At 32.7% G+C, this 144,179-nt stretch overlaps 6 protein-coding genes and 1 long non-coding RNA gene across 9 annotated transcripts; 3 read left to right on the plus strand and 4 right to left on the minus strand.

Moving 5' to 3' along the window:
- Positions 1–6: 6 nt before the first annotated feature.
- On the minus strand, positions 7–15,020 carry LOC134234392 (WD repeat-containing protein 86-like). 2 transcript variants are annotated; one of them, XM_062716454.1, is made up of 4 exons: positions 13,981–15,020; positions 3,628–3,763; positions 2,223–2,326; positions 7–1,591 (listed from the first exon to the last, which is right to left on the minus strand). In XM_062716454.1, exons 1-4 carry the CDS (start codon positions 14,761–14,763, stop codon positions 1,406–1,408), a joined length of 1,209 nt encoding a protein of 402 aa, XP_062572438.1. In that variant the 5' UTR covers positions 14,764–15,020; the 3' UTR covers positions 7–1,405. The 2 variants fall into 2 exon arrangements, with proteins under 2 accessions (XP_062572438.1, XP_062572437.1); XM_062716453.1 differs by lacking the exon at positions 2,223–2,326 and adding an exon at positions 2,665–2,768 and having other exon boundaries at positions 13,981–15,019.
- A 2,232-nt stretch (positions 15,021–17,252) lies between these two features.
- LOC134234406 (uncharacterized) lies at positions 17,253–19,158 on the plus strand. Its single transcript, XM_062716470.1, has 5 exons — positions 17,253–17,372; positions 17,548–17,644; positions 17,769–17,900; positions 18,036–18,100; positions 18,249–19,158. Exons 1-5 carry the CDS (start codon positions 17,286–17,288, stop codon positions 18,495–18,497), a joined length of 630 nt encoding a protein of 209 aa, XP_062572454.1. The 5' UTR covers positions 17,253–17,285; the 3' UTR covers positions 18,498–19,158.
- A 1,319-nt stretch (positions 19,159–20,477) lies between these two features.
- LOC134234393 (uncharacterized) lies at positions 20,478–23,775 on the minus strand. Its single transcript, XR_009985170.1, has 2 exons — positions 23,141–23,775; positions 20,478–21,132 (listed from the first exon to the last, which is right to left on the minus strand). It is a non-coding gene; the product is annotated as an uncharacterized LOC134234393 (long non-coding RNA).
- Positions 23,776–24,182: 407 nt separating this feature from the next.
- On the minus strand, positions 24,183–40,130 carry LOC134234394 (TGF-beta receptor type-1-like). The gene is made up of 10 exons (XM_062716455.1): positions 40,001–40,130; positions 36,643–36,757; positions 33,292–33,470; positions 31,950–32,198; positions 31,302–31,532; positions 30,402–30,569; positions 27,321–27,416; positions 26,753–26,950; positions 26,197–26,327; positions 24,183–25,523 (listed from the first exon to the last, which is right to left on the minus strand). The coding sequence occupies exons 1-10, from the start codon at positions 40,062–40,064 to the stop codon at positions 25,398–25,400; spliced, it is 1,557 nt and encodes a 518-aa protein (XP_062572439.1). The 5' UTR covers positions 40,065–40,130; the 3' UTR covers positions 24,183–25,397.
- Positions 40,131–45,116: 4,986 nt separating this feature from the next.
- LOC134234385 (mucin-3B-like) lies at positions 45,117–52,744 on the minus strand. The gene is made up of 10 exons (XM_062716445.1): positions 47,965–52,744; positions 47,759–47,859; positions 47,537–47,607; positions 47,253–47,449; positions 46,805–46,970; positions 46,349–46,510; positions 46,124–46,262; positions 45,807–45,932; positions 45,552–45,605; positions 45,117–45,346 (listed from the first exon to the last, which is right to left on the minus strand). The coding sequence occupies exons 1-10, from the start codon at positions 52,742–52,744 to the stop codon at positions 45,272–45,274; spliced, it is 5,871 nt and encodes a 1,956-aa protein (XP_062572429.1). The 3' UTR covers positions 45,117–45,271.
- A 3,326-nt stretch (positions 52,745–56,070) lies between these two features.
- LOC134234395 (cys-loop ligand-gated ion channel-like) lies at positions 56,071–95,115 on the plus strand. 2 transcript variants are annotated; one of them, XM_062716457.1, is made up of 10 exons: positions 56,071–56,615; positions 78,035–78,163; positions 78,408–78,602; positions 87,903–88,160; positions 89,566–89,721; positions 92,273–92,446; positions 92,947–92,994; positions 93,751–93,768; positions 94,010–94,085; positions 94,641–95,115. In XM_062716457.1, the coding sequence occupies exons 1-10, from the start codon at positions 56,388–56,390 to the stop codon at positions 94,850–94,852; spliced, it is 1,494 nt and encodes a 497-aa protein (XP_062572441.1). In that variant the 5' UTR covers positions 56,071–56,387; the 3' UTR covers positions 94,853–95,115. The 2 variants fall into 2 exon arrangements, with proteins under 2 accessions (XP_062572441.1, XP_062572440.1); XM_062716456.1 differs by lacking the exons at positions 93,751–93,768; positions 94,010–94,085 and having other exon boundaries at positions 56,077–56,615.
- A 36,472-nt stretch (positions 95,116–131,587) lies between these two features.
- LOC134234408 (QRFP-like peptide receptor) lies at positions 131,588–133,070 on the plus strand. Its single transcript, XM_062716471.1, has one exon. The coding sequence runs from the start codon at positions 131,820–131,822 to the stop codon at positions 132,999–133,001; it is 1,182 nt and encodes a 393-aa protein (XP_062572455.1). The 5' UTR covers positions 131,588–131,819; the 3' UTR covers positions 133,002–133,070.
- Positions 133,071–144,179: the final 11,109 nt, after the last annotated feature.

The following is a 144,179-nucleotide window of genomic DNA, read 5'->3' on the forward strand; positions in this document are numbered from 1 at the left end:
GATATCAGTTGAAATTTAACAAAAAAACTGCAATATTCTGCACAGAGAAAATTCACATACAATATTTTTCAACTTATGATCTATATAATCATTGCACTTTTTATCAGAAGAAAAAAATTTTAACGTGCTTATTGTCAACGTACAAATATTTACCAACATAAATGGATACAGTAAATTTGAATTTGTAATGTTCTACAATGCAGCGGTGTTCTTGTCTTTGAATACACATTAGACAAATGATCATGACCATGATAACATACAAAGGTTAAATTTTTTGTATCAAAATATTTTCAGAATATTTCATCGAAAATGTTTTTTATAATGCTTACGTTTTAAGTTAATAATTTTGAAATGAGCTTGCTTTGAGTGGACGGCACGTGACAGGGTATAATATTCGAAACGGTTAATAATTTTTGTATTTACTGTATGTTCTTCCAACTGTCTCATTATAAAATTCCGATATGAGAAAAGAAATCCCTGCAAAAATGTCAACATTATAAAATCACGATTGTCAAAGAACATTTTTCCTAAAGGACGGTTTGCTCCGAGATACAAAGTTCATTCATTATCAGAAACAGCTCGAGGATAACGCGGTTACATGTGTACCCAGACTTCTAAATAAAGTAATAAAATTATGTTGCAATAATAAACGAATACAAAAAGATAATAATTGACATTGAATGAAAAAATGTACTTGTGTAAACATTCATAACAAAATTAAGTACCAAATAACATAAATCAATCGGGATTATGCAACCTAGCTCCAAACTGCATGACACGAATCAATACAATAGTTCATAATTGATGAAGCTAGTGCTTGGGGTCAATTCATATAATGTAGTAGACCGTGATACAAATCATTCCTGCTGCGAAAATCTGCCTCAATTCGCTAGCTAAACAGTATTGCACAACGAAAACAACTAATGAAAAGAGAGAAGTGAAAAAGATTGTCATCGATACTCAGTATGTTGTTAATTTAAAACAACCCTAAAGCCATATGTCTGCCAATACAAAAGGAATGCATTGAATTATAAAAATACAGATATTTGTATATCTTGGTAGATTATCATAAAATACATTTACATACGGGTTTAGTTTTTTCCCCGGATTAAATAAAGGATACATAAAGTGGCATTATCCCAAATGTGACAAAAAGGATCTTGTATGTCAACAATCAAAATAGAGTATATTACAATATTACAATGGAGATGACAGCATAGCAACACATCTAAATGTGGTAATCATTCTATATATATAAATATACATGATACAAGTATAACAATTCTATACACATATGGAAAAAAAAATAACCACTTTATCAAAGTTTTTTTTTCTTTTCTCATTTTCCATTATTGCAGTTAAACGCTCCCAATATGTGCAAATCTAGAATTTTTCCATGTATCGGTCAGTCAATCATGATCTTGTTGTCGATTCCATTTTGATTATTGTCCACTTTCTGTTGTTTTTCGACCTTTTCTTTTTCGTTTTTGTTCTCGTCCTTTCCGAATGTTGTGTCGTCCTTGATTCCGGTTGCGTCCCAAACTTTCAAGAACCCGTCATATGATCCAGTGAACAGTTTCCCGCCAACTACCTATATGGTTGTACAAATTGAGACACGACATTACAATAATGCTACCAAAAAAAAAACCTATTTCACGCATTTCACAAGTACACTGTACTTGCACCGCTTTATACTCATTTTAATATTTTTTTATCAAGTAAAAATTTCTTATTCAACAACTTATTTTGATGTAGAAAATTGAGGTAATGTAATTTTTAAAAAAATATATTAAATGGTCAAAACTGTACTTTCGTAAGAACTTAATTATAAACAACACCTTCACAACAAGAAAATTAAGATGTGCACACAACATGAATACAATATTTACACAATTAGCAACAGTGCAATTACTATTTGCTTGCAGGAAATGTTACAGAGGTGAAAAAGTGTTAAAAGTCAAACATGGTGCAATTTAACCAAGTATAAAATCAGGAATTAATATTAAACATACTGTTAGTAGCTTTTGTACAGCAAAAAAGCAGACCAGTGACAGTCGCATACGATGTTATGAACCCTTTTAGATAGTTTTCAAGCTTGCCACCCAACATGCAAGAGCCAAAAGCATAATCCCAGCATGCATTAGACAAAGACATTATCCCAGCATGCATCAGACAAACACACTAACCAACATGCTTTGGCTTTGCAACATAGCGGTTGTTACCTCAAGGGCGGTAACTGCAAACTCGTGACCAATAAATACTTTTTTCAAATCGCCTGATTTGGCATCGTAGCTTCTTATCGTACAATCACCCGACCCCGTGTACACTTAAAGAGGCAATGATAGAGATACAAAATCTTCAGAAATTTATCAAAGTATCTAACTGCCGAAAATTTATCTTGCACAAGCTAACAAATAAAGATTTTAGAATAAATTTCGACATGAAGAATTTTTGTACTTGTAGACATTCCAAAATATCAAAGTTAAAAAAAAATGCTTTACATTGTAAAAATTAGTAATTGCAAGATTAATTTTCATAGAAACTACAAGAGGTATTAATGTGAAAGATAAAGTCTAAAGAGAAGCTGAAGACATCTATAAAAAGCTAAATAGTAACTTTCTAGTTTAAAAAATATATATACATAAACGACAATCGCTAACGGACCTGTAAAGCTGTCACTGTGTTATTGTGACCTTTGAACTCTCGTTTCAAAGTGCCAGACTTTGCATCAAAAACTCTTGCGCATGCATCTCCGCATGCTGTGTAAACTGAAATTATAGAGCAGCTTTTATCTTCATCTTTATTTTAAAATATCCATCAAAAACTCCTTAAGTTAGATTCTCATCCTGAATATTAAAATCTATTACTTTTTAATTAACTTTTTTTTAACCACATACGCTTATTTTTTTACATTCGCGTCCAAATTTGCCATAATAATTCAGTTTTTAGCCTCTTAGGTCGCTTTCAATATCTGAACACAATTACAAAGGCTGTTTAAAAAATCATCGTGCTTTCCGATGTCCTTAGATCCTACTGATTGTTTGTTAGGTTTGATATTAGGAGAAATTAGAGCTGGGAGATGAATTTCTGTTATGTTTGTATAAGTAAACCGCATCAATGATGTTTAGGAAAATTGTCAACCTTTTAAAGAAACTTTTGTTTTAATATTTTGCTCCTTAACATGCAGATGTGTAGTTAGTACAGCAATTATTTCAGTGTTACCTCTAGTACTGTCTAAAGGAAAAGAATTTTAAACATTTAGCGATCCTTGATACAAATATGTATACATATTTGCTTTGTAGACATTTGCTTTCATACATACATTTGCTGTTCGACTCAAAGCATATATACATATCGTAAATGACGTTGACGTAATCAGAAAAGGTCACTGAAACTTTAATGCAATTGGCTTACAATATATTGGTGAATGCTTAAAACATTCGATGCAACTGTAAACAAAATATCTTTTGAATTTCGGATTTAATGTTTATTTATTATAATTATAATAGAATTATTTTGCATAACAAAAATTAACAATTTAACAACAATTTCCAATGGAGGCAACACTTGTATCCAACCTTTAATTGATTATCTGGAATATTTCATTTATACTATTTTTAGACATACCTAGTCCATCTTTGACCTTAATAACACTGACTGTGTGCTTGTGACCTTTGAATATCCTGGTACAATCACCAAATTCAGTCACCCAAGCGCGCGCAGTATGGTCGGAACTTCCGGTGTACATTATCTTGTTAACAATCTGTAAGAAAAAAAAACACTGAACAATTTCTGGAAAATATCTCCCTCATAACATTACATTAAAAAATGTTGTCCATACATTACATTTGCGTTATCACATTGGAAGGAAGTGAAGAGGAATTGATCAATACATGTACTAACAACGTAAAAGAATATCATTATTTTTGTTATTATATATAATAATAATTGCAAGAAAATAATGGTAGATAGGAAAGTGATAACTTTTATTTTAACATTTTCTTTTTGGTAACAAGAATGACATAAACTGGAGGGACATGTCACTTCCTGAATGTTAAATGCACAATACTAGTATTTAGTGGGCGGAAAAACAATCATCGGTAAATAAATCAATCATATTAAATTAATCTGTGAATAAATTCAATTAATATGAGGTGCAAAATTTGTATATATCTTCACATGGTAATATTTTCCCTATCATTTAGATAAGCACGTTATAAAATTTTTGTTAATGTGACATGGTTTTACTGTTAAATTTTACAAAAACTGTGTTTGTGTAATATTTCAAATTAATTATTTTGCTCAGATTAAATAAAGAATATCATTATTTTTGTTATTATATATAATAATAATTGCAAGAAAATAATGGTAGATAGTGAAGAAGAAATATCGGTGAACAAAAAGTAATAGGATTTCAAATTAATTATTTTCTCATTAATCATCCGAATGCATCTGTCATTCTCAAACATCATATATCAGCGATATAAGAACCGTAATGGGGTATTTCTTTGTATTCATAATACAGTGCAGAGGACAATTGTTATCATGGGAAATAAAAACAAATAAATGGCCTAGCCCATGAAATAATCATGTTTGATGGAGTGAAAAAAAAACAATTTCGAAGGTCGTTGAACGATGTAAACGGACATGTTTACACTGAACTGTTTTTTGTTATTCTGTTACATTAAAAAAATAGTTTAAATGAGTGTTTTCAATTTAACTCGAATGATACTTTATTCGTGTAAATTAATATGATTGGACAGAAGACAATATCAATGAGTAATCCCAAACACAAAAGATACAATATTGGAATTTGTATTGATGTGCAGAATCTACAGAAATTTATGTAAATTAGTCTATAAGTTGTAAAGAAAGAATAAATGGAGGAACAAAATCGAATTTAGAGAAAACAAAACCAATGTGTTCATTTAAACCACACGAAGTCATTGCTTAGTACTAAGTATTTGGTATATTTGATCGTCCTTATATTTTTTTTTCCATATACTGTATTGATTTTCGACCTCTTATCTTTCGACTTTTTCAGTTATTCAAAATTCAGGTTCAAACAATATCTACATTTTACAACAGAAAGTTGCATAAAAGCAAACTACATTAATTTCCCTTTAGCACGTATTGTGAGAAAACTCACTATATGTATATACCAGTAAAAGAGAAATATATTATTATAATATATATTTTAGTATAAAAGTATAAGTACAAGTACATAAAGCTATTTTAAAAGTTTTAGCTAATCAATACTCAAAATATAGATTTTAGCTAAAATAACACCCAAACATTTTATGAGCAAGTGCACATACACCTACAGTTACTGGTATTGCAGCTTTTCAAGAGGCACAATTATAAAGGTTCATGTAGCTGTGATTTAACAAAACTCATGTATGAAGATTTGAGCCTTAAGCTGCATTTCTGTACTCAATTGAGATTAAGGGCCTTCCACTTATTAATTCTACGGATCACAAAACTGATCAAATGAACCTATGTGACTGGTATTTTTGCTATCTAATGTTTCATTTAAAGTCACGGTCGCGGACCTAGCAGTGAACAGAATAAAAAGTTTTTTAAAAATCTATCAAAAGACTCAGCTACAATATACAAGGCTTCTACAGATTATAGATCTGAAAATATAAACCAAATATATCGATCTGAACCAAAAACAACATTGACTTATTTTAGCAAACAAATTTTTATGGTAGCACACTACAGAACTTTTTGGTGACATTGCACAAGAAATAAAAAGTGCACCGTTTTGTGGATATGAATTGTGCATGTTTTACATAAGTATTCTTCTTTGAAAAACCTTTGCTGTTTTAGGAACAAACTTAAACAATAATCCAGCATACACGTACATGGGGCATGCTGAATTGTTCAGATCTTCAATTATTCTTGACTATGTACGTGTACTCTTACAACAGTTTTTACAGACATTATTCCTTCCTTATAAAAACCGTGCACGGCAAAGAAAAAAACAGGATAAAACACAATCTGTAACATTTATAATGTTTCGGTCAACTTTAAAATATAGAAACGATTTTTTTTTTGTAACTGCTATAAAATATTACAGTAGTTTACTTTTTCTTGCAATTTTCTTTTCGTTCTTTTTGTCTCTTTTTTTCCAGGATTAAAAATCCTGTAAACCTGTTAAATAGACGAAGTTTAGATCATGAGCAAATAAGCTTCTTTGACACGAGCAGACTTTAAACAATGAAATAAATGAAAAACTTTTACAGCAAACATATTCGACTTTCGTACAATGGCAACTTTTCTTGGGCCTTACGTACAATCGGAAAATGTCTCGAATGTGTTAAGTAGGCGTCTTTTCAAGTATATCCTATTAAACGTAGGATGTTTTCATATTTGTAGTTTGTGGAGCTTCACTATATTGCATGTAATGATACCACCTAACAGGTCCTCTAGATGGGACATTCCGTTCTTTAAAAAATATAGGAAATACTGCATTCAGTTTAAAATTTTGACATCCGGTTACATAATTTCCGAGCCGAGCCTCCAGAATATGCGATTGTTTTCAACAACCCACAAGAGCGTAGTAAGGGGTCTTTATTGTACCAACACCTAACATCGCACCTGGCTTCAGTTTTTAAAGTTCATCCGAAAGACCCGTGACATTTACTTTTAATGCCGGGCGTTTAGCAAAGGAACAGTCACAATTGCAACTTACGTATACATACGTTTTATGTGTCATACTATATTGATAGGAAAGTTTCGGTTTTTTTTTTGTTTGTTTTTTTTAATATTTGATATTTACATAAAAAGTGGTTCTGTAATAAAATAAATTCGAGCCTCCATAATGTCAGGGAAGAGTTTTTAGTGTTTTTTAGATTATTATTTATATCTTTAACAAAGTTGAGTCACCAATTAACAACTCTTCAAAATGAGGAATTCAATGATGTTTTAATAAAGCTTCTTGATTAAAATGAGATAAATGTTCTGTCAGAGTTTGTCCGTAAAGGAAAGGCTCGTCAAAAATCTGTGGAGTCTTTGAATATATTGGATTTTCAATTACAAGAAATATAATGTCTCCTTAGAATGGAAGCTTAGAATATCAAGAGCCAAGACCTACGTCATACAGAAGAACAATAAAATAAGGATGGGGGCTTTGACTGGCATTGAAAACAAGAAACAAAGACCGGAGCTTTTAAGGCCTCCAAATGATTCCATTGCTCACTAGTCGATCGATGGGCTATAATTGAGACAATATTGATTCCATAGTCACGCCTTGGTTATAGGTATATTGAAACACAGGTACAGCATGATAAAGTGCCACTAATGCCCATCAATACTGAGTTCTTGTTTTGTTCGCTTTAATGATTATCGACAGCTTTTTCATCATCCGGCACAATACACAGATTATCAAAAGAAATAATTCTACGTGTATTGGGACCTTCTAAAGTGACATTGTAGCAGTAATATAAATGGTAGAAATTTTCGATATTTAAAAAAGAAATTAAAACAGCAGACTTAAGTGTAGGTGAAGATATATCTTAAAAGAAGTGATATATTGCAATGACATTGTTTTAAAACATATAATTTTTTTATGAATTATGTGTGTCTCTCCGTAGTTAACGGAAATCAATTGAATATTCACATGTTTAAATGAATACCTCAGTTACCTATTCTTGTTATCAGGAGCATTATTAACAACGTCGTCATGTTTTGATCAAATATTCAACAAGAGGACCAAAAGCCAAATCGATTGTGTTTCGTATTTATCTCTTAAACCCCCGTCACACCGGGACTGCGTCCTCACGGCGATCGCACGGCGTCCATAAAAAATGCAAAACGCCGAGATGATCGCAGTAGAGTCTCCTACAGTGCCGTGACAACGCGGCGAGATCTCCACTGTACGCCGTAGGGTCCTCTAGAACGCCAAGGGACGGCGATCACGTTAGGCATGCACAAAGTACGCGCCGTGCGATCGCGGTCTGATAAGAGCGCAGTAGAAACGCAGTATGATCGCCGTAGCATCGCGGTGAGATCTCCAACAACGCAGTGCGAGCTCCGTGCGAACGCCGTGAAGACGCACATGATCGCAGCATGAACGCATTGATAGTAGACTGCGTTTCTACGGAGTCCTTGGAGATGTCACTGCGTTTCTACCGCGCTTTCACGGCGCTTGTGATGCGATTAATCGTCTTGTTATTTTTTTGACTGCGATTACACAACGACAATGTTCACGGAGTTGTCACTGCGATAATTGCGGTCCCATCGCGTTTCTACAGCGTCCGTTGGCAATCACTGTGCGCTTTCACGGCGTTGTCAACCAACTCACAGAACAAGAGCAATGGTCTCATATTTGATCAGCAATGATTCTAGTAATTGTTGCACTAGGAGAATTAGAATAAAACTGAAGAGAGAAAATAACACTAGAACTTGTTCTGTTATTTCAGTGGTGTTGCGATTAAATAACTTTTCAGATCTTTTTAGATTTACATACATATTACATAATGAAATCAAGGAAACTATATCTACATGTACCGGTACATATCAATCGATAAAATTGGAAAAAAGAAGGATTTTAATAACTAGTGCTAATTGTAACGGGGACCGTTACAGATGTTCCCCAAACGCTCCCCAACTCCCTTTTGGTGCCATATTCCCTGGAGGCTTCATTAAATAGGACAAACTCTATGCATTTAAGACTTTAACAACGTTTACCCAGATGTGTACCAAGTTCATTCAAATTTAAGCATTGCACGCTTGCGCATGTGAATGCATGTGCGTAATGACCATATCATCTTGTCTACACAATCTATATATTTTGATATACTAAATATTAAAGTATTTAATCCAAAAGTATTAAAAAATACGCTCATTTAAGTGTATTTGCTATTTTACTCTTTTCACGTGCACGCACGTGCATACATGAGCATGGTGACTATACCATCTTGTAGAAGTCCATTACATCTATCTATGTTCTAAATCCCACCCCGTTTGATTGTAAACCAAGGGAGTTATAGCTGTTTAAATTTTAAGCCAATCAGATTGCAGCGCATGTACACGCACGTGCATGCATGTGCATGGTGACCATACCTTCTTGTAGAAGTCCATTATATCTATCTATGATCCAAATCCCACTCTGTTTGGTTGTAAACCACGTGAGTTATAGCTATTTAAAGTTTCAGCCAATCAGATTGCAGCGCACGTGCATGCACGTGTTTTTATGATAATTGCTATATATTATGTTGTAGGATATCCTAATGCATGGCTATGTTCAAAATTTCAAAGGATTTTGTCAAAAAACAAGAAAGATATTGAGACTTTAGTTTCAGCCAATCAGAGCGAAGCGCACGTGCATGCACGTGAGATCTTGCTATTTTGACCATGTCATCTTGTCTATATTACTAATGTATCCTTACATTATGAGTTTCCAAAAAAATCATCAAAAAATAGAAAAGTTACGGCAATATCCATTATATTGGTCATTTCACGTGTTGCACGTGCACGCTCTTGCAAGCACGTGCGCGCAAAATGACCTTGATTCCGCAAATCTACATAACATGTCTACTGACCCTAAAAAGGTTTTACCTACATCGGACGTACAGTTTACAAGATCATACCCGGACAAAAAAGTACCCAGGAAGAAGAAGAAGAAAAATAATAATAATAATAATAATAATAAGAAACAGAGTAAAAACAATATGTTCCCCAACTTCGTTTGGGGAACATAATAAGACGATTAATAATTAAGTACTGAATTATTCTAATGGATCATTTTTAATTTAAAATTATATTTCTTGAGATGAATAGAAGTCTTTTCATCATGTAATTTGAATCTTTAAACAAAAATATTTTACACTCCTTCTGAATATATCCATGGGTGTGAAGAGCGCATTGTGAACGTATTGTGAACGCAGCCAGCGCAGTAAGAACGCCGTGAACGCGAGGTGACAACTCCTATCACGCCGTGAAAACTCCGTGGAAGCGCAGTCAATCGCGAGGAGATCTCCGTGGAAACGCAATGGAACGCCGTGAGAAGGCAGTAGAAACGCGTCGGTCGCCGTGAGATCTTCAGGGTATGAAAATACTACAGAAATTTGAGCAATTTCCCTGCGATGCCACGGCGATTTTAAAAATTTTACAACGCGGTAATGACTCCGTGTGGACGCAGCTCGGTGTGACAGGGCCTTATGTATATTTCAAAAACTTTATTTTCTTGATCTTCATATTTTTCATTCCTGAATATCTTTGTCAGAAATTAAAGTTTAATGAAGTTTTACATAAAGAAGTATGCTTCGCGTCTACATATCTGTAATGTATATTTTATAGTCTTCTTTTTCTGCTTATGCATTTTTTCCCGAAGGTCTTTATCTGAACTATGTTTAGATGTGTATGTTTGCATACAGACAATGTATCTCCAAAGAAAAATTCTTCTTGAATTCTAAATGAAAAAAAAAAAATGCTTTGAGTATTTTACAGTAACCAAAACATTTGATCCCGTTGACTATTGAACCAATAATGTACAGTGTTTGAAACGGATTTGTTTCAAGTTAGAGATCGTTTACTAGTTGTCATATTATTTCGAAAGGAAGTACGTCAACTATGAAAATTGAATGTCAGTTTCGTATTTCTTCTAATAATAAGTATTTAGGAATGTCAGCGTGTCCCAGTGGTTTGGTATAGTGGGAGTTCGATTCTTGAAAGAATTTTTGATTTTTGACTTTAAAATATTATTTATATGATACTGTAAGTTGATACTTTTTTAAAGGTGAACCGTACATACATATTTTATAGTTTATAATGCAAATAATCACGTTTACAATAAATTTGTAATATTCAGTCATTGAAGAATTTTGCCTTGATTTATTTTTTGACATCCATGTTTTACAATTATTATTTCGATTATTCTATATTTGGCTTTCATAAAAAAAAGAAATACCAGGTATGACACTTTTCGTCTAAAAGAAAAAACAGTGATTAATTAATGATAAGTTGAATGTAAAACGGTTTGTACCTCATGTCTTTAATTTCATGTTGCTATTGCTCCTTCTATTCTCTTTCTCAGATTTCTATCATGATTAGACAGTTTGATACTTTATACTGTCTAATTCTATTGCTGTTGATGAAAATCAGTTTTGATTATTTTATTTTAATATTTTTAGTGACCGATATTAAGAGCGGATGATTAGTACACCTAAATTACACGCTTCCCTCTTTGGGCACATACCAGAAGTTACTCAATTCCAGTTTACTGAGATGAATTATTTATTTCCTTGACAAGGGAACTGATATTGAATGTATTTAAGCAAGCAAGTTAAATACAATGTTGCATGACTTTTAGGCTATATTACAAAATGCAGTCCATTATAGGGTTGGTTTTCCAAACAGCAGGTATGATATTTTTTATCTAATGAAATGCTTATAAATAATTTGTCATGTCTTGCCTAATGATATAGATGTTAACACGTATGGTATAATCGGACAAGTATTTGATCAAAGCCTAACATAGCATTAATTATTAATGAAATGTTAAATCAATTTACACTGCTGGATTATGAACAAGATTATATCTTTGAGATTCGACGTGTGACAATTTACCCCTTGGCTGCTATGTGTCATTCCCAAGAGAAGAAACCAGAAAAATGACCCTGTGATAGTAATTTAGGTCAAAGTCATCAGGAAGTAATTACATATACCAAACTTTGGAAATGATAAAGTTAAGGTTCTAAATAATTCAAATTAAAAAATTACAATCAAAAAATTTTAAAATGGAAAAGAAAAATGTTCCATTAAATGTGCCCATTAGGCTCATATTGTTTCATACATGTATTCTGTAAAAAGAGAAGCCTGATATCCAAAACGATCGCATCAGTAACACAAAGCAGCTTGTTGAGGAAACGTCTTTTGGTAGCGCTCCCCACCCCCTTGGTAGATATTCTTTTTCTTTAAACCAATAATCGTTTAAAATCAGCACCAAGCCATGATGATATTTTTGAAAAACCATTGTTTAACTTTTATATCAGTTTAATCGACAGTAAAATTGTGTTCCTAAGAACACGAAGATGTTTGAAAGTTTATGTAATTTTCAAAAAATGCGGAGCATTCATCTACTTCTTATCTTGTTATTATGCACGACTGAAGAAAAAAGTGGATTAATTCTGATACAGTTATCATTTTAAAGACAAAATAGAATATAATTAATTTTGTAGTCATAGAGAACTCGAAAGGAGCGAAAGACAACTACAAACAAACATGGATAACAATAGGCCAGATCACGTGACCTTAAAATATACATGTAAATAAAAATTCGTCTGACTTTACTTTTTCCCCCAAATCCAAGAAAAAGTTATAAACAACTATATATAGTATATGACTAATTGTCAGGTCTACACTGCCACATCAAAGAAAATGTCTAATTCAGGTCGTAAAGAACGAAAGTGCGTCAATTTATTAGAAGCTCTGTAAAATGTCATACTATAATAATTATCTGGATTCCGTTTATTTGTCATCAGGAAACATTTCGTTTTGGGTTTATTTTGATGTTTATTTTGGGATGATAGAACACGTAGAAATAAGTTAATGTCCAACAAGTTTGATATAACTGTAAAATCGTGAAAAATGCCCATGGGCAATATAATGATCACCCGAGTTGCGTCGGATTTTGACAAATCAAAGTTTTAAGAATAATCTTGAATCCACACTGCATGACGATTAATTAGGTTCAGAATTACATTTTACATTTTGTATTGTTTACATTATGAAAAACCGTAAGCCTAGGCTTTTGTTTTATTTTGGACAAACGGAATGTATGGTTTAATTTTTGTTTGGAATCTGAGGACAAAATCTAAATTGTTTCTGATAGACCAGAAAAATTCAAGTGAGCTCATTTTTGGGGACGGGGTGGTTCAGGTGAGCTAAAAATGCGAACTGGTATTGGTGTACCAACTACTTTTGCTTTTTCTTCAGAAAAAAAGATAGAAGTCTAAACAAAGGTTAAGCTGAAGCTTGCAAAAGTAATTTTGATTTTGACTAACAGGAAACATTGTGTTATTTATTTTTCCTGTTCTATAATTTATTCGTTTTTTTTTTTACATGACTTTAATTGATGAAATTCCGATCAATACATATTAAGTATTCACTGCATCAATTGAAAAGTAAACCTAGTTTAAATATTATAGAAAAGGTTAATGCACAAAAAAGTTGATGAATTCTAACCTGAAAATGGAAAAAAAACTATAACCCGCGTAAATGACAGTGCAATTATATCCTTCCCCGCATCGGGCGTCGTGCTGCTATTTTTATGTACCGGATATTGAGATGTCTTTCCCTGCAGCGCACAGTAAAGTAGAACTTCGGAGAATTCTTGGAATGCTGGGTCGGTCAACAATGGAATTTGCTTATTTTGGAATTCATGCGTATGCGTTATTCATAACTGCATATAGATTCTTAATTAATGTTTTTGATAAATTAAACTGATAATACAGATGAAAAAGCAAAATATGATGAACGAGTTTAATACCGTTCGGAAAAAATAGCATTGTTTCATGGAATTTGGGGACAAAAAATTTTGACAATATGCATTTTCTTCACCTAAAACTTTTAGATTACAAATATTCTCATAAAACTTAAAAAGATTCATAATCAGAGATTAAATACTGGATTTTGAAAATTATTTACTCATGAAATATTGCCTGTATTTCCGAAAAATTTTTGTCAGGGCTTTCAACATATCCCTTGACCTTGGTCTTAACAATAATTCTTAAGTGAAATTCAGTTCCTACAATCGTGTTATTGGTTTTGAAAATTGTGTTTTTGGAGATGATAAAATTGTTACAAATATGAAGAACAGAAACGTTTATTTTGAAATCTTTGTAAGAGTGTTCGTCTACGGGGATCAAAGGTAAGAATCAGAAGAAAACACAACAATTGTGCGAACACACAAAAAGATTTATCTATAATAGGTGTTATTGGACTACATGTATAGCTTTTCCAGGAGATACCAACCTGCATACAGATGACGGAACCAGTGTGGCCGGAAAATACCTTTAACTGTTCCCCACGCAGAAGATTCCAGCTCCTGACGGTATTATCTGTGCTTCCGGTAAACAAAATTCGCCCAAGGGCATCCGTCGCCATACAGGTTATCGCCCCTGTGTGTCCCACATTGTTGCCGTCGCGGTCTTTTCCTTTGAATACCTTAAGACATTGTCCTGTTTCGAAATTCCAGGATCTTGCCGTGCAGTCGGCGGATCCAGTAATTAGAATGTCTTTACTTCCATCGGGATCAACGTCATCATCCATTTCATCGTCGTCTGCGGGTATAAATATCAAGGGATAAACCCCTCGCTTGTGTCCCCTGAAAACTCTCAAACATTCCCCATTGTCGAAATCCCAGCACCTGGCCGTTCTGTCGTAGGAACTCGTGAAAATAAAGTCCCCTGTACAGATCATGCGGTATATAACCGAAGTATGTCCACGACAGACCAAAACGCACTCCAAAGTACTTACATCCCATTTTCTGAGAGTTTTATCGGCACTTCCGGTCAGAACGTAACAATCCTCGATGAGGATACAAGTTATGTAATCTTCATGTCCTCGTAACGTCCCTATACACTCACACTGACTGGTCTTCGTGCACCAGAGTCGTAAAGATCTGTCTTCACTTCCAGTAGCCAAGACGGAACCATCCTCACTTAAAGCCATACAATTGATGCCTTTTTCGTGGGCTTCAATACTCTCTAGTAAAAGATCTTTCTGATTTGCCTTTTTCGAACCACAACCTCCCATCTTAATTCTTTTTTTTCACAACTTTTTTCCCTGAACAAATATATATCACTTTCAAGTCTCTAAGTATCAGCTAAAACTCAGATGAATTGACATCTTTGTCGTCTGTTCGGTGTGGTCTGTTATGTCTAAAGCGAACACCAATTCAGAAACGGGTAGCTAATTCTGCCTTCGTAAGCGAACTGCGATAGATTGCCGCCAGATACTCTAACTCTGCTTCAGCGGCTTGTCCCGGGACCATGCGATCGAAAGTGCTGCTAGAATGGCGAGGAATAATAGGCTTCTACGATTGAGATCGATAGTTCAAATTAATTATTCATTTTCTGCAATTGCTTTTAAGGGTGTAATCAATAATTGTCAAATTTCTTTAAATCTCATCAAAAATATCTAGGTTTGTACCCTCTAGAGTGATAAATATTTTCTGCTCACGAAATATGGATATAACTTTTTAAGAAGAATAGAGCAATTCATATGAATTGTCAGGAATTCAGTGGAATTGTTCTTTCAAATTATTTTTTCTTATCTTCTCTAATTAGAGACATTGCAATATGGCATTAATGTCGGGGTTCTCACTAGCTGTTACAGTATGTCGATATCATTAACAAAAATCGATATAGACTTTATTTTGTTATAAAAACACTATCACTTAGAGCAGAATCGATAAAATTTGAATATTTGTATCGTTGTCATGCAACGGACTGGGTAAAAACAAACAAGGTCTTGCAAATATCTATTCACTAAGAGTATGCATCAATTTGAAATATGCGTATCGGTCGATTTCTAATCAGTCAATTGATATAGGAAATATATATATTCAAGATCATTAAGGGTATTGGATTTCCAAGAGGAATTTTAATATAGATTTTGTTTTGACGGAGAACTGTACCAACATTACAAACACATCCGCTTAACTTTAAACATCTTCCTTTTTTATGTAACAAGTAGTAAATTACAACTGTTCATGACAATCTCATCATGAAGAGTTGGAAGTACATTATAACCATTTCGAAAGCGGGGGTATCATAGTTCACGGTACCTCTAGATTAAAATTAATTTCATTTTATGATTTCAACTTTTTATCAGAAAATATTACATTTTAAAACTTAATTCCTCACCATTTCTAATACAGTGACGTCAGGTTGACCGTACCTTATAATATCGTCCAGATTTTGCATGAAGTTTGAATACTGTTCGAAATCGAGAGTTACTGTGAGCACTGAGCTTATTAAATGATACCCTCCGCCTCCCATTTGATTATAGTGGCAAAGTTCATGTTTTGCTCCTGGAAACCAGAATTAAGTGTCAGATCAAAAAGGAAAATAGGAGGTGCATAATGGCATTATGAAACTAGAGGTACTGTGAGCAATGAGCTCACTAAATGATACTCCCCGCCTCCCATATGAATATAATGGCAGTGTCCATGTTTTGTTGTGGGAAACCTAAAATATGTGTCAGATCAAAAAGTAAATAGGAGGTGCACAATGGCAATATGTAATAAAAATTCTGTGAAAGTTTCATCAAATTTCATTCAGTGGTATAAGAGGAGTTGCGGATAAGAGATGGGTACCCCAAAGCGTAACAGACAGACGGACGGACGGACATACCGATTACCATATACCCTCCCGCTTTTCAAGCGGGGGGTATAATGAATCTTGAAAGTATCATCAAATTTTTTTTCAGTTGTAAAGGATGAGTTGCGGATAAGAATATCTATATATATATATCTAAATGAGCAACGAGCTCACTAAATGATACCCCCCGCCTCCCATATGAATATATTGGCAGTATCCATGTTTTGCTCTGGAAAATCCAAAATATATGTCAGATCAAAAAGTAAAATAGGAGGTGCACAATGGCAATATGTAATAAAGATTCTGTGAAAGTTTCATTAAATTTCCTTCAGTGGTATGAGAGGAGTTGCGGATAAGAGATGGGTACCCAAAAGCGTAACAGACGGACGGACGGACAGACGGAAGGAAGGACGGACGTACGGACGGACAGACGTACAGACGGACGGAAATACCGATTACTATATACCCTCCCGCTTTTCAAGCGGGGGTATAATAATGGAAGTGTCCATGTTTTGCCATTGGAAACCCGAAATATTTGGCAGATCAAAAAGTAAAATAGGAGGTCACAATAGCACTAAGTAACAAAGATTCTATGAAAGTTTCGTTAAATTTCAATCAGTGGTATTTATAAGAGGAGTTGCGGATAAGAGAAGGGTACCCCAAAGTGTAACTGGCTGACGTACAAACGTAGGGACGGACAGATGGACATCCCGATTACTATATACACTCCCACTTTTCAAGCGGGGAGTTGTAATTATAATAATCTGTTTTGAATAATACATGTTGTCTACATTTTCCCGTATGAAAACCGTTTTCAATTTTTACTTTTATCGATGATGTCATAATGAAAATGCATCATAATACTCTGACGTCATAAAGGTTGCGAACCACTCTCGTCGTTCAGCAAGAAAAAACACACTTTGTAAGTCTGTGAAACCTATTTCGTTTGCTAAGATGGAAATCAAAAGAATGGAACAACGTCTAAGGACAAGTCTGCTTCAGTATTTGTCCAAGACAAACACACGGACCATGACTCCAGTAGTAAGTACCAATTAAAAAAAAACTGATTGTTAAGAAATTTGAGCGATATCAAAGAAGCATTTCAATATATGAATTTACAACATACAAGCAAAGTTAATAACTCTGATGAACTTTCAATTAATGAAATTTGAAAGCACAAATACTAAAAAATGTTTATACATTTCCATTTTTTTAGAGACAACACATTCTTCAAATTTTAATTTTCCTCTACGGAAAAGACACTACAAACAAAGATGTTGGATTTTCATTTTCAAACAAGAAAGACATTGCCGGTAAGACAATGATAAAATTACCGTTTCAAGATGTTCTACTTTAAAAAGTATTCAATGAGGAATTAGCTGATCATATGTATTGTACTATAAATCCTTTTTCTTAAAATCTATTTTTATTTATCAGATGAACAGAAGAAGTACATTATCTTTGCCTATCTGTTCATGGAAGCTTTGAAAAAGAATATGATTACGGAGACAGATTTACATACACTTCAGAGAATGTGGACACAGCATATTTTGTATCTGGCCAAAAGTGGTAAGTTATTAAGTCAATTATGTCTTTTAAAACTAAGTTTACTTATTGTTTCTTTCTGGTTTGAGCCAAAGCGTAAAAGGACTTTCTGTTAATCGGAATTGCTCCAATCAAGGATTTTTTTTTTGGTTTCATTAGGTAAAGACAAGGCAGCTGAAAGATACCTCCGAATTCTAAAAGACAGTGAGGAAGTCATTTTCAATGTAAGTACATGCTTACTTCTTCAGGAGCATCCTGCTTTGGCATTACGTATATTTCATGACGTACTGTGTTTGTCGTTCAGCTTAAAAAAAAAAAGATCCCCATTCACTTTTTGCATAATGATTTCAATTTGATTTCTTCTAATCACAGATTAAACGATTTCAAAGGCAGCTCACCAAAACCAAAGACTTCTTAGCCAAGAACAGCGAGGATTCCGCCAAGACACACAAGTTAGGCCAAACGTTCCACTTCCAAAGATCAGGCTTGTTTGAGAGAATGGGGACAAGGCTCAAAAAACTGTTTGGTCATCGTGACCCTGATGACTTTTTATGTCCAAATTTCAGGACATTAGCTGAAGTCAGGGAGATCTCCGTGTTACAGCAAACCAGTGATATCTGAATGACTGCAGCAGTGGACGTTCAAGGCACAGCACTGATTGATGCATAAACAACAAGTCCATTACTTTAGATGTGACAATTCTTTCAAGCTTCATCATATGATCATCATCATAACTTTTGTAGTTATTATTTGATAGTGGCGTTTTAGTCAAATTTTTCATCATTTTCGTAGTTATTATTTGATAGTAGCGTTTTAGTCACAGTTCTCATCACTTTTGTAGTTATTATTTGATAGTGGCGTTTTAGTCACATTTCTCATCACTTTTGTAGTTATTATTTGATAGTGGCGTTTTAGTCAAATTTTTCATCATTTTTGTAGTTATTTGATAGTGGCGTTTTAGTCACAGTTCTCATCACTTTTGTAGTTATTAATTGATAGTAGATTTTAGTCACATTTCTCATCACTTTTGTAGTTATTATTTGATAGTGGCGTTTTAGTCAAATTTTTCATCATTTTTGTAGTTATTATTTGATAGGGGCGTTTTAGTCACATTTCTCGTCACTTTTGTAGTTATTATTTGATAGTGGCGTTTTAGTCACATTTTTCATCACTTTTGTTGTTATTATTTGATAGTGGCGTTTTAGTCACATTTTTCATAACTTTTGTAGTTATTGTTTGATAGCGGCGTTTTAGTCATTTTTCCGCATTAAAATCATCTTTTCGTTTACCTGTCATTTAAATAAAGTTCTTTTGAAAAGAAAATTGGCATTGTTTTAATCTTTGTCTCGTTCTGACTCAAGACTAGTTCACTTTACGTATGTTAAAGATTTCTTTCATGCATTTATACCGCTGATCGAGCTACATAGAATGCAGAAATGGGTTTAAGCACTATGGTTTCAACCACATTTCTATGCAAGTTGAGACTGGAAACGAGAATCATTTTCTAGTATTAAGGACAAAAAGACATACACAAGAGTACACATGGGCCATTTCAACTACATTGCCACTGTACATAACTAAATCAGGGGTCAGTTTATCTATACCAATTTTTGCCACTTTTAATCCCATTATTGTAAAACTTGAAAATCTATGCAAATGAATTTATTCAATTCTAACTGCAAGTATTCTCGAAAAGACGCAAATGTTATGCCATTCAAGTATATTTTAAGGTACAGTTAATCTTTGCTCTATATTTTTGGTAAAGTAAAAATGCATATTTTTTCTGCTAATTTTCTGGATTAACTTACACAAAAAAAATAGAGCGAGGACCCAATCATATCGGAAAGAAGTGTTAACGATTTAGATGAGAAAATGACCCTTCTCCCTCTTCAAAGTGTGTGGAAATATTTCACATGCAAATAATTTCGATCTTCTTAAGATTTTTGCAATCGTAGATATTTTACATTAAGTATATTTTAATGTTAGATCAAATATCGATGGAAAAATTGATAAAATAGCGATAAAATGTTCATGTTTGTTATACTGTAGGCTTTTCGCACGTGATGTTCACCCATCTTCTTCGTATTGTTCATCAAAGAAATCCAGACCCATCACTATTCATTGAAAAGAATATATTATCTCAATTTTGTCTTAAAGTTGCTAATTTCCATTTCTTTAAGTCTGACTGTAACTAAGTGACAATTGAAAGGCAAAAATAAAAAAAAATTCAAAAGAATTTGTATTAAATACGACAAATTTTGTGAAACCTGTACGTACATGTGTACAAAGTAAAATCTCCAAGAAGATGGAGGGGATATATATTGACCCACATTTGTTGGGGAAGGAGAAACAAGTTATGCAAGCATTAATTTTAAGATTGGAATTGATGGATCTTTTCAGGGATGGGATTCTCCATGTTGTGGTGTCATTGTTGAAACTGCAAAAAAATTCAAAAATTGGAAAATGGAAAAACTATTCATAACAGATCAAAGGACAACATACAACGTGTCATAATAGCTCCTGTTGTCTTTCATCTGTTGTACTTAAACAAAAAACATGGACAATTAAGCAATTTTTAGTAATTAAGGAAAGATAAACAGCTAAATATTTTATAATTTTATTCCACTGAACAAGTCCTGACATCTTAACACAATATTTCAAAAAAGTTAAGTTGAAACACTGAACAAAGGTAGGGCTTGATATAAAATTTTGTGAGAAATTTTGAACATCTGCTTTTTTTTCATTTTTGAGGTGCTTCTGAGAGAGAAAAATGGAATATTTTGTGTTCTGTATACATTTACGTGTGCAGAACAATGTTGTTTTTAAGATAAGTGATTTATACAAAGCAAAGCAATGTACCACAAATCACTTAATGCTGTAATTTAAAATATCCGATGTTATTTTTTCATAATTTTTTTTGTGAAATGTTTTAATTGATCTGGTATATGAAAGTTGTACGGCAAGCTTGTGGACAGTTTCAATCTTAGTTTCATAAATAACCATATTCTGTTCATATTAAAAACTACAAGAATTATCCCTATGAGAGTTAACCAAACTTAAAATGCCAACCAGAAAAATCAGAATTTACATTTAACAGTGAGTACATATTTTACTTTTATCAGCTTGTAATAAAAAGTAGCATAGGATTTTGTTTTGGTTTCAATTTTTACTGTACAGTTTTGTCATAAGCTTACATTTTGAAATTTGTTATTTCACCCCCTACATATCATCTTAAAAGGTAATTGTTTATCCAAGACTGATAAAAATAACAAGAGGCCCATGGGCCTTATAGGTCACCTGAGCATTATGCAACAACTTTCCAGTGATTGAATTTGATTCATGTTTTAAGCAAGATGCTATGGCATTCACAATTTTGAAAGAGGCACCATTGATCATCATAAAATACACTTAGCAGTTGCTTAGTTTGTAATAATACGCAGGGTAAGGGAACACAAAATGCATTTCAACTAATCAGTAATCAGCAATAATCAGTAGTGCCCCTACCATACATGAACCCCTGACCCTTAGGCCTTGATATTTGATTAATACCAAGGAGCAGATTTCAAACCATTCATTCATTTTCAGTATATAAGTACAAATGGTACCCCTGACCCTGGGGCCTTGAAATTCACAATTGTGGAAGATATGGGCCCTTGTCCATCATAACTATATTGGTAGTTCATCTGCTGAATACCCTGGAGCAGAGAAGAAAATTTTCAAAGATTTAATGTATTTTCACTATATAATCAATAGAGCCCCGCCGTAACACCAGAACCCCTGACCCTGGGGCCATAAAATTCACAATTTTGGTAGAGGCACTCTTGCTCATCATAACTATGTACTTAGTTAGTTTATTTAATACCCAGGAGCAGAGGAGAAGATTTTCAAAGAATTCATAAGCCCCGCCGTAACACCAGAACCCCTGACCCTGGGGCTATAAAATTCACAATTTTGGTAGAGGCACCTTTGCTCATCATAACTATGCACTTAGTAAGTTTATTTAATACCTAGGAGCAGAGAAGAAGATTTTCAAAGAATTCATGTATTTTCACTATATAATCAATAGAGCCCCGCCCTAACACCAGAACCCCTGACTCTGGGGCCATAAAATTCACAATTTTGGTAGAGGCACTCTTGCTCATCATAACTATGTACTTAGTTAGTTTATTTAATACCCAGAGCAGAGAAGAAGATTTTCAAAGAATTCATGTATTTTCACTATATAATCAATAGAGCCCCGCCCTAGCACCAGAACCCCTGACTCTGGGGCCATAAAATTCACAATTTTGGTAGAGGCACTCTTGCTCATCATAACTATGTACTTAGTTAGTTTATTTAATACCCAGGAGCAGAGAAGAAGATTTTTAAAAATTCATGTATTTTCACTATATAATCAATAGAGCCCCGCCCTAACACCAGAACCCCTGACCCTGGGGCCATAAAATTCACAATTTTGGTAGAGGCACTCTTGCTCATCATAACTATGTACTTAGTTAGTTTATTTAATACCCAGGAGCAGAGAAGAAGATTTTCAAAGAATTCATGTATTTTCACTATATAATCAATAGAGCCCCGCCCTAACACCAGAACCCCTGACCCTGGGGCCATAAAATTCACAATTTTGGTAGAGGCACTCTTGCTCATCATAACTATGTACTTAGTTAGTTTATTTAATACCCAGGAGCAGAGAAGAAGATTTTCAAAGAATTCATGTATTTTCACTATATAATCAATAGAGCCCCGCCCTAACACCAATACAACCCCTGACCCTGGGGCCATAAAATTCACAATTTTGGTAGAGGCACTCTTGTTTATCTTAACTATGTACTTAGTTGGTTTATTTAATACCCAGGAGCAGAGGAGAAGATTTTCAAAGAAATAATGCATTTTCATTACCTACTTATTTAGCCCCTCCCTAGCACTTGACCCCAGGGCCATGAATTTCACAATTTTGGTAGAGGACTCATTGCTGATTACAATCATGCAAACAGTTTGACTGCTTGATGTCCAGGAGTAAAGAAGAAGATTTTTAAAGATTGTACTAATTTTAGTGGTTTTGGCCCCACCCCACAGGCCCCAGGGGGGCAGGGATCATGAAATTCACAATTTTTGTTCCCCTTCACCCATAGATGCTTTATGCCAAATTTGGTTGAAATTGGTTCAGTGGTTGCAGAGAAGAAGCTGAAAATGTTCAAATGTTAACGCACAACGCACGACGCACGACGACGGACGAAAACAGATAGCAATAGGTCACCTGAGTTTACTCAGGTGACCTAAAAATCCAAATTTGGTAATAAAAAAATCACACTGTAATAATCGGTAAACAGCATTTAACCTACACCAATGTAAAACAAATATAAAGAGTATCAAAATTTTGTCATGCTGGTTAATAATTTTTTGGAGATTTTGATTCCAGCAAATGAACTAAAATGTATCAGCAAATAACCACTATACAGTGTATCTCTTTAATAAATAAAATTGCTCTCACTGGCCCTAACAAAAAATTCATACAGAAAAAGCACTTTAGCCACGCATTATTGTAATAAATACATGATTCTAAAATCTGCACTACGTACTAAAAAAATTTGTTTGGCTAAAATGAAGACATATATACACAAATTATGAACAATACAAAGATATGTACCGATCAAAATAATACTTTAAATATGTTTTAATGCAGGTGCTTGGCATTATGACAAATCCTAACAGCTCGGCTCAATCTCTTGTTCCCAGTCAAAAAATGTGACTTGGGCATAATGAATTTTCATCAAACTATGCAATGAGAACTTTCTATTGAAATTTTCAATAAAAGAGTTGTGCAAGAAATTTGTTTTCACCTTATAAAATTTTTGTAGGATTAATTTTGTGACTTAGTTTTGTATAGTTTTAAGTTATCTCTCTTAAGGCCATTCCAAGTTTTTTCTCTGTTTAGCGTCCACCTATCTTTCAAAAAGCTACATACCTATTCACAAAAAACACACAAGCCAAAACATAAAACGCAGGCTTAAAAAGTCATAAAAATCAAACCCTTCAAATGATTTGATCTAACTAAACTGCTTTATTGAAGAAATATCTATTCTTATGCAAAAACAATAGATTAAATTGCTTACAATACACCTAATATTACTTACTGTACAGAATTATTTGGAGAAATTTACAAATTTTAAAAATTTTGACTAAATTAATCAATTTCAGGACTCCTGATTTTGTTTGTTTTTTCTGACATGGGGTGTCAAAAACCAAGGCGCACGCGGAAGCTAAACGTAGAAATAACTTGGTATGGCCTAAGATTTTTTATTCTCAAATACATGTAATTTTAACATTACACAAAACAGATTTTTTCTCTTATATAAACATTTTTAACATAAACTTCAATACATTCAATTAAATGAAAAATGCGATTCTGATCCAATTTGACATCTCTAAATGGGACATTATATTTCTTTTTTTTAAATATACACATATCTACATGTACACAAGTACATGTATTTCATATCAACATAATATCTAAATGCTAAAAAAAACATACAAAGGAAAACAGATTTTAATCTACTTTGATTTCATCTACCATGACAAAAACACATGATTGTGACTACATTATTTACAACAACTGGCAATAAAATGGATTTACTTGTAAAAATACATAGTTATCATATGAAACTAAAATTTTCTTAATCCTTTCAAGAAAATGATTTGAAGAATTTATAATGGCATAAAAAGCAGAGAAAAATTACAGAAATGAAGCTATTGACAGTAAATAAAATATACATTTGATTTGTGTACAAGTTTTACAGAGCACTACCTAACTGCTATCAACAGTTTTAATGCCATTTACATATTTATATTTGTGAACAACATATAATATTGCCTAACAACATGCAATGTCATGCACTCAAAAAGATAACCAGTTCTCTATAGAAATGAACTAGAAATAACAATACATTTGAATTCTATGATAAAACCCTTCAATGTTTGGATTACTTAATAGCAGCTTTCTCTTCTAATGATGTAAAACAGTCGCAATACAATCATCAAATCATCAACCTCAAGTTGTCTTTGTAAATACTAATTACTAAATATATCATGTTCTGTCTAAAATAAAATCTTTCTTAAGTATAGACAGTAAAATGAATAAAGTTAGATTTAAGAGACTAAAATCACATTTTTAAATAAAAACACATCAACAATTCGTGTAAAAGGAAAGATGTAAAAGAACCCTTTCTTTCTAAAAGTGATTTTTAAAATGCAAATGACAAACAACAATGTAAATCACTTCAACGACTTCTCAAACAACATTGACATACTACACTTCTCATTTACGTTACACTTATTATCACACACGCACACACATGTATATCACAAATGCCCAGACCGCTGTCAAAGTCATTCCCACTGAAGTACACAAGTCTGAAAGCCCAGCATCAATCATACATGTTCTACATGTACTTTAAGTTCACTAACAGATTGCAGTCATACCAAAGTCATGGCCACTTATAAGTGTTTTTTGGGTAATTTTTGGTATCAGATTTTCATGTCTTCGGACTTTGCCAGATTATCCAGTGATTTCTTAATGCGCAGAGTTGTCAATCGAGCGGCAGGATTGTGATACCAACATTCTCTCATCAACCGTGACATGACTTTTAAACTCTGAAATAGAAAAGGACAGTCGATATGAAGATGACTCATAGTGATTTCCCATGTATTTTAAAAAACATATTACATTTTTTGGATATAGCAAATAACATTTATAACCAATCGAGTATGATCCTTGACATTTCTTTGTGTGTTTTACTTTATCTTAATATACATGTATTTACATTTCCAATGTCTTTGTCTGAGATAAAATGACAAATAGTTAATGTACTTTATTTCAACATATATGTACTGGTTCACTGATAGGCGCAGTTAAAAAAAATCATGTGCGGGGCGGGACAAATAGAGACAAGAAATGGAGCTTGTAACAAGTGGATTTGCAGAATCAAGAGCATGTAAATATAAGGAATAAATGTCAATATTTTAAATTTCATTACGATGATCAATCAAGTGACTTGCGTGATAATTTTATGCATAAAAGCCTTCGACATTTATGCAAATTATCACACAAGCCACTCGATTGATCACATCATGAAATAAGAAAAAATAGACATTTATTCCTTGAGTTGAGATTCTGAATTTTTTATTACTATATCATACATAAACAAAAATTCAGAATCATTAATTCTGTACAAACTAAAAAAAAAACTTCTTGTAATTCTTTTTCTTAATACTGAAATGATTAAAGATGAAATCTGATTGGTTAATGTCATATGTAACCTCTGACCTCTACAGTCTGCCATCTGTTGGGAATCCCTGGCCTCTGGCGGTCGTCACACACCACCTTCTTCATGTCCTCAAGACTGGGATCCGAGGGCACAATATCATAAAATGGCAACTGATAGTCCTCTACTATACCTACAATACATACAGGTAAAAGTAAGACACTTCTTCCTTATTGTTATTAAATTTACATCTATATTCACCTTATTAAATGTATCAATGAAAAGTGAATATAAAATGGTCCTCGTGGAAGAAAAATTTGAGCAATACAGAAATCTCACATCATTATTGAGAGTAGATACTTGTAATGACAGTGCAAAGTTTGACTCAAAGTCCTTTTGGAGTCTGATCAAAGTAAGAAGGACAACCATAATTATCTTTACATTGGCTATATAAGAAAATTAAAGTTTCCAAACTTTAACACTACATACGACTAATATAAATCTTAATCCTGGGATAACATACGAAAGTCCAGTCCATAGGAAAATACCTTTTAAACAGATTTGACTAACCATTTTGTATAAAAGTACAATGAAAATAAATCTATCTTAGAGTCATACCTCCTACTGAACATCGACGAGTGAGTTCCCATAGCACCAGTCCAAACGAATACACATCAGCTCTCTTGAAGGAATCAAACTGATTCATGTTGATCGTATCATTTAAAACCTCCGGGGCCATGTAACGCTTGGTCCCCACCCTGTTATTTGGAGCAATATCCACTGCATCCGTTACAGGGTCATGTCGGACAGCCAAACCTACATAAGACAATTATGAGTTTTCTAATACATAATTTATAAATCACTCTTAAAAGAATAATTTAAGATAAAGCTGACAGCCTGAAATAATCTTCTAATACCAAATGCAATTTCTCCATTTTATCCCCTCAAAATACAATGAAATAAAATAATAAAAAGTACGGTATACTGTAATTTTAAGGAAGTCCTTCATTTTTAAATTATATGGACTCTTAAGTGTATATTTATTTCTAAAATTATTTTGTCAAATTCTTACAGATCATCAGTTCTTTTCAGTAGGTCTGCTTCAATTTCACCATTATCCCATATGATTTTCTTTTCAATTCTTTTCTCCACTTGTTACGCAGAGAAGCTTCCATTAGTTACTTACCCAGATCTGCTATGCAACAACTGACCCCATCATTCCTGACCAGAATGTTTTTACTTTTCAAGTCTCTGTGTGCAATAGCTGGTTTCCCAGCATGAACTGAAAAAGAGAATATACATGTAGGTCATCTTAAAATAAAGCTTAATATTTTCAATTAATATTTTCAACAATCTTTAAGTAATGCTGAACAGTTTTACCAGAGATGGTGAAAACTTGTACACGAAGCTGTGATTTTGGTTATCAAGATTTTTTTTATTAAACAAAAACCTTGTAAAGAGACTATTAATAGTTTAAAATGCAGTCTATAGCTCACTTGGGCTCGGAAATTAATATTTTAAATTATAAATACTTAAATGTACAGTCATTTGATTGTTTTTTTCTTTGTTTAAATAAAGAAATTTTGTTGCTTCTATAAAATTTAAAGGTATAACAAGAGGCCCATGGGCCACATCACTCACCTGAGCACTAAGGGTAGGAAAAAGTAGAAAATGGCTTTTTATTGTAAAGTTTAAATCCAAAAGTAGTCCCATGACCAATCATGGATTTGCTATTTTTTAGAAAATGATTTTTTAAGAATTTTCCTATATATATCTTAAAAACTTTGGTCGGCCATTTTAGCCCCGCCCTACCCCTGGGGTCATGATTTGAACAAACTTGAATCTACACTACCTGAGCATGCTTCCATATAAATATGATGAATTATGGCTTTGTCATTCTTGAGAAGAAGATGTTTAAAGAATTTTCATATATATTTCTATGTAAAACTTTGGTCGGCCATTTTGGCCCCGCCCTATCCCCGGGGGTCATGATTTGAACAAACTTGAAACTACACTACCTGAGCATGCTTCCATATATATATATATGATGAATTATGGCTTCGTCATTCTTGAGAAGATTTTTAAAGAATTTTCCTATATATTTCTATGTAAAACATTGGTCGGCCATTTTGGCCCCGCCCTACCCCCCGGGGTCATGATTTGAACAAACTTGAATCTACACTACCTGAGAATGCTTCCATATAAATATGATGAATTATAGCTTTGTCATTCTTGAGAAGAAGATTTTTAAAGAATTTTCCTATATATTTCTATGTAAAACTTTGGTCGGCCATTTTGGCCCTGCCCTACCCCCGGGGGTAATGATTTGAACAAACTTGAATCTACACTACCTGAGGATGTTTCCCTATAAGTTTCATCTTTCCTGGCACAGTGGTTCTTGAGAAGAAGATTTTTAAAATATGCCACCAAATTTTCATTAATTCCCAATTATCTCCCCTTGAATGAGGGCGTGGCCCCTCATTTGAACAAACTTGAATCCCCTTCACCCAAGGATACTTTGTGGCAAGTTTGGTTGAAATTGGCCTAGCGATTCTTGAGAAGAAGTCGAATATTGTGAAAAGTTTACAGACAGACAGCTAGACAGACAGACGGACGCTGGACAAAATGTGATCAGAAAAGCTCACTTGAGCTTTTAGCTCAGGTGAGCTAAAAAGGAGCATGGACACAGTTTCAGCTTATAATTTTCAAATTTATTTTTCCGTTTTCACAAATATTTAAGGTATTACAAAACACCCCTGGATTCTATTTTTACTAATTTCTTAAAAAATACTGGAGAAAAAAAAGAATACTATTACTACATTCACAGCAATGAATGACCCCTGTAAGAAAAATAACAAGTTTTGGCATGGTTGCATCATATTTTGTGAAAAAATTAGAGAATCCTATATGTTGGTCACTTGGGAGTTTACATTTTGGAATGTGTTTACACTTTCAAAGTGCAATAAACAAGCATGTAACAGTCTGATATAAAATGCAATGTAACTTTTGTTCAATAAATAGTACAGGGCTGATATTTGGACACATATATAAGGAGTCTCCGTTCTTTGTGTACTATAAAGGTCAATGTCATATCAGGAGGTCAAAGGTCAAATATTGTGACGTCATCTACTGAATCTTTAATATTTTTTGCCATTTAATTTTTTTAATCGCCAAAATATCAGAAACTACCGGTTCAATTTTCTTTATTTTTACACATTTTATTCTGGGACCCATTTTAATCATTCTGTTAATTTTTTGCAAAAATTGAATCATATTTTTTTTAAAGAAAACTTAAAGTGTAGGATATTTACATGTGAATGTTCAATTCGGATGCTATGTATGTTCTATTTTTACTTAATATTTTTATCAAATGGTCCAGTATCAATATGACTTACTAATTTAAAGTAACAAAAAGGTTATCTTTATCAGAATTATGACACAAACTTGCAATAGATCAATTGATAATTCTAAAATAAGGCTCATTCTTAAGTCGAGTGTCTGATTTCACAATCTTCTAACAGGGGTCTGATAGGCCATATTTCAGACAATGTGGGCAAAATATGAGCGGTTGAATTTCTTTCATATTATATATTAAGAGAGATTTTGTATCCTAGAACAAAATATCAAAGTTTCAGAAAAATTGAATTTGAGGAAAAATTTGGCCTATCTATTGTGTCCTACCTTAAGAAAGGTCTTTCTAATGATCATCAAAATTTGAACTTCACAGTTGTCGAGATACAAGAGAGATTTATAGCTCCAAACCTTTGTTATGTAAACAGGGTCTGTTTCATGTTTTTGTTTACATAGGTTAATATACTAATATACATGTATGTTCGTTCAAAGCATATAATTTCAAGGAAGAAGTTAATTCTAAACACGATTCAACAGTTTCTCGTGATTTACTGAATTTCATTGTGTTATAAATATGATATTTTCAATATGTAAAATAAAAACAAGGCACAAGCCTTGTTTACATAATTAAGAACTTTAAGTTCTGTATCTCGTATGTTAATCAACAAATGATGTTCAGTTTTTTGTTGATCATTAGATAATACCTCAGTAAGGAATTGTAAACATTAAAATTGGTTTTAAAAAATCAGTTGAAACTGTGTCCATGCCCCTTTAAGATTTAAAGAATATTTTAAACGGGTTAATTAAAAAGTTTCTCTGATTGTAAAAATTATCCCATCTAGAGATTTTCTATGTTTACAGTATCTATTCTTAATATACATGTATAAGTTTTAACATTACACTGTACTATACTTACTTTCTGTGCCCACAATATCCATGTGGAGATGCGCAAGCCCACATGCAGCAGACATAGCCAGTCTGATCATCTGTGTGGTGGACAACACTGTTCTGTTTAGGTAATCAAACAAAGAACCATTGGCGTGGTAATCTGTTATCAACCATAACTGGGTCCATGTGCCATTATCTGCAATAAGTTAAAAGAACATGCTGATATTTCATAATGCATAGAAACCATAGATAATGTACATATAGTAAGATGTTACAGTGAATTCATTTTAATATAATAAAGCTATTTTTTCAATTTTAGAATTTAAATTTATATACTGCAAGACTTTCAAATCGATGAAAACAGAGATATAATTCTTCAGATATACTTGTTCCAAGACATGCATGTCAATAAATGTGACAATGCTGTCATGAAAAACATAGTCAGGATTTAATAATGGATTCAACAGTCTAGTCTGAATTATTTATTTTCATGGTTACAGAGAGGATTTAAATATTTAATATTTAAAATTACTTTGTTTTATTTTTACTAAGCCAACTATAAAATTTATTTAAATGCTGTGTTACCACACAGATATATACATGGAGAAAGGCATGTTATTGAGACATGAAGGAAACAGATAAAATGACATAGGGCAGCAAAAATTCAAATACTGAATGTTTTTCAGTTTGTGAATGATAATGGTGTTTAGATCAAACAGATTTGCTCAAGCTTATATTTTTCCATAGAGTATACTAGCAATTTTGCCTACACGACAAGTTACATTATTTACATAAATCATAAGCTTGTGCTGAATGGAGAATAAGAGAACCCTATGAAAGAAATCTTTAAAGGCCCCAGTTGTAAGAATGAGTTTCTTGGTATTTAATCGTCAACTAAAAAAAATAAGCATAATCAGTGTAATGATACCCTTGTTATCTGCTGCAATGAATCCCAAAATATTTTCATGCCTAAGCATGACTGTCTGATAAATCTCGGCCTCTCGTATCCATGATCTCTCCTCGCGAGAAGAGAAGATTTTTACGGCTACGTTTTCTGCCCTCCAGCGCCCTCGCCAAACTTCACCGTAACGACCCTTTCCAATGATCTCCACCAACTGAATTTGTCTGGCAATGGTTCTCTGGACAAGTAGGGGAAGGCCTGAAAAGCAACATTGCAAAAATATTACATACAGCTGTAGGTCATAAATGTATGCCATCTTTGATTGAAGCAGGGTGTTCATTGTTCTTGAATGTCTTAGATCATAACGGCTATATATATATAATTTCAAAAAGATGAACATCTTAACATTTAATATTTATAGTTATCTGCCTTGAATGCCATTTATTGAAATATAGTAATTTCAAAGTTATCTGAACCAAAGCCTAAATAATCCATGAATACTCTCAGAGTGTTTACCTGAACCCGTGCTAAATACATGTACTCCATTAACATTTTTCTCTCAGAAAGTTTACCTGAACCAGAGCTAAATACTCCATTAACATTTTCTCTCAGAGTGTTTACCTAAACCAGAGCTTCATGTAAATACTTCATTTGCGTTTCTCTCATAGTGTTTACCTGAACCAGAGCCTGAATACTCCATGATCATTTCTCTCAGTGTGTCTGTGTTTTGGCCAGGTTGCATGAAGGGCTGGGTCTCACTTGGTCCATCTATCATGGCTTTGGGGGAGAGACAGTAGCCCTGATGCTGGCACTGGCGATAGGAGAGGAAACATATGACAAATAAGATGGAGACCACAATTACCGGCCCCGCTATCAGAGAGACTAACTCCCACGTCCCAAAGGTCAGCCTGGGTTCAGGGTTCTCTGAAAAGGTCAGAAAGGTCAATGATATTTTTCATATCTTTAGGAATGTTTTCTAATTGAATGAAATTATGCTGAGTCAGTCATGTTTATTAACACTTAACATATTTTTCTCCTCATGTTTATCATGACTATAATTAAAAACCAAATATCTTCTATTGTTATTGAAATGTAATAATTGATGCAAAAAGCAGGAGGAAGGTGTGTGCATTTTATCATAAGGAGATACACATATACTGTGAGCATGATTTTGTGCACATGTGTAGAGCAGCTTTGCAGAAACTTGTATTTTTTCTATTACAAATAAAGAAGCAGAAGTACTTGAGAGGATAAAATTTCTCAGACCAATGTAATGACTTGATTTTGGAGACAAACAAAATTTCACGGTTTGAATTATTTTGAGAGGACTATTTTCTGGAAAACTTTGTTCAAAGAGTTCGTTGGAGAATCTTATCCATGAAATTTAATCTCCACAAACATTTTTGCTCTCAGAGTTTTTATTTCCCCACTTTCCAAATAATTCCTAAAAACAGAAGAGAAAAAAATTGAAATATTATAACATGGCTTAATGTCGCTTTTGCACAAATATTCACTTTCCTACATCATGTACATTTAAAAATGCATAAATAAACACTATATTATTAATAAGACAACTAATTTGAACAGAAACAAAAAAGTATACCGGTACTTGTATGTTGAAATACATCTCATTTACCAAAAAAAGAAAATAAATTATTAGCACGGACCTACAATGCATGCATCCCCAGGTACTGAATATCATTAGTTTAAAAAAGATTTTTCCCCTTTGTATTCCCATGAAAAATAGTGACTTTGACCACATATCGTGACCCTATCCCAACTTTAAGAGGTTGATCTTGAAAATTATAGAGGTTTCAAAAATGTGTCATGTTTATAGATGGATTGATAGAAGAATGAAGATGGATACCAGACAACAACAGGTATCATCAGTAAAGCTCCCTTCAATGACTTGAGCTAACAACTCAGGTATGCTTAACCCACCCCCTTCATTTCCATGTGTACTTGTTCATTACCTCCAGCCTCCAGTAATAAGGAAGTTAATTTTTTTCGTCCTTACCTCTGAACGTGGGAGTATGGGTTGTGGGTGGGGCAAATGTAGGTCGCAGAAGTTTATTGCAGTAATCTTCATCATTACAGCAGAGTTTACTGGAGGAATCTCCACGGAGTTTGGTATTCAAACAATCCAAGATGTCATGGTTTGGAATACGTGGAAGATTATCACTTTCAATGCTACACCTATTAAAAATAATCACTTAAAATCAAAAATGCACAGCATCATCTTTACAGCATTAAAAACATATCCAATCAAATTTTTCCTTCAACTCAAACCAATGTAATCACTTTTGTAGGTAAGTTTCACTTTTAAATTTTTACTACCAAGTTAATGTTCATCTGGTTAAAAACTCATTGTAAAAATACTACAAATAACTAAACATTTTAATATGTTGGGATAAATTTTCCTTGCCAATTGATATTTCCCAGGTTCCTGGGGACATCATTTCTAGTGAAAATGTTAAATACAGAAAAATCTATGAATACAATGTATGAAGAACAGATACATCAATAGATATAATTTGTTGGGTTGTAAATATGTTAGAATCAGAATGGGTGACCATTTAGATCTGAAAATTGGTCCCCCATGAACAATGATGATTCAACAATATTAACTGCAACCTTGTTCTAAGTCCCAGCTAACTTGGAACTGGACCAATCAAACATAATATGAAAGACAGAATAATGAACTCACCTTTATTTTTAAATATTAACAGATCACACAAAACCTATTTGATATTTAAGGAAGAAACATTCATACAAAAAATAATAATTGCATTAAAATAAAGATACATCTTTCAAAATCATTTTAAAAATTTTTTTTTCAAGAATATTATTATCGTACAACTACTGTAAACCAACTTTTATTCGCGACGACTTTATTTCGCGATTTACCGGGGATAAACTAGTTCGCGACGATTAATTTTCGCGATAAAGCCTACTAAGGTTACTTTTTAATAGACACATAGACTTTAAGAACCGGTTCGGGGCGAGAAATATTCGCGATGACGAGGCTCTCGCGAACTTCGCGAAAATTTCTCGCACGCGAATAAAAGTTGGTTTACAGTATTTTGGAATTTTTTTTTAAAATAGTGCTTTGACCTGCAGCAGGACTTTTGGGGGGGGGGGGAAGGAGGTTGTGAACATGTGAAAGCTAAGCTGTGAAGGCTATCAAAACCCATCATTGTAATGACAATCTAATATTCATCACTTAAGATAATACCTGTGTACCCTGAATCCCACCTAGTTACAAATTCATTTATTCATTTTTTTACCCTATTATCTCAGAATGAAAATTAAGTTCCTGTCAGTAGAAATGGCAAGTTTACAACAATGTGTTCAATGTACTCACATGTAATTTGAACATGATAAGTCAATATTGTCTTGTAAATAACTGTAATTGTCTTCCTCAAAATGAATATTCAGTGAACTTCCAGTACCAGATTAATTCTAAGAACACTACACTCGAGTCTGACAGCCTGATTGGCATAAATGGGTTGATGTGTGCAGACATTCTGTTGACAAAATAATGTCCCTCTGGATACTTAGACCAGAGAGACCCAGACAGTGCAGTGGTGTTTATGATTATATTTTGTTGTTTTATTATGAATTCTAATGTTGTAAAACTGTACCATGAACAATATATGTAGCTAATGTTGGTTTCAGTTCCATGTTACAGAAGTCTGTTTGACAGCATTCAACATTACTTATGTTTAACTGTTTGCCTTTCCTGTGACAAACTCTTGGTAGGGTTTGACCAGGAAAAAGTAAGCTTGGAGAGAAATCATAACAACTGAAAAAAATTCAAACAGTGAAAGTATTTGAAAAAAATATGTAATGCCTTGATGCTAATGTAAAAAAAAAAAGTTTAAAATCACAATTCAATATTGATGAAATGTTTGTGTGTGGTTGTTGCATATTTATGGTTTTTGAATGTAATCTGTATTGAAGTGGTACCTTTTTTTTTACATAGAGATCTTGGAGATTTCTCCAAGTCATAAAAGAATGACTGCACTTAAGCTATGAGAGTTGGATTCCGATGTTTTGCGCAAAATAAAATCCCAAAATTCATTCAATTTATGTTTTATAGATATTAAACAATATCTTAAGAGCAGGTTTTGGTATATTATATAACATGAAAGTATTAAACAATGCCGAGCGACACTAGCTTTTGAGACGGGGGTCTAATAGTTTTGTCTCATTTCTATTGTTATTCATATGCATACCAGTTTTCAACGACTTTGTTTACATCGAGTCGTAACTTGGCCATTTTTCTTATTTGCACAGAATGTATTCTAACTTAAACTTATACATACCCAAAGGACAATGTTGGCCAAGTTGCGGCTCATATCTAATTTAAAAAAAAATGTCCCCAAACTAGGGTTGAGATAGCTACTAAATTAACCGGTCACCGTACATCAACGATTGATATTATAATCACCTTAATCACGTGACATTCTGCTGTTCGATACGCTAACGCTTTCATTGAACATTGCATTGTGTTTAAGTCTCTGTTGTGACAGTATCTATCGTACTTCCAAATTCAAACTATCGGATATTTTATTGAAGATAACATGTCTCTTATTTAACTTTATGCTTTACATTAAGGATGTTTTGAAAGAATTCTGGTATTGACAGTGTCAATAGTAAGTACATATGTATAGGCTTATGTCGCCTCTGTATTATGGTCTGTAGAGCGAGACATCTACCCTATCCCTTAACATTAGAATCATGTAATAATTGTGCACCATAAAATCAACAAGATCTCTCTCTTCTCCATTTAAATTCGTAGTGCGAAAAAATCATACGTGCTAATGTTTACATTCCACAACCATGCGGTTTAAATGACTCCGCCTATTTGCGGATACCTTAGATTCGAAAGTGGTCCTGTTCAAATTTCCGGAATTTAAGGCTTTTACATGTTCTTTTCAATTACATTTTCTGTAATTATAGAAATATGTATGACAAAAAATTCTATAAATAAATATCAAAAGCATATGCTTGCATATTAATCATAGATTAATTTAGCAATATATTGTAATGTTGAGCTGAAAATGGGTATCCGAAAAGGTTCCAACTCTCATAGCTTAAACGCAGTCATTCTTTTACAGCAATTATCAAAATTTTAGTAAATCTCAAGTTGCATTTCTTCTTGGATTTTAACATGATTATAAACATTAAAGCCGACTAAAGACTAAAGAAATGGTATTTTTGTTTATTTATTTATTATTAATTTTTTTGCGAAAAAGTGCATTAAGAAATAAAACTTAAAATTGGAAAAAACTAAGAAAATGATCAAAACACATCACCTTCACCATCTTCACATTTTGACTAATTTTGTCTTTTGGGTACATACCTGTATCTTATCTTTTCTGTCCCATCTGTTCTTATTGACCTAATAGTGAGACACACCCCATCCGTTTCACATGTCTGGTTGGTGTGAATACATTCTGCGCAGTAGCACTTCAAGCCTGCAAAAGTATCAACATGGATTCAAAATGTTTAAAACTGCTCATATGGAATATTGCAATGTATATTCAAGATACCAGAATATGTTTATGCTATTTGCTAGATCAGCATGCTACTTTTACAATTTTTGTTTTAGTTTACTCTTCATTATATTTGCTACACGGTAGTAGAATTCCAAGACATTTAAAAGAAAATTTGATAAAATTCAGGATCAATGTACTAGAAAGTAATCCAGACCACACAGTTAAGTTTGATTAATTTAACTGTGTTTAGGGACAAGCCCTCACAACTTGATCATATTGACCATGTATGTGTTTCAACGATATGCACATTGTATCATCATTTCAGAAACGTGATACTGGAAGTGTTTTTTACTTTACAATTAAAGTTTTTAAAATCCAAACAAAATGTCTGCCGATTCCGAATCTATTAAGTGTGCACATGGTGGAATTTCTGTAGTAATTGAACGAGTAATAAAAGTGTTCCTTTCCAAAATATACAATAAATTGCTCTTATACACATGAAGTTATACCTTTCCCATGTGATTATATGGAACAAAAGAAACAATTTTCTGCTTTACATTGTTGTATAGTATACAATTATGGACTCCTGTGTAGGTCGATATGTGGTTATAAGAACTCATGGCAATTGATATTGACCGAAGACACAGAAAATGATAGCGATCTCGCAGGCTCGGTCATTATCATTTTCTGTGTCTGAGGTCAATATTAATTGCCGGAAGTCCTTATAACCATATATTGACCATTCACTGAAGTCCATAATAGTTATATTAAATAATCACTCAAAGTGAATGCAGACACAGTTCTAACTATTAAAACAGACTTGCTGTCATTACGTCACAATGGTTAAAAACAAACTTCTTATATTATGACGTCACGTTCTCAGTGTTTTCCCTTTATTTCAAAGTAAAGGGTTAGTGATAAGTTGTAACAGGCTAGGGGCTGAGGTTTATAAACAAAATCTTAGTGGACCTAACAGCAAGTTTTTATTTCAAAGCGGCATTTTTGTCAATTGAAGCGGTCAATTTGGCCGGTAGCCGGTTCTTAGGGAAAACACTGCGTTCTACATAACTTCAGTGCAACTGAATGCTGTGTCGTGCAATATCATTTTCTGCCGACGCACTTTCGCATCAATACCACAAAAAGGGGAATATCACATGACGTCCTTTTAGCCAATGAAAATTACGAAAATAATCTTCTTCTATAATATTCAATTGTATCGTGATACACATGTGTGAAATCCAGTCAAAGCGCCCCCTAATAAAACCAACCCCGTCAAAGCGTCCCCTGATTTTGGTCAAAGTGTCCCCTTAATTTGGTCAAAGCGTCTCCTAATTTTGGTCAAAGCGCCCCTTATAGAATTTTACAGTAAAATGATGTTACAAGACCACCCAAAATATTGGTTAAAGCGTCCCCTGATTTTGGTCAAAGCGCCCCTTATAGTAAAATGATGTTACAAAACCGCCCCCAAATATTGGTCAAAGCGTCCCCTGATTTGGTCAAAGCTTATCATTGTTTGGCAGTTAATTCTATAGGGGGCGCTTTGACCAAAATCAGGGGACATTTTGACCATTGCTTTGGGATTGACTCGAAACGTTTTTTTTCCCTGTAAAAGTATATTAGGGGTTGCTTTGACCAAATCCAGGGGACGCTTCAGAGCTCCAGATAAGGAGCGTATTTGCAGAAATACGCATTAAATTTTATAAAATACGCATTGAAAATTAAAATAGAGCGTACAATTACGCATTAGCAATCATAGATACGCAATACACCACGAAAGTACTGCGTACAAGTTGAAGAATACATGTACGACTTACTTAATGATACCAATAGAGGTTAACACAGTGTTTGATTTTTCTGAAAACGAAGTACAAATTTAAAAACCTTTTAGTGACCAGGAATATTCTAGTAATGACGACGACGATCTCCATTTCGGGAGGAAGAATCGGAGATATAGATTAAAATCAATTTCTGGGTAGAAATTAAGACTATGCACTAGGCATAACTTTTTTTTATTATGGGTTCATAGCCAATTTTTCATCTCTCTCAACTTGCCATATTAACGAAGATTCTCTGGGTTTACTCTTGGTACGATATCTTGAATGAAGGGAAAGTTATATGTGTCGGTGACTCTATGGTACAGTGAACCTTGACCTACTGTGTCTTCCTTGTCAAAAAAGAATGCTCCCCAATCTTAGCAAAAAGTTTTGTTCGTATTTACAAAACTTATTTAAATAAATGCAGAAACTGACCTTGGAAGTTTTTTCCTTCTTCAAAAACTCGTACTTCGATTACAAGCTCCAAATAAAGGTCAAAACATTTCTATATAAACAAAATACTCTGCAAACATTTTGCTGAAAATCAAAATCTGCATTGATTTGAAAATCAGGGAGTAAATACACTTTGGGGTAAAAAATTATCTGGAGCTCTGCGCTTTGACCATTTCTTGGGGGCAATAAAGATTGTTTCTATAAATATATTTTTTTCTGTAAAAATATATAATTGTTAGGGGGAGCTTTGACCAAAACAGGGGACGCTTTGACCAATATTTGGGGGCGGCATTTTTTCTATAAAAATATGTTAGGGGGCGCTTTGACCAATATTTGGGGGCGGTATTTTTTCTATAAAAATATGTTAGGGGGTGCTTTGACCAAAATCGGGGGCGCTTTGACTAAAATCAGGGGACGCTTTGACTAAAATTAGGGGACACTTTGACCGGGACGTTTTTATTAGGGGGCGCTTTGACTGGCTCCCACATGTGTATGTGTCATAGTATCATCATACCTACATGTATCGTAATGTGACAATTCCCATGATACTAAAGCATACAGTTTGGGTACACGTTTGATTAATATCAGTGTCAAAATCATTGTTAAAATTATTCTGAAGTTGATTCTGAGAACACAGACAGATGATGCTTCATAATCCATTATCCTGCATTCCACATAGCCATGTCTTTTGGCCATACGATTCATTACAACAGAGGTAACAGAAAACAAGGCTTCCACTAAAAGATGTATTGAAATATAATTATTTTTGAAAATTTAAATCATTTAAGGTTTAAAGTAAAAGGCTCTATTGATATCAAAGAAGGGCAATTACAATGTCTGCACTCGAAGTCGAATGAAAGCCAAAGGGGTTGCTTGACTGCATGTAAAAACAAAATACGACGGCAATTAACTTGATATAGATAATAAAGAATATAAAAATATATTCTATACATACCTGTTGTGACATCGCTAAAAGTGATAGTAAGAAACAAACAGGCTAAAACATAATAAGATAACATTTTCGAGCACCTGTGTTTTGGTGCTACATTTTTTTTCTCAATGGCCGAACGGATATCATTACACGGTAAAATATAGTTCCCTAAATTAAATGATTATTTCGTAATTATGTACCATGTTTTATAATCAAGTCATGTTTTACTTTTAGCCAGTTATAATGAATAATAATCCAATAATATAAATCAAAAACTATATGTTTATTAACGTGCATTAAAGAAGACTTTCTCAGTTTCGGCTGACGCGTATGAATATAAAACATTAGTTTACTATTACATAATCGTTAAGGATTTTATTAAAGCACCTTGTGCTTTTTTGCTCTTTTAGATCTATAGATAGAAAAATAAATACAACGGAATTGATTTTTATTTTCATGATATTATCAATTTTTATTTAGATAGGCATAGTATTTTTTAAAAAAACAAATGAAAATTTTAATTTTGGGATAGGGAATCCATCCTCTCAACTTGATGCAAGAACCATTGTGCCAGAAAAGCTGAAACCTTTGTGGAGGCATCCTGAGGTAGGCCTAGTGTAAAGCTACAGAACAGAACATTTATATTTTTGTCTATTTTTGATCCCAGAACAGACAAGTATGAAATAATTACAATAATGATAAGGAAAAGATCAGTATGCCAATTATAGTACATCAACTGTTCCTTTCAACAATAATCTTGTACCGCTTCAGTTAAACTGGTAAAAGGAATACAACATATAGTTATAGTGTATGACTACATAACATATTATCATTTATGAATTTGCCCATAAAAATTAAATATCGATATTTTTGCCCAGCCCTATAATTTACCCTTTCTACTTTTTAAAAAAATCATCGTTATTTAGTTAATCATAATATATATATGGGTTAATCGTTAAATTTCAAAATCTGCAGGAAGTCCGAATTAAAGTACCCGCTATGCATTTTCTAATTGAAAATTGATCAACAACATAAACAATTAAGTATCACAGTTTTTACAATAAAAAAATTATCCAAGCATCTGGAGAAAATCGCATGTTTTTCATACCCATTCGGTACTTTAGTTATTCTGTTTATTAGTTCAATCGTTTTAAAATACAAAATGTACAAATGTTTATACTATCAAAGTAAAACATCACAGATCACTTCTAATTTCATATCACGCTAATCGCAGTACTGTTAACTAAAGGTATGTAATGATGAGTTATATAGATGGGCAGCGAGAAATTCTTCAGCATTGATTATAATTTTAGATGTTTTTAAAAAAATTAAAAAAAATGAGATAAGTTTTGACTGAGTATATTATTGGTCATTTTTAAACATGTAAAATGTTATTAGTTTTGACTGTGTATACTATTATTGGTATTTAAATGGTATAGCCTTGCACGTAGGCATACATCTCAAAGCCCCAGCGCGTTCCTGAAATATGCCTACGTGCAAGTCTGTGTGATTTACAGACCACAAACTTAAAAAAAAAAAATTCCTTATTTTAAACATTTTAAGCCTATAATAGGTTATTTTAAAATAGAATCAGCTGAGAATACGGAAGTCGTTGGTGTTAGGCACTCCTTTCGATCTCTGCTCTGCATGATATGGTTTATTCGTATTTTATCCCTAATATTGGAGTAGATTTAAAATGGGTTAATAACCTCTCCCCTGGACGGAAATAATTGATTTTCTCTTAATACAATACACAGGCATTTGGGGTATGGACCCCCCTTTCCATTTTTTTTCTTTTAAAATCTGGGGTCGAGTCACCTTTTTCCTATTTTTGTATTCTAATATGCACTTTTTATTATCAATAATGTAACTCTTTTGTCTCTATAAGTGTCACAGTTGTAATTAAATTATAATTATTATTGAATATTTGCTTTGATGCTTTGCGCAATATTAAGTACGTATTCTGATTGGCGCGCATAGCCAATCGAATACAACCGGTTTTGCTGGTATGTGAGAGCCATGTGCGAGTGTTTAGTTTTGTACAGGTGAATTTCTATTTTTAGCATTTCCTTTACGTATGACTGACCAGTGACCTTGGACCAATGGATTTCGTTATACTAAATTATATGCATGTTTTACTAACCCGTGCACTATATAAAGTAAGAAACCCGCCGAAATCCCGACTCAAAGCTCTACAGCCTTTACAGTAGTAGATCTCATATTAAGATAATCACAGATCGATTCAATCGATATACCATATAATATTTTTCTGACTTGATACTGGATGCCTGGTAAGATGTTCATTAATTTTGTAATTCATTTACTTGTTTAATTTATGTAACGATCTACTGGCAGTCGGTTAAATATCTATTAATTCTTACTTTTCGTAAATGTTGAAATGTCTTTTTGTTTCGTGTTTGTCTATGTGTATTGTTTTGTATGAGTGTTGTGAGAGTGAAGGTTTTTCTTTATATCCATTAATAAATTGATAAACGACCGAACCAGTTTTGTTTTTGAATCCTTCGAACAAGACCGTGACCCTGTGACATAAGCTGTTTTTAAAAATATCGTTTTCGACTGAAACATAAAAAAAGAGAGAGAAGGCTTGCAACTCTTTTCTCGTCATCCGTCTCACCTCCCATAAACTTCGCTCGATTATTTATCTAAACGAGAAGAAAACATGGGATATGCACACATTAAAAAAATGTTATACATTCCTCTTCCTTTTCATATTTCCATTTAATTTTTATGTGCCCCCGATTTGTAAATATTTCGATGAAATCATAAGTCATCTAACAAAGGACAATAAGTGCATGTCCATAGAAATTTTAGCAGATCTTTCTCAAAAGACCGCACATATATATTGCCGATGTGGAATTCAATTATCTTTTATATTTAGATATCAACCTCAGTGAACTTGTATGTTGAATATATAGGAATCATGTTTTTTAACGAAGTACATGTAATTTTGAAGATATACGTTAATTTGTGCAACTATTCCATTATTATTGAAGAAACAGTTGTCCATAAATTCAAAAATACTGCCCGATCTTTAATTTGTTGTGGGAATGGGAAATTGCGTTGAAAAATCGAATGTTTTGATGTTGTTGATGTTTGAAAAGTTTTTAGATGAGAAATATTTCTTTTTATGCTTTGTGGCAACGCACTTTGAAAAAATTACGCACTTTGAAAAAAATTTTCAAAGTGCGTTAAATTTGGGACCAACTCAAAGCACTCTGAAAAAATTTTTCGAAGTGCGTTAAGAGTCTACATCAATATATTTTACCATGGAGACACTTAACGCACTTTGAAAAAAAAATCATATTTTAGTAATGGAAAGATTTTATTTGTTATTTATCTTTCAAAAAACTAACCCTAACCCTAACCTCAAAAAAAAAGAATTGATTTACTCCCGTCGAAAAGAGGAGAAGACGGGCATAAGATTCCTAGCCTCAGTCCAAATCTTTATCTTTCCAATACATAGGTGTCGGTAACAAACGGGGGAGGCGAGCAATAAACTCAAAAGGTGTAAGCTGCATTTTCAATGCTTATACGATGTATATATCTTTCCAAAATAAGTGGGGGGCTTACCCCCTCCCCTGGCCCGACACCCGGCCTCGATGTCTATGCTTTACTCAAAACAATCATATAATTATGTTTTTACCTAACTGGTATGACGTTGAAAACTTTCAATATTAAATTAATAAATATTAGTTAATTAAAACAGATGAAAACTAGAAATTTTTAAGTACAGTAAAACGTATGAGAGGGAAAGAATTTTCAAAGTTTTGAACAATCAAATTGCCCCCTTTTTATTATGATAAATGCTAAGTTGCTTAAAGCTGTCCACTGTTAGTGCCCCCTTTACACTTTTTCATCTATTTATCAAAGACTAGAATTAAAAAAAAACGAATTCATGATCTTAAACAATCTTCACTGTTTTGTTCAGGACCTTTTTCCCTTTTATTTTATCAAAACCTCAAATATTTAAAACGTCAATATCTCAGGTCCTGAAGTGACTTTATCATAAAAAAGTTATCCAAACAGGATCTGTTATTTATCATACCGATTATCTTCTAGGAATATTGATCAATCTTTACATTTTTTTTCAAAGTGCGTTAATATCGTCGATATTAACGCACTTTGAAAAAAAAAATTAATTTTTTCAAAGTGCGTTAGCTTGGTCCCAAATTTAACGCACTTTGAAAATTTTTTTCAAAGTGCATAATTTTTCAAAGTGAGTTGTAACAATGCTTTCATTTTCTTTTAAATGTTATTATACTGGAATTCCGATCCACTGATCTGATCAGTGGAATTCATTAGGTGGATTAGAGTACGCAAATGAAGAAAGCAACTATCATGTACATTGTAACTCATTCTGAAATTAAACCGATTAAATAAAATCTGTCACTGCAAATGCAGGTAAAAAAATCTTAACTTTCAATAACATTGTAATTTGGATGCATAAACATTCAAGACCGTGCGAGTGAACTGTTGAAAGTTGGGATAGAATAGAGCGTGAAAATGGACAAGTCGAGTGTTAACCCCTGGTTGTTGTATAGATCCATGTTGAAATTCAATACTTCTTAGTCTTTATTTCATGCAAATTTAAAAACAAAACACCGATCCCTGCAATAATTCAGAATCTAGAGTTGATAATCAATTATCAACAATAAAATGTGTAAATTGTTGTTTGGAAAAATGAAAAGAATAATTTGTTATATGAGCGAGAGGGATTGGAGTTCCTGGCACCCCGCTCCTTACGTCACTTCAGGTACTCCGGATTACCTGTAAATCTCATCATGTCACCATTTATTTACAGAACAAATCAGTTCATTTCGACTTACTCTTAGAAAAATTAATTAACTTTTAAGCTAATATTGGTAACAGAATAATAAAACAATAATAAATTTTTAGTTATCAATAGCGCTAAATCTGATTACAAAAAATGATAGTATTTATAAATGAAATGAATTTTTGATTACCTGTATGAGTACATGTATAGTAATTCCATATATTTTTTTTCTAAAAAAAAAGGACATTGCCAAAATGATTGGGCACTTTCAGAATCTCTCTCTTAAATGCCAACAATTTGTAATTGTTGAATTTAATACTTATAGTAAAAAAAAATACCAGTACATGTGCTTGTGTATTAGATTTATTAAACATGTATATGAATAATAATGTACAGATTATTACAGATACAGATAACGTAAATAATTTCAAATGAAAAGATAGAAGAAATTCATTTTTACATTGAAATAATTGTGAATTTTCTAATTAAATGCATTCAATTTAAAGTTGAGTTCTCTCTTCCACAAAATTGTAAAAGGCATTGTTTGTGTATCCTGTAAATCTCCATGATTGGTCCTGCAATTAAAATAGAATTTAATCATTAATGTAAAATTTGTTTAAATATTTATTTAAAATTAAAAAAAAAAACGAAATGTATACACAAGAAATAAAAAGGGCATTCATATAGGCCCTTAGGTAAATTTGCATAGAATTCAAACAAATTCTTTCTTCAGTTACTTGTGAAATTTGTAAAATGCATATTTTCTGCACATTTACGCACATTCAAATATATTGCACTTGGTTCTTTCGATACAGCAGGTCTTCGTATGGTAAACTGGAAAATGATAATAAAATATACATGTACATGTTATTATAGAAATAAAATGAGAAATTGAATTTTCTAAAATAAAATATGCATGTTATTAATATAAATGAACTGAGAAATAAAATTTTCTTATTAAAAATGTCAACTGTTAAATATTATGTATGTACATGTAGGTAAAATAATAAAAGAAGAAAACCAGAACAAACTCACGTCTGCATCTAAATTGAATTTGCTGTAGCTTGGAACATTATCTATAAAACTGGTATCCATCCCTTCATTTCTAGGGAGGTACAGGCCTGGCCTGGTCATACGACCACTACCGAAAGGGTCATGTGCCTACACAGAAAACAAGGGAATTCAGAGATATATCGACCCTCTTTCAAATCGAAAAAGAAGGATTTTTTACAACATATATGTAGGAAGATCGAACCATGGCCTGTTTGTTTATTCTTAAAAAATCTTATAGAAACCTTGTCAATTTCTCAGCCTTTAACTTTTAGAACTTCAAGTATTAAAATCTTTCTTACGGGTACCAAGTATTTTCCATCACGCAAGGACCTTTTGTATGGAACCTCCCGAGTAGAGTATCTCCCCGAAAACGTCGACCATCGGGAATCACCGCCGTTAAACCCCCGCCAGCCTCCCATGCCATCGTCCTCATAGTAGCTATAAAGCAACATTTTTAAAATTTTATAAATCGTAAAATTTCAGTTTTAAAACCGTGCTAGAGAAATAACGATTTTGAGAGTTACCTTTCTTTATTTCTGTTTCGAGATCTTACAAGGCATCCTATGAATATAAAAATCATCAGAACTCCAAGACATCCGAAGGTAATACCCAGTTGGGCTTCCAAAGAAACAGCTCTACTTTCGCAATTCAAACCATAATAGATATTAAGCCAATCTGAGTTGCATCTAAAATGTAACATCAGAGAATTAAAATTCCAATTTCTACATTTAAAGTTGTTCCTATGAACCTAGTATCAAAATATGCTGATAACATGATATATACATGTAATTATCGTTACGTGCCATTTATGGAATTGATAAAGCTGATAGAACTATAAAATTATATGGAACGTATTTCAAAATATACATACAGTTAATAACATCAACGAAAGTAATTAAAAAGTTTACATTATATCATGCACCAGAAACGGTCCTTGGAAACTATGCAAGAATATATTCTAGTACTACTAGTACATGTACCTGCAATGAGAGATGCCACTAGTATTGACACATGCGCCATTTGGACCACATTCAAGAGAGCAGACGAATCGGTGCAGATTGCATAATATGGCGGTATAATTGTTGACGGACGAAGTACAATCTTCCGTAGTGTCACAAATACCTACTGCTTCACATTCTGTATCATCTGTAATAAATCACAGTTACAATGCTTATTTCCGTTAAAAACCTATAGTACGAAGCTTTTTTTTTTTGTCATTTAACTACACATTAATGATGGGAACGAAGTATGGGTTTAATTTGAAAATATTTTTCCAGAAGAAAGTTTGAGTTGGGATAGAAATATCTTTGTGAATACGAAAGAGAACAGCAGTTTCGGAGAACACTTAATTATCTCCGACAAAATTACAACGAAAAAGATTTTTTTTTTCCCTCAGAAAATAATGACAAAGTGGAAAAGAGGGTTTACTATCGTGATTGATGAATGCTCTCTTTATATCTTCTTTGTTGTCATAAATATTTCCTTGGGAAGTGCTTATGGTAGAAAACTCTACAGAATCGACCTGGTGAACTACATTGCGTACAAGGTCCCCTATTGTGATGTTCATCCGCCGCAAGGTTTGAACGAAGACTTTCGAATGTACATGTACTTTAATGCTTCCCTCCCTGTAAAAAATACAAAACTTAAGCAACGAAAACCATATGTACACGTTGTAATTATATATCTATCAGTAGTTACATAAGTGAACCTACGTTATAGCGAAAACCTGGAGATTAAAAATGGTACTTTGCCGGTATTGCAAAGGAAGGAAGTTGTTCTTCACCTGCAATTGAAAAAGAAATCCGGAAAATAAGCAAAGAAAATGAAAGAAATGTTTAGAACAAGAGAAAAACAGGCTCTTAACATATCCTCAGAGGCAAAGCAGAATCATTTGGAAACTATGTGTCGTTTTTATTTTACAAACATATTCTTACCAAGTATATAATTTCATTCGTAAACGTAGAGTTTCTTTGAAGGTTTGCACTAAATTTTCCGGATATCCAAATTACGATCTCAAATTCAAAGTAGGCAGACCCTGAAATCAAATTTGCATACATGTACATTTGAAATGCATAAAAATAAGCAGTTTTCACGAGTTTTATTAAATATTTTTTAATGTATAACTATATGTAATAAATACCTGTATTTGGAGTCCCATTTGATTCAGTGGTCGTCAGATTCACTGTTTGTGTCACTGGTGTTAAAGATGTCGGTAATGGTTCTGAAGTTTTTGTTTGTATAGTAGACGCATCAGTAGATAAAAAGTCTTTTGTTGTAATTTTGCTCGATTCCTTAATATCCGTTGTCATTCTTGTTTGAATAGAGGGACTTTTTGTTGTTATGACGCTTTCAGATGTTTTGTCATTAACAATTATAGATGTCTGGACAGCCATGGTCTGAACAGGTTTTTCAGGTTGATCAGTGGAAATACTTGTGAGCATATTCGATGCAGTTGGTTTTGAAGTAACAAGGGGATTGAACGAAGCGTTTTTGGATGGAGCATTAGAGTTTTCAGATGTTGCTGATTCTACAGTCGTAGGCACCGTGTTTTCTTCTGTCACCCTGAGACTCGTCTCTGTCGGTAATAATGTTGTTTTAGGGGGATTGAAAGTAGAGTTAGTTTTATCTTTGATTGTGGAAACGATAGTAGATACCTCTTTCGAGGTTGTATTGTTTATATATGCATTAGAAGAATTAGTTGTGTCCTTGTGGATGGATGTGGTTTGAGATAAACCTTGTGGTGTCGTATTTGGATAAGATTTTCCTGTCACCGTTGAGATTTGTGCATCACTTGTTGAATAAAGATTTGCGACTGTACTTGATTTCCAAATGATATTTGTTGATACCAATGGAGAAATTGTTGCAGTAGAATGTGTATTTTCTCTCGTTGGTTGATTCGACAAAAACGTTGTATTCTTTTGAGAAGTTACATCAGTTACTAAAGAATAAGTTGTTTCTTTATGAATCATTGTCTCATCGGTATCCATATCTTCCGTTGTTGTTTTGATTTCTTCTGTTCCCAATGCTATCGTAGTTAAATGCTCACTGACAGGAGGTTGCACTGATGTCTCTTTTGCTAAATTTTGTGTTGACTCTTTTGAAACACTTGAATACTGCCCCGAGGTCGTAACCAAAGTCACATCTGTTTCATTCAACGAGCTGGTGATTGCCTCTGAAGACGAAGAAACTGTTGAACTATGTCTTGAATTTGTTGACTCAGAAGTTGATAGAACTTCCACAGTGGTTTCACTGAACACACCATCTGTCGTTCTTAACGTATTTGGTTGAGAAGGAACGGTTTCCTTTGTATTGTATTTTGATAATTCCTCAGTGGTTACTGAATTGTCAGGTGCATTTATTGTGGAAGTATGTACTAGTTGGCTAGTATGACCATTAGGATTTTGTTCGTCTGTTGATGCACCTGTCATATAATCTGTGGTGATATGATTTTCTAAAGGAGTCGTTTCTTGAGTCTTTGATGTCGAAATGTCTATGGTTTCATCAGTATCTACATCTTCGGTTGTTGTTTCAATTGTTTCTGTTCCTGATTTAATCGTTGTAAGAAGTCCACCGACAGGAGGTTGCACAGATGTCTCTTTTGCTAAATGTTGAGTTGACTGTTTCGAAACACTTGAATACTGAATCGATGTCGTAACCAAAGTCACATCTGTTTCATTCAACGAGCTGGTGATCGTCTCTGAAGACGGAGAAACAGTTGAAATAGGTTTTGAATTTGTTGATTCAAAAGTCGATATAAATTCCATAGTTGTTTCTTTGAACACATCATCTGTGGTTCTTACTGTTTTTTGTTGAAAAGGCGTGGTTTCTTTTGTATGGGGTATTGATAATTCCTCAGTCGTTTTTGAATTGTCTGGTCCATTAATGGTAGAAGAATGTACTGGATGGTAAGTATGGCCATTAGGTGATTGTTGGGCAGTTGATGTCTCTTTCATATCATCTGTGGTGATATGGTTTTCTAAGGGAGTCGTTTTCTGGGTCTTCGACGTCGAAAGGTCAATTATTATTGATGAAAAGTCAGTGTTTGGATTTTCTGTTCGTGCTAACGTATTTACTGAAACAGTTCCAGCTGTTGAGGGCATTTCAAACATTGTTGTTTCTTCATCTGTTGAACCTGTAAATTTAGTGTTTTCTAATGTAACAATTTTCGTTTTAATTGGTTGGTCGGTAGTTATTGTAGTCTGAATTTCTGTCAAACCTGACAATTCTTTGGTTGTTGATCCATAGTTTGTTTCTGTGAATGAAGTTTGTGCAGATACATTGGAAAATTCGTCAGTAGACAATGCTATCTGTTCAGAAGTTGTTATGGCTGATTGAAAAGCTGTTGTTAAAGTGTTAACTTCTTTTGTTGAAAAACCCTCATCTATTTTTGTGGAAGAACTCTCTGTTAATTTATTTTTAGTCGTTGCTCCTTCATATGTTGTTGGTAATGTATAAAGAATTTCACCGGAAGTTGATAGTGATTCTTGTGTATTTGTTTTGGAAGAGGCTACAGATAAAATTTGACCAGTTGTAATTGCAACATTTTCTTTTGATGTCAAAGACTGTTCATCAGTGCTTCCAAATGATGACATATGAATTGAATGTGTCGTTGAGTACTGAGCTTCTGTTGATTCGCCTGGCTTTGATGTTGAAGTTGAGTGAAAAGTTGTTAGAGTATCTTGACTATTAGTTATTGAATAGTTGTTTAAAATTGGGTGTTTCTCCGATGATTCTGTCGTGGTTTCCTCGGTTAAAAGCGATGTTGTGCTATAAGCAGGTGTTCCAGTGGTGGAATGTATTTTCTGACTTACTGCATTCATATTTGTAATGTCTTGTGTTCTTTGACCATTTGATGTTTCTGGTTTTGTAACAAACAACGTGTTTACTGTAGAGTCACCGGTTGTTGAAGATTCAATACCTAACAATGTTGTTAATAATGTACTTTCATCAGATGATGACGATGTTTTTCCTTCCGTTGATGGCTCCAGTGTAGTGTTTGTTGTTATGGAAATGATAGCTTGTTTTGTGGACATTGTTGTTGTGTTATCACTTACCAATTCTGATGACTCTTCAGTTGTTGATGAAGCACGTGAGAGATATGCATTCGTTATATCTGTAAAAGAATCTTGTGTGTTCACTTTCGGCGATATTGTGGAAGTTGAAGGTATTGTTCTTGCTGACTGAAATGTGTTAGATGAACTTTTTACTTGTGTTGTTGAATATCCGTCTTTGGTAGTCATTTCATCAGATGGCAATTCGACAACAAAAGAGGATGTCTGTTCCGATTGTATGGTTGTTGCTGACTGGGATGTGTTCCGTACACCTTTATCTTCTGTTGTAGAATATTCGTCTTTGGTGGTCAAACCAGAAGATGACAATTCGACCACTAAGGAGGATGTCTGTTCTGAAGGCATTGAAGTTGTTGACTGGGATGTGTTCGGTACACTCTGAACTTCTGTTGTAGAATATCCGTCCTTGGTGGTCAAACCAGATGATGACAGCTCGACCAATAAGGAGGATGTCTGTTCTGAAGGCATTGAAGTTACTGACTGGGATGTGTTCGGTACACTCTGAACTTCTGTTGTAGAATATCTGTCCTTGGTGGTCAAACCAGATGATGACAATTCGACCACTAAGGAGGATGTCTGTTCTGGGGTTTTTGTTGTTGCTGAGTGGAATGTGTTAGGTGAACTTTTAACTTGTATTGTTGAAAAGCTCGTGGTTGTGTTCATGCCAGGTATCTTCTTTGTTGATAAGCTCTGCGTAAGAGGTGGATTTGAGCCATGAACTAACGTTGCAATCGTGGATTTTTCATTGTCATTTGTTGATGATTCTACTGATGATTCATTCGTAACTCCTAATGTTGATTTCTTCGAGGATATTATAGAAGCTTGTTTTGTTGTTGAAGACGTGAAGTCTTTTTCAGTCGAAGTTTCGAGAGAAGTTTGGTGTGGAAGTACTGAATTCACTTCTCGTGATGATTCCCCTGTAGATATTGAGGGCATTATATTCGGATAAAGCGAAGCTGATACTTTCACAGTTGTTTCCTGCATTTCAGACTCATTAATTGTAGTTTTCTTTATTTCTTCTGAAGTCAACATTGTTTGTTTTGATGGAGAGGTTGATTTTGCTTCTGCTGAAGGGAGTGTTGTTGCGAATATCATTGATTTAGAAGCTTTCAATGATGGTTGTGATACGCTAGACTCATTGAATATATTTGTTGTGGAAGTTTCTGTTGTTGATTCCGAATGGATGACATGTGGTGTAGAAGATCTCATTACTGTAAATGGTGAAGATGTGATTCCGATCGTTGATGTCTCAAAATTTGATTTCTGTTCCGTATAATTTTGAGAGATAACGTTATTCAAATGGTTTTCTGTTGTTTGCCTGTTTTGATATGAAGTGATGTCCGTTTGTTTTGTTGATGTCTTCTCTGATGAGATCAATAACGTGTTGCTAATTGGTTTCGTTTCTTTACTGGACATTTGTGTCGTTGATAATGTTTCTGAAGGCTTTATAGCACCTGTTGATGTGGTTTTAATCGGAATTTCAGAAGAATGAGAGGGAGAAGACACATGTAACGTCGTTGTAGAGGGGATCATAAAGAATGATGTATTTATTTGATTCGATAAGTCTGTCGGTTTCTTTGATAATTTGTTCGTTATTGAAGGTACTACAGATCCCATTTCCGTGGTCTGAATTTGCCCTATGGTTGTTTTCTGTGCTGTGAAGGATCCTTGACTTCCCTTTGTCGTTCCATTAGTGTTCGTTTGCAAACTCTTTGTTTGGATACTACTTGTTATATCACTGGTTTCGCTTTCTGTTTGGGAGATTGGGGAGATTGTAGACATTGTAGTGGCATCACTATTCACTGGAATTCTGGTACTTTGGCTATTATTACCATTCTCAGCTAATGCCATAGTTACATTTATGGTGGAAGACATGGCAGACACATTGCTATTTTGTTGTATTTTAAATGAAACTAGTGCAAGGATCAACAATTGGGTTACATTAAGATGCATTTTTCCATGGATAGCATCACCCTGAAAATACAAAATTTTGTGTTGTTGATCTTGTTATAAGTACTTGACGGTGTTCTTTCGTTTTAAAACAAATGCACAATAAAATTTAAAGTTTACCTTTTTAAATTCTTCATTGAAAATATATTTAATGAATGTTAATATGCAAATAAATATTTTCTTTTACATAAACAGAAATTATGTATTTGTATGAAAATTTGTGTTTATTTCTATACTTAAAAAATAATTTAAAAGTTTTGATTTTTTTTTCAAACTTTTTGAAATTACAAATTTCATGAAATTTATAAATTAAATTTCTACCTAATAAATTTAAAAAACTCACTTACCTGCTTATGAAAGAAATCTCAGATTATTCACGTGAAATTGTTAAACCTTAAACTACAAAACATGGACCATTTTCTTTGATTGATGCTTCCATTATGATAAGAGTCAATGCATGTATAAAAAGTTCCCGTCATTCTTGTACAAACCCGCGTTAAGTTTTTCGGGTGACTTTTAAGTGATCCAATCCCAATTTTCAAATGAATTGCTTTATATTAATCGGGAAAAGTTTGCCTTGCTTTCCCCCAGAAAAGATAAGAAGGGGGAATGGTAGTCCAACAATTGTTTATTATCTAGATCATGTTTACTAAGATTAAGCCACAAGAGACGCCCATTCACCACGCCTTGGTATGATGGGTCTTGTAATGCATGTAGCTTTAATAAAAATACGATTTTTTTTTTCGAAATACTTCAGTTAACTAAAGTTAAACACAACATTTTACTTTTATTCGCAAAATGGAAATACTTTTAAATTTATCATTTTGAAAAAAATGATAATTTACTCCATGGCAGTTTTTTTCCGAACAAATATGATTTTATCAAACTTGGGAAGGTAAATACAGACTGACAAGATTCGATTGCTGAAGTTTACAATAGTTAATATCTTCACTTTAATTACGTATGATAGTCTTTTTGTTTTTTTTTTGAAATATCAGTATTTTGGAAGGGAAAATTATCTTAATTTACGTCAACTTGTTTCCATAAGAATCCATAGTTGTCATCATTTCAATTTAGACCCATTGAAACCTTTTATGTCATAATTAAATAAAAACTTATTAAAATGTTTACAATATTAATTCATAGACACGTTACGGTAGCTGTATATTTCGGTAATGCCACAGTATAAGAGCAATTATTCTCAAATGAATGGCGTTTATCTATGGACAAATCCTGTTTTTAGTGTACTGATATAAAAATAAATGGACACGGCACTACGGTTAATCAGTGGTCCCCAGGTATAAAGCTAGTAGTTGCAAAGACAGATTAGTAGAGATTGAACTTCACTATAATTCTAAGTCGAGCCTAATTGACTTGTCTTATTGAGGTGATAGGGGAATGCAATTGAAGATGGTACATCTAGTATCGTTTGGAAACAAAGCAGTACCTCTAGTATCATTTCAAAAATAATCTTACACTATACTTATCAAAATCCTAATGGAATGATTAATTATTTTCATATCTTAACCATACTCCTTTTTGAACTAGTTTGTTCTAGGAAAACTTCATTTTGAATAAACTATCATTTTCAATAGTAATGTTTTTTTTAAATAAATGTATTAGATTGTAATAAAGTGGCATCAATATTCTTTTTAAATATCATTTAAAATGAACTTTCCCTGTAGTTTAGAAATCAAGATTCACATGGGTACCATCTTCTAGTATAAGATTTGAATCTTGTTTATAAGAACTGAAACAAATTACATCATTGTACTAGTAATGTATTTTAGATAATTTATTTTATCAATTATTTCAAACTTACATTTTCATATATAACTTAATCAAAAATACTGAAACAAAGACAACTTCAATTTTTCATATTGCATAGTCATATTTTTTCACTTTATAATATTGAACATGGCTGTTTAGAATTCAGAATGCATAATCATTGTTGGTATGTCAAAATTTGTTCTAGGATTTGATGAGAAGTTACGTTTATACAAAAGTAGGAAACATCTTTTTACCTTAATAAATAGAAAATTATCGAATGTAAGTTTATTATTGAGATAAGTTTTAATTTGTCGTAGAGCATTGACATACAGCACAATAATGACATTAACTACAATTTTTACAGTTTTTAATCTCTGCTTTGCTTTATAATTTTTTTAAACATAGATGAAAAACTGTTTAAGAAGTTTACACTATATTGCGACTCGAACCATATTTTTTTTCGGACAGGTTTCACAGACCAAAAAGCAACAATGGACATAGAATTGAAAATCCTTGTAGTACTAGAAAAATATAAGAAAGAATGCTTAATACGATGATTGTTTTCTTAACACTACCATATCACTTCACTTCTGCACAAAAGAAATGCTTAAAAACGAAAGTGGATTATCTTTGTATTACAGCATCTGGTACAACAAACATGGAGAGGTTGTAGGGGAATAACACAAAGATCAAGGTATCTCAAGTATCTGCCGACACGGATCAAGTTCTTACAATCATAAATAGCTAGCAGAAGCTTGAAGGATATGTATATTTGCTGCTGTCGATTAAAAGATGCATAATTTGTCTTTTTTCTACAAATTTGCCAAAACGTAGAATTCTCTCACAATTTAATTTCCAAATTGCCATGATGAATTTCGTGAAATTTTGCACGATATCTCCTCAGGCCAAAGACCAAAAATATATATATTTTTATCACGAGCTGGGTGTATAGAATTATTTTATAACTGAACGAAAAGATAATGTCCAACGTTTTGCATAATAGTCTTACAGTACAAAGACTGCACAAAGACCGGCCTGCAGCCAGCACCGAGTGCTAGCATTCAGGAAATAGTTAAATGTATTAATGTTCAGACAACTACACCACCTCACCTAATAAAGAGATATAAGATGGGCAAAAAACAAAATGTCAAATTTCTTGATAATAATATCGGAGGTAATAACGAATTTATCGGTTGCAGCGCATTGATTTTTGTAAAATGCCGCTGCAATAAACGTCAATGTTAATTTCATCTGGGGTGCGACCTTGCGGTCAAGGTTTACACAGTTCCTGCAAAGACTCTCTTGGCGTCCTTGTAACCATGGTAACACTCCCCCAACTGCGGCTATTTTTGTAGATTCTGCCAGAATCTCTATTACACGCTATTCTAATAATAGCGCGATTTGTTTGACATATGTTATCAGTAAAAACAGCATCTACAGGTTTCCCTTCATCACAACCATTGCCGCTTATTTGAACCTTTGATGCCATTTGACAGAAATTATGCAGTGCGCCATATTGTTGGTTAAACATTGTTGATATTCGTAGATAATTACTTTCATATTCGTTTCTTCATTACTTTTCTTTCTGCTGAAAAAATCTACCGTGGATATGTAGTGTTTATTTGCTTCGAAGTATAATTATCTGTTATTGCACTTCCTAATTCGATTTAGATGTTTAGTACTGGAATTACATAGAATATACGATCGCGAGTGAATGAATTTGAATGATAGTGATTCCTATTTGTTCAATGGTGCCTAAAGCCTGCAAAATAGTATGTTGATATTTGATGATTTTGTGAACTGCGCAAAGAATAAGATGACAAGTGTCGCTTATAGTTATATGACCTTGGATACTGTTGCACATGGCGGGGTTCCTGGAAACCAGAAGTCTTCTGCCTACCGCCAGCAACATTCCAGGGAAAGTTCTGTCACCAGTGGAAGTTTAAGCAGAAATAGTTCATCAAAAAGGCGGAAGAAAAAGAAATCCGATTCTAACAAGAAGGTAGATATAAAGATTTTTTTTGGGGGGGTGGGTGGGTTAGATTTTGTATTTTATTTTGTTGTCTTCTACATACATGTATATTAATAGACAGTGATTAATAGAAAGTGACATTAACTTTCTCTTCTTCATAATTCTGGATGTTTACAACTCAACCTTGTTATCCTCGATAAGAATTCTGACGAAATAGATTTACAAAATATTAATCAATCTTAATTATTTATAAGTACATGCACATTGTTCTAGTATAAAGTTGTTTAAAAATCGCAACTGCGCAATGATTATCTGTAGTTGTTTTCGACTTTCTTGTCTACGTGAAACCTTACAGTAAAGATCTGAAAAAAACATGTTCATTATCAGACTTATTTCCACGTAATCCTAAAAGTGTTACATTCTCATTAAGCTGCCGACATCTGCAATCATTTTCACTGATATGTCATCATTTAGCACTTGTTATCTTCTGGCTGCAAAATCTCGTTATTATCGACAGATAGACTTCAATAAGTTATGGTATTTAAACGCGAGACTACTCTCAGCCTCGTAACATTGAAAACCACTTATTTCATCTTCTCTGGCATCAGTAGCGATTATTGTATTTTGAATTTCCTGAACTGGTCTTTTTCCTCCCTTATATGCAAGGTACAAAAAAGTCGACTTTAACATTTTTCACAAAAATCAATATGAACAACTGTTTGCTGGTGAATCCTTATAGTATTTATAGCAGCTAAGGAAATTAATTTCAATATGACCGAGCAGGCACTGTACTGTAGCAGCTTCTTTATCCTTTTCTTTTATTCTTTTAATGAATGGAGATACGGTTCAATTCATCGACATACAATTTTTATGAAAATAGACCTACTTTGATGTCATTCATAACATAGAAGTTAATTAGGTAATCAACGATATTGAATTAGAAAAAGAATTACTTGTATTGGTATTCACTAGAAATTCTAATAAAAAGCTATTGTATGGTTTGGTTATAAGAATTAATTCTTCATAAACCCTCTTTCATGTTTGGTCAACTTTGGAATGTGAACGCTGATTTGGGAGTTAGCAGATAAAAAAGAGTCTGTCTGGCAGAAATTGTGTGCAAATACATTAAAGAATGCAGTCTGCACCGAAAAATGTCTAATTAAATCTTTAAGAGAAATCACTGGAATATATAGAGCACCCCCGCGTTAGAAGTCGAGGGTGGTCTATTTGTGCCAATTTCGAAGAAAGATGATTATCTTTTTTGGTAACGTTCACTGGCGGATTTAGAGGGGGGCCCAGCCCCCCCCCCCCTTTCGAGTCCAAAAAATACAAATATTTGATAAATCAATGTTTTTTTGGTGTGGCTGTGGGCCCCTACCCTGACCTCAAACTGGTCGCCCCCCCCCCCTTTTCAAAATTTCTGGATCCGCCACTGACGTTTAACCATTTGTTATCTGAAAGTACGTTGCCACAAAATGAAACGAACGAGTTTTGCAAAACGCTAGACAGAAATGAAGCACCTTTATAAATATAGGAGTTTACCTCAGAAAGAATGCTACAGACGCCTTGCACTCTTCGGCAAAATTATAATTTTATACAAATGGCAATACATCAAATATAATATTATTTACACAAGCTAAGGTCTCATCTTACCGGATGTCGAGATACTATTACAGTAGCGTATACGGAATTAAGACGAGGATAAATCGGAGACGAACACGCATTTCGTAAAAAAAAATTGCTTAAAATCGTTACTCACCGCATCTTTTAAAAGATTCAAGGTATGAAACGTAAAAAAAAAAAGTATCGAAATGGATCGGTCAACCAATGGACTTCACCGTTCTACAACGAATGAAACGAACGCACAACGCATGGACACATTTCCTTTGCACCATTTTCCTGTTAGTTTGCACGGACATCAACGTAAGCAGATCAACAAGTACAGGAAAAGAAGCGAATATGCTCCGTATAAAATGCAAGCAAACGGTTTAAAAGACTGTATTTAGAGTGGAGACGTAAATCGAGTGGTGTCCATCCAAATTTTGAACATGCTCAAAACTTTCTGTTGCCGGATTAAACGAACATCATCGTTCAACCGAATACATTTGATAACCAGAAGTCTCTGTCGAGACTGTAGCTCTACTGGTTTGTACTTATAACAAAGGATGAGAAAGGAAGCCATTGCCATCAGACCAAAACTATAGAAGGAATAGCGTTTTAAAGGAATTTCAGACATTTATATTTTTAGTAACAATGGCAACCCCGTTCATCGAAATCAAAAACCGATGCACTATTTTATGCATCTTAGTGTAGTCTACTTGTGTGCCAAGTTATATTGAAATCAGACAAAAATTGTAGGAGGAGTAGCGTTTTAAAGGAATTTCACAGAAAATTCTATTTTTAGTAACTATGGCAACACCGTTCATCGAAATCAAAATCCGATGCACTATAGTATGTATCTTAGTGTAGTCTACTTGTGTGCCAAGTAATATTGAAAGCAGAACAAAACTGTAGAAGGAGTAGCATTCTAAAGGAATTTCACAGACATTTCTAATTTTAGTAACAATGGCAACACCGTTCATCGAAATAAAAAACCAAGGCACTATTTTATGTATCTAAGTGTAGTCTACTTGTATGCCAAGTAATATTGAAATCGTACTAAAACTGTAGATGAGTAGCATTTTAAAGGAATTTCACAGAAAATTCTACATTTAGTAACCATGGCAACACCGTTCATTGAAATCAACAAGAGGCCCACGGGCCTTATAGGTCACCTGAGCATTATGCAACAACTTTCCAGTTCTTGAATTTGACTCATGTTTTAAGCCAGATGCTATATGGCATTCACAATTTTGAAAGAGGCACCATTGATCATCATAACAATACACTTAGCAGTTGCTTAGCTTGGTTACTGTATATCCATACACAGGGTAGGGGAACAAAAATGCATTCCAACTAATCAGTAATATTCAGCAATAATCAGTAGTGCCTCTAACACTGTGACATAAACCCCTGACCCTAGGTCCACAAACTGCACAAATTTTAAAAAGGCACCTTTAAAATTGCCTATCAAAAAAAAAATAAATGTTTTATAAATACAAATGAGCAGATTTCAAACAATTAATTCATTTTCAGTGTATAAGTAGAGCCCCCCCCTGACCATGGGGCCTTGAAATTCACAATTCTGGAAGATTAGGGCCCTTGCTAATCATAACTATATAGGTAGTTCATCTGCTTCATACCCAGAGACAGAGAAGAAAATTTTCAAAGATTTAATGTATTTTCACTATATAACCCTAACACCAGAACCCCTGACCCTGGGGCCATAAAATTCATAATTTTAGCAGAGGCATTCTTGCTCATCATAACTATGTACTTAGTTAATTTAATTTCTAGCAGCAGAGAAGAAGATTTTCAAAGAATTCATGTATTTTCAATATATAATCAAAAGAGCCCTGCCCTAACACCAGAATCCCTGACCCTCGGGCCATAAAATTCACAATTTTGGTAAAAGCACTCTTGCTCATCATAACTATGCACTTAGTTAGTTTATTTAATACCTAGGAGCAGAGAAAAAGATTTTCCAGAATTCCTGTATTTTTACTATATAATCTATAGAGCCCCGCCCTAACACCAGAACCCCTGACCCTGGGACCATAAAATTCACAATTTTGGTAGAGGCACTCTTGCTCATCATAACTATGCACTTAGTTAGTTTATTTAATACCTAGGAGCAGAGAAGAAGATTTTCAAAGATCCATGTATTTTCACTATATAATCAATAGAGCCCCCCCCCCCCCCCCCCAACACCAGAACCCTTGATCCTGGGGCCATAAAATTCACAATTTTGGTTGAGGCACTCTTGCTCATCATAACTATGCACTTAGCTAGTTTATTTAATACCTAGGAGCAGAGAAGAAGATTTTCAAAGATCCATGTATTTTCACTATATAATCAATAGAGCCCCCCCCCCCCAACACCAGAACCCTTGATCCTGGGGCCATAAAATTCACAATTTTGGTTGAGGCACTCTTGCTCATCATAACTATGCACTTAGTTAGTTTATTTATTACCTAGGAGCAGAGAAGAAGATTTTCAAAGATCCATGTATTTTCACTATATAATCAATAGAGCCCCCCCCCCCCCCAACACCAGAACCCTTGATCCTGGGGCCATAAAATTCACAAGTTTGGTAAAGGCACTCTTGCTCATTATAACTATGCACTTAGTTTGTTTATTTAATACCCAGGGGCAGAGAAGAAGATTTTCAAAGAAATCATGTATTTTCACTATATATAATCAATAGAGCCCCACCCTAACACCAGAACCCCTGACCCTGAGGCCACAAAATTCACAATTTTGGTAGAGGCACTCTTGCTCATCATAACTATGTACTTAGTTGGTTTATTTGATACCCAGGAGCAGAGAAGAAGATTTTCAAAGAAATAATGCATTTTCACTATATACTTATTGAGCCCCGCCATAGCACTAGAACCCCTGACCCCAGGGCAATGAATTTCATAATTTTGGTAGAGGACTCAATGCTGATTATAATCATGCAAACAGTTTGACTGCTTGATGTCCAGGAGTAAAGAAGAAGATTTTTAAAGATTGCATTAATTTTAGTAGTTTTGGCCCCACCCCTCAGGCCCCAGGGGGGCAGGGATCATGAAATTCACAATTTTTGTTCCCCTTCACCCATAAATGCTTTGTGCCAAATTTGGTTGAAATTGGTTCAGTGGTTGCAGAGAAGAAGCTGAAAATGCTCAAATGTTAACACACGACGGAAGACGCACGACGGACGACGACGGACGAAAACGGATAGCAATAGGTCACCTGAGTTTACTCAGGTGACCTAAAAACCGATGCACTATTTTATGTATCTTAGTGTAGTCTACTTGTGTGCCAAGTTATATTGAAATCTGATCAAAACTGTAGGAGGAGTAGCGTTTTAAAGGAATTTCACAGAAAATTCTATTTTTAGTAACCATGGCAACACCGTTCATCGAAATCAAAAACCGATGCACTATATTATGTATCTTAGTGTAGTCTACTTTTGTGCCAAGTTATATTGAAATCAGATCAAAACTGTAGGAGGAGTAGCATTTCAAAGGAATTTCATTGAAAATTCTATTTTTAGTAACCATGGCAACACCGTTCAACGAAATCAAAATCCGATGCACTATTTTATGTATCTTAGTGTAGTCTACCTGTGTGCCAAGTTATATTAAAATTAGACCAAAACTGTAGGAGGAGTAGCGTTTTGAAAAATTGTTTACAGACAGACGGACAGACAGACAGACAGACGGACGGACGACGGACACCTTACTATTGCATAAGCTCTTCTGGTCTCTGACCAGTAGAGCTAAAAAACAGACAAAGAACGAATGCAAACGGAGACGAACAGATTACAGTGTAAAATCTAGCCATGCGTTTTTGGCCCGTTAGTGCTTTCCAGTAGAAACATGTATGACTGAGTCGTTAGGCTTATGTATAGGTATTTCCGTTACAGAATGGTACATGTCCATAAAAAATCTCAATAAATTTTAGACTTCGGTTTGTTTTTTCGCTAAATGACAGAAAAAAGACATGGAAGTTTTTGCTTTCATTTGTTTTGCTTTTTGTTCTTTTGATTGTTTTACTTTTGTACTTCTGTTTGTTCTCCTTTTGTTTGTTTTGGTATTGTTGTTGTCGTAGGTTTTTATTAAGATTTCTCTGAGTATGCGTTTTAAAATTACAAATATCATTGCTGCTCATTTCAATTTTTCCAATTTTCTATTATAGAAAAAAAAATAGAACAGGTGCTTCGACTCCGTCAAAATAATGTTTAAATCTATCAAACTCCGAAGTTCTACAAGGAATTTAGCCAACTGACGTCATTGGGTTTGGGTGTTCTAATCTCGATATCACTGCATCTTGTTTTAGCCAATCACCTGATATTTTAATCAAGCTTAACATTACCAATAGAAACAAACCGGGAGTTTACCAGCCCTATCGTATTGTATCATGCACTGTATGTATTTGAAATTATTGGAAAAATTTGGGAGGAATGTTGAAAGTACAGAATGAATATGATATGTTGATAAGTTAAATCTTTAAGGTACATGCTGTACGAATGTTGTCTTCTGTAAAACTATGGAGAATCCCAATCAGTTTTTTGAGGTTAAAAATCTTGAGTGAAACTTGAGACCGATCAACAAGGGGTGGGGGGGGCTTAATGTTTGTAGACACCTGATCCTTTTTCTGGGTTTTCCAGGGATCCGTTTTGTATGTCCTGAGTTCAGAAGTCTATTGCTCGTAGATTTTTTTTAGATCGATCATCGTTCATTATCTTCACCCTTTTCCCATTGAATAAATAATGTTGAATATTTTGGCAATGTTGTTTTATGTCACAATAACCGCTTCCTTCTTGTCGATCAAATGGGGTTTGATGAAAAAATATAAATACTAGTAATTAAAAGTATTCTTGTTGTTAAGTAACCAATTTTAAGTATTCACAAAGTGCATATAAAAAATATGCATTTTGTTTTCCTTGTCTTTCTTAAGCATTTCTTGAACAACGTCTGAAATTTCAGTATCCTTGCATGAGAAGATGTATTTCTTTTCCCGCTTTGTATAAAGTTCCCACCAATCAAACCGGATGACTGCAGGGCGTTATAAATACCGATTAGTGACCGTACAATCTGTCACTGTCTCCGTTCCGTCTTTTTGAATGTCAGTTCTGTATTGATCAGTCCAGTCCGCTGGAGAGGTCCCAATGCTTCCAGCATGCAACTGGTGTCGTCTTAAATACTTGCAATTTTAAAGTGTTGAGTTCGCTGAAACTTCAGCATGCATACCTCAAGTTTACTCGCTGAATTATCGAACACTTGTCAAAACAAAACCACCTGTGAAACCCTTGTTATTGTGTTGGTTGGTTGCTCGTGATGGTGGTATACATGGTTGTGATCCTTTAGCGTTTTGGCATTCATCGTTAGACCTAATGACCCATTGAATCCCACTATCTCTTATCATTGGGTATCAAAAACGTTTTAACCCGTTTATTGCTATCATTTTTATTGTAATTAGTATTATCTCCTCTAAAAATGATCTGCCACACTAATGACAAGAACCACAAAATGAATAGAGTCGGAATTCATCAGTTTCTCCATGAATTCGTTTGATGGCGTATTTGATATTTTCACCATTATGGCGAGTTGATTGCGCTTAGACCCGTGCAAGATGCGTTCGATTTTTCCCCCTCTCCGTAAACATGTATTTTATAAAAGACTTAATATGTGATCCGATAGGATATATTGCATTGCATTTTCCTTTAGGTAATTCGAGATCACTGATCATTTTCTGGCGGTCATACACCGGTCATGTGAGTGCTACCCTTTATCCTTCTAAAGAGGCCCGGATGCTGTGAACAATCTATGGATCCATAGCTAGTATGTCGGCAGAATCATATAAACTTGTAGGATTTGACTTTCATCTATCAACCTGCAGGGAAACGACCCCTTAATTAGGAAGCAGAATTCATAGACTTAATAAGGTTTCAATTTGAGCTTTTTTCCTTATAATGAGAAATCGATTCCTTTAAAAATGTTTATCCTTCAAGTTGGTCAACCTTAGATATACATGTATTTGACAAGTGTTCAAAAATATATCCATACCATTTTTGTCGAGCATTACGCACAAATGTACATCTTCTAAGAATTTTCAGGGTATATTATCTCTTATGTACAATTCCAAGATACCTTCAATTTAAAGTCTTGTATTCTTTATATATTAAACTTAATATGCTTGTATGCTTCAGGATGAAATTTAAATGTATAAAAATATGTGGAATATTGTTAAAGTTGCACAAATTCTTAGAAAAGATTACACCTGATCCCACCTCTGATGTTTTTGAGGTCTGTGTTTGTTTTGCTCCTATTCTGTATTGTTTAATGGACTTTTGAGTTTGAATACTGTTTGTTATCTCCATTTATTCCCCTTAAATCAAAGTTAAGGTGTTAACAATATATAAACATAAATTTTCATAAGCATAAATAAAATATCTTAAAATCTTCAGAACAGCAGAAATAAAGTGGCACGGATGAGCGTTGTGGCTTGTAACGATATATTCCTGCAATACCGACGTTATTTTCTAATAGATAACAGAACTTTCCTTCAAAGAGTTTTATTAACAATGCCGTAACTGTGATTTGAGGTTCAAATTATCTTGTTTTATCTTAAATTGCAAGCTCGATTATAAATGATTACTCTGATGTGGTTTACATGTATCAAGTAATCATTAAAACCCATTATTAATGCATCTGCATTCAAAGAGCATAAAGCTAACAATTTATGAAAACATCAGGAACTTTCTATATCAATTTTCAGAGCGCACACTTCTGCGAAGCAAGCGGTTTTATTATTCAAGTTTTTATATTCAAGATTTCGTTAGATAACTATGTACAACTGCGTGAAACTCATATTTGTTATTTATGCCAAAATTCCTAAAATATAAATTATTTTTATTTGTGTTACTGTAATTTTTTTTTGAAAATATCTCTATTTACTATTTTCTATTTACTATTTTGGGGGCACATTTTACAAGTATTTAGCACATTTTGAAAATTTTCATCTTCCTTTCACACCTATTGCATTTTGCACCTGTTGTAAGTGTTCAGCATTAAGCGACCATGCAGCACCTTTTGTCAGTACTGAACCTGTTCCAGATGTTTTGTACAGCGCGATTTTCACCTTTTTGTTGACAGTTTCTTCAGTATGATACAAAATAGCTATAGGAAGCAAGCCATGCTAGAGATTCTGTTAAACCATCTTCGAACAGACTATAAGATAGGCCTGCCAGATTTATTTTTATTTATTGCCTGATAATCTGGTTTTAATTTCTTCATCATCGGACTTCAAGAACGTATATGGTAAGAGCTGCATACTAACTTAATAATGAAGGAATCTTATGTTTCTGGAGCCATATATCCGGTAGAAACACATTATACTCACATTAGTCCCAATGGAATATCTGGACATCATTATTTTGACTGTGAATGGCATATGTATGCTTAATATATGTACTACAGTAATCAAGTTCTGGTACTGTGCATGAGTTCGAAAAGAATAATTACTTGTAACTACGTATCTAATGCATAATTACATTACTGGAACTGAAAACCCCTTGTTAATTTGTTCAAGTTGAAGTGTCCATTCTCAATATCCCTGCTTACTTAATGAAGTGAAAATCTGTCCTTGCGCGTTATAAGGTTCCCCACACTATGCTCTCTCATTAACTCCGACAGCGTTCCAAGGCAAAAGCCCAGTTTTCCCTGCAAAGAGAAATGTGAATGCGATCACAGGCTATGATAATTCAGATTAACAATGAAAATCTTCGGGTTATAAAGGAGTTAATTTCGGGCCAGTGACTTCAATGAACGAAATACACGTAAGAAGTGCATGTGTCAACGAGAAAAATTGCGACATCGATTTTCATGAGTTGGTAATCATGCGAGAAAACAGTGTTCGTCTGTCACATTTATCATTGTACATAGCTGAAGCTGCTGTATGCAGAGTATATACAATGTAACGGATCTAATTTGATGAAGAAATCGGCAGTGGAATTGCTGGCTGGTCCCTTTACATGTCTGAAGAAATAATGGTTAGTGGTGTCCCAATGGGACAGGCTTAATGTAAATGTCCAAACACAGGAAACCGCCGCATTACAAGCAGTTATCTTTTATGAAATGCTGGGGATATGAAATATACGAGAATTTTTGAAATTTTGACGAATATTTCTGAATTATGGATAAAGGGTGGTGTGACTATGCGCAGCATCGTTTGCGAAACTGGCCCTAGTATAACCAGGGTTCAATACTGACGGTATTAATATCCATCTTATCAGAAAAAGCATGCTATCCATGGCGATGAAGAGGGACAGAGACTTGAGGTTCCATTGAGCAAACAATTATATAATATAGTGATGCTAAAGGGCCCAGTCATGTTTGGGATGGAGATTATGCAAAACTTCACAAACGGCACCCCTGATTCTTATGGTGGGATGGGGTACGAGATGAGACTGTTAGCCAAGGACAGTCCTGACCACCAGTCCTCTAATCTGACCAGACTAACTACTTCAGGATATGATAAGTCATACTCCCAGGTATGTTTGGTTACGTTTGCTCTGCTCCAAAATTTATATTGTTTACTGGACTTTTGAGCGTCTCTCCATATGCTTGAAACGAGTGCATGTGATAACCCCCATAATAATTCTGAAAATTTAATTTTAAGGATGTAAGTTCAATGAGAGTTGATAATAAATATACATATGTATTCAGAATCGAACTATACAAATAGTGTTCGATGATTGATAATCATCAGATTTTGCATTGTGTTTATCATTTTACTGAGATTATTTACATATGACAATGCGGTGACAGCAACAGTTGGTCTTCTCTATTGCTTTTTCTGACAATGTGTTTCTCTGATTTGACTCCCCATCAATATCATCTAATTGGTTTTTATTTCTGGTAAATCGCCCTGGAGTAAACATAGGCAAGTCCAAAAACAAATGTGTGAGAAATGTAATCATGGACTTCCATGGCTTATTGTTTATACCAGAGAATGTTTTTGGATGGTACTCAATTTCTTTTGTTCTTTTTTGATGATTGGATGATAGAATATATCCCCAACCACTGATGCTTGAAAAAAAGCAATGTTTCAAGTAGATTTGTAAAAAAAAAAAAGATCAAGAAGTTCGAAAGGAGTAATACATCTCTTGCCAGACTCTAAATACTTGGCAAGTGTACTGATTCAATTTACCTAACTACTGCTACTAATCAATTGATGAAAGATACATGTGGCTACTGTTAACAAGACTAAACTAAACATTTATTTCCAGACAAATGAGGCATCATTAGGAAACCTACAGTAGATACAGTGTCCATCTTAATATTGATTTACTTATAAATGTATCATATTCATGCATACAACACTTATTTTGGATACATTAAGGTGGATATTGACAGAGTAGTTTTTAACCTATGGAGTAGCCCCTTGAATAATATTTAAAAGAACCCTGTTGTACCTTTCGTCACAATAAGATAGATAGTCTTGTGACCGTTGAGTTCGTCCTTAACGTAGGATACTGCAGTCGTGCTCTTCAGCATTTAGTTAGAGATAATCTTCTTAACAAGTCTAGCGATTGCCATTGTCAGTCGTCGCAATCAATATACGACAAAAAAGGTAGCCCAAAGGCGACAAATAGAGCGAATGGAAATACCAACCCAATTAAAACAGCATTCAAAATGTATCGTGGGCAAAATAAAAATGTTGTTATGAAATCATTAAATAATGAACAAAAACATTTTTTGGGGGAAAAATCAATGTATTTCAAAGTGTATTTTCAATTATTTATGTTATACAAGAAATTGTACATATAAATTCTAAGCAGAAACTTGTTTTATGTAAAACTCATTTACCTATTTTTAACATAAACATTTAAAAAAAACATAAATAAATAAAAGTTGTTTTTTCTCGAACATACTTAGAAGTGCAACGATGATAGCAAAACATACCCCTTAACTCAAGTTGATCACATTAGTTCACAAAGTCATTAATAATTCAAATAAAACCGGGGCATGGGATAATGAATTCAATTTTTAGATGGCATTGTAAAAAATTAGAATGTTTCAGCCACACAAAGCTTTTCTTTTATGGAAAAAAGATAATTTGTATATAAGGCATTCTATTATGTTCAGTGTGTTGCAATTTACTAAAAATAAATAAGGGCAAGTCTTTATCACAATTGAATTGATTAATTCTTCGATTTTTTTTAATTCATGAACTGATCCTTAAAAAGTACCAAAAGGAAAAATAAGATATACTTGTAATTTGTAATTCACTGGATGTAGTCACGTGTTATTTGGTCTTCAATCACAATATTGTTCACAGCATCATCAAGAGGCATAGTTAAGCGAATGGAATCTAAAATTTAAAAAAAATCAAAAATTAAACAAATATAATTTAGGCAGAATAATGATCGTGGTCATCTCTCCACCTGTGAAAAACGTCACACTCCATATTAATTATTTAAAATGCTAGTAACCTTATTGCTGTTGGACGAACTTTGGTATATAGTGTATATCTAGGCCAAATCTGCATCCAGACAGCTAACGATGGTCATTAATGTTACCTGTTTGATTGATTTTTTTTTCTTCCTCGAGAGATTTTTCCCTTATGAGCAAAGAATATATATGTTTTAATTATACAGGTCAATTTGCTCAGACGATTGCGGGTTAATTGACCACAGTTGTCTGATACAGGTGGTCCTTCAATAACACAATGAAACATATATTACATTGCTGAGGGGAGGGAAAAAGTGAAACGATTTTTGGACTTTAATAAACGAAACAGTTTTGTTCTGAGAATGGAATGGAGCCCCAGGTCTAGAACTAGATGTCGTAAAAGGGTAAGTCTGAGAGCAGTAACTTGGTCCCCTAGCAATTTAACCTCATTAGTTATCTGTTTTAATTGATTAGATTTTGAATCTCTTTGGATGAAGTATTTTGATTGATTAAACCATTTTACATGACTATAAAAAACTAAATCTAGTTTTCAATTAATACAGAATATTCCCTGATGTTAGGAACCATAAATCTTTAATTTATTAATTTTCTTATGTTAAATTAATTACGACAATGTTTATGTTAAAGGTACCGTATTTGAGATAAATGATGAGTACAATATGTACATATTTAATTAATATAAATAATTTTATGTTGATTGGACATCACATTAATAATTAGCATGTAATCAATATTTATAGTTTACGATAATCAATTAAATCTTGACAAATGTCACTTCTAAACAAACATCTTTTTTAAAAGAACATCATTTGGAATCTCAAGCATACATTTAATATCAATGTGTACCTTTTCTCATTCATTTTCTCGTTCATGAATTTACATTTTATCTTTAATTTGCACAGAATGAATCAGATGAAGGTCAAACAATTATAATCAAATTTAATTGTTGTTTTTTTTTTTTTACATATTAAAAATGTATTGAAGTTTGAATGCCCTAGACTTCCAAGTTTCTCGATTTTCAAACTATTCAAATGAATTTGGATGTAAATATAAACAAGCAAATGTATGTAAAATTCTTCATGTATCTGTTTTGTTTCTAAAAAAATACCAAACTAATGTTCTAGTACGTAGTGAGTATCATTTCACCTGATATTAAATCCATGCAAGTACAGCCCGAGTAGGATTTTAAGGGGGAATAGAACTGTTCCATTTACTTTAATGTTTAGTCACCTAGAAAATATACGTTAGATCTAAGCAAATCTAGTATTGTGCATATCTAGAGGCATCTTCCTTGAAAGTAGTCATCTGAAGACTTGTACGTAGTTACTTGGAAATGAACCTGCTACAGAACTTGAATCTGGTCAGTCATTGAAAAATGTAGATCTGATTCAGCATCTGAAGCAACTCTGGTAGTATGCATCCCTTAGTTCAAGTTTTGTCCAGGTAGGGCTTATAATGTAATGTCTTGTTAATGCAATGTTCCATAAGAATTAACCTATTCACTCACCCAGGCCAGACCTAGCATTCAGTGTGCATCTCTAGATTTATCATTTATGAAAATCTGTTTACTCAAATGCAAAAAAAAGCTAAATGGTTCACCACTGGTGTTTCTCGATGGAGAAAGCTTTTCGTAAGCCTTCCACGAAAGAAAAGAACAGTCTCATTTTTTTAAAATTCTAATACTCTTCAACTGTATTGTACATTTAATTTTACATGTATTAAAACATCATCTTGAAATAGATGTATAATTGTGATTTTCTGTTAGTTTTTCGCTTAATTACGTAACATAATATAATTCTACTGCTTCATTTATATAAAAATTCTTTCTCTTCAGTAATGCAAGGACAATTTTATGGAAACCATGTTCAAAAAATCAGTAAAATTGTCGATTACTTACGAATTTACTTACTGTCATAAAATCACAGGAAAAGGCATAGTAAATTTACATTTGCATACGAGCAAATTTGATTATGGACACTAATAAATTTCCCTCAGAATAAGCAAAGTATACAAGTATTCAGATCAACACTGTCGGTTGAGAATTTGTCAAATTTTTGCCATGCAAATGAGGGACGTTCAATTCATTTGCATATAATTGATCACTGTTGCAGATCACTGTTGAATACTTATATCTGTTCATTTTCTGTGCAGTTGACCGTAAGCTGCATATTCCTATATATTCTGTGCAGAAGACAACTGTTGAATATTCCTATATTTTGTGGTGCAGTTGAACACTGTTCCTGACTTTTCTTTGAAATTGACTTGTTATACTCCAATACTTAGTGGTACTGTAGATCACTGTTGAACAATCCAAAATATTAATTGCAAGTTTCTGTTAAATTCTTCTTTATTTTATGTGCAGAACAACACTTCTCAATACACCTCTATTTTCTGTGCAGAATACCACTGTAACTCTTTTATTTTCTTGTGCAGTTGAATCACTGTTGAACGCTATATTTCTTTGCAGTTGACCGTTGTTAAATATTGTCTCCTTTTCATTCTGTGCTGCTGTTATTCATAGTTAATTATGTTATATTTTTCTGTGCAGTTGACCATTGTTAAACGCTCCCACATTTTCTGGTACAAAAGACCGCCTTTGAATACTATCTTTTTTGGGTGCAGTTGAACCACTGTTGAACACACCTATATTTCTTTGAAGTTGACCATTGTTAACACTTTTATCTTTTCTGTGCATTGAAACAATAAATAATCCTATATTTTCGTCCAGTTGACCACTATTGGATACTCCAGTCCATAAGTTGTTGCATGTTGTTATTTAACTAATCATTGCCATTGTGAATATTTTTTTCAAATATATAGTTTTCATTGGGCTATCTCATACTGCATGTGATAAAATAGTGCATGGTTCCAAAATTGTGAACCATCCAGTATGAGTTCGGGTGGTTTCTTAAGTAATGTTTACTTTCTTCATTCAGCTGTTCCTTCTTCCTCATTCAATACCAAACATTTTATAAAAAATTGAAACCGATTTTTAGAATAAAAAACTGATGGTTTATGAAAAATTAAATGGTGATTTCAAACATTGTTTTTATTTCAGCTTACCAAGTCACCAAGACTCTATATCATTTTGCAACATTTTTGCAACACAAAACAAAACAAACATTAAAGTTAAGGATTCTGCTTTACCTGCGATAATTTTAAGAATACTAAGTTTAAAACCTCATCCAAAATTTACTATACATTTTAAAAGCAAAATTACTTTTTGTTTCAAATGTGGCAAATGTATACGAAATTAACATTCGGGATTGGGGATTGAGGTAATAGAATGCTACAAATAAAGAATTCTTTAAAATTGTACTTTTAAAACAACATTGTGACATTTTTTGTACAGCAATCAAGCTGTAGGAGTTATCGTTCATTAGGCACTTTATAAACAGCGTCATCCCGCTCCTTAGCATCAGAGTCATGCATCATTCAGTTGTTGAAAAAATGTCACAATAAAGTAAAATACTATATCAAACAGGAAGTCTTTTAGCAATCTTATCTTTGAAGACAACTTTAGCCATTGAATTATGGAATAAATCGACCACTTGTTATTAAGTTGTCCAACATAAATCAATTTAAAGAAACTGCCATTTTATATTGCAGTTTACGAGTCTGCACTTTTCGTCAGGCTGTCTCAATAAATGTTTTTCCATTACGTGCCACTTAAACATTGTCAGGCCTTTTCTTCCCCGTGACAATTTCGTTATACTTCACTTCTTAACGACATCAGCAAATGGCAATCTTGTCCATAGCAGCAATAATATGTAAGTCAGGACATAGAGCCGATCAGAACTCGATATGATTTTGCCATTTGCCTTCTCCTTTGAATCATTGTTGGCATATTGTTTTCATTGTTTTCCCCAAAAGAATAAAACGCATGTAACTAGACCCAAATGAATTGCAACTCGCTAAGGCTTTTATTTCTAATGGTGAAAAGCTTTTAAGTTTCTGCTGTGTAGGAGTATTAAGAGCTATTTGGACTCGTCCACTGATATCGGTGTTTTAATAAGGTGCTTTTTTTGGACATTATACAGAAGAAACACAAAAGAGCACAATTTTGAAATTGGATTGAGGAAACATACTCCGCCCAATTCAATATTTGCATGTTGTACAGCTTTTGCTTTAGAAACGCTGCACTCACAATTTATTAGTTTCAATAAGCTTTTTCCATATCTTATCCTCTTGGGAGGATCTTAAGACTGATATGTAATGAGACTATGACGTCATCTTCAGCCCATTTACTTCCTCAAAGGTACTTTTTTCACCAAAGGAAGGTAAAGTACATATGAGAATTTATCCACTGGGATAAATGAATCGAGTTTATATATAAACTCTAAGTATACATAGTTTTTAGTGTGATAGTAAACTTTAAATTTTGCATTAGATATCTCATTTGTTTTAAGAAAGTTAACGTAAAAGGATCATTTAGATCGGATAGAATAAAAAAAAAACAGTCCTTAAATGCAGACATCATGAATAATTTCTATCATATTAAATAAAAATGAAAAAAATACTCTTACTAATTCATTGAAAATTAATAAAAAAAAATATTTATAAATCCTCTTTATTATTAAAAATTCAAAGAATTTGAAGAAACTTTTTATTATCAAAATTATGTGATTGTAACTTGACAGATATATTGAGGTATATTTCTCTATTACTAAATGTGAAAGCTTTAACACTTCATGCAGATTCCTTATTTACGTGAGAAGTTTACATCAAGAAAAGACTCGCAGATCTCAGATAGTGATACTTTGAAATCGTGATTGGTCTGTTCAAGCTCTTACATATATTTAAGAAATAAAAGTACGAGCAAGTATAATTTTATCTTGCCAGTGGTACCTTTCGCAAAATTTCTGTATAATAAATTCCTCGCGTATGATACCTGAAGGAAACTGTCATTTCTGCGTAAAATTTCATCATTTAAACAATATAATGCTTTTCTCGGTTGTAAGTTTAAACAGTAAAATGCTTTCTTTAGTTATTGGTATGGGATATCATGCCACAGCTTTTACAAAAAAAAAATACATATGTGTATTTTTTTCAATTTGTTGCATCCATAATTCAGATTACAAGGAAAAAGTAGTTTTTTTTAATAACTGATATGCTTAGAAAGTGTTTGATAAACCATATTAATGAACAAAGAAAGACATATTTCCATAAACAATTCTATTCCTAAGATTTCCTCTAAGGATTCCCCTGGTTTCAATAAATGCTGTCACTGAAAATTGACAGTAGTCCACAAAACTTCTGCAAACATACTGTTCATTTATATAGCTCAAAATCGATCAAGGTGAATATATGTCTTATCTGAAATTTCATCTTTGTAAACTACGTGCTGATTCCACCTCTGGAATTTCCATGGATCCGCCCTCTTCACATATATATATTGTTTAAGGATTTTTGAGATCGATCACTTTATGTTATCTTTACCATTTATATCAAAATCAACAAATCAAAAAGTTCTACCAATTCCTTGGCTCGAAGGTGCCAAACAATTTTTTAGTATGTACAATTTTTGGAATGTACATTGTAATTTTTTTTGAAAATGGCATTTGAAGTTTGTATTATTGTTATATACAGACACCTACCGGATCATTTAGTTCACTGCGTCCAGTCCAATCCTAGATATAAAGAATGAAAATATCCATTTTATTCGTATAATATCCATTTTATACGTAGCCTATAGTTGTCAGTTTAAGTCGATCTGCTCTCAATAACAAATAAAAAGTTTACTTACAGGAATTGGTTGTTTTGATAATAAAAGACTATTTAGGCTGATGACCATCAACTGAAGTGTCTGTTGACGAAAACCTCCTCATAACTGAGATTGTGCAGATAAGCTTTCTAATTTGAGCTTTGTACAGATTTTCAATAATAAGGATTTACTGGCAAATCAAAAATATCCGAGTTTTTAAAATAAGATTTTCTATATTGAAATCATGTTGCACTTAAATTTCTGCTCGTCGTGAATATTATGAAGATACGATGTATACAAAAATCAATAACATGTACAGAAACTGTCTTCTTCCATTGCTTTAAAGACCGCATGCAAAGTTATTGCTGATATGCATGATTTTGATAAACGCTTCAATAAGACAGAGAGGTATACATAAACTGTGACATAACAACATCTTAATATATTGAATGCATTGTCCTATTTTTGTTGAAAGTCACATATTAATACATGCTTTTAATACAGTATATTTATTTTTAAAATAACGAGAACTTTATTGTGGTATTTATTATGTACGTAATGTCATGTGCGGGTAGGCAATTTATACATGTAGTAAAAATCAATTGAAATTGTCCTTTGGTTTTGGTATAATACTGTTACATTAAAGTTTTGCATACATTTATCAGAGAGTTAGAAACTACTTACAGCAATTGATATAGGTAGTTTTAAATTATCTGAATTCTAAAACATTAATGTAACGATACTATTTATTATTTCATAGCAGACCTATTTTTGTAATCATATGAAGCAAAATTTGTCCAAAAGGTGATACGAGAAAAGAAAAGAACACTTGCGGTGGTCTTCAACTCGGCATTAAGACATATCGACGACGTATTGTCAATTAACAATTGTTATTTCCATTCTTTTGTCGTTACGATATATCCCAGTGAGCTTAAAATAAAAATACCACAGAGTCGGACACATCTGTTTCTTATTTATATATTTTACTTGAAAAGGACAGTAGTTGTTAATCTAACAACCAAGCTTTATTAAAAACCAGATGACTTTAACTTTTGAATTGTCAGCTTCCTTTACTTCTGCAGCAATATACATATATATATATCATATACCTGCATACAGGGTTTATATCTCCCAGTTGATTTGATACGCAAAAACATGCTCTACGTATGAACAAATTTAAAAATGAGGTAAGTTATTGACAAACGAGTTGCTGAAACAAAAATATCAGCAGTCTCGTTTTAAAAAGTCATCATTTCTTAAGTTCTATGGTCGATACAATCAACTTGTCAGCAAATATAATTTATCATTAAAATGCTGACTGACGTTTTTCATACCTATTGTAAGACCATTACTTACACACTGAATTGTCGACGGAATTTTTTCGTTACTTCCCAATCATGACAAGGAGCACTCGGCGGATGTGACCGGTCGGCAGGGGGTGCTCACTCCTCAGTGGCACCTGATGCCACCTCTGATGTTTTGGAGGTCTGTGTTTTTCATTGATAAATGGACCTTTGAGCTTCAATACTGTTTGTTGTCTCCATATATTTCATTCATATAGATCGATTCATTGTAGATGACTTCAGCTTATTTCCTTGTCGTCAAATCCTGAATTACATCTCCATATGGTATTTCTATCTCCCTACTTATTCGCTACTTAGGAGCATGCTCTAGTATGATCAATTTTTAATCCGAGACTGGATTTGCACCCGTTAGTTGATGTTACAGGAATTTCAACTTGTTAAAATTCATCATTTCTTAAATTCTATGTTCGTTATATATATAATAACGTTATTTGCAAGTGTTACCTTTCAACTGGTCGAATTTTGACTGACTTGTTTTATACCAATTATACTAAATTTGACCATGAAATTTCTGTCCACTTGATCAATACATATGGAGATAGGTTTGACGAGCCAACAGGGGAGGCTTTCTCTTCCTACGCAACTGATCCCACCTCTGGAATTTCCAGGGGTTGTATTTATGTCCTGTTCAGATTTGTAATGTTTGAAGTTTTTAACGAGATCGATCGCTGTTTGTTGTCTTTACCCTTCTTTCATTGAAGGAGTATTATTCTTGTGGTTTGCAAGAGCTATGCAAAAGTGTACTTATCAAAATAGCACATGATTTCTTCTTACGTTTTAAGCAATCTTAACAAAGTTTTTAGTTCGGCAGATACTTAGTTGTCAAAGACAACGTTCGACCCAGTGTAAAAGACGATATTTTGGAGAATCTGCGATATTTTTAAAAGGTAGACTTTAATCCGGCAATAATTTTAAAGGTGGACATTAATCGCAATTATTTGAATGCCATTTGGAGACTTTCCTGTTACATATTCTTCATCGGGATTTCAATCCTCTGCCTTAATATCCTAACAAAGGGCAACCAATTTAGGCTTTCAATATATTATTTTCTTGTCTTTCGAACTCGAAATCTAATAAACATCAATTCTCTTCTAGCTGACCGGAACTCCTATATGATTTTCCTTGACAATCTCCTAATCGGTATCATTATCATACTTAAGCCTTCGATGAACGAGGGTAGTCCGAATATATTGTGTACAAAAACTGTCATATTCGATTTCTGTTTCTTAATAGATATGATGGAAGTTGAGGCCAGCTTGAAGCCATATATTCGTTGTCTTATACTCTGAATCACTCTTCTCATAAGTTCCTTTCTGCTCGGATACGATTCTAATAAATGTCGGCGTCTATGCCATTCCCCCTGTCACTGAGGTCCTTAATTGCATAACTCTTCAATGTGGATTATTCTATACCGTGTAGCAAAAACAGATGAGGCGGATGGCACAGGGAGAACATAAATACGAAAACTATGTGACGAAACAAAACTATATTGCCATTTTCCCTGCACGTGTAAGCTAAAAACCGTATAATTGTGAACTGGGACTTTTCAAGCATGCGTTAAATTCAATCGCGTTTATCATTTATTGACATGCAACGTTGTGGGGAGGCGGACTTGTTAATTGTGATGATAAGCTCTTAGTGAAGCACTTTTTTAGAGAACCCCATAAGTGTCAGTCATGGTTTTGGATTTTGCTAAAACGAAAAACTCTCATCTTCCCTTTGGACCTACCAAAACGTCTTGGTAGATCGAACGGATCTCAATCTGCATAATCAATTATCCAGAAGACTATTTATTAATCAAACTTTGGGGATTCCTGACACTTAGCAATACGTTCGCTCCTTGGACTGGAATTGCTATGAAAAATTCATATATGGCAGTAAAGCACTAATTGAGATATGTGCTTACCAATATAGGACATTTTATTGTGGCATTTAAATATCATGCTTCATTTCATAGATACGCGAACTCTGTAGATTTTTTTGGTGTCGGAAAAATTGATCTTGTTAATGTGTTCAGTTTTTGACAATATGTGGATTTATTTAATGTTCGCAACATTTTACCTGTAAAAGAGGAATTTTGGTCCGCCTTACCGATTCCATATGTACGATGCTTGACACAAGTAATATTACGTAAAGCGTGAACCATTCATATCAATGATTCGTTAATACACATTTTTTCCGCAAGAAAAAAAAAACTTTGGCAAAATGTCGACCAAGAGTATTAACCAAAGTTCTTATCGTGAGTTGACCAAGAAAGTGATGTTACAGAACCATTTTCTTTGGTACTTCATCAAAATGTCCACAAATCCTTTGCAGGTGAAGGTACAAATTTGTGTGCAGTTCTTCAAAGTCGGAGAGATCGACACACTTAAAGAACAATTTACTGCAGATGTGATAGTGAAAGCTAAGTGGAGAGAACCGAACTTGGATGGGCAAAATAAAACGGTAAGCGTAATTACGTATTTTTTTTTTTGGTGGAAGAAAACACAATTTCAATAAATTTCTCTAAAATACCATTATCTCGTACTTTGTTGTATTCTATGGACTGAATTACATGGGGAATAATTCAGTTATCCAACAGTTTATTATAAAGCTTTGATATCATTGTTACGTAACAGAATGAAATTATAATTTTTCCACCATCCTGTCTGTGTTATGGTGCAATGCTGTTTTTCCATATATTTTTTAGTCCGAATCCACAGAATTCAACAAACTCTGGAACCCAAAACTGTATATTGAGAACTCTCTCGGCGACCCTAAGGAACAAATCAGATATCGTCTACTATACAATGATAAAGGGGAGGCGTTTGTTACAGAGAAGAGGGTCATTAAGGGAACATTCATGGAGAATTTGGAATTGGATGACTTCCCATTCGATGTTCAGGTACAAAGCATTCATTGTCATCATGTTCCAGTCTCTTTAACCCTTGTTTCTATATTTAAAACTTCTTACCATCATAGTTGTGGAATCCTTCCTCCCACTACAAAATATTTTTTGGTACATTCCATGATGAGTCTATCTAGAATTCCTGACATTTCCTGCTCATCTTTAAAAGTCTTGATCTACTTTCTTTAGGTTTAAAAACGTTCAAGAGTTTGTACTCCCAAACCTGGTGTTTGGTTTTTCTGTTATATTTCAGAGTAAAGCGGTCTTCGAAGTATATATATATTTGTAATAACTCTGAAGCAATTGTCTACATTGTAACATAGCATCAAGGCCCATTACTTGATTTTAAGATAAGAGTGATATTAGAAATTGCTTGGAAATTTTAATCTTAAAAAGACCTTATAACAAATTAATATATAGCCACATGAAAATATGTCAACACAATTTGTAATATATGTACTAATATATAGCTATAGGTAATCTGTTATTATATTTTTTTGTCTGCTGAGGAAAAATCAGCTTTTATGTATGAAAAGGAAAAAAAAACTCATCTTATTAAACTTTTAAGAAGAATTAATTTTACAATACTTGAAATTCATTATGCATTGAACATATTGAATCGGTATGCATTATATTCAACTCAGAATTGAGGAATCAAATAAATAAAAGTGATAAAAATTGATTTTTAGTTTTGAACTCAAATGTTAAATTTGAAAACTTAATGTATGTTTGATGTTCCTTTCCTAAAGATAGATATCTGGCTTGCATAGTAAATTATTCTTGGTAGTTATTTACAAGGCTTCATAACCTTAGCATCAAGGCACTGGAAAAGGATCCTGTCCCAATTGAAATTTACCCCCCCCCCCCAAAAAAAAAATGTAGATAAAAATTTCCAAATGACAATCATTGAATTATTGAATTTTTCAGTACTTTTCATATTAAAAAAAAGAAGGCGAATTTTGATATTTTGACAATTCGTACAGATGTGATTAGCGCGTAACCAATCAATCTAACTCTTTTGATCAACAGCAGCACTTAAGTTAAAACTTTTATATTTCCAAATGTTGCGACTTTTTGATTTTAAAATTCCCAATTGAAAGGGTACGTGACCCTGTACCAAAAAGGGTTACTTAAAACTTGATTTCATTCTTTTATTAGGGCCCCGCAAGGATTTGCGGGTGCCCTATAGTAATCACTCTGTCTGTCCGTCTGTCTTTCTTCTGTCCACAAATTTCCTGTTTTTTCCTAATAACTTTTTTTATGGTTGCCCAATTAAGATCAAATTTGGTATGGTAGTTCAATAGGCAGAAAGACATATTTTGATGCTAAGTTTGTTTCTCTATGACCCTTGGTTTGGAGCTTTGGGGTATATACTTTATATAAGAATGCTTTAGCAAAGAGAGATAACTGCTGAAGATGTTTCCATTGTAAACTGAATGCTGCTATGAGTCCTTTGGGATTAATTAGCTTTCCTCCTGAAGAAAATCCAAAGCATTATCTTTATCTGTCACATTGAGATTAATTACCACCTCTGTCTGCAAATGAAGTTTGTTTTAAGTTCAATTTGGAATGCTTCTGAAATGTGGATTTAGATATAAATGTTTATACTTTATTTTGGTTAAAATACCTACACAAAGTTATGATTTCATTGAATTCTAAAAACAAGAAATAGATTAAAGAAGACATATCATTTATTTTTACTTTTTTCCCTTTATGTAAATTCAAGAATAATAATAATTTTTGTAGTTGGATTAAGCCATTCTAATATTAATACCTTATTGTAACTTTAGAAGAAAATGATGAGAGAGGTACAATTAATCCCTCAGGATTAATTATCTAGCCTGCTGAAGAAAATTTAGTGGTTACTTAAAACTTGATTTAATTCTTTTATTTCCTCATTTTATATAACACAAACACAAAATAGGAACAGTGCCTAATGTAAATATACAAGGAACAGGTTTTTGGATATTCAGGAATAATGTGTTTTTTTTAAAATTATTCCGAAATAATAATCCTCTCCAACATTTATTTAAAAGTAATTTTTGAAAAGTACAAATGAATTTGTACAGCTGTAATGTTTATATTTTATTTTCGAGCATCCTGTACGTCATTTTGCGAGATAATCACAATGCGAAAATACATGTAAAGACATTAATATGTCATAAGGAATCCTTTGAATTCTCTGACGAATAGTGTATATTGGAAAAAGTATCGACAGCTATATGTTCACGCAAGAAATTTCATAACAAACAACAAATGTTGTAATTTATATTGACAAAGCACACAGATGGAAAATATAAATATACAATGAAGTGTTTGATGAAAAATTGATTGGAAAAACCTTTTCGTAAACACTCCCTATCCTCCCAAATGATCCAGTTAGATACCCCCACCTCCCAAACACGCACAAAAAGTTATATTATAGGATACCCAACGACATATTCATATTCCTTCCTACATGCTGACACATTTTTTCATATTTAGATATTTTACTTCAAAAGGATGTTCACACGACAGCTAATGCGAAGTAAAAACGAATTAAAAGATGATCTCTCATGTAAACATTCACCTTATGCAGGAGCAGATGCAAGTAATGTTACAGTGTCTGTACACACATTTAAGTGATTAATAACCAGTTTTTCACTCAAAAATTTTTAAAACGGACATGTGGCATTTAAATTTTGCCATTACGCATGCCTCAAAAAGTTGCTTAGCTGACACAGAGCTAATGCGAAGTAATTTAATGCGCAGTAAACTAATTCGAATTAAACTCGCATTAAATTGTAAAGCTAAAGTAAATAATTCGAATTAAACTCTCCGTGTGAACAGGGCATAAATATTGACAAGGTGCTGAATCAAGAATATCAGCAGTCTCGTTTGAAGTAATTTCGTAAGTTCTGTGGTCGATACAATGACCTTGATAGCAAGTACAATTTATCATTTAGTCAAATGCTGAATGACGTTTTTTCATACTAATTGTTAGACCACAGATTTTTTTCCGTTGCTTCCCAAAAATGACAAGGAGCACACGGCGTGTGTGACCGGTCGACAGGAGATGCTTACTCCTCCATGGCACCTGATCCCACCCCTGATGTTATGGAGGTCAGTGTTTGCTCTGCTCCTATTTTGTATTGTTTCATGGACTTTTGATCTGGAAAAGTGTGCGTCATTTCCATATTTTTCATGCTAAACATTTTGTATTTTTTGGTCGGAATAAATTTGTACGAGGTTTAGATTATCATTTTCTCATGTACAAATTAAGAGATCATCAATACATTAGTTTTATGATTAATATCATACATGTAGATAAGGCTTGTTTACAGACATCAACAACTCGATAAAAAAATTATCGATAAATAAAGTTCTAGTGATAAAGCAAAACTCTGTGTGGAAAGATATCTGTACATATTGCTTCCTTTGGAAATGAGAAAACCGTCAGTCTAATTATTTTATTGCCCGGTGGTAAAACTGCCATTATTTATTCATCTGTGCCATTTACTGAAATATATTGCAATTATTTTCAGTAATTATGTAGCACGCAAATTGCAGATCTGGTTGGTCTTGCATTTATTAATTTCCCTGTGTCGCTGGAGGCTCTTTCCGGACATTGACAGGGATCAATTTACAAGGGGTGCTTTATTTGGTCAATCAGTGTATATGTCCTTCTCGTTGGATTGCTCCTGAGTTATATACAAGTGAAAATTTAAGAAACCGTTATTAAACATTCATTCCTTTGCAAGGAAATATACAGCATATCGCTTTATGTCTACTCCAAATATCTTAGTGAACTCGAAATTAAGACACTACACATCTGTTCCATATTCGAATGTTTTACTGCCTGATGAGGGCCAACTAACAACAAAATTATACGACAAAATTCAGCTGTCATCTGCATATTGGGTTTACAACTCCCTACTTATTTGATATGCAAAATCATGCTCAATTTTTAAAACAAAGGCATGCTACTGAAAGAAAGATTGATGTTGCATGGATTTTAACATCATCGTTTAAAAAAGCATTTCGAAATATTATATTCTTTAAATTGACCAAGGTAGCAAATATAAAATATCAATGGGTTGTATACTTGGGCTAAGGTTTTTTTCCGACATTGTAAAGCCTTGGATTTATATTTAATATGTTCTTTCGACCAATACATAGAGCTAACGGCTGGTGTGACCGATAGACGAAAATGATTACTTCTAGGTACTTGAAACTTTGAAATTTCGTTTTATCTGTCCTGCTTACAGATTTTGTAGTTTGTAGCTAATCTGAGATCGATTACTGTTTGTTACCTTCACTATCCTAAAAAGTGACATGCTTTTTTCTATTTAAATATATAACGGATAGAAAATATAATCTGAAAGAAATGCAAGGTGCAAACATCTCTTAAAGAATATTTCCTTGTTGAAATTCCTGCTGAATGAATTAATCTGTATATCTTCACTCGTACGACTGAAAATAACTATTGTGTACGTGTTTATTTTTTTGAATATAATATAGTCTATATATATATATAGTCCCTATATAATTTAGACAAACGTAAACGGTTCGTAACACTTCATTTTCATCGGATTTGAGACCGTATTCACCGGGAAGTGGGCATTGTGACGTCACAATCAATACTTCAAACAACGTGGAAAACAATGGTTGCAACGGCTGGAAGCCAGCTGTATATCTGAGCAGAGATTGTAAGACATGTTTATTGCTTTATTTTCGAGACATATCAATGTCTTACATGTACATACAGTAAAGAAAACATGGATATTTTAAAGTATTATGTGAACTTGTTTATTTTTTTTAAATAAGATATTGTTATATATAATCCCTAATCATCTTCAATGACAAACGTAAACATTCAAACCCTGACTATATAATAAAATAATTATGGACTCTCTCAGTGGTGAATATGATTTGTTATTCACTATAAAAAATATATATATAGTCAGGCTTTGAATGATTAAGACTTTGAAGGCTGTCTGATGATTACATATTCATTAAAATGAAAAATAAAAATGTCCAGATTACATGTACAAACTTTATTTTCCGTGTTTTCCTTTCGCTGTGTTAAGACGTCGAAGTGTTTAGAAGATTATCCTGCAACAGACTTGCGAAACAATTTTTCCTGCTCCGATCGTAGCAGCCATTGTTTTTCACGTAATTTGAGATATTGATTTCGACGTCACAACGCCGCTGCACCTCTCAGGTGAATACGGCTTCTAATACAGTGAATATGTAGTGTAATGAACTGAGCGCGTTTGTATAGACTATATAGGGCCATTTATAGCTATAGACTATGTATATATTTTTATTTATTACATACTTAGTAATAAATACAGGATTTTTGCATATGCGATATGCCTGAAAAAAATATATAGTCAGGCTTTGATATAGGTTATCAGCCCTGCAGGGCTGTCTGATGATATCACACCCATTAAAATTAAACCACAAAACAGTACTTGTGATCATACACAATTTGTTGGTGGGTTCATATTCTCTTAATTGGAACTTTTTGAAAATAAGGATAATCTAATTTACAAATAATAGATTATTTTCAAATTACGGATCGAGTGCATTGAAATAGAAGTTGAAACAAACACAAACCGTATGAGACAATGGACCATGTACATGTATGTAAGAAATCCATGCATAGTTATTTACTTATTTTCTTCTCAACTTAATGTGGGCTGTATTTTATTACTTAGTATGTAATAAACATAATATGTACCCTTGTAATGAAGTGTGTGTGTTTGTATAGACTATATAGGGCCATTTATAGCTATAGACTATGTATATAATTTAATATTATATATTACTTATGCCAAAGTACTTGATTGCAATTGGGAATAAAAATTTCTTTGTTGTGATATAAATACAAATAAAATGAAGAAATCGAAATTTCAAATTTGTCAGAATCAAGTTCAAGGAAGTTTTACATCATATTATGCGTTAAAAGTTAATCTTATGCGTGAAAAGAAGAAAACACTTGCTGTGGCCTTTAACTCGACATTTAGATATATCGACGACGTTTTGTCAATTAACAATGGTCATTTCCATTCCTACGTCGATACAATATATCCTGGTGAGCTTGAGATAAAAGATACCACAGAGTCTGACACATCTGTTTCATACTTGGATAATTTACTTGAAAAAGACGTTAATGGTAATCTAACAACCAAGCTATATGATAAACGTGATGACTTTAACTTTTCTATCGTCAACTTCCCTTACTTATGCAGCAATATACCTTCATCACCTGCATACGGAGTATATATATCTCAGTTGATTCGATACGCAATAGCATGCTCTACGTATGAACAATTTCTAAAACGAGGTAAATTATTGACAAGCAAGTTGATGAAACAAGAATATGAACAGTCTCGTTTAAAGTCATCATTTCGTAAATTCTGTGGTCGATACAAAGACCTTGTCAGCAAATACAATTTATCATTGAGACAAATGCTGACTGACGTTTTTCATACGGATTTTTCCGTTAATTCCCGATCATGACAAGGAACACACGGCGGGTGTGACTGGTCAGCAGGGGATGCTCACTCCTCCATGGCATCTGATCCCACCTCTGATGTTTTGGAGGTCCGTGTTTGCTCTGCTCCTATTTTGTATTGTTTTATGGACTTTGATATTGAATACTGTTCGTTATCTCCATATCCTTCATTGAAATCTTTTCTGATGATTTGACTATTACTTCGTATCTCAGAGACAATAATTGTTACAAATATATAAAGCTTTATAAAATGCATTTTAAAACATACTTTTATTATTACCCAGTAAAAATTACGGAGAAAACTTTGAAAAGGCATACACTGCCCTGTAGCTATTTTGAATATATCGATTATTTTGAACTTTTACACTAGACCAGTTAAATCTTATAAATGTCCATCTCTGAACACTTCGCACACGCATTGCATTGAAATATAACAGAAAAACAGATTTGGGAAAAAACAACCTCTTGCACGCTTTAAGACCCAAACGGAAGTAGACCAAAAACTTCTAGGATGAACAGGAAATTTCAGGAATTTTAAATAATTGTTGGGGGAAGTAAATGAAATGTTAAAAAATTACTATTTAGAGTGGGAGGAAAGATTCAAAGTTTGTTTCAAATTGCGTTTCCTAAATGTTGTTATTTCAACTTAATATGTTGAATTCGGCTCCTTCTTAGTACATGTAGGTCTTCTCTTATTCAGTCACTGTGACGTGGGGGTTGAAGGAACTCAAGTTTGTAAGTCACGTAAAAGTACTGCCGAAAAGACCGATACACATGCTATCCCTAACATATATAAATTTAGGTTGATAATAAATTATATGTTTTTTTTAAAGAGTTACATTTTACTTTAATTTTAATTTCAAAAACTCTTATTTTCTCCGAAAAACAAACGACAATGATATTATTTATCTTCTAAGTAAAGAACAGGAACAAAAACGAAAGAGTTAAAACATATATTACTTTAATATATAATTTCAAAAACAATATAAAGTTATAAATAGTATAATAATAAAGAGAACAAGATAATAATAGACAATTTATGTAATACGTTTCTGTCTGTCCGAATACTTTTTGTTTATCTTGAATATTTGTATTCTAGTTTTCGAATACTGGCTTATCTTGATTATATGCTGAATGTTATAATACATTCTTATGTTCTTATAAAAAATTGTACCGATATAATGATCAATTCTTGATTTCAATACTGTAAAATCACATATTTTTGTGGTGTCAAATTTTCAAGGTTTGAGAGGGGAAATATTGGTTTGAGGGGACTTGATTTCGTGTTTGGAGAAATCCATGTTTAGTAGTTACTGTACATAATGCATAAGAAATTTTAAATTTCTTGGAAATCATAAATTCGTGGGTCTCACCATACCACGAAAACAATGAAAGTTAGACCCACACGAATATAAGTGATTTAACAGTATAGTTTCTAATACGATTTTTTGAATACTTTTGTTGTTTGGTATTTATAAGCGAGACAAAAAAATCGCAAATTTTGTTTATTGCTGTATGTAATCAAAAATAATATTTGTCATTTTATTATCTCACTTTTTAAAAATTATAGTTAATACATATTCATTTTTAAAGTAAAAATCATATAAATGCTTATACTGCTTGAAACGTCGTTTACATTCTTCATCAAATTAAACTCTCTATATTATGGACATTAAATGCAAATGACAGTGTTTGTGTATTTGTCTGTTCTTCATCTCCTTTTATTGACACAGTAACTTGAACATCTTCCAAATGATATACATGTATAGAACATCTTACACTGTTGATTTTTACAGATTTAATATATCAATTTACATCACTCAACTCTTTTAAGAATGCTTATAGTTACTATGTCTAATAGAGTTGGAAGAAAAAAAAAACAACGTGCATGGATGAATTATCAATTTTTCAAAATTCTATATGCAACATACACGTATACATATATATACTCGTATATTTGACGACTTGAGTTATAAAGCGACCATAAAATGTTCATCATAAAAGTTTTATAACTACAGCTACCCTTGCGTCAGTATACGCTAACCTAATGATTATAAAGGGCACCAGAGAATAATAATAACATTCTATTGGGACCACGATCTGGTAAATGACAATGTATGCGGAACTCATCAACATACAATGACTCTCTTAGATCTTGCACCGTAGACAATACGGAAAAAATGATATGTTTATTATTTTATTTGAGCTGAAATTTTTCTACATTCCATATTATCAAAGCCTTATGGCTACTTAGACGCTTTCTTGGAAAAAAAAGTTCAAAAAAAAAACATCTGGTCTTTACGTTGTGGATTCAATTTACATATTTTATTGATATTTTACAAGTAGAGGGTTTTCGCTATATAGAAACGCTCTCAATTTGAACAAAAATGTTACCCACAGGACATTGGATATTAGACTTAGGATAGCCAAGCTCTCTTCTGTAAAGATCATCGAAACCCTTATTTATCCTCGACTTTTCGTAGTTTTTTGAAACTTATTTGAAGGATGTAAATAATAACCCAGTCAGGTAACCTACAGACATTCTGTCATGACAAATCCAACATTCTTCTTTCCAATGTTTTAAATGTTGACTTTATAGAATTCTACGTATTGGTCATTCCGAAAATCATACGTAGTCTCGTGCATTGATATGTAAATTAGAACAAATATTAAAATTGAAAACGTTTTTTCTCTATGTATCTATAAAATTCCCTTATGTCCGACATAAATACAAAAAGCTACAGTACCCGTTAAAAGATTTTGATGAAATTGTATCATATGTTTTACTTTTGTAGGATTTAACCATAACAGTTGCCTCAGAACTGCCATCATATGAAGTGGAACTAATTGAAGATTTAGACGACCACCACGTGGTCAATAAGCAATCATTTGTTGATGAACAAGAATGGCATTTATATATGCATACCGAGTGCTCTCGAAGGGACCTAGTGATTGACCAAGCGGACAACAGTGTCCGGCGCTCGGCTCTTTCTGTCAAATGTCGTGCTGCTCGAAGACCGGGCTATTTTGTATGGAATATATTTCTTGTCACAGTAAGCAATGTCTAAATTTTTCGACATTTACTTACATATTCTAAAATATATTTGTTTTGTACATCTTTTTTATTTGACGTACACCGGATACTTAAAGATAAAGGATCTTTAGAAAGTAATTTCTAATGCTGTGTACCATAATTGAAAAGATTTTTTTTGTTTAAATCATCACCTTTTGGGAAATAATCTTTTATATGAATATCCTTTTAAATATTATTTTTAGCAGAAAAATCTTGTTAACCTTACAAACTTTTCTTTTGAAAAGTAAAATCAAGCTTTCTTAAGCAAAGCACAGATTCCCCCCCCCCCCCCAAAAAAAAAAAAAAAAAACTTGTATGATGTTTGAATCAAACTTGATTTAATATTTTATCTAATTTCTTCTTTTTTAAATTTGATTATTTAGAAATGTTTCATTCTGCGACCCATTAAGTTCAAGGAAAACAAATTGTGTATTTTTCTCATTCGTGATATACCGTAAATCAGGAAATTTTTGCTGTAGATAAATTTTAAGCAAATTTGCGAGTTCATTGCATTTGCAAAAATATTTTTCTTAAAAATAAATTACCAATAATGAAATGTAAACAAAAGCAGTTGTCATTCGCAAAATTTTGAAACGTAAAAATAATCAACACCATTTTGACCCCAATTCGCAAAATAAAATCGACGTAAAAATTTCCAGATTTACGGTACAGCTACAAAACTCAAAGAGACTTAATAATAAGCTTTAGTTTTAAGAAACACTGTTTCTTCTGATGTCTACAAAATTAATACATGTATCTGTAAGCGACGCTACGATATTTTGCTTTATATATAATGAAAAAAGAAAGCGAAATTCAAGTCGTTTAAAAAGATACATATTGAATAACTAAAGACTATTGATTCTTTGCTTTGTAGCTCTCATTGTTGAGCAAAGAAAAAGAAATAAAATTGAAAATGCATGCTTCCTTGTCCTATCTCCTACTTGCATGCAGTAATCAAAAAGAAATTCAAATATATACAAATAAACGTAGAAGCTCATGCACCACACAGTTTGTATGGGTGCAGTACATGTACACTTTATATCGAAGTAAATTTTATACTTCTGGATTTTGTGAATATTCATGTTCTTCAAATAAGGAAGACAAAGTTTGAACTTCAATTATGGCAAACTTTTGCAGACAGTTGTCTTAAAAACAAGTTTTTTATCGAGTTCAAGATAAAATCCTAAACATTTCATTACGTCAAAAAGTGTAAAAATGCTTTTCTCTTTCATTTTGTAGTAGTCTTTTGATAATTATTGATTATTGAGGATAAAAACAAACAGGTTATTATTAAGACTTATTGACTTTTTACTATTGTTATGCATCTTAGCATTTTCTCTCACTTTCTAAATGACAAATTAATTTAGTGTACATTCTTTTTTCAGTTTTTAATATGTACCTTAGCTTTTGCTACGTTTTCGGTGAAGAAAACACTACCCCAAAATCGCCTCCAGTTGTCTTTCACTTTAGTTCTCACAGCAGTGGCTTTTAAATCGGTCGTCAATTCCAGTCTACCCAGAATTTCCTATTTAACGTACATGGTGAGTTATCCAGTAATTTTATGAATCTCGAACTCGAAGAAATCCTCATAGTTCAAGTCCCTTTCTAAGGAAGAAATTCTTCAAAATCATGTCAGTTTTGAATATTTTTAATATCCCAGACAGCCAAAATCAATTTGAATTACCATATCTATATTGGATTCCGAAACTTCATAAAAATCCTTACAAAATTACATAGAGGGTTTCAGTAAATATTCAAGTAAGCCTGTTTTTTTTACTTCACACTAACAGTAGAGGAGAAGAAACTTAAAGAGTACTGTGCAACAATATAAACAAAAGAAGTGGTGTAAATCAGACGTGGATTCTTAAAAATTCCAATGACATTTTGCAAACCTCGAAATTACAAGATTTTACTAAAATCAACAGCTTAAAGCAATATGAGCTGCAACTTTAATGTCAGAAATATTTTTTGAACAATTGTAATTAACTATTTTAATAATAGAAAATAAGAACATTTATAGACTTCTGTCATGCATATTTGCGATGGAAGAACTATTTATGTGCTTGAATTGAAGCAAAATTATATTATTGTCGTCCTGTACAACATTGAATTCTTATATAATATTATACATTCCATTGCATAGAAATGATTTTTTCTGAGACAATTTAATACTTTTTTTAGTCTAACTCATAACAAAGGTTTAAATTACATACAAATTTATTGTAACAGCACATTTTGACAGCAAAATGAAATTCTCAAAAATGCAGATCATATTGCTTTAAAAACATTTAACTTTATACACAGCCATTCACGCGATAAATTTAAGTCCAGGCTTTTTTATATCATTGACAGCTGCTTTTTCAATTTCTTTTTTTTAAATGGAACTGGTAAATTTACTTACCTTGTCATTGGTCATTTGCAAAATGATTTTGTTAAAAAACATTCTGGGTTTACACACAAGTACTCTGAACTTGACATCAAAAAGTTGCTTGAGTTTCTGATTTACAAAAAATGCAATGAAACAAGGATATCAGCAGTCTCGTTTCAACTTATCATTTCGTGAGTTCTATGGTCGATACAATGACCTCCTTAGCAAATACAGTTTATCATTGAGTCAAATGCTGACGGACGTTTTTCATACTTATTGTTAGTCCATTATTTACACTCTGAATTGACAAGAGATTTTCCCGTTATTTCCCAATCATTACAAGGAGCACACGGCAGGAGTGACCAGTCGGCAGGAGATGTTCACACCCTCATGGCACATGATCTCATGTTTTGATCTGCTCGTAATTTGTATCGTTTTATGGACTTTTGAACTTTAATGATGTTCATTTTCTCTACATATTTCATCTTTGTTTCATAAAGGCATTCCTTATAATCAAAATTATTATGTAGTAGCTTTATAATTTTATCGACCAATTATAAAAATTGAAATAATTTTTGGAGAATTAAATTATATTAGTCTTAAAATAATTTGTGAAAATGGATCAATTAGTCCTTGATTAAATCTGAGGAGAGGTTGTTGAAAGTGTTAAACAGTAGGAGGTTTCGGTGTAACTGATTGTGTAAAATTTTGTGATATCATATTTTGCTATGAAATTTTTTTTTGAATGTTAGATTATCAGATTACCGCTTGATAATCTATATACAATTTGTTGTTAGAGGTATAAAAATATATAACACTGGCATTCAGTTTTGAAGAATTTTGTCCCTAGAAAGGGAAAAAGTTGCATAAATTCGGTTATCCTTCAAGCTTGTAGAATCCCATTCGAGTTTTCCTAAAATGATTCTATTTTGGCTTAGGACATTTTCTGTACAAAATATTTGGTTCAAGGACAATGTCAATAACAAATTCAGAATGTATTCTCATATAAAACATTCTATTTTGCTATGTTGCAAGTTTTATAGAATTACAGAAAACGGAAGAAATGGATTTAGTCAAAAGTTGAAGCACTCAAGAGCCTTATAAATCCTTTTATTTGGCATAATTGAAAATAATATTGGCATTACAGCGATAGTAAGCGAGGACAAACGTCCAAATAGAACCTATTTAGCAATAAATGACAATAATTGAAATCCACTAAGCCATTGATCCAAAACTTGTTCGTGTTTTATTGGATCTTTCCGTATTGTGTGTTACTACTTGCACATATATATATAAAACAGTTTTGTATGGAAAATTGTAGGCTCTCGTGTATATCTTATGATTGAAATTTAATTTTGTGTAGGATTTTTACTTAAATTTCATTTATTTCATTTATTTGTTCACTATAATGATAAAAATATATGTCAATTATTTTGAAATCTTGTTGTAAATCTATTTTGCATAAGATACAAAGTGATAATTGTTTGTTATGATGTTAATTAAAATATTATTAATATAACTGAAATAAGGAAAGTAAGATATCTGAAGTCACATTTTTTTCAGATCAGAAAATTTAGCATTCCCTTTCGGTGTTTGTGTTCACATAAATCTGGTCAATGGTATCTTTGTGTTTAAGAAGAATGGGATTACGACTGTTTTGTTTTTATACGTATCTTTATATCTTGAATAGGGCTTTAAATAACAATTTTGTGAATTTGTTTAAGGATAAGTACCTGTTAGCAGCAATGATCATGCTATCAGCGGTCTGTGTATGGCATGCGTTGGTCACTGTGGTCCAGGAAACCATCGCTGACCGGGCAGAAACAATTGTTCTCATTGTTCTTGGAATCATCTATGTCATCTATAACGTCGGTTTCCTCATTATTATTTACCTCTATGTAAGTATCTGATATATTTGTTGTTCATTATATGCTTTACTGACAAGAAAAGTGTATGCAATAGCAAGGTGTCCGTCTTCCTCCAATTCATTTTAAAATAAATGACTAATATTAGAATTTTCTGTGATAATATTTCCTTCAAACTTTGCTTGTTTGTCTTCAATTGTTTTATTTCTACTGTTCACTTTTTATAAAATGAAAAAAAAAGTATTTTTCTAACTAACTGTACCAAGGAGCTTACTGTACAATATGATATTCTATACAATGCGGTTAAATGTTGATCTTTAATCGTTTAGATGTATCATGATGGTGTTTTAATTCAAAAGTAGATGGTGACTACTCTCCAAAATGATATAAAATTGTGGTGGTGAATAGTTGATGCTCAAAAATTTTAATGCATTTTCAAAATACTTGTGTTATCTTGAGTATGTTCTTTTGAAATTAATCTGCCATTACTCTTTGTGAATAAAACTTTAAGCTCATAATTTATCTCTCTGTAGCCGTGGAAGAAAAGAAGAACGATGGCTCAAAAAGACAGAGATTACACTGTACGTATAAGACAGAAATTACATTGTACAAATAAAAGACAGAGATTACACTGCACACATATATACCAAAAGAAAAAGATTACATTGCATATATAGGACTAGGATGACACTCTGCATATAGACTGTTCTTATAATGTACTGTACGAATATGAGACAGAGATTATACTGTACGTATATAATACAGAGATTTGAACGTATTTGACAAAGATTACACTGTACTTATAAAAGACAGAGATTACACAGTATATGATAAAGATTGCACTGTACAAAAAATATCACGAATAAACTGTATGTTTATATTCCAACCAAAAGAGAATATGTACATTGCACATAAATAAACCAAATGAAATAAAGATATTATGATGAATGAATATCAGAAAAATGATAAAATTATACATTGAAATGCACATTTAATTCCACTTTTAATATTTTATTGATCTGCACTTTGCTTAACGAAAAGGGTTAATTGCTTGTTTGAAAATATGTTTATATTTTGAAATGTTTCCCTAATACATTTTAATAGTCTATAAGACATACATGTAAAGTACTTTGATAATTTATAAACAGCAGCTTAAACAACATATAAAAACGAAATAAAAGATTTTGTAATGACGCAACAGATTTCTTGAAGAAAATTGAAGCTGGAAAAGCTTGAAAACATCTAATTAAAAATGGAATTTAAATTATTCTTTAAAATTTGTAAAAATATTTACATCATATAAATTGCTAAAAAGAAAAGTTAACATGTTCTTCTAGGTGCACTGTGCAGTTCAAGTAAGTTGTATATCTTTATCATTCAATACACATAAATTAACTTTTAGGTGTTTTACGCACTTGAAATATTTTTATTAACACTCTGTTGTTTAAAAAGGATCACTTTTTAAAAAATACAACCAAAGCAAACGATGGCAACTTAAAACCACATAACATTCTTTTTGCTAAATTTAAAAAGTTTGCAAAGTAAATTGCTGAAATTTCAACTGATTTTCCCTTCTTTTATCATTTCTCCTAAAAGTATCGCACATCAAGGCCAGAAAAATCCTATTCGTATAGGGGACGAAGGAAATTATCATCACTTCTGAAGCAAGCAGGTAAAGCAGGGTACTCCAGCATTGAAATCACGTTACAGCGTATGAATACACTTTAAGAGTAATCTTTCACTGTGCACACTTATGAACAGAAACGTATGGAATACATTATATCACTATACACATCTACAGCATCTTCACAAATTTCTACCATAATATTCACAGCCAAGTTCACTACATAAATGTACACCTTTAATTATCTTAATTATCTTGTTTACATTATACTTCTATTTATAGTATGTTTGAAATGTGAAGATAACGAATAAAAATCAAGCGCAGAAGTCCTTTTGTGCAAAACATATCATGGGGAGGAGAACAATCACATATCTCTAAAAACATTAGAGGGAGGTGGGATCAAGTACCATGGGGAATAAGTATCCAAAGCGAAATCCATGTCCTTCTTTACGAGTACCATTTTCAGAAGCGTAACCATTGCCGACTGGACGGTTATCTTACATGATCTCTCTTTGAATTGAATGTGAAATGAAATCATTGATCAGAACAAGGATTTTTGTAATCTGTTTGACAAAAGACTCGGAATCTTGTTTTGAATTACAGGAAGGACTACGTCTTGTGAAGAGCAAACTGTAGCACGGGAAAGCGACACCAGAAGTGGCCTTTCTGATGTAATCAGTTCTGACCAATCGTCTGTTGTCGACTTACAAACAGTCATCACAACGGTGGGCATGCAGAATGACAATGAGCATGACAGAGAAAACCAAAAACTGAAATCCAAAGAAATCCGAAAAGAATATGCACCCCAGGTGTGACATTTATAAAGAACGAATGATCAGCACGTGTCAGTGTTCATTCCATTCGTCTTTAGTTTATTGTTTAATTGTTGTTTTAAAAAAAGGTGTTATGCAAATTATACACATCAAACTCGATGTTTTATTAATGATTTACAGGTGCAAGTGATTTTTTTGTTGAGACAGAGAATTTTATCTCCCATATAATGGCATCTGTAAATATGACAGGGAGATTTTGAGAAAGTTTACCTGTTAAAACCTAATTAATTAAAACTATACTTAAATGCGTTGTTTCTTTTGAAAAATACGAAAGTACTCGTAATATATAGTTATAGTTATTGAATAATAAAAACGAGAAAACCTGTTGACTGCGTAAGAATCGACAATAAAAGGAAGTGATACATTGTCAAATGGAAATTATACCATACAAAACGAAACCATTCAACATAAAGACAAATATATAGAATACAAATAAAAACATAATACAATATATCAATTAAATATACAGATCGTGAAAAATTGCATGTTTCAAAAAAAAGTTTATAATCATTTACCAAATGTATTTTGATAGATACTACAAACAAAGATTTAAGTATCAGTTTGAGAGAAGCTAATAATAATTTTAGATTATGCATTTACCTTCTGTAAATACAATAATGCTAATGATGTTTAATAGAATTGATGGAAGACAATTTTAAAACTACATTGGCAGCGTTATCAAAGTGCAATAACTCGAATTGTTTCTGTTTTTTCAAAGGCAAAATTGATTTCTACCATTATTCCAAGATTAATAGTACATGCTTTCAGAATATATGTCATAGTGAAATTTCTAATCAATCATCTTCCATGAGAAAGAAATTATTATCAGGTTGATTATTTCAGAGACATTCTCATACCTTAAAGGAAAGTTTAATCCGAAGAGATGGATTGTGGCACAAAAACAAATCACATATCAACAAAGGTTAACATCAAAAAAGTTTCTATACTATAATTCTAAAGATCTACTGGGTCAAACAATATCAACGAAATAAATACTGAAATTTTATTTCAATTTGTTTTTCCAAGTACAGAGCATTAATAAAGTCTTGTCAGAAATTCAGATTTCTAAAAATTTGTAAAACTATTCAGAAAGAATTTTCAGGTATGTAGACTACTTTTTTTCATATCATGGTCCTGTGTAGTGAAGTTCCAAAATACCTTGCAGTTTTTTGGTCCCATCGAGTTTGAGATAAGGAAGTCTGACTGTACTAAAATAAAGTAAAACTTAGCAGTTATTAGTACCTGTTCAAAGTGTTTGTCACTAAAATATGTCCTGTTGGAATACATGAGGAAATGGGAATGACTATGACATGCGTTAAACAAAAAGTAATTGTGAGCTTTGGTTTCACATGAGTTTGTCATGCCCTGATCAATGAAACTCTAGTTTCATGTGATAGGAAAAAAGTATTGTGACTCTTTTTACTTTTTCAAAGCCATGTCTACTAGATGCTTAGAAATGAAGAAGAATTGTAAACTGGCAAACTTTAAATGTGCTCCAACTTTACTTCTCCTCATTCTTCGAGTATAAGAACTTAAATGTAAACTGAATGTTCCAAGCCAATGGCCAACGTCTGTATATATAGTTTTTTTTTATTTCAAAAATCCCAAGAATCAAGATTCTGACTTCATGAAAATATAATCTGGCATAATTAGCATACCCATTAAATTGAACAGTTGAACCCTGGACCCATGGGAGGAACATGAATTTCAATATTTCGTGGCATGGAATTAGCACCTCATTATCAACATACAAATTGTTAGCTTTCTAAACATTCACGAATTCAAAACAGAGCTCCTTAAGATTGCTTTAATTTTGACACTTATAGGTTCACTCCTCGGGCTCCAATGGGACTGGGATTTAAAAATTCAAACATTTTGATTCCTTTCATCTATAGATGCTAATTATGATATATATTGTGTATATATTTTGTAGGAATAGCGTATTTCATAGAAATAAAGTTATATATTTTATGAGAACCTGACATCGGCGCCTAGACGCCACGCTATACTGTGAAATCACTAATTTTCTTGGGGGATTAATTTTCGTGGTTTTCGAGGTATGAAAAGACCCACGAGTTAATTTTCACTACGAAATGCAATTTTACACATATATTACTACTGAAATCCCACGAAATCCAATTCCCATGAACCAATATATTTTCCTCAAACCACGAAAATTTGACCCCTCGAAAATATGTGATTTTACAGTATTTTTTTAAAATGCTGTATCTACACGAATGTAATGATCAAGAAACATCTCATGGCTTAATTGAACGCAGGGAAGGTGAGGAATTATAATCACACGGCATTAAATACACATATTCTCAACGACTTTTCAACATTTGCACAAACACAACCCTCAATAAATTTCATTCTAAGAGTTTTGATCTCATAGACAACTGCTTTTCTTCTTCTTTAAAAAAAACCCCCCGTAAATCAAGACTTTGTATAATATGTCAGAATTCCCCTGTTCAGTGTTATGATAATTCAGACTTATTTGGAGAAATTGGCCACACGATGCAGCTTTCGTTTAGATATATCGAAGAGGTTTTTTCTATAAACGTTTAACCTTTTCATTTCTACGTCGATTTTATACATGTACATCCCTTTGTACCTAAAATGAAAACAGCGTAGAAAATAGCACATCTTTTTCATCTTTGGACATTTTAATGGAAATGCCATTATTGGTGTCCTTAAAAAGTTTGGGAAAAAATGACTGCAACTTTTCTATCGCCAACTTCCCTATTAACGTAGACTATATCATTATTACCTTCACATGAGTGTATGTCTCCCAGTTGATTCTAATTTTAGAACAAGCTCTAGTCAAAGTACGAACAATTTCTGAAACGAGAAAAGCTAAGCTGATTGACAAATGAGTGAACAAAACAAGGACATCGACAGTCTTTTTTAAATTCGACATTTTTAAAAAATTTTAATCAACAGAATGTCCTTATCAGCATTTACAATTTTTCATTAAATCGAGTATTGACTGACGTCTACGTGAAATCATTTTTGAGAAAACGAACAGTGTTCAAGTTTAAATGTCCATTAAGCAATACACAATTGGGGCAGAGCAAACGTGGACCTCTACAACATCAGAGGTGGGATCAGATGCCATTAAGAAATGAATATTCCCTTCCGATTGGTCACAACCGCCGTGTCCTCCTTGTCATGATCAGGAAATTACGGGGGAAAAAACCTTCGACAAGTTAATGTGTATATTATGGCCTAACAACAGTATTTTAAAAAGTCTATTAGGATTTGACTCACTGATAAATTGCATTTACTGAAAAGATCTTTGTATTGACTATAAAACTTACGAAATTATGAGTTTAAACGACACTGCTGGTATTCTAGTTTCAGCAACTTGTTTCATTTAGCTCGTTTTAGAAATTTTCATGCGTAGAGCATGCTCTTGCGTATCGAATCAACTGAGAGATATAAACCCCTGTATGCAGGTGATGAAGGTATATTGCTGCATATGTTAGTGAAGTTGACGTATCAAAAGTTAGCCATCTCGTTTGTCGTAAAGCTTGGTTGTTAGATCACTATTTACGTCCTTCTCAAGTATAATATGTAAATATGAAACAGATGTGTCAGACTTAATTGACAATACTTCATCGATATATCTAAATGTCAATTTGAAGGACAAAGCTAGTGTTTTCTTCGTTTAACGCATTATATTTTGGACAAATTTTGCTTCACAGGAATACCAATATACGTCTGCTTAAAACGGGGAGCAATTGGTACCCCTGGGAATTCCAATAGATTGTTGTATAACCTGATCTCCAAAAACCATGTAAACATTGTCAATCAGAAACTCGAGCATCTTTTTAATATCAAATCCGAGTACTTGTGTGTACAATAAGAATGTTTTTAACAAAATAATTTTGCAAATGACCCAATGATAATGTAAGTAAGTTTACGAGTACCATTTTTATTGGAAAAAGTCAATGATATCAATAAGCCTGGCCTTTAGTTTATGGTAAAATTTAGTGATTTCAAATGTTCCAAAAGTGTCCACAGTCTTTAGTATCCACAACTGAATTACACTACTTCTAGAATGTATTGTTTGCAAGTACTCTTGAAGTTTCTCCTTCACTACTGACAATATCTTTGTGAAGAGAAAAAAAGATAAATGTATTTTAGCTGTTATTTTTACACTCAAAAGTCTACAGATCTTCACGTTGAAACGATCATGACATGGAGAGCACGCCGATATAACCTATGGACAGGGAATTCTTACTCCTCCATGGCACCTGACCCCACCTGATCTTTTGAGGTGGTTCTAAGCATTACTTATACTTTCAACAATAAAAGCAATCTGTTGCTTTACAAACATTCTTACATTAAGCTTATCTTTTTTTAAATATAGGATTGATTGTCAGAAATTATTGAGAATTTCTATTTATCTTTATATCTATACATTAAAATTTTATTTCATATTTATACATTATATCTTTTCATATTTTGAATGAAATTTTGCTTTTTTAACGATGTTCATATACTTTACAAATCAGATTTATAAACTAACGTCTCCGAGGCAATAGGCAGTAGATAGCGACCTGAATAGTAAGTATTTATCAAAACTTAATCTAATGTATATATCTTATGGCACATTTAGTCGGGTTTGTTAAGTGTGCGACGGCATACAGAAGGGAAATGTAAAAGACAATAAAATATTGAAATTTACTTACCAAATGGATCAATTGAATTAAAATAAGAGGTTCCGAATCCACTTCTAATTCGACGGAAAAAAATTTTAAAAAGCGGAAGAAAATTCGGAACATCTGATTTTCATTAGATAGCAAATGATACATTTAAAGTTCTTTTGGGCGATGTTTACCATATTTGCCAACTTGCATTCATGTTGCTGCAATATTGTTGTAATTCATAGGTACCTAAACTATCATACTGAAAAAAAAAAGATTTAAAAAGAAAAGATAACCATTATATCTGGAGTGTTTCAATTGTTTCTATTGACTTCCAATTGTAAGTAGCTACATATATATAGTAAGTGAAAAAAAAAACCAAATCGATCACATCAAAATTTGGTTCCGTAAAATATCAAGTACTGTAATTTATATCCCCACAATCGAACCGAAGTAGGAGGATGTCAAGAAGATCCCCACTGGCCTAATTAGTTTAGTTACGTCATAAAAAAATGTTTGGGATTGATAGATTCAAGAGTTTAATGACCACTTAATAACTTTCCGCAACATTAATATGTTCGCTTTAATAGATTCATGTACATGTATCTTTTACCATCTAAGGGACCAAAAATAGGAATCGGCCAGAAGTAGATGCAGTTTTATATGATTTAGCTTTTCATAGATGAAAATGACATTATTTTCTGGCCCAGTTTTCCGGCGGAAATGTGTTCCATAAAAAAACCTTCTGTCTGCAATGCATGGCATAGCTTCCTGGGTACGGAAGGTGGTTAAATTATTTAGAGTTATGGTTCTTTTGAAATACGCTTGAAAATCTTCTCAGCAATAAAAGTCATTAAACAAAACAGGAATATCTTAAGAAAACTCAACACTTTCCCATAAACAATTGCTAGAAATATTAGAAGGATACGTTGGAAGGATACATTAGAATGAACTTCCGAACTTTTAAATGAAAGTTTTTGAACTTCATTCATCAATATTAAGGAAAATTATTAAAAATGACATTTGTGGTCGCCGGAAGAAAGAAACACCTGTTTACCTTTAACTTTTACGACCAGATGGAACCCGTAGCAGGACGTTAGACTGGGTTAAGCTCAATTTCAGTTTTCAAATACATGAAACGAAAATGACAAAAATTGCTGGTCGATGGGCTCCATAGATACCTTGAAAGCATCACTCGGTTAGTTCAGTTACCTTTGCATATATTTATATAATCCAAATAAGTACACACGTGCCATTATGAAATACTAATTACTGATATGGGTACATTACTGTGTCGAAATAATGGGTTGTCATCAATATTGACCCGTGGACGTAATGACCAATGAGTTAACTTCGGAATTAATAGATTTTTTTCTCCCAATTCGGAATCGTTGAGAGATTGTTAAACATCCGCGTGCAGAGACTTCTTTCTTTACGCCGTTACTTTTGACCGATAAGCGATGGAAAACCCGAACTGTTAATTTCTTATATAAACTGGATGGATTAAAATATTCTCTTACATCCGTCTTTATATTGGAAGCAGTTAAAGTGGAGGTATGTTTTATTTAATTATTTTTTCCAATATTTATTAAGAATTGACAAAAATTTCTTTGTTGTCATTATAAAATAGATATCATCATTAATATAACTAAAACATTTCAGTTTAAATCTAGGAAATGAAATGTACGGCTTAATACATGCACCTCAGTGATGTTGCGCAAAGAATTTGAACTGCAACAACTGACTCATATTCGTTTTTAAGAAACTGTAGCCCTTTTCACAAAAAATCTTACGACATATTTTTATCTTAAGTGAAAACTTACGATATAAAACATTTTCACAAAAATTCTTAAGAAAGTCCTAAGTGCAAAATCTATCGTAACTTTACGAGAGCTCCAACCCTATCTTAAGTATTTTCAAACCGATTTTATTGTTAAAATATAACCAAAAAAATCAAATTACACGCTAAATAGAACTTTTAAAAGTAACTTCCAATAATATTTTTCATTATTTTCACACTAAGTATCACATTTAAGTATCCACTGTTGTAAGCATACATGCATCTTGAAAATATCTTTTTAACTGCCTAAAAATACCATGAAAAGGCTTTTATTCATTAAATGATGATTTCGACAGAAACTCAGAGTCTGATGTGACGAAGCTTATTGCATTGAACAAAATATGAAAAATTATGCACTTTCAGTCGTCTAATCGCCTTACTCTGAAATTTACCTCAAAATAAAAGAGACTTTTAAGTGCACGTACAAGGATTTATTCATTAAGGATAACTAGTTCAAAACCACTGCACCCGCCTCAACTTGTACTAATCACATTTTAGATATGGATTAAATATATCAAATGTATGTTAAAATCGCACATTAAGCTATTGAGGGGCAAAATAAAAATAATTATCCTTCTGTGTTCATTAATTCAGAAGTGATAAAAAGAATTAGATTACATGATCAGTATGTATCAGCAAGTAACAACATTGTCTTTGATTGTAAGGCTAATCATTAAAATTGTATTTTAGAGGAACGGGGATTTAATTCTACCAGTTGTAGTCCAATTTATACCCTTATCTTCTTTTCTAAGGAGGAAATGTTTCAAAATCATATGTCAATTTTGAATATTTCAAATGTCCCTAACAACCAACATGAATTTGAATTCTTATGTCTAACTTGGATTCCAAAACTTCATAAAAGTTCTTACTAGTAGTGTTACATAGGGGTTTCAAGGTTATGTTCTAACGAGCCTCTTTAATTCTTTACTCCTCAATAAAATTTTAACAGAAGTGAAGAACCTTCAAGGGTACTCTGCAGCAATATATTCTAGAAGTGGTGTAAATCAGATGGGGATACTTAAAATTTCCAAGGAACTTTTGGAATATTTCAGAATACAAAAATTTACTAAACTCAGCGGCATGCAAAACTTTCATGGTAAGCTTACAATTATAAGCTTTATGATAAACGTGATATCTTAAACTTTTCAATCGCCAACTTCCCTTACTTATGCAGAAATATACCTTCATCACCTGAATACGGGGTTTATATCTCTCAGTTGATTCGATACACAAGAGCACGCTTTACGAATGAAAAAAATTCTAAAACGAGATAAATTATTGACAAACAAGTTGCTGAAACAATAACATCAGTCTAGTTTAAAGTCATCATTTCGTGCGTTCTATGATCAATGAAATGACCTTATCAGCAAATACAATTTATTATTTTAAGTCAAATGCAGACTGGTGTTTTTAAAATAATTGTTAGGCCATTATCATTATGAATTGTCAACGGATTTTCCCGTTATTTTCCGTAATGACAAGGAGCACACGGCGGATGTGACCGGTCTGCAGGAGATATGTCACTCGATCCTCCGTGTCATCTGATTCCACCTCTGATGTTTTGGAGGCATGTGTCTGATCTGTTTTAATTAATGTGTAGTGTTTGATAGACGTTTAGACTTGAATTCTGTTCGTTATCTCCATATATTTCATCTGAATAATACGAAAACCCATAATTCCTGTCAATATTGTAAATGTCATTTTAAAACATATCTGTTAATTATGCTTTGTGGAAAGCTTCAGCCAATCAAATTGCAGCATATGTACACACGTGCGTTTTCAAGAATTGTTGTTTTTAATTAACACCTAAGAGAAATTAAGCTTAATTAATAAATGTACTTTAAAAGGACATTATTGAGATTCTTCTTTCGGCCAATCAGAGCAAAGGGAATTAGTATGCCGTGAGTTATGGTATTTTGACCATATTATCTTGTCTAAACTATAAGATAGTATCTATGTAATATAATAGTGTAATCATATTTCGATTAAAAAAATTTCATTAAAAATATGAGAGTTACAAATATATCCTATTTCTAGTCATTTCATGGTTACTCATTGAATATGCATATACTCGCAAAATGACCGTAATTAAATACATTTAATCGGCACAACATTCCTAAAATGACTTTTCACCCCAGTCACTTTGGTAGTTCTAAGATTTCTAGAAGAAGAAGAACAAAGAAAAAATGTACATGTACATGGGAAGAAGAAGACGAATATGCAATAAATATAGATTTAAATATAGATATACGAGTATAATAATAAAAATGATTAGAACCAGTGTAAAAGTAATTTTGTTCCCAAACGTCTTTTGGGATACATCATATGTTTTATTATATTATAATTATAAACCGGTAGTATATAATCATTATACATACTAAATTTTATCTTTCATGGCAGTATGAGAAAATATGATATTCATTAAACTACACACACAGCCTCTCAGCTGAAATACACACACACACACACAAATCCATCTGGTAATTTTGTTTTATAGAAATCAACAGATCCTTATTTCACCTGTAGAAAACCTGTCAACTGTTATACGCCCTCATCTGAACTCTGCACCAGATGTTGTATAATTTATACAATCCACAAATAAACATGCATTAAATTTTGTTTCTTGGGAATGTGGAGTTTCCCGTTACATATTAAGCATAGGAGGATAGAATTTCAGACTATGGACAACTCGATCTACATGTATAAATAGATTCCAAAGGGTAGCAATTGAGGTATTAAGATGCTGCAAATGCAAAAGATGTTTTAATAGCTTATATTCAACGTATATTAATTAGTCACTTGAGACAATTGTACAAGAAAAATTTATAGGTCTTTTATTTTTGTGAAGAAAATGCTTTTTATAGCAGCAGAAAATTTAAAAACTACATTTTTTTACATACTGATTGCACACACACGTACTCTGAAGTTAACATGAGGAAGGATATGGAGATAACGAACAGTATTCAATCTCAGAGTCCATAAAACAATACAAAATAGGAGCAGAGCAAACACGGACCTCCAAAACATCAGAGGTGCGATCATGTGCCACGGAGGAGTGAGCATCCCCTGCTGACCGGTCACATCCGCCGTGTGCTCCTTGTCATGATCGGGAAATAACGGAAAAAACCGTCGTCAATTCATTGTATAAATAATGACTTAACAATTGGTATGAAAAACGTCAGTCAGCATTTGGCTCAATGATAAATTACATTTGCTGACATGGTCATTGTATCGACCATAGAACTTACGAAATGATGACTTTAAACGAGACTGCTGATATTCTTGTTTCATCAACTTGCTTTATAATAATTTACCTCGTTTTAGAAATTGTTCATACGTAGAGAATGCTCTTGCGTATCGAATCAACTGGGATATATACACCCCGTATGCAGGTGATGAAGGTATATTGCTGCATAAGTAAGGGAAGTTGACGATAGAATAGTCAAAGTCATCACATTTATCATATAGCTTGGTTGTTAGATTACCATTAACGTTTTTTTTCAAGTAAAATATCCAAGTATGAAACAGATGTGTAAGACTCTGTGGTATCTTTTATCTCAGGCTCACCAGGATATATCGTATTGACGTAGGAATGAAAAAGATGCTTGAGTTTCTGATTGACAATATCTATGTGGTTTTTGGAGACCAGGTCTTCCAACAATCTATTGGAATTCCCATGGGTAACAATTGCACTTCTTTTGTATTCATATAAAGCAGAATTTGTGCAAAATCTTACGCGTGAAAAGAGGAAAACACTTGCTGTGGCCTTTAACGCAACATTTAGATATATCGACGACGTATTGTTAATTAACAATAGTAATATCCATTTTTATGTCGATACGATATATGCATGGTACAGTCCACTAATTGTTTTCCCATAGGCGACATTGTTAACGTTTCTTCTCATAGCGATGTCCCTAATTTTCGTTCAGCATTGAGTTACCCCTCAAATCAAATCACAACTAGTTGTCTTTCTTTGGTTAAAATCTCGAGATGGCATCTCAGATTCGTTTTCAGGGAAAATGCGTCTGTCTGCGGGATCCTCTGAAAATGAAAGTGAAAGCAGGGGAATTTCAGACTTCTCACTGGCGTTATAATGCACAAAATAATTGTTAGTCCATTATTATATACCTGAATTGACGACGGATTTTTCCGGTATTTGATCATGACAAAAAAAAATACCACATGGATATGTCACTCTGACACACATCTGTTTTTCATAGTTGCTCCTGTTTTGTATTGTTTTAGTTCTTATTTTTTTTGAAAAAAAGTTAATTTTTTTTGCAAAATCTAACAAATCTCAGGTCAATAGGTAAACGTTTTGGAACTTAAGGAATGGTTTTGTCACAGAAAAATATACATGTTAATAATTTTAAAAAGCTTCAGCTCCAACCAATTATAAGTTTGGGGCAATGTTTAAGTTTTTGTGGACAGACAGAAAGGGCAAAAATATTTTATACAACTTCCCTAAATTCAATTCTAAATTGCAGATTCAATATTTTACCTTCCTACATCACCATATAAAATTAATGAAATGTGTGTATTTATGAGATTAGACTTGTATGCATGTTAAATTCGATACGCAGACACGGTTTTAGAAAAGTGTGGAAAAAAGCTTGTTCTACGTTGTTTTATTTGTGCAAAAAATTTTAATGAAACGCGGATAAAAATAATGTTACATACAATGACAAACAAGTTAATTTAACGAAAAAAAAAAAATATCAAAACTCCATTAATGAATGATTTAGACTGAGCATATAAAGAAAAGTAAGGCACTGGCTTCTTAATGAGTTTTTCATATGATTACCTATTGAACGGTACTAATCAAGTAATCATTGCTTTGTCACACTAACGAGAAAAAAACCTATTAAAAGTGCATGTATAAATACAGGTAAAAAAACCCAACAGATTTACTATTTCGAATCCATTAACAAATAAAAGTTAATTCTGACTTTATTACGTTTTTAATTTACTAATTTGTATAGTCCATTATTTATACACTGTAAACATTCAACCAATGCTGACCAAATTGTGCATGGCCATAAGTAACTCAATAATATAATTCTTAAAATAGTGAAAGCACACGGCGGTTATAACATTATGACAAATTGATTGAAGGCCGAAAGGGTGTGTCGGGGCACTCCAAAATTCCATAGCACCTGATTCCACCTCTGATTTTCTGGAGGAACATAAAGCTCAAATTTACAATTTTAGCTTCTGTTTTGCATATATTGTTTTAACAATTTTTCTGTTTTTTTTCTGAAAATTTCAGACACGAAAGCTATTGTTTAAAGCGTGATTTAAGTGCAGAGACGGAAAAAAGGTAGAGAAATGAGATAACACTCTAGAACGTTTGTAGAGAAATTGTTTATAAATGACATAAGAGATTCAAGGACAGTTTTCACCTCTATGCCAAAAAAAAATCTCAGGTCAATAGGTAAACATTTTGGTATTTAAGGAAAAGTTTTGTCACTGAAAAATATACATGTTAATAATTTTAAAAAGCTTCAGCTCCAACCAATCATAAGTTTGGACAATGTTTAAGTTTTGCGGAGAGACAGACGGTCAAGGCAAAAAATATTTTATTCAGCAATTTGTAACAGAATGTACTGAATTCAATTCTAAGTTCTGTGGAGCTTCTCTAATATGGATATTTTATCTTCCATACAAAATTTTGTGGAGCAGAATACATATAAATGAAATGTGTGTGCATGTATTCAATAACATGGCATGTGACAATTCACCTGTCAGACACGGTTTTAGAAATCAGGTGTGGAAAAAAACGTGTTGCGCATGTTGTTTTATTAGTGCAAAAATATGTTTTAATGAACTATTTCGCGGATAAAAATAGATGTTACATACAAAGTAACATACCCTGATACGTATGATGCTTCAATTTACGACGAAAAAAATTTAATGATGTCTGCGAGAACTGTGGTAGGAAATTAGGCAAAACTCCATTAATGAATGATTTCTTATAAACATTATGTCTATAAGAAGTAGAGTACTGCTTGTAAACTTTAGGCGGCGAGCAACGTTACGGGTTACGATCGACTGAGTGTTCGATGGTTCCTACAATTTAAGGCGATCTTTTAAGGACTGTAAAAAAATGAATATAAAAATTTTTAACTTTAAACAGTAGTAAGTTTTATTAGTTCTAAGTTAAGAGTTGTTTGCCAGTTTAAAAAAAGGAGCCTTAAAAAAATCAATGAGATGCTAATAATTATAAGACACGTGTTTAACAAAGGCAGTACTTACAAATGATCTTGGCGTTATAAGAGGTAAATTACGCTTGCTTTTACGTGCCGTTGTACACTTATATGCTTTCTTCATTTTTAAACTATTTTCTTACTAAATGTGTTTTTCTCTTGAAACTAGATATTTATTATCGTATAATGTTGTAGTTTACTATTACAAGAAAAGGAATTTAATTAAGCAAGTTTAAAATAAATCATCTGACCTGTCTACGAGTTTTTAGGACAACTCTCGTATAATGATCATTAAAAATGACCAATTTCTAGTTTTAGTTAAAAATTATACATCTTAAATTGCAATGCAAGGTAAAAGCAATTAGCTTTATTTGAAACAAAATCATGTATAAATTTATGTGGTGAGATTGGTTAGAACTTTAACTACTGTAACATCAAAAGTAAGACATTGACGTTTTATTAAAAAAAAACATTAATCTCATCAAAGGTCTACAGATTCTAATTTGGAATACGAGGGCAAAAGGTTACATTCAATGGCCGAAAACGTTGCGCCTACTCATATGAACTCTTTCGCCATCAGTCGTAGATAATAAATTACAGACCCTTTGCTTGTTGGTTTATTGGTGTTTTATCACGAAACAGATCTTCTAAAGGGTTACCATTATTGGCATCAGGAATAAGAATTTCAGATTTATCATGCGATATATTGTATTTCTATTGTTCGTGCTTCTATACAAACTAGGTTTTTAGATTTGATTTTTCTATCTTCTAAAGGCCGTGTGCGTAATGATTACCTGAAACAGATCGTAAAGAAATTGGTTTTCTTTTGAAGAGATAATCTATTGCCTTCTTAAGATGCAATCAGAATGTTGAGAAGGAATTTTAGTATGAATCCGATTCGTGTGATATGCATTATTCATTCAATTTTTTTTTCAATGCTATTTGCACAGTCACAACAATTGTCAAGACTTGTTAGAACACATAGACTACAAGTAGAAATTTATCTAACTTTTTTTACCTTTATTATACATTAGAGAAAAAAATATCCATATCTAAATTATAATATAGGGCCCATTGAAAAGAATGCCCTTCAATGGCCATTTTAATATTAGACATTAATTTATGTTGCTTTTTAAATGTATCTTATTTTTTACAAGTCCATGAAGTCTAGCTGTTTTAATTTTTCATGTCAAATAAATCAAAATGAAATTCTTGAATTCATTCTACTTTTTTTCCTTTTTCAATCATCTAAAAATACCAAATCTTTCAAGATAAACAAGATTATAAAGAAAAAATGCAGGAGTTCCCCATCCTTTATCTCGTAACTTTCATTGTTTGAATATTTCAAATGATCTATACACTAAATCTGGCGAAAACTGCAGAATAATTAGACTCCTTGATCCTTTGCATCAGGTAGCATTTCATCATTAATGATCGATTTGACCTATGATCACACCCTGCGTGGCTCTTATGAAGTCGGGATGATAAAAAACCGCTTCTGGCAAGTCACTCAAATGGTGTGTATACAAGGTTGTTTTAGCAGCTATCTTAATGATATATAAATGTTGTTATTTTACACCGACACTTATTTAGTCTAACAACGTTCATTAAAAACTTATTCGGTCTTACAAATTACTACCAACAGTACATGTATCAAAGACGCTAATTATATATTTTACATAGTATTGTGAGTAAATCGACACCAGCTCTTAAAAAAAACAGCAAAAATATTTTTGTGAAAAAAAAAAGAACATCATTTGTAGCTCCATCAATGTACATGCACACCTGATGAGATCGACGATATGTATTAATTTGTGATGATTAAAAAATAGTTTTGAAGCATTTTTTGTGATAATCAGTAATTTCGGTTGAAATCAAACCTTCAGTTTACAATTGTTTCGTCCATTCATATGTCGATTTGATATATAGACATGAACTCCAGATAAAAGAAATCACATAATCTGATACATCTGTTTCATTTTTGGATATTTTATCACAAAAAGACGATAATAGTAATCTTACAAGATGAAGACATTATGATAAACGTAATGATTTCAATTTTTCTGTCGTCAACTTCCCTTAATTGTGAAGCAAAATGCATTGTATCCTAATCACCTGCATATGGGTTTCAAGTCTTTAAGTTGAATTCCGCAAGTACATGCTCTATACGTAATTCACAACACAAGGCACGATATTGACAAACAAGTTGAAAGATTTACTGATTGAAGTTGTTTAACGACCCGTTCGAGAATTTTTCACTCATAGAGAAACGAAAGGTTATCATGAAGGGCTTTGAAATAAACTTTTTTTCTCGGTACGCAGGGTTCTTTATCGCGCCAATGCCTACCGAAACACGGAATCTTAGTTTTATAAACTTTTACTCAAAGTGCCGATGGAACAGCTGTTACCTTTTTTTATTGACATATGTCAGTCGGGGCCCTGATTCGAATACACGACCTTCCGATCCAAGAGCGAGAGTTCTACCCACAGAGATACCTTGACAGCTCAAGTTGAAAGAAAGATATCAATAGTCTCGTTACAATTCATCAGATCGAACGTCTTATTGTCAACATATGACCTTGTCAGCAAGTACAATCTATCATTTAGTCAAAAGCTGACTGATGTTTTTTGATACCAATTGGTTGACAATTATTTACATACTGAATTGTCTGAGGATTTTTACTTTTGCTCGATCATAACCAGAAGCACACAGAAGAATTAACCAGTCCATAGGAGATGCTTACTCCTTTATGGTATCTGATCTAACCTCTTAAATTTTAGGAGATCGTGTTTGTTCTGCTCCTAATTTGTATTTGAACTTTTGAGCTTGAATACTGTCCATTACCTCCAGATTTCACCTTCTTTGTGACCCTTAGCTGCAGATCTATACATAGCTCTCTGGTCTAAAATTTTTGGTGGACAACCAGAGATCTCTACAGTGTAAGCGCAAAATAAATACACTAGATTTATTTCTACGTTTATTTATGCTGCCACCTCAAAATTTTATTAACCGTGTGTTCGTTGCATATTCTTTAAATACTTCCACAACAAAACATTTCCCAAAATCTGCTTTCAAGTACCCTTCTTGTCCTGAAATTGATACCATAAATTTTTTCGACATTTTTTGCTGCCATATTAGGTGACAAGGTCCAATGCGCTCTGTGCATGACATACTTGCATTTTTAGTTTGTAAGTAAAAAAGGATACATACAGATCAAGCATATTACAAAGAGAAAAAAATCGAGAAACGGTGCACTTTTTGCGCAATAATATGGACGGCATTGTTGCTCTCTTGTCGTCCGTCCCAATCATTTTTATTTCAGACCAGAGAGCTTAAGATCTCAGCTAAGAATCACTTTTTACCAACAAAATCATGGCTTTTAACTACTGGAAGATGCGTGAACATAAAATTAACAATTTATAACTTAGAATATATTTCAAAATTTTCTTTTTACAGAATGTCCTCATAAATTGCTACTTAAACTTTGGACCCATTTTTGCTTAACCATCTCTCATTTTTTATGCAGAAAATCTATGTACCGATCTATGTGTTTTTGTTTGCTATTTAACGTCCCCCTCGAGAATTTTTCAATCACATGGAGACGCCATCATTTACCGGTTAAGAGCTTTAATATTAGACTTTAACTCGACAATCAGGGCATTGAGCTGTAAAGGTTCTTTTCCATGCCAACGCCTACTGCTTCTCGGGACCTTGCTTTATACGGTCTCATCCGAAGGATACAAACTGTGTGTATCCAATCAATGTTCCATATATTGCCATCATGTTATAGAATCTTGGTAACTCGATCTGTGAAGAGTCTCTTAAATACATTGTTTTTATTTCTCTGAGAATACTGTAAGCAACATAATGTCTGAAAGATTCACACGTTCAATCACGCTGACTGGTGATAGATAAATGATTGATATTATAAAAGTTTAATTCTGACGGAGAATTATATACATGTCATGTAACATGTTGTCAATATACGTAAGCCGCATGTATCAGACAAAACATACATTGGGATACAAAGCTAATCTCGGATCCAAGGAAACAAAATGGTAAGCATCAGTTTCTTCTTTTAATGTACACCTTTTCTCGCCAATTTATATCACCGCTATTGTAACAAAAACAGTGTAAGTAATAATGAAAATAAGAAATATATATATATATAAGCAACGTAATAAACATCGTACTTTTTATGTGCCGTAGATATACATTGTATCATTTTATTTTGGAGGTCCGTGTTTGCTACGCTCCTATTTTGTATTGTTTGATGGACCTTTGAGTCTGAATACTGTATTTACTCCATATATTTCATTAGTAGAATGATGACATTGTAGTTTTCTGGTCCTCCACTCCATATTTTTCAGACCAGCGAGCTGCAGAAGCGCTACAAATTGTTTGCCTGGTTGAAATGAATGTTCCATCCTTAATAACACTCCTGATGTTTTTGTCATGGGATGAAAACATATATAATTGTAATAGCCTTCAGTGATGTTATTATAACATTGATACGCAAGCTTTCTGCTAAGTGGCAAAAAATATACATGTCTTATGGTAGTATGCTTTTGATGCGCATAATTATTTTTTTCTAGTTTTAACGCCTTATTTATGCATTATTAATTTCAATAACATCATTTAGAACGCCGTAATATTATTTGTTTTAAAACGTAATAAAGGGTTTTTGAAAGGCTTTATAACGCTTTATGACCTTTCACTTTGCATAATTACGCCTCCTTAAGGAAGCCAAAACAACTTTTATTTGCATTATTAATTTATTACATATATGAAGTCTACAAATAACACCATTTTCGCAAAATATTTGTTCTCTCCGTAGATTATTCTAGTATGTTTTTATCAACATAACATATAATATAAATGCAGTTTTGTATAAAGTTTGTAAATATATTTCGATTATGCTTGTATAAGAAAAGGATTTAGCAAGAGAACTAATTGTATATAAAACAAGAAACCATCATGTCCCTGAAAGTAGTTGACAAGAAGCGAAATAGGGGAAGAGTTTTTTTTTTTTTTTTTTATGCTTGTCAATTTTTTCAGGTAAGTAAAAAAAAATTTTCTCTGGCTGGCCCCCCCCCCCCCCCACTTTCAAAAACGATGCTAATGGACGTTTGTTTTCACATTTGAATGTATAAAGCCTACTAACACGTATGCGCATTGTACTGATAAGCACAGTAATGACCTTAGCGTTATTCGGTCTGTATTAACAGATCTATGGCAAGTGATTGAAAGATGGTTAATTATTAAAATGATTTGATCAAGGAAACACTAGTCGGAATAAATGTCCTATTTACAAATCAACAAGATAATCTTGGTGTTCCGTTTATATCTTTTCATCTTGTTTATTTAAAAATAGACCAAAGAACATCTGAAGAGGAAAACGTCATCTGAGATTGGCTCAAACTAAAGAGGGCTGGTACGCCATGGCTTTTAGACTAATTTAAACCTCTTGGAAAAGAAGATATCATATTTGTACAAAAATATAGGATATTGCAATACCGCGGCATGGCGCAACGCAGTTTTAAGCTATCCCCCTTCCCCTTTGTTTCTGTCTTTTGTTCTCTAACCCTTCAACCTAGACCATTTCTTTGAACAGCTGATGAAAGGGCTTTTCATATATTCTACTTGGTATATTCTTATACATTATAGGCCTTTCGAAATCTCTGGAGGCTACCAACATTTTTAACCCCTGACCAGGAACTTGGAGTTTAGCCCACTTTTAAAATGTTTAGCCAATTTTAACCACTTGGTCATATTTTTGAACAGGTGTTGCTAGAAATTTTATCTTTCTGTGAATATCTTTGACCTCATGAACGGGGACTTCAAATTTAATCTACTTCTGAAATACTTTTTTCCTCGGCAACTATGTTTAAATCTCTTCATTTTATATACAGTATATTGAGAAAAGACCTTTCTTTATGTACCAACATTTTGGCCCAATGATCTTGCAATCTGAACTTTGTTTGAAAATCATTACACTTTAGAATGTTTGATACATGTACTAGGGTTTTCGTACGATATTTTACATGTGTTTCGGTATTTCTTTTGACAAGACCTTTAGGGTACCAGAAGTTTTAACATCATAATGTTGGCCTTGGAGTTTGACCTACATGTATTTTTGAAAGACATTAACCTATCCATACGTTTTGGAAAGGTTGGAGCCAGAGAATTCGAATTTAACATGAGCATTCTTAAGACAAGATCTTTCTTTTCATACTAACCTCTTTACTTTGACCTTGGAGTTTGACTTGCATAAAAATGTAAACTAGCCTGTTCAGTAATTGTCATATTAGGGATTCACTTTTTTTTTTTACCATATAATGATTTATTTGTAGAAAAATCTTATTTACATAGGTGGATATGTTGGGTGACCAACAATTCTCCGTACAATTCTCAAAAGTAACCCATTCTTATATTACATGCTTATTCATGTAGTTACAATAGATTACATTCATGAATACATGCATAATGAAAATGTTTTTCTTTGCCTTTGAGGAAGATAGCAAGTCTTGAATGTCCCATTTCTAACAGGGGTTAACAGCCCTGAGATATCCAATAACTAATTCATCTGATGATGTTTTACTCCAGTTTGAAGGCTGTGACCTGATGCAAGCAACTGAATTTGGACACTTGTTTGTTTAATTGATTTATATCACTTAAGATATCGAAACAGCTATACTCCCTTATCAGATTATCAATACTTTGTGGTCGGCACCAGGGATATTTCTTAAGAAATATATGAATCTATGCCGTAAGAAAGGTCAGTGATTGAGATGTCCCCGTAATTGGGGATTCGGGTTTTCGGCCTGTCCCTTTATTTTCCTGTCTATTTGTTATCAAAAACTTTAATCTAGACTTGACCATTACTTTTGAACAGTTAATACAAGGCATTTTCATATATTGTACGTGGCATATTCCTATGGTTCTTACTGACATTTTCCATTTTATCAAATAAAATCTGCAACATGAAGATTTTATTTGATACATGTATAATGAAATATGTCAGAAAGGACACTACGACAAGGCTTTTTTTTCCTAATCTCTAGTTATTAACACTTTTAATCTCATCGCCAGGAATTTAGATTAGCCTACTTTTGAAAACGTTTTTGCCAATTTTAACCTTGACCATATTTTTCAAGAGTTATTGCTTGGACTTTTGTTTTGCCAAAATGTATTTCTTGCGACGAGACATTTACGTGCATGAATACCAATAATTCTGACCTCATGTACATGACCCTCGAATTTAATTTACTTCTGAAATACTCTTTTCCTCGGCGATAACTTTTCAGCCTTAAGTGCTAGGGTTTTTATTTGATATTTATTGAGATAAGACCTTTCGTTAGGTACCAACATTTTGACCCGATGATCTTGCAATCTGACCTTTTCTTAAAACTCATACGTTATACGTTTTGGAAAGTTTGGTGCTAGGGTTTTCATATGATATTTTACATGTATTTAAGTATTTCTTTTGACAAAGACCTTTTTAGGGTACCAGAATTTTTAACCTCATAACCTTGACCTTGGAGCTTGACCTACATGTATTTTGAAAAGCCTTGACCTTGTCCATACGTTTTGGAAAGGTTGGAGCTAGGGATTTCGAAATTCGCAAATGCAGTATTTTTGACAAGATCTTTCTTTTGATTCTAATCTATTGACCGGCCTTGGAGTTTGACTTACATATAAAAAAAAAATGCCAGCTTGCCTGGCCACTAGTTGTCATTTGAGGGTATCACTGTTTCACAAACACATATCTTTTCTTTTTATTAAATAATAGTTTCTCGCTAGAAAAATCGAATTTCATTACTGGATATGTTGGGTGACCAAACATGCTCCTTGATTTCTCCTAGATACACCCTTCTATTTACATGCTTAATCATGTAACTAAAATAGATAACATCCTTGAATAATGAAAATGATTTTCTATGCAATCAGGAAAGATGTCAAGTCTTAGAATGTCATACAGGGGTTAACAGCCAAACAATATCCATCCAATTAGGCCAAATCGTCTAATGTTCTTTTACTCCAGTTAGAAGTCTCTGACCTGATGCAAACAACTAAATTTGGACACTTGTTTGTTTAATTGATTTATATCCCTTTAGATATCGAAACAGCTATACTCCGATTTTTTAGAGGTTAAGACAGATTATCAAAACTATGTGATCGGCGCCAGGGATATTTCTTAAGAAATATATGAATCTATACCGTATGAAAGGTTAGTGATTGTGGGGAAACAAGTTCAACTTAATTTCCTTCCGGAAAAATTATCATTCCATTCATTCTATTGGGAAATTGAATTTTGGCTAGTGATTTGGTATTTGTAAAATTCTAAATTTATTTCCCATTGAGGAATAAAACTAAGCATGCTCATAGACATAACGAAACGTTTGTAAGTACACAAACGAGACTGAAAGCAGTTCAAGTTAAATTGCTTTAAATTGCTTTACTCCCATGAGTAATATAAAAAATGGAGATAAGAGCCAAAAGAGAATTGAAAAGTTTGATCCCCCTCTGTATAGTTTCTCATTAGTTTTCTCCAAAGCTAGCTTCTTTGACTGTTTGAACGATAAAAGCAAGTCTAGAACTTGAATTCATTACGATTGCAAAAATGTTTGAATTATTTTTAATTCGTCTCGCAAAGGTTGCATATAATAAAATCAGTTTTGTTTAATTCAATACATGTATTTGGTTCTTGTAAGTCGTTTTCCCGCATGCTATTTTTTTTCTTTCTTTTTGACGAATTTATCAGAGTTTATATCGATGTGTTCTATCTTCTTTTAATGAAGTAATTTAAATTTTAAAATGTCTTTAATAATACCACATCAAAAATGTTTCCAAGATTTATTTTTCTTTACAAACAAGACATTGTGTCTGTTTGCATAAAGTTAATGATCAGGCACGTAGCATCGTTTTTGAAAGGGGGGGGGGGGCAACCAAAGAATTTTTTTTTTACTTACCTGTTAAAGTTGACAAGCAAAAAAAAAGGAAAATGCCCAAACCCGAAAATCCTATTTCGTGGGGGTTTTTCACTTTTTCCAAGGCCAATTTTTTACTTCCAATTTTTTTGCATACAATACTACATTTCCTTAATATCACTATACTGTGGTAAGAAGTTGAACATTTTCAATAGTAAAGGTAATGTTAACGTCCCTGATGATTACAAACTTTGTAAGTTGATTTTTTTACATTAATAACTCCTTTTACTTGAACACTGAAAAGTAAAACAAACTGCTGTGAAATTCCATTTTTATACCATCATTTCAAACTGGAAGTTGACCTATTTTTGAAAGACCTTAGTCTTGCCCTAACTACTTTGGAAAGGTTGATTCAAGGAATTTTATATTTCACTTGTGCATTCTATTTGACAGTCCTACATGTATATTTATAGATACAAATAATTTTAAACTCTTGACTTTGATCTTGGAGTCTGGCTTATATTTTTAAAAAACAAAACCTTGGCCATGAACTGTCATAAATTGCCATCAGTGTTTCTCAAACACATTGTTTTTATAAAACAATATTAAATGACTAATAAAACCCAATTACAGATTACATAGCTGGATATTTTGTGTGATAACCTTTTTTCTTAATTTCTCCGAGTAACTTCTACTTGTAATACATATATGTAGTTACAACCGATTAAAGCTATGAACATTTTCATGCACATATAAAATGTTTTTAAAGATATAATAAAGCTTAGAATAAAATTTTGACAATTCCTAAGAAAATTAAGTGGAAATGGAAACAATGCGCAGTTGGACAAAATAGTTGAAAAGGCGCTAACCTTATTACTTACACGGATGTAGAAGCTGGCTATAGCGCATAAAACTGAATTATATGCAAATTACCCAAACAATGTAAAGTTTGATCACTACACTACTTGGATTTCATTTCAAGTGGATGTCTGAAACATTTCAGCCTTTTCACCATTGGAAGTTCCAGGTCGCGTTATATAAATCTCTGATGGTCTGGATGCACAGGTATCCATGGAAGTTTTATCGTTCTTTGTGGGAGTAAACACAAGGGTAAAGCTCTTGATCCAATTCCTCATCCGGAATAAAAGGATCAAATTGCAACTTCGGCATGGAATATGATTAATAGAGTGCATTCCGTGACGAGGCATGCATGAAGGCTACTATCCTTGGTAAATATTTTGGCGTCTTCTTGCTCTAATATTTCTCGTTTGTAGAACAAATTTTAATATGGCTTTCAAATAGTTTTTATGATGTTTTTTTTTAATTACTCTGTAATTTCTGGTCCCGACACTACTCCTTCCCTCCTTGGATCCGCCCAGTATAACGATAACGTAAAACTCTCCATCCAATTCCTCATTCGAAAGAAAAGGATCAAATTGCATTTTTAATATGATAAATACACTCTGTAGTGTGCATTCCGAGAGAAAAGATGCATGAAGGCCACTGTCTGTGGTAATTATTTTTGCGTTATCTTGCTCTAATAATTATCGTTCATACAACAAAATTTGTTCTGGCTTGCAGCTAGTTTTTATTAAGATCTTTATGAATGCTCTGGAATCCCATGGCTCTGACCCACTCCCCCTCCCTCCTTGGATCCGCCCTTTATAACAATAAATAATGCCTCGTTTCTTTAGAAGGGGTAACAATGTATATGTATTTGTTATTGTCATCTACACAGTGAATGCATTTATATAAATATATGTAGAGTTGTATACCAAAGGAAATGTTTATACTTTTTTTGCAATAGCCCCCTATTGCACCTCGTCTCTCACATTGTAAAAAAAAACTTTCATTTGCTAATATATTGTTCAATCGAATTCTGTGGAACTAGATATTTACAATAAGTAAATGTCTTTCAAGAAAAAAAGTGTTAAAAAAGCGCTTTTCTCCAATAAAAAAGCATGTAGATGTTAGACCAATGCAAAGGAAGATTAACCTTTAGAAAAATGAAAGCCTCAATATAAGATCTTTTTTCATAGTACTTTATTCATAAATTATATTTATTGCCTAAACAATTGGTTACACTTTGCAATAAAACTGCAATTATTATTTAAGTCTTGTAATATTCTTAAGCTTATTGTCTTCATTATTTTCCGCTCTCTCTCTCTCTCTCTCTCTCTCTCTCTCTCTCTCTCTCTCTCTCTCTCTCCTGAATCGGACTAATCCCTCATCAGTATCAGATATATTTCATCTTCTGTATCGTATAAATCATTGCTCGGTCATCAATGGGAAATCATTTATTCACTTCGAATTAAAACATCTGTGTTTCAGATATATTCCTTCATTCAAATTTCATCGGCTGTCATTATTTTCACTTTTACGCATTTACAAACTCAAACATTATATGAAGACCATGAAAAATGAAAGATTTAATCTTTTTGTTCGATTCTGGTGTGTTGAAATATTATCAGATTTTGTCTGATTTATTCTAAAACGTGAATATTTTTTTTGAATATATGAAGTGTATCTTGGCGGTGATTTTTATTCACGTCAGCACAGTCGCAAAAACTTCAAGAAAACAAATATAAAATAATATGTGCAAGTCATAGTTATGAATTTGAAATGTTGTCATTGCCTTTTATCTTTTTTATGGCAGTTTTATAGGCTTTTTTATCCAATGTCCATCTTCATCTTGGCTTTTCCCGATTTTCTTTATTTTAAAGTTTTTCAAACTCACTTTTGCTAATTGCTTATATACATATATACATAGTACAAATTCATATTTTCATACACCATTGTTTGCGAGGGTAGGATGGCTAACAATAGGTGAACAAAGTATACGTTTAGTGAATATATGTAGTCATATTTGTTTAGATGTCTGTTAAAAAAGAAGACAACAATATAGTAATATGCTATTCCTATGAAATTCGACTTATTAGAAATAGAATTGCAGCATTACAACCTTTCAAAATACTTTATTAAATCTTATCATCTCTAAAATATTTAATATTCTAGCTGGAGAGGTTTAGAATTTGCACGCAAGTGCTTAATTTTATAGAATATGGTTCAAATCCAATTTCTAGAAATCGTCTATGTTCATGTTTAATTGTTGATTAACAATATGCCATATTATTCTGAAATGAAAATGAAATGCCGGAAGTGTTTTCAGTACATTCTCTGTGGAAAATTTTACTGGCTACAAGGAAAGCTTTACGATGCCCATTAATTGAATTGCTGTGTATACATCAGTGCAGTCTGTTTACTTTTTACTCAAGATTGAGATTACCGTGAAGCCGAAATATTCTGAAAGTATTTTCATTTAAACACGACTTGTTATTTTTCCTTTAATCATCTAACATGTAAAGCAGAAATTGATTTTAGCCTAATCATTTTTGTAGCCAAAATTAACTTAGCTTTAGATTTTAAATTATTTGAAGGGAATGACCATTTTTAAACATTATTGATAAGGTTTGGCGTCTCTTATCCGTTGCGAAGGAATGGAGTATAAGAAAATGACTTAATATAGGATGTATTTAACACTGCGGAACTGGATTCAAAACATGCGAAATTAATCAGTAACTATTCAAATTTCTCTTTTATTTTCTGCCCCATGATTGAAGATTAGAGATCATGTATAATTTTTGTCCTATGCTTCCGTCTTTCTGTCTCTATCTGCAAAATAATTGATCTTGTTCCATTAATTTTGATCGGTGGGAGCTATGGCTTTCATGTTTCACAGGTGTATTTCTTGTGACGATACCTTTCTTCGAGTACCAAGCTTAAGATATTTGACTTAGATTTCAGATTCTTTACCTTGGATTTTGATTCACGTCTGAAAAATTTTACAAAGCTTAAACTTTGGTAGTAACTTTTCGACCATTTACTGTATGGCTTTTATATTTCCTACGACAACACATATTTCGATATTTGTGTTTGATCTCTTAAAAAATAATATATCATAGTCATATGTTTTAAACATGTAGTGCTAGGGCTTTTTATATTATACAGGTCTCTCCCTCGTGACAAGGTCATCCCTAAGGAACAAACAGTTTTGAACTTTTGTCCTTGTCCTTGGAGTTTTGCCTACTTATGATTAAACCTTGGTCAAAACTTTTGAATGGTTAATGCTAAGGCTTTTACATTTCACAGGTGAATTCCTTGTGACAAAACCTTTCCTTTAGTACCAATAATTTTGATCCTTGGACCTTGCACTTAAAATTTGAAGTACTTCTACATAAACTTTAACCTTGGCCATACCAATCAATTGATTTTGTATATTGTTTAACGTCCCTCTCGAGAATTTTTCACTCATATGGAGACGCCACCACTTGCCGGTGTAGAGCTTTTCGTGCCAGCGCCTGCTGCGAGATGGAACCTCGGTTTGTACGGTCTCATCCGAAGTACCGGTCTCCACGTCCCAAAGTGGGATTCGAACCCTCGACGTAAGGATCAACTCCTTACTTCGCGACTCTAGAGCAGACACTCTAACCACTGCGCCACGCGGGAGACTCCATACCTATCGAACAGTTGGTTTTAGAACTTTCTGTTTCACATGTGTTCTCATTCTGGCAATACCTTTCTTCGGTTACCAGTATTTTTTATCTCTTGATTTTGGAGTTTGAATTTAATTTAGACATTTTTAACCATCAATAAGGTGCATCAGGGGCATCAGTGTTTTATATGCCGGTATATATTTCCCTTTGCACTTTAAAAATTCTTTATGCCTTCTTAAAGCCAGTCACGTTCTATCAAACACTCCAATTATTTCTTAAAAACAGAATTTGTCAATGTAGCTGTATTTTCTTCCAGAATAATTTTTATGTCTCCCCCAAGACGTTAACTTGTAAATTGCAAATATAAAAATTTACATGAATTGATCCCTAAATACCCATTTTCCGCACTCGAGAAATTGACAGTAAATTCGGTAGAATTATGAATAAATCAACGGCTAAAGGCCTCGTTGTGCATTTCAACCCTAATTTGGAAAATGTATTTGACTTCACTTACACTCTTTTGACTCTGCTTTTCGGATAATGCTTGTAAATACGAGAAAATCCTGGCAATTTCTTCACAGTTATCGCACGGAATATACTTTCTTCATGAAAGAGACATGACTGATTAACGTATTTAGACAAGAAAAAACATGTATATATATCAGAAATCAGATTATAGAAAGAAAGAAAATCGTAACACCATTCATGTTTTATTTTAGAAAAAGGTTTTAAAATATTTTGTTGATTAGTTGAATACATAGTGAATAAATTAAAAAAAAAACTTTTTATGCTCCCATAATCGAAGATTCAGGGGTATATCGTTTTTGCCTTGTCCGTCCGTCTGTCTTTTTATGTGTTTATCTGTTTGTCCGCAGAAACTTTAACCTTATCCATAACTTTTGAGTGGATGGAGCGATGGCTTTCATATTTCACAGATGTATTACAAGTGAAAAGATCTTTCTTTTGATTGCACCAAATATGATCTCTTGACCTTCACCTTGGAGTTTAACCCATTTTTACCAAACAAAAATTTTCGAACTCTAACAATAGCCCTAACTTTTGAATAGTTGGTGCTAGGGATTTCATATGTGTATTTTATGTGACAAGACCTTTCATTGGGTATAAAAATATTTAACCTTGACCTGAGAACTTTGACCACTTTTAAAAACCATAACTTTTGACCCGTTAGTAGCAGGGATTTCGTAGTGTTTCATAGGTGTATTCCTTGTAACAAGGCCTTCTTTTGGATACCAACAATTTTGACTTTGTGACCTTGACCTTAGAGTTTGACCCACTTAAAAAAATAACCTTTACCATAACTTTTGAAGCGTAAGTACTAGAGCTTTCATATTTTACAGGCGTATTGCTTCTGAGAAGACCTTCCATTGGGAACAATTTTGACCTTTTGTTCTTGATTTTGTAGATTAACTTGCATTTGAGAAATTTCAACCCTCCCCATAAGCTGCCATACGGGGGCAGCAGTGTTTCACAAACACATCTTCTTTGAAAAGTTGTTGAAAAGAGAAAAGGGTACAAGTTCAAAACGTTTTTTAGACTCTGTGTGAATCTTAGCTGGTATTTTTTAATAGTTTGCAAACCTTCTTTAATGCGTTGAAAAAAATATCTCAATAATCATTTAAAATGACCTCGACATTACTCTGCATCAATTATGTTGTTTTCCTCTTAAACTTGATCGCTTGCGTAGTCATCTTTGCTAATATTGTTTTAATAAGCAGTTAAGATACCGGATTCTACCGGGGAAGGCAAAACATATAGACCGTTTGATATGATGGCGCCGGACAATTAGGGTTGCTAGATAAATCTCGGAATTATTCAACATTTTTATTTTTTTTTATTTTGGATATTTCAGAGAGTAAAAGATTAACGTCATAGTACAGAAAAATAAAAACGAAATTGAAATAATTGTTGAACCACCATTTTAATTACTTTAATCAATAGAGGTTTATTTCTTTAAAAAACATGCAGTAGTCATTTCTCATTTATCAAGAAATCGGTATAATTGCATGTTTGGAGCCATTTCACTCGAGTAACATCTCACGTTTTGCTTCAGGCAGACACCAGAACTACATGTAACACTGGTCAGCGCTTGTTGCCTACATGTTTCATTATTATATTATCACATACAGTTTCTGCTGCAGAGAATTATCAATCGTCATTAAATAAAGAATCGGTAAATCATCTGAATTACTTCATAAAACGATGAGAGAGATAATCAAATATGCATTTTTAAGTACTCATCAGAAAAATGATTGGTTATTATCTTTGATTCAGGATACAGTTTTTGAAATGAAACAGGAACATACTATAAAAAAAGATAATAACTTTATTAATTTTCCCTTTATCCTTGAATGACATAATCTGTTTCTATCTATTATGTATATGCAATCCATTTCTTTCTTCTTTCATCATTTCCCCCCCGTAAACATACAGATAAATCTAAATTATATTAAATTGACCCGAATAATAACGAATATTAAAGCTATATATTTTTTTAAATCGAAAAATTGTGCGTCTAGTGTTCCTTCAAATGACTACTACGAGAATTCAGTTGAAGGATTTATAGACTAATAGATCTATTTGCTTTTATCTGTCGTCGTGGGGGTAGTGTTGTCCTTCGGACGTAAACTTTTGAACATTTTCAATCTCTTTTGTGGAACAACTGAACAATCGCAACCGATTTTTGAATATAGCAAATATAGATGAAAGAAATCAAAGAACAAGGTTGGTTGAAGTTCATATCTTACCTTGTTTTTTCTAATATGAAAGCGATGTCCGATTCTCCTTCCGGTACTAAAAGTGATACAGGTCTTTCAAAACGATCTTTCAAAACCAAGGCCTCGTGCGTGTCACTGTGGGCGTTGGCACGATAAAAAAAACCTTCGCTGCTCCATTGCCCGGAGTACCTAGTATAGGCCCTCACAGGTATTTGGTGAAGCCTTTATATGTGTGAGAAATTCTTGAATGGGACGTTAAAAAACATACAATCAATCAATCAACATAATCCGAAAATTGAAGTGGGTGGCAATTGGGGACCTATTTACTTAAAAGTTTTTTTTTCTGTTTAAAGCAGAGAAATGTATTAAATTAACAATGCCATTTTTTTCAAAATGGTCATCCTTCATTCAATCTGAACTTTTAGGACAGAAGCCCACTCACTTCTTACTAAAGTAAAATATACTGTCTGTGTGTATGTTGTCTCTTCCAATCTGGGACCTAAAGAGTGTGACAAGACCTATAAAAACAAGAGATCATAAATGTTAATACTAAAAAAATGATGTACCTTTATACATGTAAATAGACCAATAAAATACCGTTGGAAAGCATTGGCACAAAGTATTTAAAAGTTATGGCCAAGGTATAAAAAATTTTCAAGTTTAAAATTTTAAAAAGTTTGTAAAATTTCATTGTCAGACAGTCAAAATTGTTTGTTTCCAAAGGCATTTCTTGAGGTGAAAATTTAATGGTTCAAAGTTATGCCAATGGTTAAAGGGGCATGGACACAGTTTCAGCTAAAATTTCAACAAATATTTAACTAGGGTCTTTCTAATGATCATCAAAAAGAAATAAACAAGACAGATTTAGAGCTCCAAACCTTTGTTAAGTAAACAAGGCTAGTGTCATGTTTTTGTGTACACAGGTTAATATACTAATATATGTTCGTTCAAAGTAGATAATTTCAAATAAAAGTTAATTTTAAATACGATTCGACAGTTACTATTGATTTGCTGAACTTCATTTTTTTTTATAAATATGATATTTTCTATATGTAAACAATAACAAGGCACGAGCCTCGTTTACATTATGAAGAACTTTAAGTTCTGTATGTTGTTTATTAATCAACAAATGGTGTTCAAATTTTTGCTAATCAATAGATGATGTCTTAGTTAGGAATTGTAAACATTAAACATGGTTTTAAAAAATCAATTGAAACTGTGTCCAGGCCCCTTTAAAGCTTTATTTTTTGGTATTATCGATCTTTCCTTGTCAAATATTATTCAAAATATTTTTCAGAATCATACTGTATATTGTGTTAGATTGGTGAGATGGTTTAACTCTTAGATCAATAGGGTCTTTGACACAATAAAATACACGTAGGAAGATTGAAAGCCATGGCCATCGCATCTACTGTTCAAAAGTTTTTGTCAGGGTTTAATTATTTTTTTTTTTTTTGCGAAAGGTCAAAAGGTAAAATATGTTGGTACCCATATAAAGCTCTTATTTCATAGAATAAATAATTATTTAAACATAAAGGCTTTCCAATAGATAGACAGATGATAAGAAACTAAGCAATGAAGACTTCATCAAAAACTGTGAAAATTAATAACTTCCTGGTTTATATTTCTGGCTTTAGAACAGAGTCAGCTAAATTGTTTTTTTTTATCTTACTTCTAGACATCTAACAAAAAACGTGAATATAATGAGTCTGCAACCTTTTACTAGAATTAGGAAAATTGCGTTTCTTGGTTTCAATATCCAATTCATAAAGTGGGACTTGGTTGATCATATTTTGAAACTACATTAAATCTTTGAAAACCTTCTCTTAAACGTTGAAAATTCCACACTATTACATTAAAAACTCAACGCTTAAAAAATGTAAAATTCCTGGAATCGTTCAGAAATGCACTGGGTTGGTCATACATGATTGTCACTCTTGAAAATCTTGAATTTTTTTCTCGTGAATCTGATTGTTGCAATGATTTTATACTGAGCAGCTATAACGTTCTATTATAAAATGTAAAATTCTTGTTCCTCAGGCCAGGGATCACGTCTGAGGTTGGAAATAAGTTCATCATATATTGGAAACTTGAATTTTTGTCTTGTAAGTCCATACTAGTTTCAAGTGGATCTAAAGCCATCATAGCTTGAGAAACTCATAATACGCAGCAAATGAGCTCCTGTTCTCCAGACTTTGTTGTTTTTCATTATATAATAAAATAAATTTTTAGTGTGTATCTAATTAATAATAATAGAAACATTATTAATAATAATAGTACTTGTATACCCATCTGGATACAATCTTTAATAACAATAGTACTTGTATACCCATCTAGATTTACTGAAGATAAGAAATTATTTCAGACAAAACATGTAAGATGAAGAGACTAATTAACTTCTCTAATATGTGTGTACATGTATCATTATTAATACAAATAATAGTACGTGTTTCCATAAAACAAGAAAAAATACCAATAGCTATCAAAAAGTAATATAACTGGTTTGCATGCAGAAGAGTATTAATTAATTATCTATTATGATTGAGGATAGAGATTTTCTGGTTGTGTTCTTAGGTATGTACTTGGCTCCATGTCAACATCTGGATAATGATTCAATTTTTCATCGAATGAATTGGCTTTTTATCTCGAGAAAATGTAATTTGAAAACTGTCAATGAAGATGACAAAAAATTATTTGCATTACACAATGTACAAAACATGTAAAGTAAGCAAAATTACAAGTAAACCGGAAGAGACTGATAAGCTGTTGAGCCCCTTTCGTTTGCGACGTTGTTTCTCGTAAACTTTTCACATTTTCATCTTCTTCTCGAGAACCACTGATTTCCACCAAACTTGGCACAAATTTTCTTGTTCAGAAATGAAGGGCCACACCCTGTGAGATAATCATAAATTTGTTAAAAATTAATGGCATTTTTAAAAAATGTCCAGAACCGATGGGCCAGGAAAGATGAAACTCATGGAAGCTTCTCACAGTGTAGATTCAAGCATTACAAACAAGACCAAGTTTTACATATGTACGTGTTAAAAATCTTCGTAAAACAAGAAAAAAAAATACCAATAGCTATCAAAAAGTAATATAACTGGTTTGCATGCAGAAGAGTATTAATTAATTATCTATTATGATTGAGGATAGAGATTTTCTGGTTGTGTTCTTAGGTATGTACTTGGCTCCATGTCAAATTCTGGATAATGATTCAATTTTTTATCGAATGAAGTGGCTTTTTTATTCTTTGAACTGTAAGAGGTGAGCAAAATTACAAGTAAATTGGAAGATTGTGGGGGGCGGTCGAATATTTAACTAACGATGAAAATGTCTGGTTTTTTAATTGATAGTATATAGCAAAAAATAATACATTTATATGAACCCCACTCGTGGCAATTCTGATGCATAAAATTTGAAAATATAATAGACAATTAGTCAAATTCTTATGCCCCCTTAATGAAGAATAAGGAGCATATAGTTTTTGTCCTGTTCTCCTGTCTGTCTTTCTAGCTGTGAATCTGTCTGTTGAATAAAAAATTTTAGCCTTGCCCATATTTTTTTGTTTGTCATTCACATTTATGGCTTTCAGCTGTATTTAGAAAGACAAGAACTATCTTTGGGCATCAAGATATTTTACCCTAAGAACATCTCTAAAATAATGTTTGTTTGTCCTCTACAGACTCAGGGTAAAATAATTTGGTCGGTAGGCAGGTGGAAACAATTTTGCTCCAGAAAACTTAAATATATTTATTAACAGGATGAGAGGAATAAAAAGGAAATCATGTCCTGGAATGTATTAAAAATGAGTCGGGACATTTTTATTCAGCTGGTCGGGAGAGGGCAACCAAACAATTTTTTTAAAGATGGTCCTAGTCTAAACTTTTGAACATCTTGCTGCAAGGCTTTTATATTTCAGAAGTGTTTTCCTTCTGACAAGAACTTTCCTCTGGTATCGTTTAACCATGGAGTTTTTACCTAAACTTTTGAAAAACCTTAACATTTGCCATAACTTAAAGTTAGTGCTAGTGTTTCTATATTTCACAAGCGTATCCCTTGTAACAAGACCTTCCTTTTTGTAAGAATGATTTCGACCTTTTGGTCTTTACCTTGGAATTTGGTGTAGTTTTGAAGAAATTCAACCATGTTCATACCTTTTGAACAGTTGGCACAAAAGCTTTCTTTTTTCACAGGATAAGGTGTATCTTATGTGACAAGGTCATCCCTTGGGTACCAACAATTTTACCTCTTTGACCTTAGAGTTTGGTCTATTTGTGAACTTAAAGAATTCATACATTGTCATGACTTTTTAATGGTTGGAATATTTTGCACTTTTCTTGGATGCATTCTTGTAAAAAAAAAAAAAATGGATGCTTGTTAGCTTTTCTTTGCGGCAGATTTGATGCTAAAGCATCAATTTTACTTGAATGTTCATCCATCCGATTTCAGAGCATCAAAATTGAAACTCTCAAACTGAATTTTTCATCTAATTGAAGTTTTCTTGTGAAATATGGACATAAACTGTTGGAGTTGCTGTAGCTTTTTAAGCTTGTTTATAAGATTGGAATGATAGACAGATGGACGATGGACACTCTATCATTCTATTAGCTTTAAAGTCCCTTCCAGGTAGAGATAATGCGGGTAAAAACCAGGTTGATGTTTTCAAATCGATAAGAAATGACCAAGTTCTTTCTTCCGAATTACGTACAAGATACAGACTGACGTTTCCATGAAGTAAGCACTGATTACCAGAATTATTAAAGATAAAATAAATTAAGGAAAAATATGGTTTTTGAAAAAGAGATGACATTTTGTCTTTTCCTATGGACAATATGTCTGAAAGGAAAAACAAATCTAATCACATACACAGAATTTGTCTATCTATAATGATAATAATAATAAAAAAAAAAGCATTTAATTATTTCCATAATTTGCAAAAAATGAACATTTGATGTCGAAAATATAGACTGATTTATGGTACAATTTTGTTTAACGTCGAAGAATAATTATGGAGATGAAAGTATATTGACAATAGTTTACGGCAAGTTTATGACAGAATTCACAGATCGCCCTTGCACCTTCACTTCCTTTATGTGTTCAGTCCATTACTTCCAAGGCAAAAAGAATTATTTGCTAGACTGAGATCCAAGTAAAGAGTTATAGGAAATAAAATGAAAATAGGTTACTTTTATTTTTCATTTTTTTCTCACCTTTATTAAACCATTTATTTTTCTTTGTTTTAATTTGTATCCTTAACGGCTCGTGTTTTGCCCTCAGATGTATAATTAATGTTTCCTGATGATTTTGAAAAATACAAAAACAAAACCAGACATGTGTAAGTATATGCATATACTAAAGGCATATTTGTAATAGAGCTGAGCGCGGAGCTATATCTAGTAGATTGTAAAAACTGGAATTCCTTTTGAAATTATTTTAAAAAATCTGCTTGCATTTTCTCTATGATAAACTAAATGTATGATTTCATTCAAAAAAATATATCTAACATATATATTATTTAAGTTTCATGACATTGTCATGTCGACGATTTAAAGGCACTTTAAACTTTAAAGCAACATTTAAAAAAAGAAAGTTACGAAAATTAAAGATATTCACTAATAAATACTTAAGAGACAAAGTGAAACTGGTTACTATACCCTGATCTGTGGTGATAGGGTGAGGCTAAATGTCGTGAAATGAAAATGCATTTTGAATTCAGAAATCAGCATGAATACATAACATGTAAAGTTCTGATTGAATATTTTAACAAAATGCAAAAAAATACAGAACTATTCTTTTACATGTAAGAATGCTGACAGGAATTAAATGTACTTGGTGTTTTTATAATATAATCAGCAACGAAGAAGTGGGTACTTCAAGTACAATGTGTAATTAATTGTTTGATTGAAGGAGGGGGATCACAAACATAAATCAGTGTCTAGCTATAGGATTATGTTATAGACACAATTTGAGAATAGAAAGAGGAGACCTTTAATCTGAACCAAAATTAAAAATACAGAAAATTAAGTATATGCTTAAAGGTTTATTATTTCTAATAACAAGCAATTTGTATAATAAAAGACTGCATCTGTAATGAATCATTTCGTAATGTAACCAGAATTCTATGATGAGTAAAGTGATAGCAAGAAGAATTTAAACAAGGAGTAGGCAATTCTGAACTTTTAACACTGAACGAAAAACATCTTAAAGTTGAATAACTTAATTACAAGTGCAAGGGGTTCAGATTTAAACCCATGTCTGGTAAGCCACATTTTCTTCCTTTTAGCTGTATTTCTGAATGTTAAATGCATATTATTATTATATTTAAAAAAAACAACATTCAAATAAGATTTAAATTTTTCTGTTGACTAAATAATCATGTTCTTTCTCCGTAACAATCTTTTTGAAGGATATCAGCACTGCACTGAGACAATTTGCAATTACACTTTAATAATAGACTGCTCACGCCAATATCAAATTCTCGATGGTTAATTTTAGGATTGAAAGAACAAAGGAATAACACCAAAGCAATGCTTCAATCTTCATATATATAAGAAAACATCTAGGAGACGGCATTGGGTTGGGTGTAGGGAGATTACAAGGAAATTCTATTGGTTCAAGTTCTGAAGTTACGATGTTACTAAACGTATGTCGCAGTTATTCAGGTGTCTTGTATACGCGAATATTTTATTTTTCTTTAAAATAGACAACTTGTTTCTCTTTTATGAAAACTTCAACTTTTTGTTTAGTTTGTTTTTCTTCCATTTATTTATTTTTTCTGTGATATTTCCATATAGATATTGTTTTTGATATGGAAGTGTGCGTTAAAGAACACACGTGGAGCCAACAAATACATGTAACGTACTGTCAGATAAATTCTAAAATGGATTAATTGAATTCTGGACACATAAACAACTCTGCAAGAAATTGACCCAAATAATGCCCCAGTCTACAAAAATAATTGGTAAACTAATTATTTAATAATAATATTGGGGTAGGTAATCTAATTTTATTAATAACCTGTACAAGAGTTCTTGCAACCTTTATGGAACTTGGCGTGGTCAGAGAAAAAATTAAAACATTCTTTATAGTGGGAATAGGTAGTGCTTTATAACCTACCGTGTGGAGAATAACATAGAGGTAAAGTGTTATTGCCAAATATTTGTAGTTTCTTTCCTGATAACTCGGAATATATTTTTATTATTTTGGCTTAAGCACAACACACGAGGAAATGACTTTTTTCAAAACCTTTAGATCGCCCAAAAATTTTGGGTGGAGTATGTGATTTTTTTGACAAAACTTTTCATAAATGATATTTTCATGTTAGAAGTTAAAAAAATTCAGATATTTTAAAAAAAAATGTAAAAAGAAATACAACTTTTTATGGCATTAAACATATTTATTTCTTTTTAAATAAAAAACGATGAGTGAAAAACAGTTATTTAAAGAGAGTATTGAGATTAATTTTGATGACCAGAGCAGTGTTAAATATATAGTGTTGATAATACCGTGTTAAATAACCAAGGTCAATGAAAGTAGTAGACGGATTGTCTCATTGAGTCTGTGGGCATTAAAAAAGCTAGCCGCTAACAAAAGTTATCACTGTGATTCGATAGAGATCATGAAAAGTAATAATTGGAGATTTCTCCGCATTTGCTTCAAGACCGAAAAATTGCTTTGGTATTTCCAAAACAAAAAACAACAATTTTTACATGTGTAAAAGATATTGCTGATGATTTGGGGATAATTTTCCCGCTGGGAAGTTAATTCATTGATGATAGCTTTCTTTGATGCCGTCCAATAAAAAAAAATGAATATTTTTTCTTAACATGTTAAATGTTTTTATTTCAACACAGATTACCAACACCCAGGTAAAGTAGGGATGGAATCCAAATCGACAAACGATAACTTTCCGGCGACGATACCAAACCTTCGGAACAAATTAAACACCTAAAAATCGGACACAGAACGCCTTTTCCACACGCTTAATATGCAGATAGACTTTGCTGTGAAATATCGATAGTGAGAGGCGCATTGGATTTCGCTGTCTTTGCGTACATGGCTTTTTGCAGTCAATGACAAGTAAGCAAGAATGGGCTCTGTTCATATTGTGAATGAGACTAACTACAGGCACTTCTTATCGCACCTAAGTATGGAATACCATCTCGAAGACCCTTTTCATAATTCATCTGACCCAATGTATCATTACAACTTTGATTTGGAAAAATTCGTCGAAGATATGCGTGAAGAACTCAAAGGATACAAGGAACCCTTGACAATAGCGCTTATATTTCTCTACAGTATTGTGTTCTTCTTGGGGCTTTTTGGAAACATTTTTGTAATAATCACCGTTCTTCACTACAAACACATGCGCACACTGACTAACGTTTTCTTGGTGAATCTCGCCATAAGTGATTTACTTGTTGTTCTCTTTTGCATTCCTATCACCCTAGGGACCTCTGTTTACAGGGACTATGTGTACGGCATTGGAATGTGTAAACTGACGTCATTTCTACAAGGAAGTGCAATCTGTGTAAGTTCCTTGAGCCTTCTCACAATTAGCATCAACCGATTTATCGCCATCCACACACCACTGCGCGCCAAAATTACGTTCTCAAAACGGCGCGTTTATTTTATAATCCTTGTTATTTGGTGCATATCTTTTGCTGTGTTTGCACCTCTGTTAGTGGTGAACAACATTCGAAATATAGGATTTCCACCATTTTTTGACAAGCGAATTTGCAATGAGCATTGGAACCCACCGAGTGGGAAACATTTGTATAACATTGTAGTGTTCGTGTCCATTTTCTTCATACCATTGTTAGCCATGATATTAACGTATACCAAAATCAGCTTAGTTCTGTGGAGAACTCAAGACAAGGCAATTACTCAGACAAAGAGAGTAATTCTGCAGAGACGACGGACCGTTAAATTGTTGATATGTGTTGTTGTCATTTTCTGCGTTTGTTGGTTACCATACAACGTCATCTATATCTGGTTGGAATTCAATATCAACACTGCAAGTGTGGTGATTTCAGAAAAAGTGTATCCCTTACTACAGTTATTGGCCATTTCTAATTCCGCCATTAACCCAATTTGTTACTGCCTTATGAGCAGTGGTTTTCAGAAAGCGTTTTTAAGATTGTGTTGTAAGAGAAGACTTAACTCGAAACCGGATGTTATCTTAATGGTGAAATTCAAAGACGGAAGTTCCGAAAGTCAGGAAACTGAGCTCGGAACTCGGTTTACAAGACAGTCACTCACTGTTTGTTAGAGTAATGGGGTACCTGTATGTTGTATAACTCATGTTGACTCTGAACTTAAATAAAATCCACAAACCAGATTTAAATCTGTTAAATTGTAATGATCGAATTCTTATTTTTATCTTCACTTATTTAATAATGTGTAATTTTGAATGAAATCCTATCATTTACCTTGGGAATGTTACATTCGGCGATTTTATTGTATCTGCTACGATCGAGACTTTATATTGTTTCTTGACCAACTAACAAACTTAAATCGTATATAAATCACAGTAGCTGGATGAATAAAGACCACATTCATAAGGTGAAATTGCTAAAAGTTCAAACAACAGAAATTGCCATTTACACTTTATATGCTATTCTGTGGTTTCATTTGTCCGTGGCAATCGTAAATGCACACAAGATTTTCATTGCGCATAATTTGTCTAGTATTATTCCCTCGCAACGGTGTTGGGGGTATTTAGTTACACAATCATGTGTGTACGTTTGTGAGTGAGTTAGCACTGTATTAAACGGAAGTGAAATAATTTGCATCGGGATCGATGTCGAATATTGATATGCTCATTGTGAAGGAATGCACCGCTTTGTGATGCTCTTGTTAAAGACTTTATCTCAATTCATGGCTGTTAATACTACGCTTAGTGGGTGATCTAATCATAAGTAGACTACTTCTTAAATCTGCTTTTATTTTCTGTGCAAAAAATTGTAATTAAACCTAGCATCAGACACCTTTGAAAAACTAGCCTTGGGGTTTTGATAAATATAGCGGATTTTGAGTATTCGCATTTTGTATAATAGGATTAGAGAAGTTTATCAAACTATTAAGTAAATCTCATTCCAATATTTGAAATCAGGTGTAACTTCTCTAAGATTTCTGTTATTTATTTATATTATTTTTCTAATATTTGTTCATCAGCAATCAGTTCAAAATATTTTTTAGCAACGTTTAATTTCTTGAAAATTAAAGCTATATATAGCGTATCTGAGCTAAAACATGATACGATATTGAGTGCAGATAAACATAGCAAATCTAATTTAATTGGTTTACTGAACATTTTGAGGTCCTCAATACCCGGTAACAATACAATGTTGATGTGCTTGATTGTCAATGATTTACATGTACACGTATATACATGGTAAATAAGCGTAATGATGTTGAGTGTAACAGAGCCAAAATTTCAAATATCCAAACATGGTCCTATCATTTTTCTGCTTTGTATGTACATGTAGGTTGGTTGGACAGAAGAAATTTGATAAAGTATTAAATACATTTTTTTCAAGTACATCCATATAAAGCTTTAGAAAATGCGATTACTTGTGTATATTGTGCGTGAGCGCTTCTTCGCCAGAGGGGCGCCGAGGTGGTGGGTTGCTGTAATAATTAAAAGAAGATTATTTTAAACCATTTGTGGACACAAATAAGTTCTGACCGAAAACAGCTCTTAAATCTATAATTGTTCATAAGTTATGTAAAGTAATCTCTATTATAGTCTCGTACAGGTATGAGTATATTCATTACACTGATTTTTACAACTACATGTATTCTGTTTTAATCTCCTGAAAAGATGGTACTTGAAATTCCAAATCTATATCGACAATTTTAATGACACTAAGTCAGATTTCATACACTAGTATATTTCTTGCTGTTTTGATATGGTTATGCAAAAATGAATCTCGAAAAATTCATATTGATAATTTTACGCTTTACATGCGTACGAAAATTATAAATCCCAAAGTAGTCGATATGCATGTTGTTATTTCCATTTTAAAAAAAATGAAAAAGATTACTTTTTTTAAATGATGCCAATATTAAAACAGTAAGACAGAACATTCAAAATGTTTACTAAATATATTGCGATTTGTATTTTTTTTTTTATTTCCTTATAAACGTATATGTATATACGCCAAAGAAAATTCATTTCCAAAAAAATCTATTAACCAGTAACTTCTACATAAAGCAACCGATATTTTGATATTTTAGCAAAATTTGTAAGAGTTTTCCCTTGGGATTTAAAAAGAAATTATTTTTTCAAGGTTGGGTTCATCCTCATTGTCTACATCGCTGCACTATTTTCATTTGGATTAATAACGGTCACGAAAAAGTCATTAATATTTTTTTTGTAACATAAGTTTGATGACCTATGATTAGGATGTTGAATTCTTTGTCCTACGGCATATATACAAATTACAAAATCATCAAATGTTTAAAATGGAGAACTGTACATAAGTAGGAAAATTACCCTTCAAGAAATTAAGACTTTTTTTTAAGACTTGAACACAGTGTTATGAAACTTTCATATAAGATTCAACTGATGTAGTCTGTAGTAGGCCAGATATAATGGCATAATTCTTTATTGAATAGCTTTAAGCCATACGGCTCATAAGTATATAAACAAAAACAAATATAATAGTAGGTCTTTGAAAGTTTCATATACTAATATATATATATTTGTGTGTAAAACATTTGATAGCACCCTCGGGGTGAACAAATTGTTCACTATGTAAATTGAACATTGTTTAAATTTTAAATTATCTCTCCTTAAAAGAGAGCGGCGTGATTCCTTGTTTGAACAAATTTGAATCCCCTTTATCCAAGGACACTCTTTGGCAACTTAATTTTAAATTGGCTCAATGGTCAGCGGTTGGACGGAAGAAGATAAAATTGTGAAACGTTTACGACGACGATAATGACCACAATTTTCGAAACAAAAAAAAATTTAACTCGAGGGAAAACTATGAATTTGGAAATAATCATTATATGAGGGATTTGAACATTTTCAGAGTTCATAATTTTAATTCAAGGGTTCTTAAGCAAATAAGGTACTATTAAACAGGGTCTTGAGAATTCTTGGAGAAAAAACATTTTAGATAAAAATAATTTAAGTCCATACTTCCTGTTGGAATGTGGATATAAATTGGACATCAATCAAGAAAAAATCGAAATTTCCAACAGGAGAAAAATATTAAATGGTAAAAAATTAACCTTATTAAGGAAATTGAAAACAGAAATGGAGAGCGATCATGAAGATGTAAGACATCCCTCGAGCTCTTGACCGAGACGAATAAAAGAATCAACCTCCCTTTGATATTATAAAAGGGTTCAATTAGTTCCAAGTCGTCCTTTGCCAGAATGTGTTATCGGGAGAAGAATCACTTCAAGGCAAGAAAACACAACACACGTCATAACTGAGCTAATTCAGGGACAAGGATATTGTTCGGAAGTTAAACTCTAGACACCATTTCAGTGACATTCAACATCAAATTGCTTAATAGCATTCTCCCTCTTAATTACTTAACAGAATATACATATTTTCGACATAAGATACCACTTTTATTTAATGGTACAATGAGAAAATATCAAGGTCAATTTTCACATTCTACCTTCTGAATCAGATGTTAAAATAATTCATGTGAATAAATGAATTTATAGAATTCTTAATTACATCATTGTCTACTTTATTTAATTATGGAGTGTTTCCTGTTAATTTAAGATGCACGATACAAATAAATAATAGGTTGTATTGATTCGTATATATATTTAAAATATAGCATCATTTACAACCGAAAAAAAAAACCAGGAAGTCAAAATATTTTTGACTTTTGGTATTTTGCAATTGATTGTAAATGATGCACTTAGCAAATCTCTGAAAATATATATGTAAAAAATAATGTAGACGTTCTATGGCGTACATACGAGGGACGTTCAATAAATAATGTCATTAGCTCTATGACATACAACATAGAAATCATATGACATTAAGCTTGGCTTTCTCTCATTATTGAATCTTTAATGAATTGGTAACAGTTTATATGACCACTTTTCATCGCATTATTTCACTGAGGGAAGCTGGAAAGCAAGGGCTATTCGAGACACTGCATGAAAAATGAATGGTGAAGAATCAGTAAACTAGAGTAAAATTAAACGCTTCATTAAAGCAAGTGTAAATCTTGTTAATATCCCAAAAATATATTAACTGAAATATGTGAAATTTACAGCAACCAATGTCTGTTAAACCATTGGATTTCAATAAACAAAAATATATAATGGGCATCACATGAACAGGACTTACAATAACCAATGCATATTTCGAAAATTTAAACAAAAAAATTATATAATAGCAAAATTGATAGACATCAAAAACTTTTTTAAAGAAAAATTTGATAGTAAAAAAGTTTAATGCTCAAAGGTCACCCTATATTTTGAAAAATGTGAAAACACAGCATGTAGGAATATCTTAACAATTATTTTTTAAAAAAATCAAAAATTGTATATTTGAAATTCAAACAGATAATGAAAAAATTGCAACAAATTATCATTGATTATGCAGTTTTATATGCTATTTTCTTTATTAGTCTTACACATAGCAAAATTGATAGAAAACATTTTTTTTTTGCAAAAAAAAGGTTTATGAGGGAAACAGAATTAATTGTACATTTAATTTTTTAAAGAAACATTTGATAGGAGTAAAAAAGTTGTCACACCAACAAAATTTGATCTTTCAACCTTTGAGGTTACCAAACTATATTTTGAAAAATGAGTGAAAACGACAGCATTGTAGGAAGGGTCATACATAATTAACAATTATTTTAAAAAAATCAAAAATTGTAAATCATAGAAAAGTATCATCACTGCCTTATAGCATACAACTATGATTATTATGTCAATTTAAACGTGATGTGAACATATCTTTACGTTATGATGAGACTATGTAAAAATATCCATTTTGCATTACATGAAGTAAATACATCCTTTCATTATGTCAACACAAATTTCAAAAATTCATTATGTGAAGTGATAATGTTTACATTGTGACAAAACTACGTGAAATGAATGTTTCTTTACATCATTTCAAATGTGTGAGCAAAGAATTGCAAGATTGTGTTTTATAATTAAACTTATCACAACAAAAACAGTTTTATATGTATATTTCTATTATATCAAAGCATTATTATGATATGGATTTATCTTATTGTTGAACACAAATGTCAGTGCTTTATTACGAGGTGTAAAAAGTGTATAACATGATGTGAACATTTCTTAATATTATATCAACTTTTTCATTATGTCAAAACTCTAATCCGTGATGTGGATATATAATTACGTTATGTCAACTCTTTCTTAACTTAAAATTTTTTTTGTGTTAAAAAAAAAAAAAAAAGCTGAGAGTATATAATGAATGTTAAGAAACAGAATTAGGAATTCACTACATACTTAATTTCTTCATGACAGCGTCCAAACCCACAGGCCATGAAGAGTAAAGGAGTTTTGGGGACCCTACTTTCAAAAAAGAAAGTTCAATGTTTTGTCACACCAACAAAATTTAAAGCAATTGAATCTTTCAACCTTTGACTTTGTTTCATTTCCCAAACTTTGATAAACATCTAGTTTTCAGAAAAAAAAAAAACAATGTGAAACTAAGCAAATCATCGGATCTGCCACATTCACTTTAAAAAAGGAAAGTATACTGATAAAAAAAAAACTTATGGTCATACATCCCAAAAAAAAAAACAAACAAACAAAGAAATTGAAAAAAAATATTTGATTTATTTAATTACAGAGATGTGTTTTAATTAAAAGAGAATATTTTAAAGTTTATTTAAAATCATCCCAAATCGCTAAATCATAGAAAAGCATTTGCCAATTTTGTTTCGGAACGCGGAAAATACGTTATGCTCATATAAAGGCCGAGGATACCCGTGTTCGCATAACGTAATAGTGAATCGACATAACGTGGTAGTGTGAGTTAATATCATAAAGAATTGACATAATGTAATGAATGACACAATGTATAATTATTGAACAGTTAACATAACGAAATGCGAGTTGACGAAATATAATTGTAGAATGTGTAAATGTCATAAAATGTTCACACAATGTAAAGGAATACTTTTTTTTTACCAATGCAGTAGTAGTGTGGGTTAATCAATAAAGAGGCATTACCGTAAATCTGTTAACACAATGGAAAATTGTGTTATGTCATAAAGATTTTATTTTGCATATGGAATTCGGGATTCAAAATGTAAAATGATAAATTTTTACGTTTCAAAATTTTGCGAATGACCACTGCTTTGTTTACATTTTCTTAGTGTTGGTAATTCATTTTTAAGTTCACACAATATTTTTGTCGACATAATGTAATGGAAGGTTGACGCAAATTTGCTAAAAATTTATCTACAGCAAAAATTTCCAGATTTACGGTATTGAGAAACAATGAGTGAAAAAAATAATAAAGCGTCTTATAAGTAAGTCATTTTAGTTATACAAACATAGATTAAGTTGTTATCTTAATAATGATATATATTGAGTTCTTATTTTCATGATTTTTGATAAATAAAAATATTAATATATGTTTTGGTTGATTGTCTTAATATGCGTGCTTGAGTACCACCGTCGCGATTACCTTATTGCAGCTGGTTTATGTGATCTACAGGTATTTTCTTTCGAATACATGTAGTGACTTTCTTTGTTACCCATCTTCACGTTTAGACGTCAGTATTCTTTGTTCATGGCTTTCTTTTGTACAATTCTTCACCTGAGTATTATTTCTTCAAAGAAACCCCTTATTATGCACACGCAAGCGCTACGTCATCCTTCCCCGGCTACTTTTACAATGCTAAAAATGTAAATCAATATTGTTGAATGTTTATTTACTCTTATTTGTAAGTCAAGGTAAGAATTTATAACGAAAATAAAAACTCTTAAAATGAATTGCTCCCAACGATACTTAAAAAAAATGTATTTGAAAAATATCTGATGCAACCATTAGCCTAATTTTACCCCCTCCCCTGATTCCAAATTTATAATTAATCATTATCGTAATAAAAATAATTGTACTGCTGTGAAGTGTACTGATTTACATTTCTTTTAATCTGTTTTATGCTTCAACAACAATGTTATCTGTTTCTTTTATGTAGAGAGGCCGCAGAAGAGACTTGAGCCAAAGGCAATCAGGAATTATCGGTAAAGAAGCGTGGTTTAGCCAGATGTCTAAGTTGAATTACAATTTATGTTTAATTTTTAAGTGAGCTCCTTATCTATATGTTTCTCTTAATTCTACAACTTCATTTGCTTCTTGAGAAAATTCTTCGGCAAATTTAACAACATTTTAGATGTGTACGCTTCTCAACAAATGAATAATTATACGGCTAGCCATTTGATTTGACGGTATTTTGACAGAGCCGCATTTACTATTAAGATGAACTCAAAGAATGTGTATTTTCTACTTCGACTGATTCCTGCCTGACAGGCGTATATTTACGTCTTTATGGAATCTATTCAGCTGATGAAACGGACTGAAAGAGAGGATGATAATTTTACTGTCATTTAAGACAGTGAAGCTTTTTGTTCATTATTACCATAAGAATTTCCTGCTACGTTAACGTCATTGTTGAGTTAAGAAATTAAAGTTGACCGATAAAAATGAAGAGGTTGTTGGACCCAAGAACTACCTCAATTAAATAAAATATTTTATTTTGTACACTCGCTAAAAGCATAAATATAGTATATTGGTTTAACCATGTTAAGCAATAGAGGGCTATTGGCATTGATGGTCACCCGAGCATCATGATTTTCTCGTGCTTTAATTGACTATATTATTCGTACCTCCCATTGGAAATCACCTTGGTTTCATGTTAGGAAATTTTTTCAAGCTTATGAAAAACTTTAAATATGCAGCTTGTCTCTTAAAAATTCAAAGTCGAACCGGTGCATGGGACAAAGTACATAGTATGATACATACAGGTATACAACATATATAGGCAACCTCTTGACCAGGTGGCAAAAATTTCTGAGTTTTTTTCCGGGATTATGAATCATGGCACCTTATAGCGAATGTTGAAGTTTCTCTACTGCAAGTCAACCTCCAAAGTCATGGTCAAAATGTCAAAATCGTTCGTATCCAAAGGAAGATCTTGTCACAAGGAATACCCCTGGGAAATATAAAAGCCGTAATACTAACGGGTCAAAAGTAATCGTCAAGGTTAAAGTTTTTAAAAGTGGTGCAAACTCTATGGTCAAAAGGTCAATTATATTCATGTACCCATTGACAGATCTTGTTATAGTGAATACACATGTAAAGTTTGGGAGACCTAGCACCGACTGTTCAAAAGTTATGGCCAAGGTTAAAATTCGGAAATTTTCAATAAAAGTGAGTCTAACTCCAAAGTCAAGGTCATGAGGTCAACTTTGATAGCACCTTAAGAAAGGAATATACTTGTGAAGAACGAAATCCATAGCCCCATCCACTCAAAAGTTATGGCAAAGGTTAAAGTTTTTGCGGACAAACAGACAGTAAGATGGACGGACAGGCAGAATCTATACGAGTACCTCTGAATCTTCAATGACAGGGGCTTTAAAAGAAAGATGTACAATGGATTTGCAACACAATCAACTGAGTCAAATGATTGACACACTTGCTGCTCATTACTGGGCACAGTATGCATAAAGTCTACAATTTAGGTGCCAAAAGTACTGTTGTCATATTCTTTACCTTTTAACAATTGGTAACAAAATGTATTTTACTACAATTTACGAAAAGTGAATAATCATCTCCTTCCCCTCAAAAAATATGTAAATTTTGTATTTACTGCCACACGGTAAATTCAAAATTTAGAACATGACAGATCCGTAAACTTTTTTACAAATGATAAAAAAGAAATCGCACATCTACAAATCTCATTGAATATATAAAAATGATATGAAACTTGCCATCTAGTGAGTATTTATAGACCTGAAATTTTTTTTGTAAAAATATTTATCTGACAGAATCCGAGCACAAGTCCTTTTTCTGTATACATTTAGAGACAGATAATTAATGAAACAAGAATAAGAACTAAATGTAAGAAATCTTGGTCAGAAAAGTCGGGAATCTAATTATCTTTGATTCCTTTAGTTGGATGACACTTTGTAGAAATCAATAAAATCAAAGTGAAACAATTACTTGTATCCTAGTTCCACAACCTACAAATTCAGAATGAAATCCAAACTACAAAATTCAAACTGGCGCAGTGGTGTGTCCATGATTTGAACATATTTTATTGTTTTGATGTTATAACAAAAGGATTGGACACAAGTTCTTAAAAACTTAGAACGTCCTCTCCTTTAAAATAATTTGTAACACAAAGTACATTGTTCAAAATTAATTTACACAGGAACCAAAGGTCAAATCTAACATAGGCAATGCATATACAAATTGAATTAATGTATATGGACATACAAATCTAAAAGCATTACTCAAAAACGACCAGATCTCTTAATAAACAATTGCACATTTAAAAATAAAATTCGAATTATCTCCCCATAATAGAACATGAAATACGTAAATTTATCATTCTAAAAATAGCATTGAACAAATCGTTTCTTGGGGCATGTAGTTCACACAAGAAAAAAAGAAATGATATGTATCTTCTATTTTTCCGCAAGTACACAGTGGACTGTCAATAATATTACACCTAAATAAGTCTTTATTTTGGACACAATTGTGTCTTAATCTAGTATGAATTACACTCCAGTAACGATCACCAAAAGTAAAAAATGACGGGGTGGGTGTTTTCTGAGAGTTTATACAATTTTTGAAGGAACCAATTGTAGTGGATTGTCTTGTTTCAAGAGATAAAGAATTCCATTCCCTTATTGCCATTGGAACAAACGATGATTTTATTTAATCTACACTTAGGGATACAGTAATTTTGTGATGTCTTAAAATTTGATTCTTGTGATCGAATGTTTGGAAATATTTCTTTCAAATAACCGGGTACCATATTATGAAATATTTTGTACATATCTTTGGACATTCGAATCCCAACCATATAGAGAGAAAAAATGAGGTTAATCCAGTGACTATTCTTGCTGCTGCAAGTTGCAATTTTTCTAGTTTTTCAGAATCTTGACTAGAACACCCACACCAAACTTCAGTTGCATATTCTAACTTAGGTCTTATAAAAGTAGTATATAAAAGAGATAAAGTTTTTGCACTGACCTTAAGTTGCAGTTTTTTAAGTAGACCTAATTTTTTATATGCATTAGCTAGTAGAATCAATGTACCCTGACCAAGTGAGGTCGTTTGAAAAAGAAACCTAAGTGATTATTTGATACTAAATCTAAATTACAATCTGGTAAATCTACGTTTTTCTTAGTACAGCTTTGGTTTTTAGGATTAAATTTCAATAGCCATTGTTTAGACCACCGCTCAAGTTGATTTAAATCATTATTCAATCCTAATTGAATATCATGTACATTTTCTGAACATTTCTGTAAAGAATTATCAATTAATGACATATATCAAGAATAAAAGTGGCCCCAATACAGACCCCTGGGGAACTCCAGCATGTAAAGATCTAAAACTAGACATAGTATTCCTATGCAATACCCTTTGTGTCCTTAAATCTAAATAACTTTGAAACCATAATAATAACTTATCACTAACACCATAAGTTTGTAACTTAAAGAGAAGGCCTTTGTGCCAAACCCGATCAAATGCCTTAGACAAGTCGCAAAAAACCATACAACAGTGTTTTCCTTCATCCATAGCTTTAGCTATGTAATCGAATGTCTCAATAAGTTGATAAACTGTTGAATGACCTGGTAAAAAGCCAGCTTGATATTTGTAAAAAAGATTGTTTGAATGAAAATAATTGTAAACATATTTAAAAATAACTCGCTCCATAATTTTGCCAACGCAGCTTTAATGAGACTTCTATAATTTGATAATAATGATGGGTCACCTTTTTTAAATAAAGGAAGTACATTAGCTACCTTCCACTGTTTGAAATACACATTCTCTTAAAGATCTGTTAAACAAAATACATAAAGGATAAGAACGCTAAAAATGGTAGCTTTTAACATTTTATGACTAATGTTGTCAGGTCCTATTGCCTTGTTCACTGGGAGAACAGAAATTATATCAATAATGTCCTGCTCAACTATTTCTACTATTAAAAAACTATTACATAATAAAGAAAAAGCTGGTAATGCAGGTTCGACATCATGCGAAGACGAAACCGAAGCAAAATATCTATTTAACGCTTCAACCTTGTCAATATCGCTGTAATTAATATGCATATTTCCATTTTCTGTAATAACTGACCTAACCTTAGTTTTAAAAACATCTTTTAATAATTTCCAATAAATTTTAGAACTTTTGATACTTGCTTGGTGTGTCCATAACTTACTAGTTTATTCTTCTGAAAGT

The sequence above is a fragment of the Saccostrea cucullata genome, unplaced genomic scaffold (assembly GCF_032062105.1).
Source record: "Saccostrea cucullata isolate Sc308-1 unplaced genomic scaffold, CSIRO_AGI_Scuc_v1 ctg18, whole genome shotgun sequence".
NCBI classification, from domain to species: Eukaryota; Metazoa; Mollusca; class Bivalvia; order Ostreida; family Ostreidae; genus Saccostrea; species Saccostrea cuccullata.

Bases quoted from the DNA above. Each gene is read 5' to 3' on its own strand.
- LOC134234385 (XM_062716445.1), bottom strand. From the start codon at position 52,744: ATGGCATTAGCTGAGAATGGTAATAATAGCCAAAGTACCAGAATTCCA. The intron at 46,971-47,252 runs GTAAACCCTCTT...GATTTATTACAG, and splicing joins AGCATTCATCAATCACGATA to ATGATACAGAATGTGAAGCA. The intron at 46,263-46,348 runs GTAACTCTCAAA...GTTGCTTTATAG, and splicing joins CGAAACAGAAATAAAGAAAG to CTACTATGAGGACGATGGCA.
- LOC134234408 (XM_062716471.1), top strand. From the start codon at position 131,820: ATGGGCTCTGTTCATATTGTGAATGAGACTAACTACAGGCACTTCTTA.
- LOC134234406 (XM_062716470.1), top strand. From the start codon at position 17,286: ATGGAAATCAAAAGAATGGAACAACGTCTAAGGACAAGTCTGCTTCAG. The intron at 17,901-18,035 runs GTAAGTTATTAA...TGGTTTCATTAG, and splicing joins TTTGTATCTGGCCAAAAGTG to GTAAAGACAAGGCAGCTGAA. The intron at 18,101-18,248 runs GTAAGTACATGC...TTCTAATCACAG, and splicing joins GTGAGGAAGTCATTTTCAAT to ATTAAACGATTTCAAAGGCA.
- LOC134234395 (XM_062716457.1), top strand. From the start codon at position 56,388: ATGTTGATATTTGATGATTTTGTGAACTGCGCAAAGAATAAGATGACA. The intron at 88,161-89,565 runs GTAAGCAATGTC...TTCTTTTTTCAG, and splicing joins GGAATATATTTCTTGTCACA to TTTTTAATATGTACCTTAGC. The intron at 89,722-92,272 runs GTGAGTTATCCA...AATTTGTTTAAG, and splicing joins TTTCCTATTTAACGTACATG to GATAAGTACCTGTTAGCAGC.
- LOC134234392 (XM_062716454.1), bottom strand. From the start codon at position 14,763: ATGGGAGGTTGTGGTTCGAAAAAGGCAAATCAGAAAGATCTTTTACTA. The intron at 2,327-3,627 runs GTATGTCTAAAA...TGCCTCTTTAAG, and splicing joins TAAGGTCAAAGATGGACTAG to TGTACACGGGGTCGGGTGAT. The intron at 1,592-2,222 runs GTAACAACCGCT...ACAACCATATAG, and splicing joins TTGCAGTTACCGCCCTTGAG to GTAGTTGGCGGGAAACTGTT.
- LOC134234394 (XM_062716455.1), bottom strand. From the start codon at position 40,064: ATGTTATCTTATTATGTTTTAGCCTGTTTGTTTCTTACTATCACTTTT. The intron at 33,471-36,642 runs GTATGTACCCAA...TATTTTTAATAG, and splicing joins ACAGAAAAGATAAGATACAG to GTGTAGCATTGAAAGTGATA. The intron at 30,570-31,301 runs GTATCATTACAC...AACTTATTGCAG, and splicing joins CATTGCAGCAGATAACAAGG to ATAATGGCACATGGACCCAG.